Genomic DNA, 144,179 nt, shown 5'->3' with positions numbered 1-144,179 from the left:
CTCTAATGAAAGGACTCCATGCTGTTTTCATGGACAAGCAAGAGTAGGGAAATAACTCGTGATTTACCAAGTACCAGGATGTACAACACAAGAGGCTCCACACGGGTCAGGGCGAAATAAAAAATGTACAATGAAATATATCATAATCATGTACGGGATTTGCCCGTTACACATAAGTATGGCTCTTTGTACATGACATAAAAGTACATATAACCGTTGCAAATCAATGTACCAGGTAGATCATTCATCTATTCTCACGTCTGTCTAAAGTTCTCAACTCAAGCTCAAAAATGAAAATTCCAAATCTGTTTCAAGTTGATTGTGTTCTTTATAGCTTGTTGAAAGTGTTCTTATTATATTTTAAATGACGGCCTTCACCCTTTCGTCTTTAAACCTGGGAAACCGTGATAAAACTGAGAAAATCCTTCGTTATGTACTTTAGTGTCACTCTATACCTGTTTTATTAATATCACAGACAAAAGTTTATATTTATTGATTTGATTGGTGTTAACGCCGCACTCAAGAATATTTCACTTATACGACGTCGGCCAAAATTGTGGTGGTAGAAAACCAGGTACGGCCATCCACAGTTTTCTGGTAGACCTTCCCAAGTGCGGCCGGGAGGAAGCCAACATGAGCTGGACCTGAACTCACAGCGACCGCATTTGTGAGAGGGGCCCCTGGGTCCATTGAGCCGCGCTGGCACGCTTAATATCTCGGCCAAGGTGGCCCCCGTTTCGAAGAAAAATCTTGACTCTGACGATTTTGAAATTTGGACTTTTCGTCACGGCCAAGAACGTTGCCATAGTTAAAAAGCGATACAACTTTTAGCCTAAAACCAAAAAATTCTCCAGGTACAATAGAATTGGCACCGGACTCACGCTGTTGATTCAATCCATGTATAAGTCCATTTCAGCAACAATCTGCTTTTCAAGGTAGAGAGCGACGCATGCTCTGTAAGGATTATGTAGCCTAAGCTGAATTTTCGGCATGGCAGATTCATTCAGACGTGACGAAAGCTGCAAGGTTTCATCCAGGAAACCCGATGTCAACTGTCAGCCAATCAGCGTCGATTTTGTATCCTTTCAAGGGATTGTAATTTGTCATTCGAGGTAGGCCTACATGTACTTGGTCTCTAATTAATTACCTATGATATCGCCTTATGGTAGGATAACTATAAATTCTACATTGTGTTCTGTTAGAGAATATCGGTTTTCTGCAAAAAATGGGTTTGTAGGTTTATTCACCTAGAACTCCCCCTGAGTCTTTCCAACATCACTGAAAACCACTGAATGCTTTTTTGCATAATTCTGTCCTCATTTCGCACTTAATATACCTGCTTTGATCGTTGGTGGTTTGTGTTGAAAGTCGTTTTTGGAACGTCGTTTATTGGCTTGGAACGTCCATTTTTGGTGGGCGACTGGTATGTGAATGTCTGTTTCCACACTTAAATTTTCAGTGAATTGTCCGATTACATTGCGTACATAATCTGTTCGGGAGCGGTAGATCCAGGATGAATCCTGGGTCGAGTCACACCTACGACATTAAAAGAGGAAGTTGTAATTTCCTCATTTGGCATTCAGCATGACGGGGATAGTGCAACAACTGCTTGACCCGTATCAGTATAATGGTTCGAGCCGGCGGTTTACTTGCCTTTGGTAAGGCGTCTCAGTGAAGCAGCACTAGACAAAAGAGTGGTGGAAATCCGTCCTGCAACAAAGGAGGCACATTACATGCACTCTCAGGATTTCGTCGTCGTCATATGACTGAAAAATTGTTAAGTACGACGTTAAACCCGAACCGCTCACACACTCACTCACTACATAATCTGATAAATTTAACAGAAAATCTCTTGTTTGAGTTATGCTGGAATGTATCCTGTTACAGGGGCAGGTTATCACTCTAAATATAGCACACACATTCTATTAACTCTCATCAATTATTATAATTATATGTTGAATATATTAAACAAAGGATAAAAGCAAGAAATACAACTGAAGTTGTATGGCCATGGTAGTATTACTAGTCGGTCGGCCTTTCTTGGTTTAACAGATGCTTGTTTGCCTTGGAAGATGACTGTTTGGTTTGGGAGCTGTTTATTTGGTTTGGGAGATGGGGATTTTATATGGGATGGACATTTTTGGCTGTGTGCTCCATCCATGCATCGATATAACCATGACATTAAGGATAAACCCATGTGTTCAGATTGGAAGTCTGCTTTCGGAAGACGACGGTGGTCCTGAAAAGAACCTGTGGAATAAGGTCGGGTGCGGACGTTTTCTAAGTTCAGCATCTTATTGAGGAAATGAACGTCAAATGGGATGCAGAAACAATCTTCGTTGTTTGAATAACGTAACCTAGAACTGACATCCACATAATACTATATGTTCTCTGGGTTTCTCAGTCTTGAAGGTGGAGAAAGCATAAAAATTAGATAAAGTTCTGATGAAAGAGTGCAAAAAATTAGTTATACATATAGATTTCAATATGTTTTTCGTTTTTTTTTAAGAGAAAAAGACCCTTGAAAATAAATTTTGTACAGTGAGTATTTGGAACCACCTCTTTGTCTATATATAGTCTGTGTAATAATGTTATAAATGAGGACGTACCACATGTTTAATAAATATATTTGCACTATAATTTGTTTTTTTTTTCAGCTAACGAAAGTGTTCAACCTTGATTTTGATCATATTTATATTTTTAATATATTCATAAATATTATTATAGTTCAGATTAAATGCATATGGTTGGATATCAACAATAAATTTACATTCAACTAAATTTATTAGACATGCATCACATCGTTATTTAGAACCTTATTATGTAGAGACGATATGTACCAAAAGGTTGTCCCAAATACCCACCATGCCAAAGAACCTTCAGTTACTCTTTTCTCCCGCAAAAAAAACGAAAAAATGTTATAGACCATATTTGCAGATAAGTTTTGACGCTCTTCCATCTGATTTTGACATCATCTTTATGTTTTGCTCTCCTTTAAAAAGGGAGGGTTGACAGCCGTCATTTGAAATTAAAAAGCTAAGAAACCGAGGTTTTTGACAAAGTATAACAACACAGAAAATGTGAAAAGATTTGAAACTGTATTGGCCAGCTGATTTTACAGTTGTGAAGATTAGAATTGCACAATAAAGTACTTAAGTGAATAAATGTCGACAACTGCATGATTTAAATGATACACTAATAGGCTAGATGTCATACACAAAAAGCCATATTCATATTTTAAGTGCAAGGTGTTTGGCAAAGTTGATTCCAAAATGGTGCTGGCCAAATCCGTTCAGTCGGTTACCATGGGTGCACGTGAACAGCGTAGACCTAACACTGACTTGATAGGAGACGTGTCCACATTGTCAAACCTATTTTAAAAAAAATGACATACATTTAATTTAACGAGACAAATGTAAATCAAAAGACAGATTCACAAAACAACATTGTCTTAGCTAATTAACCTGAAAACCTATAATGAATAGCTTTGTTGTATGTGCGTACATGACTGAGGTAATAAAGATACCTACATTCAGGTGTTTCACTACATCCAGGCTTAAAAGAGATACTCTCCAGAATACATCCGACGTGTGCTATAAGAAAGTAAAATGCATGAACACCCAAAACCGCCGGAGAGTCAGACGAAAGCGACGAAAGCGATGACACTCTGCTACATGTACTATAACATGGTAAAAGAAATGCTATACACTTGTGCTCAATCTGGCAATGGAGGCGAATTATTATAAATTTGTTTTAAAAAGGTCCCGACTCAGCAGGCCACCACATGCGCATTTAGGTTTTTTCTGGCCCCAGATAATCTATGAAGTTTAAATCATATATGCTTAAAGGCCAAGACAACACCTGGCTAAAACATATTTGAATCGAAAAGAGGAAACTGGAGCTCTCTAAAAAGTATCATACTTTATTATTTTATTGAGTTTTCATCGAATAACATGTAGAACCAAATGACAATACAACAGGAACGGCTGGTGTGAATCGAGGCAGACATATATTGAGAACTTTATCCAATCAAACACGTTGCAATCAGATTGCGCGGCCTAAGCTGTGACGTAACCTTTACAAATTCACTCCATGAAGTGACGTGATAACACAGCATTACTGCATGCATTACTGCATAAGACATCATTTTAAGATCGTTTACAACGATTTAGTTATGTGTAGCCGAAGGGCATGACCTACTTCTGGTAGCCATATTGGAGTACTGTCGCTATCAGGACTCCAGTATGGCTTCCTGGCTATTGTTCTGCCAAGGTGATGACGTCACGTGCAACCCCTCTGTATCACAAATTATGTCACACAGCAGCATACCGGCTCAAGTCAAACCGCATTCATCTCCCCAATAGACCTTATGCCTAATTAGTCACTCTGTTCAAATTATACAATTACATTTTTTGTCGTTCATTTCAGCATTTAGTCAGCAGTTTGTAAATTATAGATATAATACAGTTATTGAAACATTCATCGGGGATACCGAAGGTTTATGGAAATGAGAAGACGGCATCTCACCGGACAACGCTTAAAATTAATTAAATCTTATGATATTTTTTACTTTTTTATTAGGACTGAAAAATTAAAATTTTGCTCCATCGTCTTTCTCGCAAAAAAAGGATGTGTTTTTTTCTGCTTTATTTTATAAAATACAGTAAAATAATGAAACGCCGTGCTCAAGCCGAGGTGCTCTCTCTGACGTTCGCGATAACCAGGTCAGCACTGCTTTGCTCTTAGAAGTCACCAATATATAATTGAAGCATAAAATACTGCGACAGTCGAATGCCTAGATCAGCCTCCGTGGTGCTTAGACTTCCTCCATTTGTTTGAGAATTGAGCATGAATCTAGTTGTGCAACAATTCTGTTGTAATTTTGAAAACATTTAACAGGGGTCAAAATCACCAGCACAACCCCTTGAGAGGCTAAGACCTGAACCAGGGATACCCCGGCTGTGCATGTGCTAGTTGCGGAATGTAACTGAAATCGACCAACACGAAGTGTTGGGAGAGTTACGGAATGACTCCTTCTAATGTGTTGGATCGACCGTAAGCCACATTTACCGCATCTTCACACGCGCATTAAATCTTCCCCTGCGTAAATTGATGTCAACCGATTGGTCCCCATAATCGACTATACTGTTCTGAGTCTCGACGAAACAAAAGTGATCCGTCAAAACAGCACAAATTCACAAAATAAATAAATTTTCAGATATTACACAACTGTGGCCGCCATCTCGTTCTGATAGTCGTACATACAAAAATCCCGCCATCGATGTGAGCACAGAAAAAATAAGATTGTTCAAGGGAGATAATATCGTCCATGTATCATTATAGTAACACTAGGCAAGTGTAGTCGTTCATTTGGGTGGTTCCTCCCCTCTCCCACCCTTTCCCGTCGTCAGATGGCGCTAATCGTTTCAGTCTCGATCGTTCTCGCAAGTGATCAAAATGGTGACAGACGGCTTATTTCAACAATGGGTGTAGTGAGTGAAAATGAATTTATTTTGTGAATTTGTGCGGTTGTCAAGGATCGTTTTTGGTCCTGCGAGACTCAGAACAGGTTATTTGATTGTGAGGACCACTCGGTTGACATCGATTTACTCTAGGGAAGATTTTATGCGTGTGTGAAGATGCGGTAAATGTGGCTTACCGTCGATCCGACACATTAGAAGTTATTCTCCATAACTCTCCCAACACTTCGTGTTAATCGATTTCCGCAATTCCTGCTGAAAGAAGGTCGCTGGAGTTTCTTGTAAATGATATACATGTAGTAGGCCCACTGCATCAACAGTTCAAGCAGTGAAAGAAACATTCTTCCAGTATGTCCAGATTCCGAGAAAACTATATTTATCACTTAGGCCTTTATCCCTTTATTTCTTTAAGTCCACACTTTTGTCTGCCATAATCTTCTGTATACACAATTATACGGAAAATACCTTCGACGTTAGAGACCTAGCGGTAACGTGACGTCACCTTGCTGTGATAATGGAGACGTGCTGGAGCTGTGTCAAGACGAAGATTCACTAATCTTTTACTGGGTTGAAAAAAAATCTTAAAAAATATTGAATGCCGGTTTAAGATACTTTGTATGGTTGTCTTGCAGTGAAGATAAACATTAGTTAGCTTTCACTTTAAAGGATTAACAATTAAGGGAGATACATCCACGCTGAAAAGCCGAAGAGCTATATACAAAGAACGGCCAGAAATATAATAACGGTTAATAATAATAATAATAATAATAATAATAACAAGAAGAAGAAGAAGAAAAAGAAGAAGAATGAAAAATCCTAAATTCTCATGGATAGACAGACAAATATATGCCCATCGCTCAAGAGTTACGTAACCAGGATATGCACATTATGGGGTCCGCCATGGCCGAGGTAGTTAGGGTGCCAGCGCTGCGCAAAGACACAGGAGCCTCTTATAAATTTAGTTTAGTCAGTTCAAATCCACCTCATGCTGGCTTCCCCTCCGGTCTCACGTGAAAAGGTCTCCCAGCAACCTGCGGATGGTCGTGGGTTTCTCCGGGTCTCTGTCCAGTTTCCTCCCACCACAATGCCAGCCGCTGTTATGTAAGGGACATATTCTGAGTACGGCGCAACACACCAATCAAATAAATAAATAAATAAATATGTACATGATAATATATATGTCCATAGGTTGTAATTGTCTCTAAATTATAGCCTAGGGGAATGGGGATCATTCGTTTAAAGCCTCAAGGTGATCAGGCACCGAACACGGAGGTAGGTGACTCGAATCTCGATGAGCGGTTGTTAACCCGGTTCCTCTTCCTATAAACCCATTGTTTTGCCCGGGGGGAGGGATACAACGTGACAAACACCAATGACATAAATTAAAAATTCAGTCAAAAGCCAACTTTGCATTTTGCATGCCGATATGACTTACCGGAATCGGCTGAGTCTTTTTACTTGCATACAATGACTTGGAACTGTGCCCTGCATCCGTTCACCCAGATTTTGTCTTCTGACCATCCGTAGGTAGAATCCTCTTTACATCCGTTCTTAGAATACTTATGTTTAACAAGCGCAAATGCCACAGTGCTGTCGGCTTTGCACTCTTTGTACTCGAAGTTCCAACTGTTACATTCCAAATATTGAGAATAACAAGAGCAAGCATCTGCAAAATATAAGGTATTATATTTGATGCTAATGGGAATGACAAACTGTTTTGGTGCTAAATCAGTGGCAGAGTAGTTAGAATGCCATAGGGGCGCAAGGACCCAGAAGCCTTTCACCAATGCGGGTGCTGTGAGTTCAAGTCCAGCTCATGCTGGTTTCCGGATCTTCTCAGAGGAAGGAAGCTGGGCTTGAACTCACAGCCACCGCATTGGAGAATGGCTCTTGGGTCCTTACGCGGCGCTATAACATTCCATCACCGATAGCCCCCCTCATACCCAGTTTAATCAGGAACAATTTTACATTCCTTATAGTAGGCATACTATTTCTTGCTGGACCACACGTAGCTGACGGTATACATCCTACACCATACATTTTAAACGTGTCCACACGGTAAACTATCACTTACCGGCGCCATCCTGGATCACAGCCCCAAATACCAGAACCACGGCGAAGACGATGAATGCTTTCATCTTGTGCGGACAAGTTTTTTCTTGACGCTATAGACTGAAAGAAAAAATCTTTTAAAAAATTAATGTATATAATCTTGAAGGCACTTCGTAAATACAACACGTAAGCCTCATCACACAAAACATATAAATATTCGCAACGAGAAGATCTCTCCTTTTTTTACAGCAAAAAGATTCCAGTAAAGTTGATGCTTGTTTTTCCTCATATTACTCTTTCGAAATTTCATGACTGAATCTGTCGGTACGGAATTTACGTTAAATTTGCTCAAGAATAATATAAAGTGCCAAAACTGAAATAAATGATAAGTGATCAATTTTTTTTTGATTAACATCGTAATTTCTTGAGGCATTTGTCTTGTTACAAACTTTAAGGTTTTACTTAATCATTTAATATATAAGCAATGATCCCACGAAGGTGGCTAGTTTTTAATCTCTTTGTGTCATATCACCACACCAGCGTGAAGAACACCTTTCAGAAAGTATTGACAGTTCCAAATGCCCTATTTATCTTTCATATGCATGCATTAGACGCGCAATGGGGTCGAGGTGGTTATCGCGTCATCGTGGCGCAATGATAAAGCAGGCTCTCACCAATGTAATCGATGCGAGTTCAAGTCCAGCTCACGCTGGCTTCTCCTACGGGAGAAAACCGGGCAGTGGCCAAGGGGAACCCACGATTTTCCGAAAGTTGCTGGAAAACCTTCTCATGTACGACCGGAATGGAAGTCAGTTATGAGCTGGACTTGAACTCACAAGGACCACATTTGTGGCACCAGATGTTATAGTAAATTTAACCAAGAATAGTGGCTTAACATTTTTGACCGTAGTCAAGAGACCTAACATTTTTCTATATAAAAGTTAGCTCCCCTACATCAGGCTGTCAGCAACCGCTTAAGGGCGCCACTAGCTATAGTTCGGTCCAGGCGCCGCGAAAAGCACGGGCACTGGCAGTGCAAACGACCCATCCTGAGATTTTGGTGTTATACACGCCCTGTAATAAGTTATTTGTATGCTAGCTAGATGGGTGTGATAGTGCAAAGCCACTGCTTTTCAGCTCACAATAATTTTCTGTGAATACACCAATACAAACGGAGTTTTAATTAAGGCACCAGTGATGTTCAGTTTAACCTCAGCCCGGTTTCATTTCTGGCGTCAGATGTGGGATCTCAAATTGTGAAAATAGAAAACAGAGGTGGATCGTGGCCATGACTGAGGGAGGGATGTCGATAGAATCGCTGCCCAGGAAGAATAACTCAAACAGCTGATGATGGCTAGGAATCAACCGCCACCAGCCCCTGTAGTACACGTGAAGTTACCCTTGGCGAAGAAAATCTGACGCCTTTCGGGAGGTGATGTGACAATGTGCAGGACTTGATTGAAGATGTCAATGGGGCTGTGAAAGACATGCCACCTAACGAAGCCGGACAATTCATTCTGAGGCATCTACAAGGTGCAGCTAGAGATGAGGTAAAACAACACACAGGAAGTAGGCAGGGACCCAGATGCTATATTGCTGATGCTAAATAAATATTTTGGAGAGAAACAATCTGGTTTTCAGCCACGTAAGTTGTTGCATGGCCGGAAACAGACAAAGAAAGTGTCAAAGACTATTCTAGAGCTTGAATGGAATTGTTTGAGAGGTTATGTTTTAAAGATCAGTCTGAAAAACATTGTCGAAATAAAATGTTAAATGAGATTTTTGTGAAAATGTGAAAGACAGATATGTCCGCTGTGAACTTAGACGTATTGTCCGATGAAGATGACCCCAAGCAGAAGCGAGTCAAACCCAATGTCAACCAAGTGGAAGCGGAAACTTCTGAAGTTACAAACACTGACACTTTACGCATGGAAAATTTATCTAAGAGGCTGAACGATCTAGCTGCAACTCAATCCCGTATACTGGACACGTTGGCAAATTCTGATTCCGTGAAAAACCACCACACCGCAAATAGTAAGTCTCGCCGAGAATTCCGGTCCCTAAAGGGACAGTCCCAAACGCCGGCATGGGAAATCGACCAGTCTGAACCAGGGAAACAGCGGGTCACTGTTGGAATGAGCCGAGCGGTAGAGGAAGTTACCCTGGGGTTATGCTCATTGCCAGAACTAAGAAGCAAGATGGCTACTGCGTTCGTTAAGGGCGTGAAAACTGACTGTCTATAGGACACAGAATCTATAGTCAGTAAGGTCTGTCGACGGTGTGTGTATTACAGAACTCGTCCAGCTGGCTTACGCTACATGCAGCGAATGGCCTGGAACCACCATACCTGGGTTATGAGAAAATAGATGTAGATCTCATGGGGTTACTAGTTCAGAAGTCTACAGGTGAAGTCCTAACCGGGCTTAATTGGTGTGAACCTTTTGCGGCATATACCCGAAGTTGTTAAGTTTTTAAAGGATATCGGCGGTGAGTTAAGCCTACGGTCTGCTCATGCTAGGCCAAGTTCCTCAATACAGAAAGCCAGTACCATGTCCTACCCGCAAACTACAAGTTGAGCATGGTAGAACCGTTGACAACAAGCTGTAAAGTGCTGGTAAAGGACATAATGAGGGAGACGGGGACCTTCTTGTGGAAGTTGCTAATCCTGGAATGACCGACTCATGGTTGGAACCGAAGTCACGCATAGGAACCATAGTGCCCGTTAGAAGAGGATCTAACTGAGGCTGGAAACGCATCGATGGACAGTCCTTCCTGGATAGTTAAGTTGGCAGACACGCTGGTACTCACGGAAGAAGAGAAAGCGAAAATCTCCTCTACTGCACTACAAACATAAAGATGTCTTTGCTGCAGACGAAGAGCTTGGATACACGGACATCGTGAAACACAAGATTTTAACTGAAGATGATGTTTTTGTCACGAATGATTTTCGAAGGATTCATCCGAACCAGCTGACGGAAGTCAAAGAACATATCCAAGAGTTGCTCAGGAAAGGCATAATCCGAGGGTCGAACTACTCAAGACCAATGGTCATCGTCCACAAGAAGAACGGTAAGATGAGGCTAGGCATAGACTACAGATAACTGAACAAGAAAATCAGAATAGATATGTTTCCACTTCCCCGTATCGTCGAGTCGCTGGATGCTTTGACTGGAGCGAGATGCTTTTCAACGACTGACTTACAGTCAGCATATAATCAAATATATGCTGACTGGGTCCCTGCCTACTTCCTGTGTGTTGTTTTACCTCATCTCTAGCTGCACCATGTAGATGCCTCAGAATGAATTTACTGATGTAAGGCAAGCACAAAACAGCTTTCATAAATCTTAAGGGGCTGTATGAGCTCGGCCGTATGCCTTTTGATTTCTATAACAGCCCAGTGACCTCCCAGTGTTTAATGCAGTCAATCTTCCGTGAAGAAATCTACCCACGCCTTTTAGTCTACGTTGATGACATTGTAGCTTTCTCTGCAAGTTTTAATGGCCATCTAGACAGATTGGACCTGATATTGACTAGATTAACGGAAAACGGATTGAAGGCAAAACCCTCCAAATGCAGCCTTTTTCGCAAAGAAGTACGATATTTAGGACATGCTAACACACACACATACACGAAAAACAAAAAAACCCCAAAAAACATGCATATTAGCAACATTGGCGATACCTTGATTTTAAGCACTCACAAAGCATATGCATCTCATGAAAACAAAATCATCTCTATTAGTTGATTAGATTTTTCATTATTTGTATATATCTACGTATACCTATTCATTTAACTGTTTATTTATTTATTTATTTATTTATTTATCGTTTCTTTATTTATTTATCGTTTACTCATGTTTTCAAGATTTTGGCTACCATTCGAGCATTAAAGGCGCAGAATAGACTTCATCGACGATACCTTGATTTTGAGGGTCGATTTCAAATACAAAATGCGCTTCGCGAAAGGTAAAACCCGATGACACAAACAATCAGTCTGTATTATCACTTCTGATTATTCTGTTATTTATTTCTTTTGTTACCTATTTATTTTATTTATCTATTGTTTTACCTATCTGTTCAATTTTATATTTACACAAACATGTGTACTTGAATAAGCGTAAATGAGTGTATAGATGCAGGTGTGTGAGAGCGCGTTTACCGGAAGTGGGCTTTGCGTTTACGGGTGTTTATTTTTCTCAGCATACATAAAATAATAAATTGAAAATCAAAAACATTCCTCATCGCTCAGAATACTACATCTCTTCTTTAACATATATTTACAGAAACTGAATGCAATGTAAAACGGACTGCCTTAGGCACCAAAGGAAATCACGGAGAAAGGCAATGAAAAAATCCGTATTAATAAAGCCAAGGACCCGTGTGACTAATGATCTACCAGACAGCTTAAACAAGAGACTACAATCATAGGACTTCCCTTGCTTCATTCAAATGGACTGAAGCCTGCCATCCTCTCTCCTCAAATATACGTGTGGTACTTGTTACAGGCGCAGGTTTCCAGTACGCTGGTGTTTCCTGGACGGCGTCCGGCATAAGTAACAAAAGCACTCGATCACCACCTCACACGATGAGGACCCAAGGGAACCATTGTCTATGAACATTTCTACTTCTCTTTCTGTACACACTTCACTAAATTGTTCTTCATCTTAGTTGTTATTAACAAATGCCATACAATAATTAAGTTTTAGAATGCATTCCAATAATACAAGTATACATCATTGTAAGAAAAAAAAAACGCAAACATAACAATAAAATATACATGTAAATAGACAACTCCACATTGTAAAACAAACAAAACAAAAACATAAAAGAATTAATAGTATAATTGATTTAATTAAAGCGCTGATTTGACAGGCCACGATATCCGAAAGGGAACTGACCCTAAAGCCAGTATTTCAGCCAATTCTAGTGTCACTCAGACAACAGTCATTCTGTTAGATATAACCGATGTTCTTTTTTTTTTTGGTATTTTAGAATGAAAAACATACATACCTTAATAAAAATGTTTCTGCCAGTCTCTTTACACGATTAGCCGTCTGAAACAGAATCTGAACCATTCATCTGTTCCTATTGTTTATATACACGTAAATTTGTGAACATTTTTTTGAAATTAGCATATAACAACATGAATTAATACAAATGTGCAGTCATGTGGGCGGAAAAAAATCTATAGCTGTTTCCTTTTCCCTTTTTTTTGGTGTTCACTTGTATTTATTGGACAAATTTCACTTTGCAAAATGTTCGGTTTCCTCCAACCATAATGCTGGCTGCCTTCGTAAACTGAAATATTCTTGAGCACGGCATAAAACACCGATGAAATGAATAAATACCTCTAAGGCTCTCTAAATTGTATTATCTTGTTGACTCAGACTCAGGGCTAAACCGATGGGTCGCGCTGCCTTAATGAATCTTTGAACAATGAGGTCGTATTTTCAAGCTTATTTTGAGAGCAACAGGTATTAAATTTATAGATCGAAACGAACATTTGAATACCAGCCATCAACTAATATGGGCGTTCCCAGTCAATTGTCGCAGGGCCATGCATTTCCCAACATGAACTTTAACACAAACCGCCAAAGAACTGAGAAAATATATCAAGTACAAAATTAGGCCTGGATCATGCAAAGTGAAGAGCCAACAGTTTTCAATGATGTTGGAAAGACGAAAGCTAGGTTTTAGGCGAAATTTTTTAAAAGAGATAATTTAAAAAAAAAATGTTCATTTAAAGGCCGGTCGTCGAGTGTCCACATCTAACTGAACACGGCATTACGTTCCGGCGTCGACATGGAAAACGGGAGAATTCACCTTTTGGGGCGAACCGCCGCTTATCCTGTTTTGGATAACGACAGCAGCCGGTGACTGCCAAGAATCTTTCGTTTTATAATAAATTCAGATTACTATAAAATTGTGTTGGGTTTGTGTATGCTTCCGGAACTAAAATATCTCAGTGACTTGTTTTCATTCTCCAATTTCTTACTATTTTTAAAATTTATTACTATTGGGTGGAATTGTGTTTGGTATAATATAACAAAAAATTTAATGCCAACGTGTGTTCATAATTACTTCCAGTCGTAGATAAAACCGTTCAATGAATGTAAGTATGAATCGTATATCATATTGGAATTATTTTCTCCTTTAATGGTAGACAATTTCTTTTTTATAATTGAAATCTAACAAGTATTTCACTTACATTTAGCTTTATAAATGTAAACTCAAAACATTTGCGATTTGTTCGTGATTTCTCAATAATTTAATCTTTTTGGTGTGCAATATTGAAATTTCAGGGATTTTTCTTGATTATGTTTTTTTACTTGACACAATGGTCTACTGCTCAAAATGTGTTCACCCACGACTAAACTGTTTTCTTTTTTTCATTTAGTTACTTATCTTTGAGTGCATGTGTGTCTGAATTGACATTACGCGGAACAAGGCTCCTACTGTTAGGCAGAAACCAGCAAATCATGAATAGAAACACCTTTGTTCTTGGGTGGCCTTCGTGGCCGAAGGGGTTTGCACGCCAGCACGGCGCAAAGACAGAGAAAAATGTGAATCCCGTACACCTTTGTGAAGCATGCCAGGATTTACCGCTCTGATAATCCATGGCAATGTGTAATATGAAACACTTGACTGCATTTTAGTCTGTGGACAATGACTACGCTATGTTTGACTTGTTTTTTACGTCCTGCTAAGAAATATTTTGACTTATACGAGGGCGTCCAGCGATATATAAATTGGGAGAACCCGAGTATGAATAGCCCAGAGGAAGCCCGAGACTATCCGCGGGTTGCTGAAGACCTTCTCACGTTTCATAAATGTATTTCTGTGTACGCCGCAAAGCACCAAGCATATTAATCAAATTTGTCATCTTTCATTTTTAAGAAGGATCCAATTGTATTCTTAATGTGCTTTATATAAGAATAATTTACATATGCTTGTATCAGTTTGTATATTTATTTCCGTGAGGGTGCTATTTTAGCCTAAATTTCTTTAGGCTAAATAAAATACTTGAAGTTATACACAGATTTTTGCCTGTAAAGCACTATGATTATGAATCTAAACAGTAATTTCAATCTGTTAGAAAAAGGCTGTGGTAAAAGCTTCTGAAGTGTCGGGGTCTTTACCGTCACAGATTCAAGGTTAGCAATTCACCTTATAAATACTTATGCTAATCCAGCAGTTAATTACACTTTTGTGTATAGATCTTTGTGATCTACACAGAAAATACGCTATTTTTCGAGTGAACAAATCTTCTAATAGTACCATATTTATCCGCAAAAATATTACAAATTCAACCTATTCGTTCACAACCTACACTCTAAAGGGAGTATTTAGAAAACATTCGCATTATCGCAACGAAATTAACCAATGAATGAGTCTTTTATATTTGTTTAACTAGAATATATGCTGATGGACCATACCCCCCCCCCCCCACCTAGGATTCCATGGCCGATTCCGTAAAGCCGTTTCTGAGTTATGAGAAAATTTAAAAACTCTTTACATTTGTCTTATATCACATTACTGAGGTGGACAAAACTATAATTATATAAACTTATAATTACTATAAGTAACTGGAGAAGAGGTCGGATTTCTCACGTGACCATTTGTCAACTATCGCATTGTTGTCGCTGCTCTGGTTTTACTCTCTGTGCTGTAGTCTTTTTGTGTTGGGCGTATCATCATGGCTGCCTGAATGTTTGCCCGTGTACCCGGCATTCTCCGTTTCCCCATATTTTTGATCGTCTAAAACTGAAAATATCATACACACGACGCCAACCTGTCAAACACACGAAGTCAACTTGTCACACACAGTCAGTCTGTCGTACACACAAAGTCAATTTCTCATACACACAAAATCAACCTGTCAAACACACGAAGTGAATTTGTCATACATACGCAATCAACATGTCATACATACGCAATCAACATGTCATGCACAAAAAGTCAACCTGTCAAACACACGAAGTCAACTTGTCATACACAAAAAGTCAACTTCTTATACACAAAAATCATCCTGTCAATCACAAAAAGTTAACCTGTCATACACAAAAAGTCAATTTCTCATACACAAAAATCAACCTGACAAACACACGAAGCCAACCTGTCATACACACAAAGTCAACTTGTCATACTCACAGTCCACCTGTCATACATACGAGATCAACCTGTCATATACAAAAAGTAAACTTGTCATACACACGAAGTCAACCTGTCATACATACCAAGTGCACCTGTCATACAGACGACGTCAACCTGTCATACACACGAAGTCAACTTGTCATACTCACAGTCAACCTGTCATACATACGCAATCAACTTGTCATACACACGAAGTCAACCTGCCATACACATGAAGTCAACCTGTCATACATACCAAGTCAGCATGTCATACACACGACGTCAACCTGTCATACACATGAAGTCAACCTGTCATACACATGAAGTCAACCTGTCATACATACCAAGTCAGCATGTCATACACACGACGTCAACCTGTCATACACACTCATTTAACCTGTCATACACATGAAGTCAACCTGTCATACATACCAAGTTAGCATGTCATACACACGACGTCAACCTGTCATACACACTCATTTAACCTGTCATACACACAAAGCCAACATGTTGTACACAAAAAGTCAACCTGTTACAGAGATAAATTCTACCCTTCATATACACAAGCACTTTTCGTTCCGTTGTGACAATGTAAGTGTACACATTAACGCTTAATCCTGGCACAACATCGCTATTTATTTATTTAACTGATTGGAGTTTTACGCTGTACTTTTACGACGGCCTACACTAATATGATGGCAGAAAACCGGGCAAAATCCTTGAGCATCCGAAGGCTGCCTGCAGACCTTCTCATATACAGACGAAGAGGAAGACAGCATTAGATGGACGAACTCGCAGCGACCGCATTGGTGAGAGGCCGCTCTCACCATTGGTGGGTCATTGCGCTGCACTGGCATGCTAACAACCCTCGGCCACGGAGACATCTCGCACAATATCGTTATGGGTCACCCTATGGGCTACAACGACATATGAACGATGATAGGGACTGAAAAAAAATTGACTATTGGAACTGAAAGACGCTCACGACCGAGAAATAGTTTTTTGATTTATTTTCACAAAATTCTAATTTAATATATAAAATATAAAAGTGTCTTATTTAGAAATAATAGGCGTCTTTTTACACACATTTGTATACAGATAAGTTGTGGTATTTACAGTTGATTGATTCAGCTCACGTTACGCTCTCGCGAGATCTCTTTATATATACAAATTGAGCGAAGTTTCCTCCACACCATTGAAGTTTCCTCCACACCATTGAACACCATGTTCGCCAGAATGCAGCTCGTAGTTCAGTTCACGTTTCATTCTCGTGAAATCTCGTATATTTAAAATTGGATGTTACAAAACTGGAGTCATGCCGAGGTAGTTACTGTCACTTCATCATGAACGTTCTTAAGTCAAATTCATCCTAAAAGGAAGAAAAAATGCATAATTGGTTTCATTGATTTACTGGAATGAAAATTGGTAAGCATACAATCTTATTAAACCCAGATATTTATGGATAATTAACATCTTAAAAGAAAAAAATACATTTATACAAAATATATCTTAAATGACAGAACTATGCAAACTGTGTGGAACTCTATTTTATAGATTTTTTTGAAGATTTCATAAGTCAGAAAAGTGGGTTTAAACATCTTCATTTTCTACAAAATCCACCAATTCGAGGCACATTGAAAGTCCCGCCATGTTTTATGGCCTGCTCAATGAAAATATTCCTTTTCACCTCTTGAATGTTCATTGAGACGTCAAGGTGCTTAAGGTTTCACTCTTGCTACATGATTAGCGTGGATTTCCTGTCGGCTAAATACGTATGCATATGCTCGACGTATGTAATCTGTTCAAATGGCGGAGTAAAGGTGACTTCTAAGTTTTCGATGTTTAACTATTAAGTACTCAAATAACAAGTGCTGCTGACAGAAAATTTAGATATTTTATTTAGCCTTAAGTATACCTCTTCAATTTAAGATATAGGTTGTATAAAAGTGTTCTTTACTTTTAAGTCTTTCAGCCCAAATCCTGCGTGATCTTGTAGGGGGGATATGAATGCCGATGAGAGAGACGAAATCGTTACACTTAAAAAATCAATGTGTTAATTTTAAAAGAAATTCTGTTGTCTTATTGATGCTAGAATGTATTCTGTTATCATAACACAATATTCTGCCACACTGAACATCACATCCTGTTCGTCTAATAGAATCTTTACATTGCATTAATAGAATATGCGTGTTATATTTAACTGCTACAATAGCAAAATACATTCTAGCATCACTCAAACAACAGACTTTCTGTTAAATTTAATAGATTATTTTTTTAGTGTATTTTCCCCCAAAGGAATGCTTGCAGTCTGTCCAGTATACCACGCACATTTTAACTTCAACTTTCAGCTTTACTTTCACAAACCGGGATTCTTTTGATTCACGAAGCATCGCCTGGTGGGTTGTAAGAAGGTTTGACACACTATTAGGCTGCTCTCATTTATACTTTCATTGTTTTCATATTATTGTATGTCAGATGTAACGACAAGTGAGCATTCTGAGTAAATCCAGACCTATAATAGTGACGCCTAACAGATTACCATTACCAGTTTTGTTTAACCTAAAATCCCACTCACACCCTCGTACTAGGGGGTGTGTAATTTGCTACGGTGCTATTTAAATATTTCGCATGTGCAGTTATAATAAAACCGTGACAGGTAAGAGGTCGGATTTCACCGGTTATGTGCGGTTACGTCTGATTATTGGGCAACTGTCACACTGTAGTCGCTGCTCTGTCTTTAGCCTCCATGTTAAGTCGTTTATTATATTTAAGAACTGGACTGCAGAACGCTGCTCTTTCATGCATTTTCACTGTGGGAATTATCATTGTCACCTTTGGATGAAATCATTACATTTCATGATTTCATGAATGTAGTAATTTGTCTGCACTGGACGAGGAAGATGTGAAAGCCGGCCATATAACGCACTATTTGGAGGGTTGTAAGAAGGTTTGACACACTATTAGGCTGCTCTCATTTATACAAGTTTGGTCACATACTTTAGGCGTTGAAATCCAAATTCAGATATCAAATGTCAACCATAACAGACGTGCCGGGTTGTTCATCGCTAGACCAATATCCAGTAAAATGTTAAACACAAACACCATCCAATCTATACGTCCAAACAGGCATTCGTACACCACAAACCACGAACGAACTAAAAGCTAAGCAAATAAAGTACAAAATTAGAACGCATTCATGCAACGATAAGCAGTCAACAGTTTTAAGTGATTATGGAAAATTATAAGGAGTATTCTTGGCGAAATCAGTATCTAAATCATGTACCAAGTCTCTACAAAGGGACGTGAAATCACGAAATCACGCGATTGAGGACGTTCGCAATCCAGCATTTCAGCGACAACTTGGACTAGACCGAGCTGCACGCACCTTTCTTCCCAATGTATTATAATCAATCAATCAATCAATCAATCAATCAATAACATTGCAACAGTCTTAATCTTAAACTGGAGACATCATGAACACACCATTTTACATGTTCTTCTTCGGATTAAGAAAAGGTTAAGGGGACTATACCATATATTTAAGATAAGGAGACTATACCGTAGATTTAAGTTAAGGAGACTATACCGCACATTAAAGTTAAGGAGACTGTACCGTATATTTAAGATAAGGAGAATATACTGTAGATTTAAGACAAGGAGACTATACTGTAGATTTGAGATAAGGAGACCTTATCGTATATTTAAGTTAAGGAGACTATATTGTATATTTGAGATAAGAAGACTATACCGTAGATTTGAGATAAGGAGACTATGCGGTATATTAAAATGAAGGAGAATATACCGTATATTTAAGATAAGGAGACTATACCGTAGATTTAAGTTAACGACAATATACCGTAGATTTGAGATTTAGAGACTATACCGTAGATTTGAGATAAGGGGACCATACCGTATATTTAAGTTAAGGAGACTATACCGTTAGGTTTAAGTTAAGGAGAATATACCGCAGATTTCAAGATGAGGAGGCTATTCCGTAGATTTAAGATCAGGAGAATATACCGTAGATATAAGACAAGGAGACTATATCGTAGATTTAAGTTAAGGAGGCTATACCGTAGATTTAAGATCAGGAGGCTAAACCGTAGATATAAGACAAGGAGACTATATCGTAGATTTAAGTTAAGGAGTCTATACCGTAGATTTAAGTTCAGGGAGTATACAGTAGATTCAAGTTAAGAAACTATACCCTAGATTTAAGTTAAGAGATTATACGGTAGACCCAAAAATCGATTCTTTTCTCTTGGTTTAGCAAATACATATAATTACACGTATACATGTCATAAGATATCAGCACGTGTTTCCGGTCAAAATCGTTAATAAAGTTCCTAAACATACACAGCTGAACGCATTATAGCTTTTTCAAACTTTCGAATCATTGTAACAATATATGTATGATACAGCCACGAGTCTGATATTTACTCAATGGCAATTATTTGAGCTATTTTTGGTAAATAAAGACAATTTGATGTGATTAGCTAATAAGGATTTTTCTCTCCGGTACAGCTTCTTTTAATATGTTGTTCCAGGCTTAATATGTCGTACGCTGCTTGAACTGAAATTTTAGTTAATTAATTTCATTTAGCAGGCTCAGACGTAAAGACGTCTCCTTTTCCTTCTTCAAAACTATGCTATACCAATGTTTTCATGAGCGTGTGACCCATGGACGAAAGGTGTGTGACCCATGGGCGAAAGGCGTGCGACCCATGGACGAAAGGCGTGTGACCCATGGACGAAAGGCGTGTGACCAATGGACGAGAGGCGTGTGACCCATGGACGAAAGGTGTGTGACCCATGGACGAAAGGTGTGTGACCCATGGGCGAAAGGCGTGCGACCCATGGACGAAAGGCGTGTGACCCATGGACGAAAGGCGTGTGACCCATGGACGAAAGGCGTGTGACCCATGCACAAAAAGGGAATATTCCTCTAAAGTTCACAAAAGTTTTTTTAAATTCCTATCGCATATTGGCCACGAAAAAAAGCACAAGCCTTAAAATACCTCAGCCTGACACCGGAACTCAGCTACAGGTAGACGCAATGATCACAAAATACAATCATTAACAACTGAATCCTGGATTCAAGTGAAAGAGCGTTTAAAAACATGATGCCAGGGTCATGAGATTGACAGCTGAAAACTATACGTAAAAATACTTATATTCATTTTTCTTTCAGATTTTTTAAAGACAGTTAAATGCATTCAAATGTTCGTGGTAGGATATATATATATATATATATATATATATATATATATATATATATATTGCATTCAAAGCTAGCTACTTTCAACACATCCGCACAGATAACATAGTTAGCTTCTGCCTATCGCTAACTTAACAGACTTAAATCTGCGCAACTGACCTCTTTGTAAGTTAGCTTCAACATAACGCTATCACAGCAGCGCTAAACAGTGAATATATTGTCCTCTCAACAAATCTGCACAGAGCGTTTCTGTAATAGTTAGCTTCAACATAACTCTATCACAGCAGCGCTAAATAGTGAATATATTGTCCTCTCAACAAATCTGCACAGAGCGTTCCTGTAATAGTTAAATTCAACATAACGCTATCACAGCAGTGCTAAATAGTGAATATATTGTCCTCTCAACATACCGCACAGAGCGTTTCTGTAATAGTTAGCTTCAACATACCGCTATCACAGCAGCGCTAAATAGTGAATATATTGTCCTCTCAACAAATCTGCACAGAGCGTTTCTGTAATAGTTAACTTCAACATACCGCTATCACAGCAGTACTAAATAGTGAATGTATTGTCCTTTCAGCAAATCTGTACAGAGCGTTTCTGTAATAGTTAGCTTCAACATACCGCTATCACAGCAGCGCTAAATAGTGAATATATTGTCCTTTCAACAAATCTGCACAGAGCGTTTCTGTAATAGTTAACTTCAACATAACGCTATCACAGAGGTACTAAATAGTGAATATATTGTCCTCTCAACATATCTGCACAGAGCGTTTCTGTAATAGTTAAATTCAACATAACGCTATCACAGCAGTGCTAAATAGTGAATATATTGTCCTTTCAGCAAATCTGCACAGAGCATTTCTGTAATAGTTAGCTTCAACATAACGCAATCACAGAGGTACTAAATAGTGAATATATTGTCCTTTCAACAAATCTGCACAGAGCGTTTCTGTAATAGTTAACTTCAACATAACGCTATCACAGAGGTACTAAATAGTGAATATATTGTCCTCTCAACATATCTGCACAGAGCGTTTCTGTAATAGTTAAATTCAACATAGCGCTATCACAGCAGTACTAAATAGTGAATATATTGTCCTTTCAACATATCTGCACAGAGCGTTTCTGTAATAGTTAACCTCAACATAACGCTATCACAGAGGTACTAAATAGTGAATATATTGTCCTCTCAACATATCGCACAAAGCGTTTCTGTAATAGTTAGCTTCAACATAACGCTATCACAGCGGCGCTGAATAATGAATATATTGTCCTCTCAACAAATCTGCACACAGCGTTTCTGTAATAGTTAGCTTCAACACAACGCTATCACAACAGCGCTAAATAGTGAATATATTGTCCTCTCAACAAATCTGCACAGAGCGTTCCTGTAATAGTTAACTTCAACATACCGCTATCACAGCAGTACTAAATAGTGAATGTATTGTCCTTTCAACAAATCTGCACAGAGCGTTTCTGTAATAGTTAGCTTCAACATACCGCTATCACAGCAGCGCTAAATAGTGAATGTATTGTCCTCTCAACAAATCTGCACAGAGCATTTCTGTAATAGTTAACTTCAACATAACGCTATCACAGAGGTACTAAATAGTGAATATATTGTCCTCTCAACATATCTGCACAGAGCGTTTCTGTAATAGTTAAATTCAACATAACGCTATCACAGCAGTGCTAAATAGTGAATATATTGTCCTTTCAGCAAATCTGCACAGAGCATTTCTGTAATAGTTAAATTCAACATAACGCTATCACAGAGGTACTAAATAGTGAATATATTGTCCTTTCAACAAATCTGCACAGAGCGTTTCTGTAATAGTTAAATTCAACATAACGCTATCACAGCAGTACTAAATAGTGAATATATTGTCCTTTCAACATATCTGCACAGAGCGTTTCTGTAATAGTTAACTTCAACATAACGCTATCACAGCAGTGCTAAATAGTGAATATATTGTCCTCTCAACATATCGCACAGAGCGTTTCTGTAATAGTTAGCTTCAACATACCGCTATCACAGCGGCGCTGAATAATGAATATATTGTCCTTTCAACAAATCTGCACACAGCGTTTCTGTAATAGTTAACCTCAACACAACGCTATCACAGCAGCGCTAAATAGTGAATATATTGTCCTCTCAACATATTAGCACAGATCATCTCTTTGACAGTTAGCTTCTGCACAGCACTTTTATAGCAGCGCTAAATAACAAATATATTGCTTTTCCAGAAAATCCGCACAGAAGGTCTTGTTGATGGTTAAATCTCTTATATTGTTCCGTCAACCAATCTGCTCAGCTGGTCTCTTTGATAGTGAGTTTTTACATAGCGCTATTATAGCAACGCTAAATGGTAAATATACTGTCCTTCCAACAAATCAGCACAGATGGCCTCTCTGACAGTTGACTTCTGCATAGAGATTTTCTAGCAGCGCTAAATACCGCATATATTGTTGTCTCAACCATTCTTCAAAGCTGGCCTTTTTGATACAATAGGTAGCTTCTACAAAGAGCAATCACAGCAGCGCTAAATAGCAAATATATAGTCCTTTGAACCAATCCGCACAGATGGTCTCTCTGATAGTTACCTTCAACCTAGCGCAATCATAGCAGCGCTAAATAGCCAAAGACATTGTCTGTGAACAAATCCGCACAGATGGTTTCTTTGATAGTTTGCCTACACCTAGCGCTATCATACCAGGAATAAATCTGTACTAATCGTCACCTACACTTTCCTGTCCTGAAAACCTGCAGTGAGTACCCCTACATTGCATAGACACATACATCAGCAATGCTACTGTAGGGCTAATTACAGCTAAATAGCAGGGAACATTAGAGCAGGAGAGGAAAAATAGCAAAATATCTGTAAATTATTGAATGGAAAGATAATTAGCACCATATTAATCAAATGGAAAGAGAACAGTTTAGCAGAGAAAAAGCAGATAGTGCACCTATCTCAGAAGGACACGGTCGCCCATGTTTCATGGGGACACGAAGGTCGCGGACGTCGCGGTTTAAAATCAAACGAAGCCTCCGCGCCCCGTGAGATCGCGCTCTCCGCGTGGGCTCTAGAATGGCGGTTTTTTTTTTTTACAAGAATGGCGGTTTTACTGAGGTGGCAGTATAAAGCACCAAGTACCATCCCGCAGCTGCTGCACAAAACAACCTCTAAAATAATCAGCATATAAGGATGTTTAACCTTGATTCTGTTGTCCATTTTTGACGCATGATTGTTAATCAGAGTCATAGAATGAGGGTGTAGAGCCCCAGCTGCCGTCACCACATCCGCCGCCGCCCCCGCCGCCGCTGCTGCATCCACCCCCGCAACAACCTCCTAAGGGGAGATAACCAACACCGGTGATTACTGCCTTTTGCGGACACTTTAAAAGTCTAAATATCACAATATAACTTAAGAGGCACAGCATAGACAGTAAAACCAGAGCAGCGACGAAAGTGCGATATACGTACAGCGTATAGAGTAAAACCAGAGCAGCGATGGCAGTGCCATAGACGTACTGCATAGACCAGAACTGCGACGACTGTGTGATAGACGTACAGCATGTAGAGTAAAACCAGAGCAGTGGCGACTGTGAGACAGCTGGCAAATGGTCACACGTAACCGGTGAAATACGGTCTCTTGTGAATTTACCTCAGCCAGGGTTTTATTCTTACTGTTCATGTAAGTGCATAAATAGTAACAATTTACACGCAACCCCCCCCCCCCCCCCCCCCCCCGAACTATGGCTTAACAAGACGGCGCAATTACGTTTGAGATCGATTCCACAAATCCATTTTATTTGATAAAAGTCAGAATATGAAATACGATTTTAGACTTTATATTTTAGCCCTAAGAAACATTTTTCTTGATGAGGGTTGTGCCCGCAAGAGTGTTCCTTGTGACAGTTGACTGCATTTCATGATTATTTCACAGAGGTGCTGGCGATGCTATTGTTAAGTATTTAAAGGATATTTTAAACATATAAGAATATTGTATAAGGACTATACTGTGATGTCATTTTCGAATCATCTTTTTTGATTGTGGTTTATCTTAGCTGGTTTTAAAACAAGGCTACTTGTTATTTGTTTTTGGATATTCTCATTTTCTTGTTAACGGTTTTGCGCACCCGACATCTCTGAAACGCTGCTTGTGTACCGTTAAACACTGATCTCTCATTCGTCCATACAATCACTTTAATTTACAGCGCAGGACCGTAATTAAGTCAAGCAGAATAACGATGATGGTTCATGCGTGAGCAAAACAGTCAATGATTAGATGGGAATTTTAAAGCTGAGGTTGCTTACACGTGGCAGAGTGATGTCATTTCGTTGAAGAACAAACTTTTCTCAAAGAATGTTTGAGAAGGGGCTCACTGACTACAAAACATCAACCTGGTCTTAACAATTGCGGATTAGTTTATTCTTTGGTTTTTATTTAAAGCGACGCTCAAGAAACCCTTATTTTTAACGATGATGGTCAATTATATGCGACGAGGAGACCAGAGCGTCTGGAGTAAAGTATCGATTACTGGCGAGTTACTGGCGAACTTTTCCACGTCTGACATATGTCATATTTGTCCTTGGTATGGCTTTTTAGATTATACGTACTTTATTTACAGGTGGGTCTGTTCATTTAAACCTTACACAAAGCCAGATAAACTTACTACTTACTTGCAACACAGAATGCGATCAGTGCAACCAAGACAACGATTCCTACGAACAGGCCAATAGCCAGACCCCAGCCTCGTTTTGGACTGAAAGCATATACAAATATACACACATATAAGTATAAAAGCAGGAATTTTTTGACCAAAATGAAGGATTGATCAAAAATGGTAAGCCTCAACTTTCAACCCTCTTTGAGACAAAAATGTAGATAAATTTGTCTATGCCATTAGGGCTTTATGTGTATTTATCCCTTCATGGCATGTGCCCCTCTGCGGTTTCAGACTTAACTGACGATGGAAAGAGTTCGTTCCTTTCTAAAGGTTATAGTAAGAAATATGACAAAGAATTGTCCCTTAGTAGTGATCTCGAGAACTTGTACATTCGGCTGGGCTGAAGGTTTGCGTTCTCCATATTATTGTTTTCTGTCGTTGCTACTGAAAATTCTTCAAAAAACCTTTGCGGTGGAAAAAGAAAATGCCTTAATTCCTATATAAGAATGATAAAAAACAATGTCTTGATCCCCTGTTTAGAAAACAAGAAAAATATCGGCTCTAATGGGAAGGCGCCATATTTTTAATCCCGTGAAGTGACACAAGTGTGAAGCAGGACCGTGAGCCATTTTTACGTCAAAAGTGAGTTGGTAGCGCAACGTCCCACAATGTTACAGTCTATCGGTTTCTGTTGTAACGTTGTACTGTACTTTATGTGACGTCATCGCGCCGAGCTGGGAAACGAACATTTAACTCAGTAAAATGACGTCAAGGTCCTGCTGCTGGGCATTTGACAGTTCCCTAGTACGGAACGTACGGATACCGCTTGAACCCCAGATGAAGCCGGATACATAGACCCTACACTTATAGACTTACTCATCAAAGAATGTACAGCAGTGTTGGCTGTGCTCGGGCCCGCAGCAGTAGCTGTACTCCTCCCCCTGATGGTACATCGGGCAGGACAAACCTACCCAGTGCAGTGCCGTTACCATCATCACTGTACTCGTCCACACAGATCGTCAGCTCTGAAATCAAATAATGGGACGAAATGAATGTAATGTATGGGAAACTCGAGGACGAGCTACATAGAGGGTCCAAACGACAGTAGAAAACCATCGTTTTCTTCTGTGACTTTACAGTGCGAATGTACTTCATATATGTTCTTTTTTATTTGCCTGTAACTGAATCCGGCTGCCTGTGGTCCTCTACACAACAATAATATTAATATAATCATAATGTGTACCGCTATACACGATTGTGTGTATTGTATTATTTTGGACATTGTGTCAAATGAAGAATCGCGCCAGGCACAAAATGACACGTGGATAAATGGTTAAGGGTACTCTAAAACTAACATGTGCAACACAATAGCTTTGTTACATACATAATAATATTCTGTTGGAAAACATAGGGTTATACTTTGTCGCAATAACATGATCTAATCTGCCTTCACACAGAAAAGATATTCTGTCCTTTTAACAGATTCGTTTTTAAACTGAAGACAAATACCTACCGTTCTCGTAGTAGTCGTCGTCATGGTAACCATAATGTCGGTATCCGCCAATGTAGATTCCGTTATAACGGGACCCGCCACCGTACCGCACCCGGACACGGGCTCCTGTGCTGACACGGGCTCCTGTACGGATACTATCCGAAAAATAAAAACAAAATATGTCGGTGCTGTATTAAGGAGCAAAATGACATTTAACACATATTTCACTTGCATGTTTAGTTTAAATTTAAGGACGACGTGTTACTAGAGTGATCCCCCCTTACTTTATGTTTAAGTACCGTATCAATTCATAAATGTAAGTAGTTTTATGTTTTCAATCTGATCATATGGATTACGTGACGTCACAAGCAAAACACGATTAATTATTTAAAGAAATGAACAAACAAATAATATTCTTGAGTACGTCGTAAAACACGAATTAAATAAATAAATAAATAAATAATTAAACAAAAAAATGGAACATGTAATTAATTTTTTTAATATAGCTAATTTTTGTTTGCTTTTGAACCTGTTTTTATATCTAATTAATGTAAATATTCTAATTACCAAGAACCTCTCTGACTTACCGATAACTGCTTCGGCTGTAACGGGTGCTCCTGTAACGGACACTGCTGTAGCGACTTCCGCCGTAGCGACTTCCGCCGTAGCGTGCTCCTCGTGCGTCAGTCATTTCTGGGGGGATTCAAATATAATTGGTTGTCAGATTGTTTGTGTGCAACATGGTTACAAATTAAGCAGTTTGTTGGACTGATGTCCAATTCTGTCCAGTTTTCTAACTGTCTACAGGGACAAGCTCCAATGAGATTCATTATATATAAAATATATATCGGATGAATAAATCAATTTAACCAAATCAAATTGCGGACACAAGTGAGTTTTCTTGATCTGTCTCTAGAGGCGACGTTAAATGGCATTGGTATACTAACTGTCAACCAGTATGGACTTTCTGGTACTAAGAGCTATTAATCTATAATTAGGATTAAGGCATTAGGACGAATTCATGTAAAGAGAATTAAGCAGACAACAGTTTTTATTGATACCAAAAACGTATCATGAATTTAATCAGTACACCAGGTATTCAAATCGTTGACCGACGTGAGTACGACGTAAAATAAGAAACAGAAACGCAGATATCTAAAAATACGCACCTAGTACAATGACGAAAACCATGGCAAGCAGCAAGATACGTTGAACATCCCACAATCTTGCCATTATGCCTCTTCAAGTTTGCAGAGTATGTACGGATCTATATGTATCCAGATGTATGGTTACAGGTTACAATGTTATATACAACACTCCGTCTTGGCTGCTGAACATTTGTTCCGCTCCTTTGTTAAAGTTGGATAGTGTTTCTGCAAGACTGCTCTTGCACTTTCTCAAACACCTGAGTTGAAGCACTGTGTGGTTAAATGCAGACGTGACTCCATATATACCTGAGAAATACAATGAACTGACCTTGCATTTACCAAGGTTGTGAGGCTTAACTTTCTACAGTTTTTATTATCCTGTGTCTCATATAGCAGACTAATGCACAGACTTTTCTCGTAACCAGCTTAGCTATAGTTGTCACCTTCGAGTTCGCAGTCCTTTGCAGGTTCGGTTGACGTAACTAATGGTGCCGTTGTGAAGGAGACTTTGTAAAAATCCTATATAGGCCTATAATACGCAAATTGTATTTGTTATAATTTGTAACACACTTATTCGGGGCATTTGCTATGTAATGATCAGTATTTCTTATCATTTTTGATTTTTTAATTCAAATGAGATTGTCCTTTAGTATATCACTTTATAGAAAAATGACCAAATTTTAATTTTTTGGGCACGAGAATTATATCCAAAATATTAGTCCTTATATTAGAAGGTTTAGGACACAATGTCCATTCGCACCTTGCACCTATATGAACGGTCACAATAGATGTTTACCTACACCTGGCTGGATTGCGAGGTTTATAATAAGGTCTAATCGTATCTCCGTTGTGGATGAATGCTCAGCATCAGGGGGTTATTACGGCTTGCTGACCCTTAGTGACCAGTAGATCTATACACCGTAACAAATAACTGTGCCAAGTTACCGGATTGATTCCATAAGCTCTTGAGTAGATTCGTTAATTTCTAAGTGACAGATTTTTTAAGTTCAGTCTACACTCAAAAAAGTAATTTGTTAATTTTAACAGAAAGCCTGTTGTCAGATCGATGCTAGAATGTATTCTCTTATTATGACATAAAACTTTGTCATATTCAACATGATATTCTGTTAGTCTAATAGAATCTCTATGTTGAACTAATAGAAAGTGTGTGTTATATTTAACAAAATAATCCGTTGCAACAGCAGAATACATTTTATCATCCCTCCGACGAAAGACTTTCTGTTAAAGGGCCTGGTATGGTAAGGCGGGGGAATCGGCCCCAGCGCAAGAAACGGTGCACCTAAAGCAGCGAAACTGACTATAGCTGTGAGTGACAGCTATGGACACACTCGGAGTAAGGCCACTTCTTCTGTGCAGTTCTGTGCTACTCTTCTTTTGCTGTTATATGACAAACATTCGACCTACAAAGTTCCAAACATGTACTGGTGAGACACATAGATCATAAAATCGAATAAAAAGGAAGCCTACTCCAGTCACGCTAAAATATCATTTTTCTTTCATTAGACACTGTATAATGGGGAAAAATGATTGCACCACAAATGTAACTTTCTGAAAAATTCTTTATCACGCAGTTATGTACCTATAAATTAAATAAATATATATAACTTTCAGTCTAATACTTACGCTACGCGTAACATGTTAGTGCTAGTGCTAGAAGACCACACGTGCTCTCAACCAGGATTCACGTATGATTTCGCTACAGTTGCCAAGCTGTGTTTCTTTATATCATACCTTAACAATTACTCTTTCTAATTCATGATAACACTTATTTAATTTAAGAGGGCCTATATCTTTACTCACAGAAAGTTTGTTCCCAAAGACAAATATGACTATGAAGATACGAACTCTTCCTCAAGTTGCAAACTGTTCTCCACAGTGACTTCGCTTGTTCTCCACAATGACTTCGCTTGTTCTCCACATTGACTTCGCTTGTTCCCCACAGTGACTTCGCTTGTTCCCCACAGTGACTTCGCTTGTTCTCCACAATGACTTCGCTTGTTCTCCACAATGACTTTGCTTGCTCTCCACAGCGACTTTACTCACGTAGATATACATCAGTGAAATTTTCAGTAAAGATAATTTTCTGGTTAACGCTGATCTTCATACTGTAAATTAAGGACATAGTGCCCCATTTGGACGAAAAATTGTGGTTTTTGATCGAGAGTACATTTTGGGAGGGTTATTACTAAACAATCATTTATTTTATGGTCATATAACTTTAATGAAAGTTTCGACCAACATTTATAGATCTGATTTGGAAATTTACAAAATTGTGCTAGGGTTTGGAAATTTACACTTTCTTATCATACCTCTCTGGGGCCGATTCTCCGCCTTACCGTACCAGGTCTATTAACAGGTTCCTTTTTTAGTGTAACACTGCTTAACGATAGAATATTAAAATCACTGTACAAAGGTCTGTACAAAAACCTGGTGTATTTTACGACAGATATACAGGTAGAGTTGAGACTGCAAACACAAATAAACTTTGTTTATATAAGCAAAACTTACAAATACAAGCACATTCTGTCGGATTACGATATGGACTTACCATCAAATTGTACTTAGAAATATCTGTCAGCAACCTGCGGATGGTCGTGGGTTTCCTGTGGGTCTGATGGGTTTCCTTCCACAAGAACGCTGGCCGCCGTCGTATAAAAGGGAAATTCTTGTGTACGGCGTACATCACCCATCAAATAAATAAATAAATAATTGCCATAACATTATATACACCCATTTTAGTTGTAACTTAGTATCATGTTGGTCTATACATGTATTTGACTGATGTGTGAACGCTTAACGCAGTTAAGATGCGATAAAAATAAAAGGCGATAAACTATCTTTACAGTACCGTACCATGCTTATGCAGCTATGCCATTTTTTGGAATTCTGCATCGCTCTAGGCGCCAAAAGAGACATGCGCACAGCCGCCAAACTAAATTAACGGTCAGTCGTTTCAGATCATTCAAAAATATTTACTGCCGCCTGCCCATTTCCCGCCAAAAGACCGAGAGGGGAAGTGGGCAGACCAAGAGAGACATGGCCGGGGGAACTTGGCATGGTTGAGTGGGGTGGGCACATTGCCGAGAGGTTAGGATGCAAATATGGCAAAGAATCAGAAGGTTAGATAGTAGCTGAATAGTACCGCGCCGAATTAACTCCCTTGAGATCACTCTTCGATTTAAATGGCAAGTTTTAAGCAGTGTGATGTGGTTCGGTGGGACCTCTGAAAATTGGCTAATGGCGTGTTTCGAATTTAAAGCGGCACTAGCTAGCTGAGCACACAATTAAATTTTGTAAACTGATTTGGAAAAACGTAGGCCCCTATGTGGTTTTGAGCCATTTGGAGGAAATCTAAAGGTTCCCTGATGATATAGGCTACATGTACATGTGCCACAGGCTCCCAGTGACTGCATGATGTTATGCTTTTCTACATTCTGTTGCCTACAAAAAACGATTGTCACTGTATCATGGCAAAACCTACATATGAACTGCATAAGCGTACTCCTGTAGTCAAGATCACACTTCTCGCAGTTTCTCGCCTCAAAAACTAATCTCGCTTTATGTCATACATGTAGTTGCGGTCGTGTGACAAGCCAGACGTAATACAGAGGAGGCTCATTAAGTATACTTCCATCGACTCCACCCTTCTTATATACATCGACATTTTCAAGTTCTTAATCTGGTGTATTGACCATTGCCCTTTTCCACGGGGCTCTGCCCGGTTTCCGCCCACCATAATACTGGACGCCGTCGTATAAGTGAAATATTTTTGTGCAGGGCGTAAAACACCAGTCAAATAAATAATCATTGCCCTGGACAGAAGACATTGCGGTTTGCTCGCTCTAGCAATCGTTGAAGACCACTTGTCATTTTGCCAATTATAACGAGACAAGTTAGCAGATAACTTGCCCATAGTTCGTGGTTTAACGCCGGGCACTTGATACGGTTTTCTGCACCCATAAAACTGACCATCATCGCATTAGTGCAAAATTCTCAATTGTGGCAATAGTCAACATTCAAATAAATCAATAAACATAGTTTACTCAGCTTGTTTCCTGGGATCAAACCCGGGTCGGATCACAGCAGAGACTTTAAAGATGGTTCCTAGCTGTTTCCTCGCTCGGGGTTTAACTCTGAGAGGGTTGAGTAAGGAAACAAGACTGGTTGGTCCGGTGTCAGTATAAAGTGAGTTGGTGGGGTGTCATGTCTGGTGTCTTCGGCATGATTCTTCAGTGCCGGTATGACTGGCTGGGGTGTCATATCTGGTGTTTTCGGCATGATACTTCAGTGGCGGCATGGTGTTAAGAAACTACTACTGAGAAAGGGTGTTGCAAAGTGACGGTATTCAGACAGCATGTTCGAACACATTGTTCAGCAGAAAGGTGGTATCGGTAAATGGTTTTCATTCAGAGGCGGTTTTGATGAATGGTGTTTGTTTAGAACACCACTTAACAGTGTTGGCTTCTAAATATTTTCAGGTGTTCATTAACACCGTGTTTCTAAATATATGAGGCCTGTTAGTGCGATTCGAAATGATTCCTAAGTTTTACTTTTCTTTATTATCAGTAAAAATAAAGAACTTACAGTATACAGACGTTACATGGTAAACGACCTAACGCAAAAACCGAAACAAAATGGACAATCACGCGAAACGCGCCAACGAAAACGGATGCGCTGAATGTAGGATGTCAAGTTAAAAGAAGCAGACTGTATAGTTCAGACACCTACAGTCGTCGTAAATCTTGGATTGATCTTACGATAATTCGTGGGGATTCTCTTTGCGAATGCCAAACAATCTGAAGCTGTCACTAGCGATTGTGAAGCTGTCGCCAGAGATTGTGAGGCTCTCGCCAGCGATCGTGAAGCTGTCGCCAGCGATCGTGAGGCAGTCGGAATGCAATCAGGTGCTTCCCTGCTTCCACAAGAGCCAGCTGCGATCAGCTGGTTTGCCTATCGTACATCTATTCTGCAATATATCTTAATAAGTTGAATGAAGAGTCTAACGAGTGAAGCAGCAATTAAGTGATATCAGAAAATACAGCTTCAATGTTGTTTCTATTAATACTTGGTGCACATGCATTCTTTTTGTCTAAAGTATGTTTGACACGATTCTAACGATCACGTGACAGTTTTATTGATCAACGCTGATTACAAGTATGCACAAGTATGTGATGAGGCTAAGCCTAAACGAACGCACGTGTGTTGCACAGGCTCCAAAGGTCAAGCTTCATCGGTGGCAGTGATGTAGAGCAAGCGTATAGACAGCGGCAGGTGCGCTGTGAAAACCTTTAAAGATGCAGTTTTACCGTAGCTGATGCTAAAGGACGCCGTTGATTCCAACAACTACCGTAAAATCACTCCTTTTCGCCGCATTATATAGTTTGCGAGAACTCCGGCCACTTTGTCTCCTCTACACCTGCGTGAACTCGCATGTCAAGTCGGCCTATCAATCGGATCTTGTTGACACGAACATGGCAAATGGTCATATACAAATCGTCTCTACATATTTATCACAAAGCGCCTGTGATATCATGCGTTCATGTGATATTGTATAGGATTCCCGTACGATTCGAAGAATTAGTTTTGGTGTAAATGCAAACAATTTCTTGGGTTTCAATCTGGGCGAATCGGCCGCAATTCACCCAGAAAATCGAGGTAGCAGGTGGTTGTAGCTGGGTTGTAGCTGCATCTTTATTGAACGTCTTAAGACAGTCAAAAATTCAAATACATGTAGCTACAATTAAGATGCGTATACTACAAGTTTAAATTTTGTACACTAATTCTTCACTGCAGAACAAAGTACGAACAACAGTTTTTGCTCTTCTCTGTTCTGAGTTTGGCTTTCTAATCACTTGCAATTTATGACTTCATGGTTTGATAAATTTGAGTCCTAGTGTGACAAGTCTCTACACGCAAAAAATATATTTATTTACTTATTTAATAAATTTACGCCGTGCTCAAGAATATTTCACTTGTAAGACGCCGAAATATTCGACGGGCGGAAACCGGACAGACGGACCGGGAAAATCCCATGACCATCCGCAGGTTGGTAGCAGCATGAACTGGACTTGAACTGACATCCACCGTATTGGTAATAGGCTCCAGAGTCTCACCAAGCCACGGAGGCCCCCAAAGTATTTACCGTGTGCAAATTAGCAATTTTGTAGATGGTGCTTGCATTCATGTATTAAGTAACATGTTCAATTAAGTAACAGGTAAGTAACACAATTTAACTACTATGGGTACAGCAATTGTCAGCTGTTTATTTTAGAATCCACATACGGAAGTTACATCGTTAAGGTATAATGCCACATTGTGAATATTTTTAACACACACAAAAATGTACATATATATATATATATATATATTTAATTTTAGAGGAATAATCTTTTATATCTGCTTTTAAATTTGCATGCCCATATTGTTATCACAGGGAAAATAATAACCAAAAAAAATTGCTTTCTTAATTGTATCATTTATCGACATCAGAATAATCGTATACTTGTTATATCCATATATATCTCGTGTGTGTGTGTGTGTGTGTGTGTGTGTTTTCCAGTATTTGATCTTAATTTCTGTTTTTTGAATAAAACTAGAATGCTTTCCACCAAGTCTCTCCGTGTCCTCCACAGTTACTGAATTTCCGCATCCTTTTCGCCAGATGCCGACATGAGTCAGTTTGCTGTATGACGTCACAACTCTACAACGTTGTCCCGAGCTGTCCCGAAAATCAAATCCTGAAGATTTCCTATTCCTTAATTTTTTGAGAAATTCACTGATCCTGTCTTTACAGAAATTCATTAGTTTTGTCAACTGGTAGAATTGAGAACTCAAAATTAACATTGCAGTATGAAAATAGTTTGTAACATCTTAAGAAAATATTTAATCCACAGATTTACTTTATCCTGGACAGTCTGTTCAAAAAATGGACTGAAAAAGACAATGTGGCCTAAGACTTTGTATAACACTATAAGACATGTATAATAAAAAAAAGGTCAAGCTGAGTTAGGTATACCATGAATATATGAAGACTTTCACATGAAAGACGTACGTTTTCACAGGCAAGATTCATAGTGTAAGAAAACAAAGATTACTTCCTAGAAACACTTCAAAACATCAACATCTGTATTAATGAGCTCAGGATAGTGCAAAAGCTTGGATCAACAAGCCCTTTTAAGGAGATTTCCAGCAAAACATCAAATCCAGTTAAAAGTATAAGCTATTAGCCCAAATAATTAATAATTAATTATCCGCCTCATCTGTGCATGTGTTACCATTCAAAACCAACAATAAAATCCTATAGATTATAAAGCACAACACATTATCACTTTTTCAAACATTAGAATCGTTTTAACACTATGAACAGTACGTGTACGTTATTTACTGGATTGATGTTTTGCACTGGGCTCAAAAATATTTCACTTATACGATGTCGGCCAGCATTATGGTGGGAGGAAACCGGGCAGAGCCCAGGGGTAACCCACGACCATACGCACATTGCTGCAAGACCTTCCCACTTATGGCCGGAGAGGAAGCCAGCATAAGCTGGACTTGAACTCACAGCGACCGCATTGGTGAGAGGCTCCTGGGTCATTGCGCTGCACTGTGTCACGTTACTCTTCTCGGCCAAGGAGGCACCAACAATACTTTCAGCTATTCTTGTTAAATCCAAAAAATTGGATTTGACAGGTGAATATGGATTTTTAATTTACCAAAAAATCTCTAATATATCTTCTTTAAGGTCTTATCCCTATAAACAAACATCAGATACATTATAGTCCATAACTAAGCACCGGTCAGGATGGCTATTAAGAATAAATGATGTAAACGGTAAACAAACATATAGCTTCAGTAGAAATACATGCATGGTAGGCCTATATGTATAATAAAGTCCATAAAATACAATAGTTTATTTTTTTTGTAGGTCTGCACGTATACGCTGCCGGTCCAAGAAAAATTTTTAAATGAGATTTTTTGACTAGAAGTTATAGGGCTGACAAATCTCATGCAATTTGAAAAAACACATTTACACGTACAAAATTACTTCACGGCTACACGAATAACACCTACTACCTGCCTTGTGATGGGGATTCATGACACTAAGATCCACCTGCAATGACACTGGCTCCTCACTTGAACAACACCTACTACCTGCCTTGTCATGGGGATTTATGACGCTAAGATCCACCTACAATGACACTGGCTTCTCACATGAACAACACCTACTACCTGCCTTGTGATGGGGATTCATGACACTAAGATCTGCATACAATGACACTGGCTCCTCACATGAACAACACCGACTGCCTTGTCATGGAGATTCATGACGCTAAGATCCACCTACAATGACACTGGCTCCTCACATGAACAACACCTACTACCTGCCTTGTGATGGGGATTCATGACACTAAGATCCACCTACAATGACACTGGCTCCTCACTTGAACAACACCTACTACCTGCCTTGTCATGGGGATTCATGACACTAAGATCCACCTACAATGACACTGGCTCCTCACATGAACAACACCTACTACCTGCCTTGTGATGGGGATTCACGACACTAAGATCCACCTACAATGACACTGGCTCCTCACATGAACAACACCTACTACCTGCCTTGTGATGGGGATTCATGACACTAAGATCCACCTGCAATGACACTGGCTCCTCACTTGAACAACACCTACTGCCTTGTCATGGGGATTCATGATGCTAAGATCCACCTACAATGACACCGGCTCCTCACATGAACAATACCTACTACCTGCCGTGTCATGGGGATTCATGACGCTAAGATCTGCATACAATGACACTGGCTCCTCACATGAACAACACCGACTGCCTTGTCATGGGGATTCACGACACTAAGATCCGCATACAATGACACTGGCTCCTCACATGAACAACACCTACTACCTGCCTTGTCATGGGGATTCATGATGCTAAGATCCACCTACAATGACACTGGCTCCTCACATAAACAACACCGACTGCCTTGTCATGGGGATTCATGACGCTAAGATCCGCCTGCAATGACACTGGCTCCTCACATGAACAACACCGACTGCCTTGTCATGGGGATTCACGACACTAAGATCCGCATACAATGACACCGGCTCCTCACATGAACAACACCTACTACCTGCCTTGTCATGGGGATTCATGATGCTAAGATCCGCCTGCAATGACACTGGCTCCTCACATGAACAATACCTACTGCCTGCCTTGTCATGGGGATTCATGATGCTAAGATCCACCTACAATGACACCGGCTCCTCACATAAACAACACCGACTGCCTGCCTTGTCATGGGGATTCATGACACTAAGATCTGCATACAATGACACTGGCTCCTCACATGAACAACACCGACTGCCTTGTCATGGGGATTCACGACACTAAGATCTGCATACAATGACACCGGCTCCTCACATGAACCATACCTACTACCTGCCGTGTCATGGGGATTCATGACGCTAAGATCTGCATACAATGACACTGGCTCCTCACATGAACAACACCGACTGCCTTGTCATGGGGATTCACGACACTAAGATCTGCATACAATGACACCGGCTCCTCACATGAACCATACCTACTACCTGCCGTGTCATGGGGATTCATGACGCTAAGATCTGCATACAATGACACTGGCTCCTCACATGAACAACACCGACTGCCTTGTCATGGGGATTCACGACACTAAGATCTGCATACAATGACACTGGCTCCTCACATGAACAACACCTACTACCTGCCTTGTCATGGGGATTCATGACGCTAAGATCCGCCTACAACGACACTGGCTCCTCACATGAAGAACACCTACTACCTGCCTTGTCATGGGGATTCATGATGCTAAGATCCGCCTGCAACGACACTGGCTCCTCACTTGAACAACACCTACTACCTGCCTTGTCATGGGGATTCATGACGCTAAGATCCACCTACAATGACACTGGCTCCTCACTTGAACAACACCTACTGCCTGCCTTGTCATGGGGATTCATGATGCTAAGATCCACCTACAATGAGACTGGCTCCTCACTTGAACAACACCTACTGCCTGCCTTGTCATGGGGATTCATGATGCTAAGATCCGCCTGCAATGACACTGGCTCCTCACATGAACAACACCGACTGCCTTGTCATGGGGATTCACGACACTAAGATCCGCATACATTGACACCGGCTCCTCACATGAACAATACCTACTATCTGCCTTGTAATGGGGATTCATGACACTAAGATCCACCTACAATGACACCGGCTCCTCACTTGAACAATACCTACTGCCTGCCTTGTCATGGGGATTCATGATGCTAAGATCCGCCTACAATGACACCAGCTCCTCACATGAACAACACCTACTACCTGCCTTGTCATGGGGATTCATGATGCTAAGATCCGCCTGCAATGACACTGGCTCCTCACATGAACAACACCGACTGCCTTGTCATGGGGATTCACGACACTAAGATCCGCATACATTGACACCGGCTCCTCACATGAACAATACCTACTATCTGCCTTGTAATGGGGATTCATGACACTAAGATCCACCTACAATGACACCGGCTCCTCACTTGAACAATACCTACTACCTGCCTTGTCATGGGGATTCATGATGCTAAGATCCGCCTGCAATGACACTGGCTCCTCACATGAACAACACCTACTACCTGCCTTGTCATGGGGATTCATGACGCTAAGATATGCCTACAATGACACCGGCTCCTCACATGAACAACACCTACTACCTGCCTTGTCATGGGGATTCATGACCCTAAGATCCGCCCACAATGACACTGGCTCCTCACATGAACAAATACTTACTACCTGCCTCGTTATAGGGATTTGTGCAGCCATTTCATCAAACATAGATTTACTCCAACAGCCATTCCATGAACAAGCCCTTATGTTTTCCTTGACATTTTTTTCAATGAATATTTATAGTAAATAGTAAATCTCTCAGCGTAAGCATTCATTTGCATAAAACCCTCATTCACAAACATCCACATTCATCTGAATGAACATTTCTATGAACATCCGCAGCCAAGAACATTCGTTTGAATGAACAACCATGGCCATGAAGGTCCATTTGGATGAACATCCACAGCCATGAAGATTCATTTGTATGGACATCCACAGCCACGATGATTCATTTGTATGAACATCCACAGCCACGAAGATTCATTTGTATGGACATCCACAGCCATGAAGATTCATTTGTATGAACATCCACAGCCATGAAGATTCATTTGTATGAACAACCACAGCCATGAACATTCATTTGTATGAACATCCACAGCCACGCAGATTCATTTGTATGGACATCCACAGCCATGAAGATTCATTTGTATGAACATCCACAGCCACGCAGATTCATTTGTATGAACATCCACAGCCATGAAGATTCATCGGGATGAACATCCACAGCCATGAAGATTCATATGTATGAACAACCACAGCCATGAAGATTCATCGGGATGAACATCCACAGCCATGAAGATTCATATGTATGAACAACCACGGCCATGAAGATTCATTTGCGTGAACAACCACGGCCATGAAGATTCATCTGTATGGACATCATTACAAGGCCATGAAAATTCATTTGTATGAACATCCACAGCCATGAAGATTCATCGGGATGACCATCCACAGCCATGAAGATTCATATGTATGAACAACCACGGCCATGAAGATTCATTTGTATGGACATCCACAGCCATGAAGATTCATTTGTATGAACAACCACGGCCATGAAGATTCATTTGCGTGAACAACCACAGCCATGAAGATTCATTTGTATGGACATCCACAGCCACGAATATTCGTTTGTATGAACATCGGCAGCCAAGAACATTCATTTGTATGAACAACCACAGCCATGAACATTCATTTGGGTGAACATCAGCAGCCAATAACATTCATTTGTATGGACATCATTACAGGGCCATGAAGATTCATCTGTATGGACATCATTACAGGGCCATGAAGATTCATCTGTATGGACATCATTACAGGGCCATGAAGATTCATTTGTATGGACATCATTACTTGGCCATGAAGATTCATCTGTATGGACATCATTACACGACCGTGAAGATTCATCTGTATGGACATCATTACACGACCATGAAGATTCATCTGTATGGACATCATTACACGACCGTAAAGATTCATCTGTATGGACATCATTACACGACCATGAAGATTCATCTGTATGGACATCATTACACGACCATGAAGATTCATCTGTATGGACATCATTACAGGGCCTGCTGACAATATAATCACTTACATGATCATTATAGGGCCTGCTGACAACACTGAACAGTAAATATATTTTCATTGAAATATGTCATTAACGCAAACACATATGTTGACAAGATTGTAGTAATAAAATAACAGTTAAACATTAACACCTATTTTGTCAACAACAGTAAATATATGTACTATACTATATTCACCACATAATCACCTGCAGAAGTATACAGTAACAAAAGTAGAGTTATAAAGTAATAAAGTAAATCTGTAAAAAATCTAAAAAAAATGTATACACCCGTTAAAAAACGGCAATGTTTTAAAAAACAAAAGGCTAAAAATGCATTCAGACTAGTTATAAAGATATAGCATGCAATGTACTATCTAATTTCATTAACAAAAACATTTTCATTCACCTTTATCTATGTACCAGAAATGGCAAGAAAACTTTTCTTTCAAGTATTTCCTGAACCTGTGTTTTAAGTACAATTGTCTGTGTCCATTAAAGTATTTTAATACTAAGCTAAGTATACTTTAGTGCTATACTCATTCAAGTTGTCTCCCCTGAATGAAAGTTATAGCTGTCACACCTCTGAGCCATGTTACACGATGGCAACTTGTTAATGTACAATTTTGAGGCAAACATATTTTTTGTTGGATGCACAACTGATGTCTGAATGCATAGATACACCCATATGATCATCAGAAAACAGGACCACATACCTGCACTAGAATGTGGCATTAGAATAAATGAATCATCAATGTTCAAAAACTTTTTAAAAATCTGAAATACTGCCATGCCACATGGAGCTGGCAGATAAAATAACATACCTGTATGTATTAAAACTCTTGTGACACTGCAAAGTGTGTTGAGTATGTCAACATGGCATTAACATATCTGTATTTCAAGTAAACCAAACAGCAAGAAAAATTTTGGTCCATGCTATTCTTATCCTCTAATTCTTCAACTTTTTCAACCACCTGCGTGACTAATACTTCGAAACATTCTATGAAAGCTATGGGGTGTGGAGAAATAATTCCACTCTGTCATGCATTCATGAAGCTGGCATCTTTACTGACCCACACAAATCAATTTTAGCATCTTTCTCATACTAATTATATGCAAAAATGCCACTCGAAAAAGTGCTTTAGATGGGGAAAAGATTGAGGATTTACAGTATAATAATGTGTATACCTGAAACTGTACAATTTACAGGTACTCACAAGAGCTTAAACATGCACGTTCTGTGTGCTATGCCAACTCTGACAAATGACGCTAGGTGACATTGGATTCAGAATTTCGGTTTGATTTAAACAATTTTCAAGATTCACCTTGCATCATTTGCTAGAGTTTGTCACAGTACTGTACTTTGTGGAACTTTTTATCGGTGGGAATGAGAATATATTTAACAACTTCTTCACAGCTCTTTATTGATTGCATCGCAGAACATGTAGCTGAGGTAAAGTTCCAAAGGGTCAACGGATCATCTTTTAGTTTGTTAACCCAAACAATCGTTATGATTTCATGCAAACATCGTTTGTGACTATGTTCTATGTTAAACCCTTATTCCATCATTCTTTATTAATATTTATTGAAATCGATGAATTTGCACCCTCTGCCATTAATTTATACAGCTTCTACCATTAAATGTGAACGAAGAAAAAACATACTAGTAAAATAGCACTATTAACACTAAAAATATTAATGTATATACTCAAAGGTTGGCCATTAACATATATCCCTCTGTAGTAGAAGACAGTGAGCTTAGCGCATGACTGCAATGGAGATTTCAAAATGTTATGGGAAAATATCAATGCAAGTGTCAAGTGTTTGGTATGGTAGTTTCTGAAAATGCCATCTTAAAATATTAAGAATACAAAATTTGTAATATATTAGCATTTTTCTCAAGTTTTAATACAAAACAAGAAAAAAGATAATCCAAAAATGATCGACTGACCCAAGGAGACTAAGGACTGCGCAGCCTGCACCAAATAGTATTTTCACAGGGGTCAATCATTTGCTACACAACAAAATTACTACCTAACCTTGTAACTTTAATAATAATGTGAATGGCTGGAAGATTTGCCATTATGTCCTGTACCAAAGAGAATGGCTGGAAGATTTGCCGTTATGTCCTGTACCAATCTTCAAAATTGTACCCTAATTCCTCAACCTTTTCTCACGTGAAAGAGCAACTTTCAGAGCAACCTATGCACCTTTTTCATTTGACTTTGGAGACAAAAACTAGATTGCCTGGGTGAGTCAATTTCAGGATTTCACAAAAAGTCTACACAGAATAATGCCTTCAAAATATGCTTAAATGAACACCCTGAAAACAGGGAATATGTTTAAGAGTTACAGTAACTACAGTAAAAGCTAATGCCATGAGCATCACATCAGCACAGCAGATATATGAATGTAACAGTTTGTGAAAGTCATACTTCAGTAGTAAAGACTTCAGACAAGCGAGCAGCAAACTGCTCTTGAGCAATGTTAAAACAGGTCCCAAAACAAAACAAAACAAAAGTGAGGTATTGTGAAAACCCCCTTGCTTAACCCCTTTTTGTCTTGAAGTTCGAAAGAGACCTAACCCCCAAATGCCCTAAACCCCCTTTTACTTCATGGTATCTTCCCACGCTTCATTGTATCTTCTAGTTACCAATTGCCCCCACCCAGACCCACGCTTCATTGTATCTTCTAGTTACCAATTGCCCCCACCCAGACCCACGCTTCATTGTATCTTCTAGTTACCAATTGCCCCCACCCAGACCCACGCTTCATTGTATCTTCTAGCTACCAATTGCCCCCACCCAGACCCACGCTTGATGGCATCGTCTCAGTGCCCCCAATTCCATGGGGTCTTCTGAGAAGGATGTTAAGTAGGGCGATCTGAAATAAAATAAATTGTACATAATAACGTTATTTTTTATTTATTTGATTGGTGTTTTACGTCGTACTCAAGAATATTTCACTTATATGAAATTCTGGTATTATGGTGGGAGGAAAAAGGGGTACATAAACCAATGATGCTCAACTAATTATTTATCGTACTTATTTGATTGGTGTTTTATACGGCATACTAAAGAATATTTCACATGAATAACAGCAGCCAGCATTATGGCAGGAGAAAAGCAATAAAGCATCTGGAGCTGGACTTACAGGGGCTGCATTGGCGAGAAACCCTGGTAGTTAGACGCCCCTAACTCATTGTGCTGTACTAGAACGCCCCACAAAGTACAAAGAACTAACACACAAAGTTGGTTCTCTATTCAGAGCGGGCAGGTCAAGCTCCTCGTTGAGCTCTGACAAAGTTTTCTTTAGGATCTACTTACTAGAATAACCCTGGCCAGTGGTATTAGGATCAGAGTAGTTGTAGTTGGCTGCATTTGGATCAACAAATCCCACAGGGTTGGGAGAGTAAGGCAGTGCCCCTGGGGAAGAGAATGAAGTGATCAAGGGTGAAGAGCTAAACCAATGAACTAAATTGTTCCCGCACCCTGTACCTTCCTCCAGGTTGTCCTGAGTAGTGGGTGACGAATGTGTGAAGTTTTTATAACAGAATCAGCTTTCAATAGACGCATTTGTTTTATACAAATATATACTATAGGATTAAAATAACATGAAAAATCTACAGAAATTCAAAAACAGTTCTGTTTTATTGGCCTTCCAATCTTATTCATTTATTTGATTGTTCATGATAAATGCAATACTCAAAAATTTATTACATTTGAAGATCTAACAGAAATGGCTGGTATTTGACAGATCCCACAAAAACTGCTGGTATTTGAGAGATCCCAGAGAAACCCCTGGTATTTGAGAGATCCCAGAGAAAAGCTGGTATTTGACAGATCTCAGAGAAATCCCTGGTATTTGACAAATCCCAGAGAAACCGCTGGTATTTGACAGATCCCAGAGAAACCTCTTGACCACAAGCTAACGGTACATGTACAGTCAAACCAGTACGATCTGGATTAAAGCCAGCGAATGCTGGCCAGCGAATGCGACGCCATAGTGTGAATGATGAGTGTTTGGGGCACATTGTAAGTGAGGAGAGAAACTATACAAGTAGTATTTAGGAGTACAAATACAAGAATGAACTAGTTTGTATAACGTACGTGGAATTTAGGCAGCCACCATGTCATATGTTACATGTACTTGGTTACTCAGTGAGAGAATATGGAAGTATATTGTGTCAGTTTTTGTTTTCACAGCAAAACAAAGGGAGATAACCTAGTCAGCATACACATACATGTATGACGTCTGCTGCAGGATACAGGAATATACCCATCCCCCGCCTGATAGTGACAGTGGTGTATGCAGAATAATGGTGTTTAGAAGAAGACCCACCTGTAATTTAGAACACGTGGTCAACAAGTACTTGTACAAGAGGTAATTTACAGCATGTACGTACACATATGCTTTCAGACTTACCTGGAGTTTGTGACGTGGGCATAGGCATTGTGTGTCCTGTCCCATCACCTGGGTACTGGGGAGGAGGCCCAGCCCCTGGGTACTGCCCCTCAGGTCCGCCTCCAGGTGTGGGGTAGTCAGCTGTTGAGGAACAAGGTAATTAATGATGCTGATTAAATTAGAAGCTTTGGAAAGCCATTAGCTGCAATTACACCTGGAAGAACTGGAGTCTCAAGGTCGGCACAGGCAACCAAATGGTGACCTAAACTAAGTCATCTCCATACAGATGTAGGTCTGGTCAGTTTTTTCCAGTATGCCAACTTTGGTGACCTAAATCAGAACGGTTGGTTTAGTCCTCCGTTTTCATCCATGTAAATGCAAAAATAGAACCAAAACAACTGTTGCCTCAGATGCATACTGACACCCGATTTGACAGGTGCAAGTTTGCGCCCCTTATGTGAGTCAAACTACAACCAGATCTACGTGTAAACAGCCATAAACTGGTATCGCAATTTCTTTAATTGGTAAAGAGAGTAATCTTCTCATGTCTCAACTTACTTTATAAACTCACTGAAGTAACACTGCACAAATATATTTACCTGTAGGGTTAGGTGAGTAAGGCATGCCACCTGACTTGTCATATGATGGGGGTTCTGACCCTGGGTAGGGCATTGGGTAGCCAGGTGCCCCTGTCTGGGGGTAGCCATAACCTGTGGGGTAGCCAGGTGGCCCAGGCTGGAGACAGACTTCATCTGTGGGGTAGGTAGGTGGCCCAGACTCAGGATAGCCGCCAGCCTGTGGGTAACCAGCCACACCAGCCTGCGGGTAACCACCTGCCTGTGGATAGCCCTCTGTGCCATTAGGGTAGGTCGCATAGTGGGGGCCAGCAGGTTTCATGTGAAACTCTCTGGAATCTGTACCAAGAACAAAAACATGGACACATTTAAAAGTATATACGTGTATTATTTTTACTTATAATTACTTACTTTACTTATAATTTACTTATTATTCATCTCAATGATTAACGTTTAACATTACATACTGTAAATGATCTAAAATTTGGACAAATATGTTAAATGTTAAATAATTCCAGAGGATATCATCCTACAGCACCTGCCTAACTGTATCTATGGATGAAATTTTGCATTTATTTATTTGTTTGACTGGTGTTTTACACCGAACTCAAGAATATTTCAATTATAAGACAATGACTAGCATTATGGTGGGAGGAATCTATCTGGAAAGGGTTTTCCTAACATGACCACGGTCAGATCTACAGGCAGGTGGGGGAAATCAGGCATGACGCTACTTGAACGCTACATTTCTGCCAGTTGCTATTACATATTTCATGTCACATATGAATGAATGAATGAATGAATGCTTGGAGTTTGAGGTCGTACTTAACAATGTATCAGTCATACATGGATGACGAGGATTCACTGGGTGTGTGTACGTACACTGTGTCTTCTTGTGGAAGGGTATGTCACATGTGAACGGCTACATGTATCCATGAGTGCAATCAAGCTAAAAAACAACATGACTACGAAATTCAGACTTATTATGATGTTAAACGATTATCACTAAATGGTTCCTGGCCTAGAAGTGTGCACAAAGCAATAACTATTATTACTAAATGGTTCCTGGCCTAGAAGTGTGCACAAAGCTATAACTATTATTACTAAATGGTTCCTGGCCTAGAAGTGTGCACAAAGCTATAACTGTTATTACTAAATGGTTCCTGGCCTAGAAGTGTGCACAAAGCTGTAACTGTTATTACTAAATGGTTCCTGGCCTAGAAGTGTGCACAAAGCAATCATAGGCTTTATTTGGTTGCAACTAAATGTGCACCATTTCACAAAGGAATGATATAAAGCTACAAAACTGGTTGTAACTACAACTTGTGCAGATGTCCACAAGGTCCCATTCCAAAAAGCAATCACAGACTATATATACATGTGTAAAGTTTTTTGTAACTACAAGTGTGCAGCATTATATTATACAATGTAATTAGGGGATATACAGTTGGTTGTAACTATCAATGTGCAGGGGTTTGATATACAATGTATATCAGAGGCAACACAGTTGTAACTATAATTGCGTAAGGCTATATTATACTTTATAATCAGAGGCTATAAAGTTGGTTTTTTTAACTACATTTGTACAGAGCTATGTTATACATTGTAATCACAGGCTACATAACTGGTTGTAACTACAAGTGTACAGAGCAATATTACACAATGTAATCACAGGCTACATAGTTGGTTGTAACTACAAATGTACAGAGCTATATTATACAATGTAATCACAGGCTATATTGTTGGCTGTAACTACAAGAGTACAGGGTTATATTATACAATGTAATAAGAGGCAATAAAGCTGGTTGTAATTACACGTGTACAGGCTATGATATACAACATGATGAGAGACTATAAAGCTGGTTGTAACTACACTGTACATGTGTGCCTGGCTACAATTTATGTTATACAATGCATTCAGAGGTTTAAAGGTGGTTGTCATGACGATGACACACATGCTTCTGGGACACAGACAGAAGCAAGTGACAGGTACATGAATGTCATAATTATCATCAGTCTATAGTAAATGAAGGAATCTCCACCAAAATTACTTTGTGGCATATTGCTTTATTTATATATTTATTTCAATGGTGTTTTATGTCGTACTCAAGAATATCTCACATATATGTTGTGACCAGCTTTATTGTGGGAGTTAGGAAACCAAAAGAGCCTGAGGGAAACACACGACCATCCCCAGGTTGCTAACAGACCTTGCCATGTACGACCACTTGAAGTGGTAAAATGCTTAGTTCTCATGCTGCAAGTACAAGAAGAAAGTCAAGCAGCATGGAGTTCACTGGGCACACACGTGACAGCTCTAGGTCAATAATCAGTTTCATTGTACCACATAAGCTTTCCTCTAAGTCTGAGGTGAAGTCCTTCTCACTCTAGTATCACCCCACTGGGTCAATAACGTGTGAATAATCAATAAATGTGCTATATTGTGTTGTGCAATAAACATTCCTCTGTCTTAACGTTTCTGCAGCTGGATGTGATCCAATTAAAGTGAACATCACACTGAGTAAACAGGGTTTCTATCTATACACCACATACAGAGAGAAGTTTAATAATTTACAAGAATTGGGCATTTTTTTCAGTCTTGTCGATCTTTCATAACACTTTCATCTTAATTGTTCATGTTCTCACTGGTTCAGGAAACAGGGGAGGGCCAGCGCACGAGCATCAGACTGACAGGTGCAGGAGGCTGCGGAGAGCCAGTGCACGAGCTTCAGACTGACTAGTGCAGGAGACCAGGGAGGGCCAGTGCACGAGCGTCGGACTGATTGGTGCAGGAAACAGGAGAGGGCCAGTGCACGAGCGTCAGGCTGATTGGTGCAGGAAACAGGAGAGGGCCAGTGCACGACCATCAGACTGATTGGTGCAGGAAACCGGGGAGGGCCAGTGCACGACCATCAGACTGATTAGTGCAGGAAACCGGGGAGGGCCAGTGCACGACCATCAGACTGATTGGTGCAGGAAACCAGGGAGGGCCAGTGCACGACCATCAGACTGATTAGTGCAGGAAACCAAGCAGGGCCAGTGCACGACCATCAGACTGACTGGTGCAGGAAACTGGAGAGAGGCAGTGCAGGAAACCTGCTAGTAGGACTCTGTCAAAATCAGCAGAGCCCTGTGAAAATGAGTAGGGCACTGTGAAAATCAGCACAGCCCTGTGGAAACCAGTAGGGCCCTGAGAAAAAAGTCAGCAGAGCCCTGTGGAAACTGGACGAGTCATGTGTATGAAACCAGCAGGGCTCAGGTCCCTTACAAACCCAATGACATCCATGTATTACCTCCAGCTGAAAAAGTGGATGCTGAACATTATGTGCTGCTGAGGCACATGTGTGCTCCTTTCCAAAAGCATGAAGGATTTCTGCATGCCACCAACTTATGAACTTCCAACTTTTAACTAATACAAAACTGGACAGTTTTCCATTTCCTAAATTTTTACGACAAAATGATCAGCCTCGAGATTCGAGAAAACCAGTACATTCCATTCACATGCATGAATTCTTGTATATTAATTATGCATGCCACACAAACATTTCATGACTCTAAGAATTCACTTCACAGTTTACAGTTCACAATAAAAATCAGGCATCACAATAAAGAAGTATGCATGTACACATCTGGTATGTCACAAACATGCACAATGACATGTTTGAGAATAATATGGTACCCTCTGAATGAATGAATGAATGTTTGGTGTTTAACATTGTACTTAACAATTTTTCAGTCATGTGACCACAAGGAGTCATTAGCTATGTGTACAGATACTGTGTGTCTTCTTCTGGCAGGATGAGTCCATGCTGCCAAAGTGCTGCCACCACTGAAGTATCATGCCAAAGACACCAGGCATGACACCTCACCCAGTCACATTATACTGACACTGAGTCAACCAGTCCTCTTCCCCACTCCCTCTAACCTCTCAGTGCTGAGTGCCAAACGAGGCAGCAATAAGTACCATTTTAAAAGTCTTTTGTAAGACTTGACTGATCTTTATGTGAACAGAAGACCTAGGCGGTTATCATGCCAGCCCAGCGCAATCATGACATTGTGCACGAACTTAAAAATTACTTCTCGTCTTACAAATATATATATTTTCATTAGAGCATTAATGGGTGTATCAACGATTAAGCTGCAGTTTGTGTAAGCCAGCAGTCATTATCATGGCCATGTGGGACCTGTTAAAACATTACGGTATGCCATTAAAATCACATACAGGAACACACACGTAGATTATGTATACATACATCAAGCAGCATAGGTGCAGCCACTTATAAGTACAACAAGTGGAAGGGAGAGTATTTATAACATTTATACATGACCAAGTGCATAGGTATGTTGTAAGAGGTACATGACCAAGTACATAGGCATGTTGTAAGAGGTACATGAACAAGTACATAGGCATGTTCTAAGAGGCACATGACCAAGTACATAGGCATGTTGTAAGAGGTACATGAACAAATACATAGGCATGTTGTAAGAGGCACATGAACAAGTGCATAGGTATGTTGCAAGAGGTACATGAACAAGTACATAGGCATGTTGTAAGAGGCACATGAACAAGTGCATAGGTATGTTGTAAGAGGTACATGAACAAGTGCATAGGCATGTTGTAAGAGGTACATGAACAAGTACATAGGCATGTTGTAAGAGGCACATGAACAAGTGCATAGGTATGTTGTAAGAGGTACATGAACAAGTGCATAGGCATGTTGTAAGAGGTACATGGCCAAGTACATAGGCATGTTGTAAGAGGCACATGACCAAGTACATAGGCATGTTGTAAGAGGTACATGACCAAGTACATAGGCATGTTGTAAGAGGCACATGACCAAGAATATAGGCATGTTGTAAGAGGCACATGACCAAGTACATAGGCATGTTGTAAGAGGTACATGAACAAGTGCATAGGCATGTTGTAAGAGGTACATGAACAAGTGCATAGGCATGTTGTAAGAGGCACATGAACAAGTGCATAGGCATGTTGTAAGAGGTACATGAACAAGTGCATAGGCATGTTGTAAGAGGTACATGACCAAGTACATAGGCATGTTGTAAGAGGTACATGAACAAGTGCATAGGCATGTTGTAAGAGGCACATGACCAAGTACATAGGCATGTTGTAAGAGGTACATGAACAAATACATAGGCATGTTGTAAGAGGCACATGAACAAGTGCATAGGTATGTTGTAAGAGGTACATGAACAAGTACATAGGCATGTTGTAAGAGGCACATGACCAAGTGCATAGGCATGTTGTAAGAGGTACATGACCAAGTGCATAGGCATGTTGTAAGAGGTACATGAACATGTACATAGGCATGTTGTAAGAGGTACATGAACAAGTGCATAGGCATGTTGTAAGAGGTACATGAACAAGTGCATAGGCATGTTGTAAGAGGTACATGACCAAGTGCATAGGCATGTTGTAAGAGGTACATGAACAAGTACATAGGCATGTTGTAAGAGGTACATGAACAAATACATAGGCATGTTGTAAGAGGCACATGAACAAGTGCATAGGTATGTTGTAAGAGGTACATGAACAAGTACATAGGCATGTTGTAAGAGGCACATGACCAAGTGCATAGGCATGTTGTAAGAGGTACATGACCAAGTGCATAGGCATGTTGTAAGAGGTACATGAACATGTACATAGGCATGTTGTAAGAGGTACATGAACAAGTGCATAGGCATGTTGTAAGAGGTACATGAACAAGTGCATAGGCATGTTGTAAGAGGTACATGACCAAGTGCATAGGCATGTTGTAAGAGGTACAGAGAGGTACAGAGAGAAGTAACCCAATTCCTCAACCTTTCCAAATATGAAAGAGCAATTTTCAGTGCATTTTATGCTCATTTTTTATCTGATTTTGAAGACAAAACTACATTGGTATGATTGGCCAGTTTCAGGGCTTTGCAACAAGTATAATTTTATTAATCTACACAGAATAATGCCTTCAGAATATGCTTGAATAAACACAGTATGCCAATTTGCCGATTTAGCGGAATTAGCACAGCCCAGTTCTCCAGACGTGGAAGTTAAAACTGACACAGTTCACACTAAAAATAGGCATTCCAGGCAAACTTCTCTGCAACATTTAGAGTTATGTATGTGATTTTTCCAAGGACCAACATTGGCATTTCAATGCCACAAGTAAATAGGCCAATATTATATACAGGCTGGGGACAATGTTGTTGAATGAATGAGTACTTCACAGATTGCATTAGCCTCTCTTTATACCTGTACTTTTGATTTAATTACCTATATAAAATTATCTAAAAATTTGACTACAGAGCATCTTTGGAGGCAAATAAATGTCATGAGATATTATTTCTGGAGCTAAAATTTACACTTTCCCAGCAGAATATCATCCTACCTTCCAAACACCTCTCAAAGCGCCTTTCTAAAATCAATAAAACCCCAAGAAAATCTGGACAAATGAGCGACTTAGTCACGGACAAAGTTTAGGTCAGTTAGGGTTTTTATGACTTGAAAGGGTGACAAAAAGATTTACCTTTTAATGGGATTTGTGTGTGAGGTGCGGACGCGGCACGATCACTCCAAGTATGCCCTGATCAGAAAAGGAAAACTCAGTCATGGCGTAGTGGTTTTCTGAAATTACTGCATTTCAGCCAAAGCTGGGCATGTTCATGTATAAAAGCGCACTTTCAGAAGTAGATAAAGGTGTTGAAATGATACTTTTAATGCCAACACTTTTTTCGATAGGAACTTCTAAAAATAAAATCTCTAAAGCGTCATTAAAAGGTTACATTAGTCAGCATCGAGCAAAATAGGTCAAAAGATGCTAAATTTTAGATGAAATATGGTATGCACCAATCATGAAAGTTACAATATCTGTAGGTGCATAATGTTATTAAATAAAATGCAAGGTGTGATAACAAAATGAAAAAAATTATATAACAAAAACACATTTCATTAACAAGAAAAAAATAAAGCCGTTTTTATAAAATCATATTACAAAATGATACATGTAGTGTTAAATTGCTACCAAGGAAACAAGAAACCGGGAAAAGTTCCTTCATGCAAGGATTATGCAAGGATTATGTTCTGACATGCATGGGCTGTTGTTCCAGGTATGATATGACAGGAATCCATGTTCTGGCAATACCAGCAGGCAAATATTTAATAGCCTGGCCATTAGCCCAACATCATCATCATATCCAACAATAACGGGCAATAATCATTTTCAGTAATAAACAACCATGCAGACAATCCCATGGCATTTGCCTCCACCTTAAGCCTGCTTCTGTTAAATTTTCCCCTAATAAACACATCTTGAGCCAGCTTCTTGCAATCAACTAACACACCTTGAACTGGCTTCTGGCAAGCCACGAACGTACCCTGAACTGGCTTCTGTCATTCCACTGCCACACCTGGAACAGGCTTCTGTCATTCCACTACCACACCTGGAACAGGCTTCTGGCAGTCCCCTTACACACCCTGGGCTGGCCTCTGGCATTCCACTAACATACCTTGTGCTGGCCTCTGGCATTCCACTAACACACCTGGAACACGCATCCGGCAGTCCCCTTACACACCCTGGGCTGGCCTCTGGCATTCCACTAACACACCTTCTGCTGGCCTCTGGCATTCCACTAACACACCTTGAGCTGGCCTCTGGCATTCCAATAACGTATCTTGAACTGGCTTCTGGCATTCCATAACACACCTTGAACTGGCTTCTGTCATTCCACTACCACACCTGGAACAGGCTTCTGGCAATCCCCTTACACACCTTGAGCTGGCCTCTGGCATTCCACTAACATACCTTGTGCTGGCCTCTGGCATTCCACTAACACACCTTGAGCTGGCCTCTGGCATTCCAATAACGTATCTTGAACTGGCTTCTGGCATTCCATAACACACCTTGAACTGGCTTCTGTCATTCCACTACCACACCTGGAACAGGCTTCTGGCATTCCACTACCACATCTGGAACAGGCTTCTGGCAGTCCCCTTACACACCTTGAGCTGGCCATTGGCATTCCACTAACATACCTTTTGCTGGCCTCTGGCATTCCACTAACATACCTTGTGCTGGCCTCTGGCATTCCACTAACACACCTTGAGCTGGCCTCTGGCATTCCAATAACGTATCTTGAACTGGCTTCTGGCATTCCATAACACACCTTGAACTGGCTTCTGTCATTCCTCTACCACACCTGGAACAGGCATCTGGCAGTCCCCATATACACCTTGAGCTGGCCTCTGGCATTCCACTAACATAACTTGTGCTGGCCTCTGTCATTCCATGACACACCTTGAACTGGCTTCTGTCATTCCACTACCACACCTTGAACAGGCATCTGGCAGTCCCCTTACACACCTTGAGCTGGCCTCTGGCATTCCACTAACATACCTTGTGTTGGCCTCTGGCATTCCAATAACATACCCTGAACTGGCTTCTGTCATTCCACTACCACAACTGGAAGAGGCTTCTGGCAGTCCCCTTACACACCTTGAACTGGCCTCTGGCATTCCACTAACATACCTTGTGCTGGCCTCTGGCATTCCACTAACACACCTTGAGCTGGCCTCTGGCATTCCAATAATGTAATTTGAGCTGGCTTCTGGCATTCCATAACACACCTTGAACTGGCTTCTGTCATTCCACTACCACACCTGGAACAGGCATCTGGCAGTCCCCTTACACACCTTGAGCTGGCCTCTGGCATTCCACTAACATAACTTGTGCTGGCCTCTGTCATTCCATGACACACCTTGAGTTGGCCTCTGGCATTCCACTAACATACCTTGTGCTGGCCTCTGGCATTCCACTAACACACCTTGAGCTGGGCTCTGGCATTCCACTAACACACCTTGAACTGGCTTCTGTCATTCCACTAACACACCTTGAACTGGCTTCTGTCATTCCACTACCACACCTGGAACAGGCATCTGGCAGTCCCCTTACACACCTTAAGCTGGCCTCTGGCATTCCACTAACATACCTTGTGCTGGCCTCTAGCATTCCACTAACACACCTTAAGCTGGCCTCTGGCATTCCACTAACACACCTTGAGCTGGCTTCTGACATTCCATGACACACCTTGAGCTGGCTTCTGTCATTCCATGACACACCTTGAGTTGGCTTCTGATATTCCATGACACACCTTGAGCTGGCTTCTGTCATTCCATGACACACCTTGAGCTGGCTTCTGACATTCCATGACACACCTTGAGCTGGCTTCTGACATTCCATGACACACCTTGAGCTGGCTTCTGTCATTCCATGACACACCCTGAGCTGGCTTCTGACATTCCATGACACACCTTGAGCTGGCTTCTGTCATTCCATGACACACCTTGAGCTGGCTTCTGTCATTCCATAACACACCTTGAGCTGGTTTCTGTCATTCCATGACACACCTTGAGCTGGCTTCAGGCATTGCAATAACACACCTTGAACTGGCTTCTCATATTCCAATGACAGTCCTTAAGCTGGTTTCTAGCATTCCACTACCACACCTTGGGATGGCTCCTAGAATTCCACTATCACACCTTGGGATGGCTCCTAGAATTCCACTATCACACCTTGAGCTGGTTTCTGACATTCCAATAACACACCTTGAACTGGCTTCTGACAATGAAATAAAACACCCTGTCCTGATTTCTACAATTCCACTATCACACCTTTGGCTGCTGACATTCCATAACACACATTAAGCTGACTTCTGACATTCCACTAACACACCTTAAGTTGCCTCTGACATTCCACTAACACACCTTAAGTTGCTTCTGACATTCCACTAACACACATTAAGCTTGCTTCTAGCATTCCACTACACACAGTAAGCTTGCTTCCACCATTCCACTAACACACCTTAAGCTTGCTTCTAGCATTCCAATAACACCCTTGAACTGGGTTCTAGCACTCCACAAACTACAGGTTCATCTGCTGAGTACACAGTTCCAGTGTACCGATACATTGTTGATACCGTGTCCAGTCCGTTGTTAACTGTCTACGACCAGTCCATCACCATTCCAGAGTCACACAACAGGCGAACCCATGGCCGGCAAGGGTCAAGCTACTAGGACATCTCTAGTAAATACAAAGCTTGGCCTGGATGGCATTAGCAAAGAAGTCTGTAGTTTACCCTAGGTATTGCAGAAAACAATGCAGAAATGTACTTACTTTTGATTGAGTCTTCTGACTTCTTACTTAACTTCTTCTGACGTTTACACAAGCAGAATATTATTAGACCCACTACTGCGAAGAAACACAGGATTCCAATAACAAGGCCAAGAACTCTGCCTTTACTGAAATAAACAGAAATATGTGACATATTGACAGAAGCCTAATGATACCTTCTGAAGAGCGTACAAGTTTACCATCTGCCATGTCTACTTGTTCATTATCTCCATGGCATGGACAATAATTCAGACAGTACACGTATACATAAAGTATCAATGAAGAGCACTATAATCTGGCAACACGAGTCACTGAAAGGTTGGTGAACTTTGAACTTTGGCAGATGTATATGACACGTTCCCAGACACATTATACTAACACCTGGCCAACTTGTCCTGTTTTCTAACCGCTCTAACCTCTCACTGCTTAGCTCCAAGCTAGGCAGCATCAACAGGTCTTTAGTATGACCAGACCCAGGTTTGATCCCATGTCTCGCGAGATGAAGTGACTGCAGCACTGTTTACACTTACTCATCAGTAAATCTACAGCATCTTTGATAACCCCTTTCTCCGCAACAATAATCATAGTCATCAGGCTGCTCCGCCATAGGACAGACAAATTTTCCGTAAAAGTCATTCCCAGTCATTTGTCGGTTCTCACAGATTTGCGGGGCTGAAAACCAAAACAAAAAAAAAAAAAAAAAAACATGTAAAAGTTTGAAATAAAAGAAGAGACTGTTAATTTTAAAAATTAGTGTTTATTTAATGGGAGACTCAAGGACAAGATACAGAAAAGGTCCAAATCACAGTAGAACGCATCATTTTCGTCTGTCATGTTGCAGTGTGTGTGTACTTCATAGGCATTTTATGTGCACACATACACCGACAACTGTGAGCTAACAAAGGAAAAAGCAACAGGAAAGAGTTCATAGCTTTGGACCGTCTTGTTACGAGCTGGAAGAGGGTTTTGTGAGTTTCTCATTGCTGTTCGAAGCCATTTTCGAGAATACAAGTATATCGCTTTGTATACTTTATATGTCCAGCCGTCAACTTTTTGGGTGGCGGAAACTGGACAGAACCCTGAGGAAACAAGACAGGAATCTGAGAAAACTGGACAGAACCATGATTTAACCAGTGACAACACTGAAGAAACTAGACAGAACCATGAAAAAACTCTACTGGACCCAGATGAAACCAGTGAGAACACTGGGGAAACCAGACAGAATCCTGATGGAACCAGTCAGAACACTGAAGAAACTTGCCAGCAACCTGCGGATAGTTGCAGGTTTTCCCTGGGCTGTGCCCGGTTCCCACCCGCCATAATGCTTGCTGCCGTCTTGTAAGTGAAATATTCTTGAGAATGGCGTAAAATACCAATCAAATAAATAAATAAATAAGTAAACTGGCCATAACACTGAAGAAACTGAACAGAACTATAGGGAAACTGAACATAGCCCTGATGAAACCAATCAGAACACTGAGGAAATTGGACAGAACCCTGAAGAAACCAGTCAGAACACTGATGAGACCCGACAAAACTCCAGGGAAACTGGACTGAACCCTGATGAAACCAGTGAGTGAATGAGTGCTTGGGGTTTAATGTCGCACTTAATAATTTTTCAGTCATATGACAATGATGAAACCAGGGAGAATCCTGATGAAACAAGTCAAAACACAGCAGAAACTGGAAAAAATGAAGAAACCAAACAGAACCTTGGGAAACCAGACAGAACCGTGATGAAACCAATCAGAGCACTGAAGAAACCAATCAGAGCACTGAAGAAACTAGTCAAAACACTGAAGAAATCAAACAGAACCTTGGGAAACCAGACAGAACCCTGATGAAACCAATCAGGGTGAAATGACACTGATGAAATGACACAACCACGGGGAAACTGGACCAAACCCTGATGAAACCAGAAAGAACACTGCATTTTATGACACCATTGTCCATGTATCAAACACAAAAACCTCTCTCATCCACATTGTGACAAAAGGTCCGGTACATGTGAAAATAGTCAGATTATAGTGCAAAGAAGCTTACTTGTCAATTCTTTTTTTAAAGAATCAACTGTTCTGAGTTGTTTCTCCAATACAGAAATACAGACTGAGATCTATACTCTTCCAGTTACTCATCCACCAACACACGCAGAAATGGTTCTGGATTATTGTCCCCCGACACTGTATATGAAACTCACCCTGGTTGTTGTAGTAACGCCTCCTAGTCATATATCTCCGACTGCCATAGTAAACCGTTCCTGCGATAAGAGCTGTTTTCCACGCAGAGCCAGAGGATCGACTACCTCTATAGCTTCCACTGTACCTTCCTCGGTAGCTTCTGTACCCTCCGCGTCCGCCACGCCCACCTCCACCACGCCCACCTCGAGCTGTTGTCACCTCAAAACCTGAAGAACACTCATATACATGTATATAGGGAGTTACTTTACCAAGTTTACAGAAAAACTACTATACCTAAACCTTTTTTTGTATGTTTTACTATAAAACTTTTTTCGTATTTTCCATGAAAGCTGGCAGAAGTTGGCTGTGATACCATTCAACAAATCTGAAATGTAAATCTGTATGTAATTAACCTCCAAATTAATTGGAAGACAAGATCAGGTATACAGAGGGAAATGCATTAGTACATTGTCTCTAGGAACAATTTTCACATGTATATGTATTAAAGACCACAAGAAATCATTCTTTGAAAAAAAACCAAATACAATGTAGAATAAAATAAAACTATTTTCACCTACATTTACCTATTAAAATTTACAAAGTCAGCTTGTTATCTGAAACAAACAACTTTTTAATTTTGACCTTAAGCAGGATTTATTTATTTACAGGATTGGTGTTTTATGCCGTACTCAAATATATTTAAAGGCCAGCATTATGGTGGGACGATACCAGGCAGAGCGCACGCAAAACTCATGATCATCAGCAGGTTATTGGCAGGCCTTCCCACATAAAGGTGGAGACAGCATTAGCTGGACAAACTCACAGCGATGGCATTAGTGAGAGGCTCCTGGGTTATTGCATCACGTTGGCATGATAACCAGGGAGGCCACGGAGGCCCTCTTCTTATTAAGTAGGAAGCAAAGGCTATATCATGAATTACAGAGAGTCCATACCATGAAAGGTCATATGAAAAGTTACACTCTTTTGGTCCAAAGTTACTTTAAATGACCATTCCAAACATGACTAGCTTGCCCATTTTTCCTGATTCTGAGAGTTCTGTTGAATTTAAAACAGTGTTTGGAGGTTTGCTTGGAATGTGGGATGATATTTCACTGGAAAACTGTAAGTTTGAGCACCCAAAAACTATATTTTGTGACATTTATTTGCCTCTAATAAATGCATTTTTGTTGTGCGAATTTTATGGTCATTTAAGGTAAGTCAGTAGTCCAATAGGTTTCAGGTATGACACCCTACCCAGTTACATTATGCTGCCGCCAGATCAACCAATCATGTTTCCTTGCTCTAGCCTCTCAGTCCTATGGGGTTGGTGTATCATCACCTTGTGGAATATACTAGACCTGTTGCGTGTGCGGGCGAGATGAGAGGTACGAGCAACAAATGACACCTGTTTTGGACTGCTGGGGATTAGAAAGGGACTAATCGGACATGGTGTAAAACGGTGTATGGTTTATCACTGGTTGCCCCTGCGGCTATGATACTCCACCAGCTCAGTATAAAAGAGGATTTGATTTACCCACCTAGGACTAAATTTGACATGGAACTAATATATAGTAAGCCCAATCGGCGTTTCAGAGCTTTCTGAGACAGGTAGAAGTTCTTGCAAACTAATGTGGACAATGGACATTATGTTATGGTAGTTGCTAGACTGAGTACACATCTCTCTGTCGACTTGATGGCGCTGTTGGCACCTAACGTAAAATCAAGTCTTTTTAGCTGCGGTAGTTTGTGAGAGTGTCCACCTGTCTCGCTGATACATGCGTGAACTTGCCAGACCGCTGAAATGCCGATTGGGCTTATTGTTTTAGTACCAGTTTTAACCCAGACAATCTTGATTCCTATATCTCGAGTGTTAGCCAATCAGTTTCTATCATTTCTATTATGTATCCCTGCAAAGCTACCTTTATCATATTACCACATGTGTACGCTAGCCTCAATCAGTTGTCATTGTATAAAAGTCTGTCTGCATTCACGTGCATCTTGGTTACAGGTAAACTGTCATAATTTACACTTGTACAATGTAGGCGATACAATGTATGTAACCTTGTTCTTGATTTTCAACTGTCACGACCAAACATCTCAGTCACACATACTAACCAATAAACAAATAGAATGGCGACAACAACGAAAATATATCTTGAAATCTGCCTGTAATCCGTCATTCTGGTTGTCTTTTACCGCCTCAGATGAACTGCCCTTCCAATCGCCACTACTCGGAATTTGTATATTTGACAATCTCCTGCCCCATTAATAACAACAACGACACTACTTGTTTTTTTTTTCTTCGCAAGATGTGAAATCCGTATGTACGCTAGTGACCTAAATCCAAACTGCGCATGTCCTACTAGGCTGGGCTACAATGTTGGCGTCTGACATCACACGGATTAATGTTTGGTCGTCGTCATTGCACGATAGTGCACGTTATCTGGTTTGTGTTGGGAAATTACCCGGCAGTGTAAGCACATAATGTATGAGCAGATGAATTCAAACTGTAAATGTGAACTTTCAACAATGCAGCAAATACTTAATTGCGCTGATGGAACCTAAGGCCAACTCCACATGTGGTTACCACAGTGCCCGGAGTGTCCAGTGAGAGAGAAACAGATGGTTTTCAACAGAAAACAAATACTGGCTGTTTCGAGATTGCTATGCATACATGCATAGCAATCTCGAAAATGATTATTTAAAATTTACTGATTATTTAAAATAGTAAATATTTCTTTGTGGCTACTTTTTTTTTTTATCAATTCATTGTGTGGTTGGTTGCATGATTTTTTTATTTTTTATCAAAAATATCGTTCCATCGTGACTATGGACTATACTAAAAACGCACACATTCTCATACGTACCGGTATTTAAAAGGTATTCTGAGACAGCTGAGTTTGGTAAATGACCTGAAATTGTTGCATGCGGCAAGCTAGTTTATGACCAATAGCTAGAGCATCCGCTAAACAATATATGTGTGGCATATTTTATTAGTTTTACAGTAGGAATTCATTTTTCTGTTGCCCTCGTAAGCAGGTGCGCGGTCAACAGCATGCCATGATGCTGACGACGTTTCTTGTGTAACTGGCATGACTGTACGGCGACATAATGATATCGTCTAGTTGCATAAGGCTCTGGGACCGGTTTCTTGAAGCTCACTTAGCTAAGTTTGCCGTTAACTACCATGAAGACATATGTTGTAGAGATATAAAGTGTACTTAGCTAAGGGCAACTTAACGCTAAGTAAGCTTCATGAAACCGGTCCCTGGTTGTGTCTCACTGATCCCGTCCAAACGCCGCTGACCTAAGCTCGGTAGTTTCCGGTGGGCGGAAACGCTCGAACTTAGGTCGGTAGCGTACGGACGGGATTTCACGTCTTGCACTTTTTTTCTATCTTCGTGGTTGAACAAAAATACGGACCTAGATATATGAATGTAAAGCGGAGAGGCATTGCATTTACTGAACTCGTATGGCTCACTGGAGGCCTGAGCGATAGTAATTTCAAGTTTTCCGTTGATCTGACATGAATTTAAATGCAATTTAAAATTCTATTCCTGCAGAATAGGAGATGGTTCAAGGGCCGTCTAAGCCCAGGAAGCTCCGCGACCCTGAGTACATTGCCTTACGGACGAGTGTTAAATGCCCTGCCAAGTGGGGTCTTAAACAGTACGGAGTCGAAAACTGGAAAAAAAAATATTAAAAATTTAATGTCAGTGTGAGGTCATTACGAGTCGTGATTGAAAGTGTAAACACTTTAACAACGGAGTTCCGCGTTGGGGCCCTGACTTGACAGCCATCACAGCCATGAACTCGATCTTTGACGACGTTTTGTCACTGTAAAACAAGGCCACGTGAAAGAGCCTTATCTGATCGACATAAAATAAAGAATTACAAAATTCTTAATATAATTTTGAACAATTTCTTACTGCAAGTAATTTGTGAAAAACAAATTATTTGGTGGCATAGGGAATTAGAGGGCAAGCACGGCGCAATGACAAAGGGACCTCCCACCAATGCGGTCGCTGTGAGTTCAAGTCGAGCTCATGCTGGCTTCCTCTCCGGGCGTACGTGAAAAGGTCTGTCAACGACCAGCAGATGGCCGCAAACTTCCCCTGGGCTCTTTCATCCTATAATAATGCTGGCCATTGTCTTAGAAGTGAAATATTCTTGAGTACAGCGTAAAAACACCAATCAAATGAATAAAAAATCAATAAATCAATCAAACACCCCCATTGCAGCCATCCTTTTTCTCTTGACGTGTTCTTCCATGGGGCACATTATCCAATGGTACACATTTTCTTTTAGTTCACACGTTAGGCATTTCTGGGTGGGGTTCATGCCGTGTCTTCGGCATGACACTTCAGCTATAGCACTTGGCGGCTTGTACTCACCCTGCCAGAAGACACACTATAGGCCTATATGCACACACATCTTATGACTCCTCATCGTCGTATGAAACTGTTAAGTACAACGTTTAACCACGAACATACATACATATACATTACACCTTCCATCTTCCAAAAGAGTTAAGCATGTATATCTAGTTCATGTATTAAATAATGGACTTGCTAGCATCTCGTAATTACAGTGGCTTATTCCTTCCATGCTATTTCATTTGCATTCTTTTGGGCTGTTTTCTGTATATACTTGCTAGTTAGGCGGGTTATCAAGCTGTTTATCAATAAAGATAGCTAATCGGTTTACACAGAAAATAACTTTTTTTGCTTTCACATTCACAGTCATATTTTCCACAAAGAAAATCAAGTGTTATAACGAAATTATATGTTTACGAGGAAATTATATTTTTACATAAGAAATCTTTTTTTTTTTCTCGAAAACATTGATAGCACTGGATATCTTTTTTTAATCGAATTAAGTGGCTAACCAGCTCATCCTGATTGCTCGTCATCTATAACTGACGAAATTAAACATGTCACGGGATATCGCACAACTATATATAGGTGTATGTTGCGAATTTCCGCTTGTTTATTTATTTATTTATTTAAACTTTTATCGGTATAGGCCTATATATGGCCAATATAGGCCTATAGACCCTTTTAGATTTAGACCTGCCAACCACCGTATACTCAAGAATATTCACTTGTATATGTATAGTCCTCTGCCCGGTTTCCACCCACCATAATGCTGGCCGCCGTCTTATAAGTGAAATGTTCTTGAGTACCGCGTAAAACACCAATCAAATAAATAAATAAATATAGCCTATATACAGGCTCCAAGACAGAAGCCCCACCAGACAAACGAAAACTGTAATTAAATTACATGGAGATTGGACGACGTATTTTAATATTTATAATATTCCTAATTTAAGAACACATCCATGTGCATCTTGCTATGTGTGTGAAGACCGGTTCGATTTCCTATAAGCACTCGTAAGTAGGGGGTCTATATGTAGGCCTATTCCGTGACCAAGCATCATTGTGTTGTGCTTAGTTGCCAATACATATAGGGTTATCAAATCTTTCCATCTACAAATCACAATAAATATTTCTTCCCTTATAAAGTTTGCCATGATTTAAATCTGAAGCAACAGTTTAGGCGAAAGACATAATTTCACGAAATATATATATATATATATATATATATATATATATATATATATATATATATATATATATATATATATGGTGGGATGGGGGTGGGGGCTTCGCGGCTCAGTTCGTTAGCGCACACCTATTTTTTTCCAGGTGTTTTGTCCGCGGCATTTTTTTTAGAAAAAGGTTTTATCTGGGTGAGCTTTTGTAAGAGGCACTAGGGTTCGAGTTAGGGAAGTAACCGCCGATGCTTTTAAAATATTCTTGAGGCTTTGGGGAACTTTCTAATTTTCCACCGTAGGGATATATATTGGCATGCACACTATGTTTGGCCAAAACAAGAAAGTCATCTGTTTTTAGGCATTTTACAAAAGCCCCCCCCCCCCCCCCAACCTCTCTCTCTCTCTCTCTCTCTCTCTCTCTCTGCTCAACGGTTGATGTATATATAATTTATTACATTGTATGGATTATTTTGTTCAAAGTGTAAAGGTGGGACGGCCTGAAATTTTGAGATTGCGAAATATCCTCGCTTGACGTCACATAGGCCGTCAACACGTACTTGGCTAATCTACCTTCCAATTCGTGAGGCTCTCGAAGGTCGGGCGGTGGGGGGGGGGGGGGGGGGGGGGGGATTTTGCAAGTACGCGAATTTGTCTTTTAGAGACCAAAAACAACTGAGTACTTAAAACATAAACTCTAAATTCACTTAGACACAATAAGCGACATTGGTAATTCGGGGATATGCGCCACTACACCCGCCACAAGAAAGCAGCCGTGATCAAATTAGCACCCATTCCATAACAGTGGCCTTTGAAATTTCTGCTTTTCACGACCATAAAAACGGCAAGCTTTCAAAGTAACAATTTTTCCCATGTAATGCAAGATCCCGCGACATTTCTGTTAAAAAAAGTGCGGCTTTCTGAAATGCGAAAGTGACTTATTCACGCCGCACGAACGGAAAGTTTTTGTATATAAATCAATGTATTCACATACCTAGGTCCGGTCTTTTATTCAACCGGGACGGTGTAAAAATAACTGGCTGTGACGTAGGTCGTTATCAAAGCGTAGTCTTGTTGACAAATACAAATAGTCGCGACGAGCGTAAAGATACATCAGAGGCCGTAAAGACAACCAAAATGAAGGATTACAGGCAGATTTTAAGATACATTTTTGTTGTTGTCGCCGTTCTGCTAGTCATTGGTGAGTATGCATAAAATGTTTGGTCTTGTAATCAAAGCCTCGTTATGACTGCCATAGCTTACCTGGTTTGATTTCAGGTACACTGTATATGTACACCCCAATTAGCAGGTTAAACTCTATACAGTTTAACCTGCATGATCACTACAGACTATGTAAAGTCGACTCATTCTAGCCATATATGAGCCCAGTGCTACATTTATATCTAGTTGACTTTGGTACAGCACATATACGCTTATAAACTTCTAAAGTCAGAAAAGTTAGGGCAAATAAGATACATGTACCGGTATCTGGGACTGAAAAGAAAAAAGAAATCATTTAGATATTTTGGAGTTTTTCAGTATGAGCATGGGAATAAATGGTTTAAAACTTTTAAACCAAAGCAACAGTGAACATGCATAGGCCTGTGATTCAGTTCTTCAAAATCAAGCAGTTTATGTTTTTTTTTTTAAATTTATTATTTAATTTTTGGTTTTTGGATAAGCTGTCATATCAAAGAAAACTCAAAAATTTCATCTCATTGTACAGTGTATCTCATTATTTCAGCTGTATAGTTTTCTCTGCTAACATAATTTTTTTTTTAAAGATTTTAATTAATTCAGTTAATCAGTTAATTAAATCAATAAATTTAGTATAAAACAAATACTAAATTGAATTGAATTGCCCAAGAGGCTTAGCTCATAACCGTTTGTACGTATGATGTACCCATGTCACATACTAGCAATTTTAGCCTGAAATGTGTGTGCACCAGAATGGCTCTTTAGGGCATATGCCATAGAGGCTACAGGCCACACAAAGAGTACATTTGCCCCATTATCAGATTATGTAGATCCCACCCCTCCTCCAAAAAAATTTGCGCATGATTAGTTGTTTTTTCTGGTCATAGTCATGGTAGTATTATGCCAAAGGGATATAGTTTTCATAATATCTGTCTGTTCATTCGTCGTACTGCCAGTCCATCAGTTACCAAAATATCTTGAGAACAGATTTATATACATGTGTTGTTATAAAACTGAGTGACCTTAAATGAACGTCCTGGTACAGGCAGACAGGGAATTTATAGCCTGTTGAAAATGAACATTGTTGGGCAGTGTTCATACTGACATTGGATCTGTGTGTACTTTATTGAGGTCAGAGTTCATATTTGGCTTGACAGCCCACTAGAGCTGGTGTTGACCTTTGTGCTGTTTTCTCAGGTTGTGGGATTCTTGCTACCCCCAGTGCTACCACATAACTTCTTACAAAAATTCCCTCAGGGCAGAAATAATATGCTGTACCTCGTGCCTAATGAAACCAGTAAGATTTACATTTGACATGTTTTTGCATTATATTAAATTTATGTATATCACACAATATATGCAGCTGACATGTATCTATGTGTGTACACATGTATGTGTCATGCATCGTAAAGGGAATTCTCTGCTTTTTGTAATCATATGCGCATGTATTACTTGTAGCCTTAATTACTTTGATAACTTATACACAACAATTTCCCCCGTTTAGTCGAGATGGAAGTAATATACCTGGAGGGTAATTTTTTTATAATGTCATGTCATCGATAATTTTATTGGCTTCTCCATGGCAGCAAAGAGTCAAGTTGTGTGCATAGTGCGTGCATGTTTGTGGTCTTTGCCGTTCGTTAGTAACGTATTGATTTTTATAGAGTGTTGTATAAGGGAGTTCTGTGTACATGTACTTGCCTGGAGCAAGCCATGCATGGGCTGTGCAATTACATGCATAACTGCATGTGGAGAAAAGTTGTACTGTACTCACAGGCAGGACTGTGCTCTAAATCTGGTAAAGGTTGGTGGTTTGTTCTGGGTACTCTGGTATCCACCGGGCACTCTGGTATCCTCTCGACACTGGTGTCCTCCGGGCACTGTGGTATCCTCCAGGCACTCTGATATCCTCCCGACACTCTGGTATCCTCCAGGCATTGTGGTATCCTCCGGGCACTCTGATATCCTCTTGACACTGGTGTCCTCCTGGCCCTGTGGTATCCTCCCAACACTCTGGTATCCTCCGGGCACTGTGGTATCCTCCGGGCACTCTGATATCCTCCCGACACTCTGGTATCCTCCGGGAACTCTGATATCCTCTCGACACTGGTGTCCTCCTGGCCCCTGTGGTATCCTCCCAACACTCTGGTATCCTCCGGGCACTGTGGTATCCTCCGGGCACTCTGATATCCTCCCGACACTCTGATATCCTCCCGACATTCTGGTATCCTCCGGGCACTGTGGTATCCTCCGGGCACTCTGATATCCTCCCGACACTCTGATATCCTCTGGGTACTCTGGTATCCTCCGGGCACTCTGATATCCTCCCGACACTCTGGTATCCTCCGGGCACTGTGGTATCCTCCGGGCACTCTGATATCCTCCGAGCACTCTGATATCTTCCCGACACCCATACAGTAGATCATAACCCCTGACCCACTTATTAGATTTAGCCAGAATTTGAAATCCGGCTATCTCATTTCCAATGTTCTCCTATTTACTCTGTCTATATTGAGTTTATATAGATTGCGTAAGCCTACATATAATATGGAGTACGCCATAAAAAACCTATCAAGTAAATAAGTAAACATAGTACATAATCGTGCATTGCAAGAAGTGGTAAGAGTTACATCTTCGTATTATCTAAAATAAAATATAAGAAGACGGTCACTGTGAAAAATGTCAATCAATACATATCATACATGTATATGTACGTTATGCTAGTTTTAATTGTTATTTCTTAGTTTGGCAAGAACAGTTATATTTTGTGCTTTAAATATGGGTAAGCTGACACTAAGTAAAATCTAAAAGCGGATTAAAAGTAAAAAATAAGAAAAGCCACCTTCTTATTTTCTCCAATCTTGATATTTTTATAATTTACCCGTTTTTCAAAGCTTTTCAATTACATAAATATGTCTTCGAAAAGAAAAAAATTTCTTGCATAGTCCACATTTTCCACAAATAAAATTATATTTTTATTCAGTATGGCATAAAGTAACAATCAAATAAATAAAGTAAATAAATATCAACAATTTAAGTTGGAGTGACCTAAAGCGCCATTGATACCCTATAAAAAGTGTGTGTACGCCTAGTACTGTGTGCAGGCACTGTAAGGTAACGCCACATGGAATCTTGGTTATGTGGTTGTTGACAACAAATTAGATAATATACTGTATCATTTGTATTTGAAATCAATCTTATATTTGATATTCGCCCAAGCCTGGAAATCAATCAGGACAATGTCTTCCAAAAAATAGTCATTTTTACAGGGACCAACTTAGTTGGGTGCAGGACAAAACTGCCATGTATATTTAATACATTGTATCTGACCTAAAATGTGAAATCTTAATAGGTAACCTTCTGTATATGTACATGTACAACAGTGGGATGCAAAGAGTGAGTGGATCCAGTGATTCTGTAGGATTGGCTGAAATTCTAGCCAATCAAATCCTCTTATCACAGATGATGTGGACCATTCCTGTGTCTGATATATGGGAAATGACTTACAATTTATGTATGTTGCCAAGGCAGTTAAAGGAGTTATCTCTTGAGTGCTGTGGAATGATTAGATTTAATACATGCACTGCCCTCACAGATGTGGTAATCGTTAGAAACACGTATACTTTACACAGGATTTAATTTCCCTTATTCATGTAAAGTTTGGGACAGATATCAGTAGTGTTGAAAGTAAAATGTTACATTTCTGTACCAGACATTTGGAAAAGTAGAGATGTGAGTGCGTGTATGTTGTTCATTAGATGGTCTAACCATGTGAGAAAAAAAGAAACTCAATATTCCAGCTACAATTACATATACATCGGCTGAAGTGAGCAGACCAGGTATCCCAAATTTTAGAAGAAATAAAATAGCCGTAATTGATACCCCGGGGGGGTCGCAGTGTGTGATATTTTAAGCTCTTCAGGGTGATGAGCTTGACAGGATTTGAGGTCATCAAATATGATTTAAAGCAGCGAAATGGATTAGATTCAATTTTATATTGTTGTAAACCAACATGAAAATGGATAAAATAAAACTATTAATCATTTATTGGTCCAAAATTTTGAATATATACATGATACAAAGTCATGTTTCTGATGACTTTGGCTCATTTCGAGGTCATGGTTTCTATTTTCAGATGTTAAAAATGAGTGATTGACCAAACGTTTTGACCTTAGTTATGTTTTACATATCAGGATTTTGTCTATTTTGATCTAAAAACTTTCTCATGTAGGTTGCCAAGGTGACAAGAATTAAGCTACATGTACGTGTGTATGGCTTCACATTCATCTGCAGCAGCTTTAAAAATGGCGGTCATACATACACGACATACCTGGACTAGATTGAATTTTTCATTTTTTTTTTTTGATGGGTGTTTTACGCCGTACTCAAGAATATTTCACTTATACGACGGCGGCCAGCAGTATGGTGGGCGGAAACCGGGCAAAGCCCGGGGGAAACCCACGACCATCTGCAGGTTGCTGTCAGACCTTCCCACATACGGCGAGAGAGGAAGCCAGCATGAACTGGACTTGAACTCACAGCCACCGCATGACTCCTGGGTCATTACGCTGCGCTAGCGCGCTAACCAACTGAGCCACGGAGGTCCCTGAAGTTTTGAAATGCAGTAGAGAAAAGTCCAAGCTGCCTGTGATGGTCTGGCTTTGCTACATGAATGCCAGTCCAGGGATATTCATTATACATTTTTGATGATGAAGTTGACAACTTTACAACAAAAATGGTTAGGAAACCCAACAAGGTCATGAGTGTATTTATCATGTTTATTTTTTTTTTTTTGATTATTGTTTTTATAATAACTCTGCGCTCAAGATTTTTCACTTGACGTGATCATGACAGCCATTGATGTGCTATCTCATCATTCTTTACTCTTTTCTCAAGTAAAGTATGATGAGATAGGCCACTGATATTATCAGCATAGGAGGAAACCGGAATACCAGTGCATTCAACTACCTGCTTTTGGCAAGTTTAATGCTGAAGTGATTATTCCAGCATACAGGTGTGAACTGCTTATAGGTACACAGGTGGAAAACTTTTGGCCCTTAGGGAGTGTTCATGGACTGTCAGAATGCAAGTTGTCATGTAACCTATAATATATCTCTGTTCTTCAGGTTTTGAGGTGACAACAGCACGAGGTGGGCGTGGTGGAGGTGGTTTCCGTGGCGGTTTCCGTAGCGGTTACCGTAGCGGTTACCGTGGATCAAGATATTCTGGAGGGAGTAGATCTTCCACATGGAAAACTGCGCTTTATGCGGGCACTTTTTACTATGGCAGTCGAGCATATTTGACAAGGAGACGATTCTCACAAGGCCAAGGTGAGTTTCGTAAGAACACCAAAGCTCTAACCCCAGGATCATGAAACAGACAGATTCCACAAAACCAGTATTTCTCACTCGCATGCAGAATCATTCTAAATTATGACTTTACTATGACTTAATTCTTATGAAGAAAGCGGTTTTGCCCACTTTTATGATGAGGGCAAAATATCAATTGTATATGACACATATTTAGAGCTCTAAAATTGTATTTCGAATTTTGACTTGCATTGTGTCATCAGGATCTTAGTCATAACAGTGTTAAAGGAGACATGTAAATGATTTTGTTTCAGAAATTACATGACATTGTATATTTGAACATAAAACTCCTAATTTTCATTTGCTGTAATTCAAGCCTATTCTGAAGGAATTGTTTCATGTTAACTGATAAAGCTGTACTTTTTTTCTGAAATTGGCCAATCCAACCAATGTAATTTTGTCTCCAACATAAATTTAAAAATGTGTACAAGTTGGACTGAAAGCTTTTTTTTATGCGAAAAGATTGAAAATTAAGGTATGTCTCAAAAGTCTAAGATGTCTAAGACAACTCTTAATATTACATATGTACATAATAATCATAAAATTTTTATTTTACTTAGACATGAAAGTGACAATCTTTGCACTCTAAGCTGTTTTGAAGCTAAGATTAAATCTGACTTAAATCTAAGACCTGTTTGTGCCCTGGGGCCTGGGGAAAAGTTGTTTAAAAGCACTTCTGTCTTCGGTGCCTTGGTAATTCAGTTCCAGGTCTTGTCAGAGGTAACATTTTGAAGTTGACCAACTTGCTGCTTCTGGTCTTTGAACTTATTTTTGACGAGGCTCAAATTTAAAAAGGTTTTTTGTTTTAGGAAATAAGATCCGTTTGCTAATTTTGGGTAGGTGCCTGACTATATGTAGGTAGGCTTATAATTTCAAGGGGCCTTTGAGGCTGAAGGGGTTGGCACTCCAGCCGGTGTAATGACCCAGAAGCCTATCACCAATGTGGTCACTGTGAGGTTAAGTCCAGCACATGATGTCTTTCTCTCTGGCTGTACATGGGAAGGTGCACCAGCAACTTGCAGATGGTCATGGGTTTGCCCCGGTCTGTGATAGGTTTCCTCTCACTGTGATGCTGGTCGCTGTTGTATAAAGTGCTGTACACTTGAGTACGACATAAAACATAAATCAGATAAATAAATAGATATATTTTGAAGATTGATAGGGGTATTACATGAGTTTCTACATACCTATATGTGAATGATGTACAGGTGAAGGGTACACATACTAACTTGTACATGTACTCTAGAGATTTATTAACAGCTCACTGCCAAGTCCAGAAAGTATCCGTATTGCAACTGCAGGAAGATGTAAATGTGAAAAAAAATTTAAAGTCAGAAAGCTGATTTTTTTTGGTACATGTAGAGTGTTGTCAGTCCACACCTCGTTTCCATGTGTCCACTCTTCTCAGGGACCTGTTCTTTGTCATGTGTCCACTCTAAATTCTCAGGGTCCTCTTTGTTTTCATGTGTCCCACTCTTCTCAGGGCCCTGTTCGTTTTCTTTTGTCCACTCTCCTCAGGGCCTTGTTCACGTCCCTCTGTCTGGGTCTGTATACCTTTCTGTGCCATAGTTCTTCATGATGTGTCCACTCTCCTCAGGGCCCTGTTCACGTTCCTCTTTCTTGGTCTGTATGCCTTTCTGTGCCCTAACTCTTCATCATGTGTCCACTCTTGCCAGGGCCCTGTTCACGTTCCTCTTTCTTGGTCTGTATGCCTTTCTGTGCCCTAACTCTTCATCATGTGTCCACTCTTGTCAGGGCCCTGTTCACATTCCTCTTTCTGGGTCTGTATGCCTTTCTGTGCCCTAACTCTTCATCATGTGTCCACTCTTGTCAGGGCCCTGTTCATGATCCTCTTTCTGGGCCTGTGTGCCTTTCTGTGCCCTAGCTCTTCATCATGTGTCCACTCTTGCCAGGGTCCTGTTCACGTTCCTCTTTCTGGGTCTGTATGCCTTTCTGTGCCCTAGCTCTTCATCATGTGTCCACTCTTTTCAGGGCCCTGTTCACGTTCCTCTTTCTGGGTCTGTATGCCTTTCTGTGCCCTAACTCTTCATCATGTGTCCACTCTTGTCAGGGCCCTGTTCATGATCCTCTTTCTGGGCCTGTGTGCCTTTCTGTGCCCTAGCTCTTCATCATGTGTCCACTCTTGCCAGGGCCCTGTTCACGTTCCTCTTTCTGGGTCTGTATGCCTTTCTGTGCCCTAACTCTTCATCATGTGTCCACTCTTGTCAGGGCCCTGTTCACGATCCTCTTTCTGGGTCTGTATGCCTTCCTGTGCCCTAACTCTTCATCATGTGTCCACTCTTGTCAGGGCCCTGTTCACATTCCTCTTTCTGGGTCTGTATGCCTTTCTGTGCCCTAGCTCTTCATCATGTGTCCACTCTTTTCAGGGCCCTGTTCACGTTCCTCTTTCTGGGTCTGTATGCCTTCCTGTGCCCTAACTCTTCATCATGTGTCCACTCTTGTCAGGGCCCTGTTCACATTCCTCTTTCTGGGTCTGTATGCCTTTCTGTGCCCTAGCTCTTCATCATGTGTCCACTCTTTTCAGGGCCCTGTTCACGTTCCTCTTTCTGGGTCTGTATGCCTTTCTGTGCCCTAACTCTTCAACATGTGTCCACTCTTGTCAGGGCCCTGTTCACGTTCCTCTTTCTGGGTCTGTATGCCTTTCTGTGCCCTAACTCTTCATCATGTGTCCACTCTTTTCAGGGCCCTGTTCACATTCCTCTTTCTGGGTCTGTATGCCTTTCTGTGCCCTAACTCTTCATCATGTGTCCACTCTTGTCAGGGCCCTGTTCACGTTCCTCTTTCTGGGTCTGTATGCCTTTCTGTGCCCTAACTCTTCATCATGTGTCCACTCTTGTCAGGGCCCTGTTCACGTTCCTCTTTCTGGGTCTGTATGCTTTTCTGTGCCCTAACTCTTCATCATGTGTCCACTCTTGTCAGGGCCCGTTCACGTTCCTCTTTCTGGATCTGTATGCCTTTCTGTGCCCTAACTCTTCATCATGTGTCCACTCTTGTCAGGGCCCTGTTCACGTTCCTCTTTCTGGGTCTGTATGCCTTTCTGTGCCCTAACTCTTCATCATGTGTCCACTCTTGTCAGGGCCCTGTTCACGTTCCTCTTTCTGGATCTGTATGCCTTTCTGTGCCCTAACTCTTCATCATGTGTCCACTCTTGTCAGGGCCCTGTTCACGTTCCTCTTTCTGGGTCTGTATGCCTTTCTGTGCCCTAACTCTTCATCATGTGTCCACTCTTGTCAGGGCCCTGTTCACGTTCCTCTTTCTGGGTCTGTATGCCTTTCTGTGCCCTAACTCTTCATCATGTGTCCACTCTTGTCAGGGCCCTGTTCACGTTCCTCTTTCTGGATCTGTATGCCTTTCTGTGCCCTAACTCATCATCATGTGTCCACTCTTGTCAGGGCCCTGTTCACGTTCCTCTTTCTGGATCTGTATGCCTTTCTGTGCCCTAACTCTTCATCATGTGTCCACTCTTGTCAGGGCCCTGTTCACGTTCCTCTTTCTGGGTCTGTATGCTTTTCTGTGCCCTAACTCTTCACCATGTGTCCACTCTTGTCAGGGCCCTGTTCACGTTCCTCTTTCTGGGTCTGTATGCCTTTCTGTGCCCTAACTCTTCATCATGTGTCCACTCTTGTCAGGGCCCTGTTCACGTTCCTCTTTCTGAATCTGTATGCCTTTCTGTGCCCTAACTCTTCATCATGTGTCCACTCCTGTCAGGGCCCTGTTCACGTTCCTCTTTCTGGGTCTGTATGCTTTTCTGTGCCCTAACTCTTCATCATGTGTCCACTCTTGTCAGGGCCCTGTTCACGTTCCTCTTTCTGGATCTGTATGCCTTTCTGTGCCCTAACTCTTCATCATGTGTCCACTCTTGTCAGGGCCCTGTTCACGTTCCTCTTTCTGGGTCTGTATGCCTTTCTGTGCCCTAACTCTTCATCATGTGTCCACTCTTGTCAGGGCCCTGTTCATGTTCCTCTTTCTGGATCTGTATGCCTTTCTGTGCCCTAACTCTTCATCATGTGTCCACTCTTGTCAGGGCCCTGTTCACGTTCCTCTTTCTGGGTCTGTATGCCTTTCTGTGCCCTAACTCTTCATCATGTGTCCACTCTTGTCAGGGCCCTGTTCACGTTCCTCTTTCTGGGTCTGTATGCCTTTCTGTGCCCTTGTTCCTCTGATTTCCTACTTCATTTCTCCAGCGCTATAACCGGTGTCCTCCAAATAGCAAACAAACCGTTCTGTCGCATATTCAATGTAACTATATTCTTGATCATGATTGATTTCATTAATCACCAGATGAATGAATTTAAATGTAACCAAAAAAGACTGCAGTGGTTTGTTTGATTGGAAACTTTCCATATATTCCATGTTTTCAGCTCCCCGAATCTGTGAGAACAGGAACTTGAACTTGGTGGAGAATGGGACAGTTTTTGGAAAGTTTGTGTGCCCTATGAGTAACCAGCCTGATAACTATGATTATTGCTGTGGAACATCAGGGAATGAGAGATGCTGTACATTTGGCGATGAGTAAGTACTGTAAACCATCCAACATGCTTGTAGCAGGTTCATCTTCATCTGCTGAGAGTGTGGAGTTACTCCTGTTGTCTGTGGATACCATGCCAAATGCCACTAGCTCACCAGTAGCACACCTAAAACAGGCTTCTAGCAGTCTTCCATCATTCACTTTAGGCTGAGAATGTAGAGATATTGCTGTGGTGACCGGTACACCTGATCATTCTTTTACTTCCACTTGAATTAATCCACAGACGCACCAAAAGCACTGTACTAGCAGGCTGTTGACTGGCTTTTGGGTTACAGTTAAGTCTGGATTTCTTGTTGATTAAATATTTATTAACTGATTTATTTGATTGGTGCTGCGAGCAGTGAGCATATTTCACTTACACGAGGTAGGGCATCATTATAGTGGACGGAAACCCACCATAAAACCTCAGATTGCTGGCAGACCTTGCTAAGTATGACCGGAGAGGAAGTCAGCATGAGGTGAACCTGAACTCATAATGGTCACATTGGTGAGAGACATTATACTGAACTAGCATGCTAACCACCTGATCACGGTGACCCTGTCCGTTTTTATACGTGTATGATCTAATTTTCTTAACAGTCTTTTAAATGCCATTCTCTTGAAGTTTGAACTGGGAATTTGATATCACTTTTTGAAGATTTCTTCTCAGTTTTAGTCTCTTGAAAATGCGTATCTTTACCAAAAGAAAAATAAAAATGGATAAAAAATAGAAGAACATCTTTATTAACCCACCTTAATTTTTTGAAAGTTTATGCCCAGTAAGCAGTTTTTTAAGGTGTAGCCTGGAATCCCTGCATCAATCCTGAGTCGAGTCACACCCAAGACCTTAAAAGAGGAAGTTGTAACTTCCTCACTTGGCGTTCAGCATGAAGGGGATAGTGCAACGACTAGTTGACCTGTATCAGTATAATGGGTCGGGCGGGTTGGCTTACCTGCCTTCGTAAGGCGTCTCAATGAAGCAGCACTAGATAAAAGAGCAGTGGAAATCCGTCCTGCAACAAGGAGGCACATTACATAGACCCTGAGGATTCCTTCGTCATCGTCATATAACTGAAAAATTGTTGAGTACGACGTTAAACCCCAAGCACTCACTCACTCACTCACTCAAATCCCTGCATTGTGTCTTTCACCTATTAAAGTTTGGAAATTTTTCATGTGACATACATGGTCTGGGTGATTTGTCTACCTTTATATGTAGGGCTACTTAACTTAATTATTTACTGGTTATAAAAACTTAAGTGTTTGCATCAAAGGTATCACTTAAGGACTTCGTGCTTCCGATAAAGTGGATTTTTCCACACCTAACTTGAGGAAAAATATGTTATATATGGCATAATTGTCTGTATTTCAGTCCTGGTAGAGTTGCGGGCCTTGTGGTAGGACTCCTTCTCGGCTTCATCATCATTGGTGTAATAATATTCTGCTGCTGCTGCTGGAAGAAAAAGGGAAAGAAGTCTGAAGGCTCCATCAAATGTAAGTAGATCGATCCCGAAATTGATACTCTAATTTTTCCAAAGTTTGGGACAGATATTAATAGTGCTGAAAGCAGAATATTGTATGTTCTTCCCAGCTTGTAGCCTGCTAGAGGTTTGCCTGTGGTGTGCCTGTGGAAAGGATGTGGACTGGTTGTGGATAGTTTACAGTTGGTAGGACTCAGATCATCAGCCTTCATCTATAGGTATAAATGGACATAATTTTTGTCAGGTACGTTGAAAAAGATATAATAAATGGCTCCCCTCTTGTTTGCCAGCTTGATGGGAGTGTAAAGATTTCAGGAAGTACTTCATGTACTGGTATCAGTATTCAGCCATGTAGGACTAAAATAGGCTGAGCTGAGCAGGGGTACTTGTGTGTATTTTATGTACTTGTATGGCTCAGGTGTAGGTCTTTTTGTTAAAACTGGTTGGCTCAGTGCCATAAATCTAGAACAGGTTTAGTTTCTGAAGACGTGTAGGTATGAGTAAAACTCTTATAGCTTTTCTACAAATTTCCAACATGCGCACACTTAAAAGCTCTAAGAAAACATCATTTTGAGTAGAATCTTATGAATCTTTTATTTACGCATGCTCACAGTGTGACCTTTTAAGTTTGGGGTCAGAACCTTCAGTTTTTTTCCTTTAACATACAGGGCCCTGCGTCATTTTAGGGGGGGGAAAATAAGTGTAAAGGTCATAATTTTTTTTTTCTTTTTATGTTTTTTTGAGGAGGATGTCATAACATCTTCCTAAACAAATCTCAAAACGCATTTCAAATTAAGATCTATAGAACCTTCAGAATCAGAAAAAAAAAGAGTCCCGGTAGCTACATTGTACATACATGTCCATGCATAGTCAATAACAAACTTTTAGGTTAATTACATAAATTACCTGGAGTATACCTATAGACGAGAGAAAACCTGTTCAAACATTAATCCTTGTGGGAGTGATTCTGCCTTTTACCTCTCTCAAAGTGTTTCTCTCTGTAGAATAGCCTTATAAGGAGACGTGCTGAATTATAATTAATAATGGACAAAGATCCAAATGCATATATATAATAGTTGCACGTGAAGGTTGTGAAATCATTTATATATGGTATATAACCTGGAAAAAAAAATGAAGAAAGCCCAATACCTGAAAGAATTTGTTTATTTATTTGATGGGAGTTTTATGCCATTGCAAGAATATTTCATTTATATGACGGCCGGCATTATGGTGGAAGGAACCAGGGCAGAGTTTAAGGTGAACTCACAGCCATCCACAGGTTGTTGCCAGACCTTCGAAGAGGAAGCCGGCATGAACTGGACTTGAACTCTGAGTGAATGGATGAAAGGAGTTGAAATTTTCCCTACGATCAGAGAAAAGTACATTGTTGTGGTTTTCCTGCCTTACTCCACAACATATATGTTCAGGGTGTATATTTACAACACCGCTTTCAGTAGTTGATCATATTGAGCAATAGTTTTGTACCTATTTCACCCATGATAATAAATACATATGTTTAGCTCTCCTTTCATGAAGTTAAAAATAGCTTCTACAGTGTAAAGACATCAAAGGCTGAATAAATCCTGCAGAAATTTTCCACTGAACATTCTGTGTCTTATTTAACACAAAAATGATTAAAAAGTATCTGTGGAAAGTTTCCACTGAACATTCTGTGTGTTAAAGCTAACAGATTTATTCAGAAACCGTCTTGTTGCAAAAAATGATTAAAAAGTATCTGTGGAAAGTTTCCACTGAACATTCTGTGTGTTAAAGCTAACAGATTTATTCAGAAACCGTCTTGTTGCAAAAAATGATTAAAAAGTATCTGTGGAAAGTTTCCACTGAACATTCTGTGTGTTAAAGCTAACAGATTTATTCAGAAACCGTCTTGTTGCAAAAAATGATTAAAAAGTACCTGTGGAAAGTTTCCACTGAACATTCTGTGTGTTAAAGCTAACAGATTTATTCAGAAACCGTCTTGTTGCAAAAAATGATTAAAAAGTATCTGTGGAAAGTTTCCACTGAACATTCTGTGTGTTAAAGCTAACAGATTTATTCAGAAACCGTCTTGTTGCAAAAAATGATTAAAAAGTATCTGTGGAAAGTTTCCACTGAACATTCTGTGTGTTAAAGCTAACAGATTTATTCAGAAACCGTCTTGTTGCAAAAAATGATTAAAAAGTATCTGTGGAAAGTTTCCACTGAACATTCTGTGTGTTAAAGCTAACAGATTTATTCAGAAACCGTCTTGTTGCAAAAAAAATGATTAAAAAGTAGCTGTTGAAAGTTTCCATTGAATATTCTGTGTGTTAAAGCTAACAGATTTATTCAGAAACCGTCTTGTTGCAAAAAAAATGATTAAAAAGTATCTGTTGAAAGTTTCCATTGAATATTCTGTGTGTTAAAGCTAACAGATTTATTCAGAAACCGTCTTGTTGCAAAAAATGATTAAAAAGTAGCTGTTGAAAGTTTCCATTGAATATTCTGTGTCTTGCATGTGTTTGAGTTAACAGATTTATTCCCATCCAGATTTTTGCACATATGATTGAATAATTTACTGTAATTCTTCAACCTATTTGCATGTTTGCAACACGTTTATTCAAGCATATGCAGAAGGCTTTATTCTGTGTTGACTGATAAATTATATTTTTAGGGAAGCCCTAAAACTGGAACAATCCAACCAATGTAGTTTTGTCTCCAAAGTCAAATGAAAAATGTGCATAAATTAGACTGAAGGTTGAAAGTTTATATGCAAAAAGGTTGAGGAATCAGGGCACCTGTGAAATTGTTCACTGAATATACTAAAGTTAAATTGACTTAAAGCATTGATTCATAACCAGCATGAAGGGGATAGTGCAACAACTGTTTGACCTGTATCAGCATAATGGCTTGGGCAGGACGGCTTACTAGCCGTCTGTAAGCCATCCTCGTGATGCAGCACGTGATAAAAGAGCAACAAGGAGGCACATTACATGCACTCTAATGACTAAATTGTTAAGTACGACGTTAAACTCCAAACACTGACCAACTCTAAAAGTTAATATGTACACCACATATATATGTTAGCATGTGATTGCAGATAACAACCACAGAATGCAGATAGAAGCTGCGGAATGCTGTTCATTGGGCAATCTGCAGTTAGTATTGCGAAAGACGTTTACCTGTAGCAAATGTTTACATGTACACTGTGTGCCTGTATACTTATCCATATACTGATGATTCATATACTAAAGGACTGAATACGGTACGCTTAAAGCAGCAAGAGTTGTGTCCCTTGTTTTTTGGTTTTTTATGAACCGTTTCAGGCCATAATTAGAATATAAACATTGACCTTGCACCACTAAAAAAAAAAAAAAAAAGAAACAGGGGATTGCAGAATTTCTTACAAGCAGCATGCATAAATATTTCAAATTCTATTTGAAATTACACGTTTTAGCCTATATGCATGCAGGATTTACTCAGCGTGATACTGGATTATAATTGAATTGAAAAGTTAACTGTTCTCAGTTCCACCTGTGCTATGTTCGTTTTATAAAGTAGGAAAGTATCCCAGAAAAGTGACCAATACACTAGATTTCTTGGCATAATTTGCATGAATGTTCATTAATAAAAATTCTTCAGTCATTTACATACATGATATATACATGTATATCATTTTCGCTTAAAAATGTTCATTCATCCATGTTTATGAAATGTGTAGTGCTGCTTTGTTATAAACCATCTCCAAAAAAACTCTTGTTTTAAATTGTGTGTACATGTATATTTTAGTACCTGTCTGAACATTTGGTTCAATCTCAGGAGACCTGGGATCAAACCCAGGTCGGGTCATATAAAAAAAATGGAATCGCCCTGCTACTAGAATACACAGTATATGTCCTGTCAGACATCCGTAGGCCTACTCTTGATATCTGCTGACGCTTGTAGAAGCATTATGATTGTAGTGCAGTGCATTACAGCTCAGCACTGACAAGACTTGATCAATTATTTATTGAAACCAAAGCACATTCTATCCCTACCTGGCCTTGCCAAAAACGTGCACATTTGAAATTAAGTTATATATTATCGGTACTTGAGTATTTATTTAATTTTTTTTAATTAATTTTAATTTTTTAAAGTTTTTGCTTTGCATTGAAAAGACGACACACGCGGTAAAGCAGCACCTGTGAAAACATCCATTTGTTTATTGATCTCTAATCTGGTTGGTTTCATTGTATTAGATGAATTGTATTAGTCATACATCTGATCAGTTTATAATGTTGAAGGTCAAATGTAGTTGTAGTGTACTTTTTCGTGTAGATAGCTATTAATGAAACCAATTGTGACATGAAGAATTTAAGAGCAACTGGTACACATCACTTTGTGAATTATGAATTGAAAATATTTTTGTTGAGACTCAGTGGTTTGTGAAATACCTGATAAAGGGCAGTTTGTAGGTGCTGAAATTTCCTCTACCTGATGGCATAAACTTGACCCCCATGCAATGAATTAAGGAACTTGAAAATTTTTTATTTGTTTATTTATTTGATTGGTGTTTTATGGCATACATTATGGCAGCATTATGGCGGGAAGGAACTGGGCAGATCCCAGGGGAAACCCACGACCATCCACAGGTGTGGCCAGCATTTTGGTGGGAGGGAACCGGGAAGGACCCACGACCATAAACATTTTTGAGAACATGCTTTGTTAAACACCAATCAAATATGTAAATAAAAGAAAATGGTTATATACATGTAATTATATACATTTTTATGCCTACGTTCTTCACCTAAGGTGTTTCTCAGGTCACATTTTGCTTATGGTTTTTTTTGTGAAGTTTGAATTTCTTTTCAGTAAAACTGAAGTGTTGCCAACAAAAGTGTCATTAAAAGTTAAGGCCTTTATTTATATGTGTACTCACCTGCAGATGGTTGTGGGTTTCCCCCAGGCTCTGCCCAGTTTCCTCCCACCATAATGCTGGCTGTCATCATATCAGTGAAATATTATAGAATACGGAGGAAAACACCAATGAAAATAAAAAAATATGTTTAGTTTAGTTTAGTTATGAATTCTCACGCATACAACAAGGTCCATTTTCAGAGATGATAACAAAATGAATGTTAACAGATATGAATGACAAGAGAAAAAAATCTGACAGTATGCAGACGCGAGAACAGATAATGAAACTGTATGGGTTAATAACCAAACATGTGGGCGCCAAAAGACAACAAAAAGCTGATTAAAAACATGTTAATAGAGCAAGTCCGTGCATTTCATATGAAAATATTGCAAATTGGTAAAATGTTTACTCATACATATATTTCTTTCTTTGTTCTTCACACCACAATGCTGGCCGGCGTGGCCCATGTAATTAAGGTGCGGTTTTCTTGAGTTCAGTGTAAAATACCAAATAAATAAATGCTTTTTTATGTGTTCACAGCATCCAGTAACTTCCAAATGAAACCTACCGTTACACCTTACGCAGCCTACCATAATGGTACGGATTTTTCTGGTTACCCCCAGTCCGGAGCACCTCAGGGTTACCCCCAGTCTGAACCACCAGCCTATGAGAAGTCAGGAGGAATTCCTTACTCACCTAACCCTACAGGTAAATACAGTTGTACAGTATTCCCCCCGGGCTCTGCTCAGTTTCCTCCCACCATAATGGTGGCCGCCGTCGTTTGAGAGAAATATTCTTGAGTACGGCATGAAACACCAATCAAATAAATAAATAAATAAGATTTGTTCAGTATTATTGTAAGGGACCTTAAATTTTGCTTGTGTAAAAGTTTCTTTTATATTTTTCTTGATTCTGATATTTCAGTTTATTCATGCCTGTTTATAGCATGGTGTGCTGAAGTTGGTTTAGAAGCTATGATCATATCCCGCGAGGTCAACTCGCTTCATCACAAGAAGTCATATTATATTTTATGATATTTTTTGCCTCCCTTAGGGGCAGACTTTTAGGTTGTTTAAAGTATTAGCCTCATTCATTTTGAAATCATGGGGATTCCCCTAGCATTCCTATTCCCATAACCTGGACACAGTCTGATTACCTGTAGCCTTCACACATGTCCTGTTACTGAAACTGTCCTCTGTTGTACTAAGATCTGGTTTAATTAACCTAATTAAAGTGTTTGCGGGTCTGAAATGTAGGACATAGCGCCCGTATTTAGCAAGCAGCTTAAGACTCAAGGCCTTTAAAAGCTTAACACAGAAACAGGAGAGAACTCAAACTGTTGTATGTGTAGGGAGTTTGTTCTACAGTGAAGAATAGTGTTTTAATTGTTGTTCTGATTGAATTTTTTTACTTAAGTATTATGATGTTTGATTAATATCATGAATATGGGTCCAGGTCCCAGCATCACAAAGCTGTCTTAGACTTAACTGAAGCCAGACTTTAGTCCTGACTTAACTGAAGCCAGACTTTAGTCCTGACTTAACTGAAGCCAGACTTTAGTCCTGACTTAACTGAAGCCAGACTTTAGTCCTGACTTAACTGAAGCCAGACTTTAGTCCTGACTTAACTGAAGCCAGACTTTAGTCCTGACTTAACTGAAGCCAGACTTTAGGCTTAACTTGTGGTATTGCTCCTTATTTTAGATTTGAAATTTAATGTTGATCTTCGTTTTTGTCTAAAACAACTTAAAGTGTTAAAATGAAAGTCCTTAATTAAGGTAAGTGACTCTTTGAGAGCAAGGTGTACAACCAGAAAGGCATCTCTAATGCCATTTTGACAAGTGAGTGAAAATACATGTTATTTAGGAGGGATCTCAGAAGCTCTGAAACCTGCCACTTTTCATGCTCTAAGCTCTCATTAGTCATGGGGCTTGTGTATTCAACAGCAATCAATCAGTGAAGTTCGCGTGGCTGTCGGAGCAGTCTAATACTAATTGATGTCTACTTGTCCTTCAGGGTCGGGTCGTACCAAAGACTTCAGAAATTGTACTTGTTGGCCTCTCACTTGGTAGTCAGGAGTGAGAGGTTAGAGCAAGAAAACTGGACTGATCGCCCCAGTGTCATTACAATGTGACTGGGTGGGGTGTCATGTCAGGTGTCTTTGGTATGATATTGCAGTAACAGCAGCACGTTGGCAGCATGAACTCGCCCTGATACAAAAAGGAACAACACATGTACACACACTTAATGATTCCTCATCGTCATATGACTGAAAAATGAAGTATTTGTATGACGAAAAACCCCAGGCATCAACATGCAAATATTTCTTGCTGAATGTAAAAGATCTCAAAACCCCTGTTATGTAAGTTAATCAAAGTCATCACCATATTTCTCTACAGACAACTACCCCACACTTTGCGTACCTCAGGGGGAGTACCCTCCCCAGTACTCTCTGCAGTACCCAGGGGCTGGGTTCCCTCCTCAGTACCCAGGGCATGAGTCAGGCCTTACAATGCCTCTACCCATGCCCACATCACAAGCTCCAGGTAGGTCAGAGAAAATGCATGTCTATCTGCATGTAAGTTCTAAATTACAGGTTTATCTGCATGAGCTGTAGTGAACCTCTGTGTACATGTACTTGTGTACTGAAGCTGTAAATTACGGATGTGTCTACATGAGCTGTAGTGAACATCTGTGTACATGTACCTGTGTACCATAAGCTGTAAATTACAGATGTGTCTGCATGAGCTGCTCTGAACCTCTGTGTACCTGTGTACTGTAAGCTCTAAATTACAGGTGTGTCTGCATGAGCTGTACTGAACATCTATGTACATGTACCTGTGTACTGTAAGCTGTAAATTACAGGTGTGTCTGCATGAGCTGTACTGAACATCTGTGTACCTGTGTACTGTAAGCTGTAAATTACAGCTGTGTCTACATAGAGCTGTGTACTGTAAGCTCTAAATTACAGGTGTGTCTGCATGAGCTGTACTGAACATCTATGTACATGTACCTGTGTACTGTAAGCTGTAAATTACAGGTGTGTCTGCATGAGCTGTACTGAACATCTGTGTACCTGTGTACTGTAAGCTGTAAATTACAGCTGTGTCTACATAGAGCTGTGTATTGTAAGCTCTAAATTACAGGTGTGTCTGCATGAGCTGTACTGAACATCTGTGTACATGTACCTGTGTACTGTAAGCTGTAAATTACAGATGTGTCTACATGTACCTGTGTACTGTAAGCACTAAATTACAGGTGAGTCTACATGAGCTGTAGTGAACATCTGTGTACATGTACCTGTGTACAGTAAGCTGTAAATTACAGCTGTGTCTACATAGAGCTGTGTATTGTAAGCTCTAAATTACAGATGTGTCTGCATGAGTTGTATTGAACCTCTGTGTACATGTACCTGTGTACTATAAGCTCTAAATTACAGATGTGTCTACATGTACCTGTGTACTGTAAGCTCTAAATTACAGATGTGTCTACATCTACCTGTGTACTGTAAGCTCTAAGTTACAGATGTGTTTACATGTACCTGTGTACTGTAAGCTATAAATAACAGGTGTGTTGGCATGAGCTGTATTGAACCTCTGTGTACATGTACCTGTGTACTGTAAATTCTAGATTACAGGTTTGTCTACATGGAGCTGTGTACTGTATTACAGGTGTCTCTACATGAACTGTAGTGAGCATCAATGTATGTGTACCTGTGTAATGCATGGTCTTAATTACAGGTGTACCAATGTGTCTTACTGTAACATTACCCGAAACTGTGTTTCATTTATTGAACCTATATGCCGAAATATGACAGACTATATCATCATATATAGTTTATCTCCTGTCTAATTTAAGTATGGCTAATTTACATAAAGCATCAACTACATGTACGGTAGTGTCCAACCATGATGATACAGAGGTGGGTGAGAACATCCATGTGGGAAGGCAGTAATGTTGAGATGAGATTTTCAGATCAGGCTGATCATACAGCCAAATAATTTCATGATTTGCCTATAATAAGACAATCAACTGCATGTTAGGTTTCCGCCCTATACTAGGATCCAAGCGTAGAACATAAGGCATGATTATTTACGGATTGCGATTAATGATTTACACATGCATGTAAGATGCAAATCATGCTTCAGCACTGCCTACCAGTTTGACCTGTTCAGTAAGTGCAAAACCATAACCCGCATTATAGATGATTTTGGATCTGGACATTATTGTCGGGAAGTCAGATTAAGTGTTAAACATTATTTTTCATTTATAACAAATGTGCTTTTATTACTTAAAGGAAACAGAATCGACGCTGATTGGCTGACAGTGGAGACAGAATTTCCTGGGTTAAAGTCTGCTACCTTGATCATGCTTGAATAAACTTGCCATACCTAAAGTTCAGGGTAGGCTAGGCAGAGCCTGAACATGTCTATATGTCAGACCAGCCAATCAATCCATTCTGTATACCTTTTAAACAGTGTGACGAGCAATTTCATAATACTGATAGAGCTTTTGTCAAGATCTTCAGTTGTTGGGGAAATGTGCTTGCGATGTTACATTCCCATTAGCAACCTGACATTGTTATAACCTGTCACTAATAATCACTTCACCATTCTTTTTACCCACAGGCAGTCAACCCGCAGCACCACCTTACTCGCCCAACCCCGTGGGGTTTGTTGAACCAAACCCACCAAACTACTATTCGGATCCTAATGCTGCTGGCCAGGGCTACTCTAGTAAGCAGATTCCCATTAAAGCTTAGTTAAATGTTTATGGGTGCTAACCTTTCAGTTGAAGAATTTCGATTTCGAACCCTTTTATCGATAAAGGTAGAAAAAGTCCAGTATGACCTGTCTGAATGTTAGGCAATTATTTTGATCACATTTTACTATAATAACGTGGGTGTCAAAAAAAGGTTTCATAAAAAAGTAATTTAGACTAGACGAATGATCGAGGAAATTGAGAAGCTGAACGTTTTGTGAACTTTGTGAACTTTCTAAAGGAAAGAGGTGTCATTTGTGCTTCAGGAACTGGGTGATACAAGTGGTTGATAAATATATGTCAACAGAGGTTGCCTAATAACTTTTACAAGTCACATGACACAGTAGGACTGTTTTTACCTTTGACAACAAAGATTTCCTACTCGAAACTCCCCTATAGCTGAGACACACCAGGCTTGGGCTCAAGTGCAGCCTGTGACAGGGTATTTGTATACTCCCCAGCTCTCAGAGTTTGTCTGGCCTGGATGACAATGCAAGGTAGTCAGTAACACTCATGTAACCATTTGTTGCAGACCACTAAATTTGTAATTTGTGCATCACTCGTGGGAAAGCTTGTCAATAACAGGCCAAAGGCTGGTGGTTTTCCCTGGGCACTCCCTCACATAAAACGGTATAATAAAGTGAACAAGCGTTTGAATATGGCTTTACACAGCATTCCACTAAGGCTTGATAATAAGCAACCAGCTTGGGGCATTATGAATTAATAAGGAACCGATGGGATGCAGACGTTATCATTTGTAAATTTTTGTTTTCAGGTGCACCCACTCGCTACTGATGCCTTGGAGTTGGGCGGCTTTTTGGAAATGATAAGTTGGTTTTACATCAGGAACAGAAAAGTTGGACAGAGTTGATCACAAAATTTTTAATTTTTTTTTTTTGGCGATGTCTTCTTTTATCTTTCTTTGTGTATAATGTCATAAATGCTGTCAACGCTCAGAATCAGCTAAACGTTTCCAGCGTTACTTGAATGTAACTACAGTGGTGGTAAAATAAGCACGGTACTGGCTGCCTTGGTACATTCAGTCACGTGTTACTGTCCATTAAGTTACGATTCATGTTCTCGTAAAGATTACAATGTTACGTAAGATCGTAAGGTCACCAATTCGTACATGTCCAGGTCTTTAATGGTTGGATGGAATACATCCTAATTTTTCTGGAGATTTTTTAGGCTTGGATTGCCTTATTTTGCCCCAGTTGTGTTATAAAAAATGTCTGTAAATCTTTGACAGTTGATAAGAAATGTTGTTTTCTTCATATATTATCATGTATAGTGAAAGTTCCAGAAATTACTAAGTTTATAAAACTTACAAACATATGCCTCTTGTTTTGAAAATTTCCTGTGGCATAATAAAATCTCTCTTGTGTTGACGTGTCTCCTTGTCTCCTGAGAAGAAATTCTTTGTTTGGCAAACTTGTAATGTGTGTATGTTGATATTTTATTGTTAACAGTGATAAGTTTTACATGTATCATTGATGACTTTTATCACATGGGTTTTGATAATAACAAGATTTACTGTATTTCGTGTAATGAAACAGGGATTAATTGTTCAACATATTTCATATACAAAATAATCACTGATGATGCTTGTAAATCACAAACAATTTTTCTGGTTTAAAAAACCAAAAGTTTGTAAATTACAACATGTTTAAAGATTTTCCTGTTTTAATGAACCAAACAGTTCTGACAGCTAATGTTCCTTTCAAGAGAGAAAGGTATATTTATCTTTTTTTTTTTTAGAAGATGAACCATAATTTCAGAATGTCTTTAGTACAGTGTTTAATTGAAGTCTAATTGCTCATTAAGTTCAGGTACCTCTTTGTTGTGGCCAGGGAATATGCCGTGTGAAAACATTCCTTGAAGTTTTACATTAATTGAAAAACTTAATTATTACCTCAGATTGTAAAATGTACTTTGTAATATATGTTTAATTTCTTTAAACACTGTGTTTAAAGAAGTATATGGATTTCAGTCTGAAATTAAAGAATAATCATTATTTTAAACACGGGTGCGGGGTTTAAAATAGGTAAAAGAAAAACAGTTACCTTTAAATTGTTATTGTTACCTAGATATGAGCTAATGAAAGTGTTTCGTTACATCATATTAGAATTGTCATTTTATATCGTTTGTTAATTAGCTCAGATATTATGAATGTAGTGCTGTAGCCTTTTGTTTTTTAAAATTATTGGCTTCTATAATTTTGGTTTTGGCAGATATGGGTATATCGAATGTATTATTGGGTTTTCAAAGGCTCACATATTTTAGGGTTTCTTTTTTTATACACTTACATGTAGTCCCATAGAGACACGTTTACATTCCTGAATCGAAGTTGATTATAATTTTGTGCACGTAGATAGAGTATATCGTTAATGTTGAATGACATATCAATGGGACATATCATTTATTATGAATGTTGTTGATAAAATGAGTACTGGTACTCATTAAAGTGGAATAATATGTGAGTTTTGAGTACAAATTCTTTTATCGCTGAATGTTAAAGAACTACTTTTGATTGCTGTAAAAGAAATTGTAAAAGGAGCGGAGGGTTTGCGAACTTCAAAAGTTATAAAAGAAAAGAGGTGTAATTTGTACCTGCGAAACAAGGCGAGACAGGTGATTGCCTTTGGTAAATTAATGTCGACAAAAGCTTGCTTAGCACATGATAGAGTGGGATTATATTAACCTTTAGCGACAAAAGAGTTCAGTCTCAAAACCCCCATAGTACTTTTTCCGTTCATGTATAAACAAATATGTTTGAGTGTTAAAGATTGTTTATGTCAGTAGATGTTTTGGTAAAAACATGTTCATTATCCAGCGTTCATGTGAACACGTGTGTGAACACATGTATGATGGCCGGTGTTCATTCAAATGGTTGATCACGTTGGTGCGTGTTCTGTAGATGGGACTCCATGTAAGCCTAACTGAATGTTCATGCAAATGAATTTAAATAATGTTTAAAATAGATGTTAGATTAAAATGGCTGCTGCATGGTTTAAGTTTATGGTACATGTAAATCACCATGGTAACAGGGATTTATGATTGTGAGGTTAAATTTGTGTAACGAGTTTGGGAGTGTCATTGTAAGCTTATTTTTTAAGACTTGTCCATGACATTTCATGCAAATAGCTATAAAATAATGCTGAACATTTGTAGTGTTATGCAACCAGATTTTTTAGGCTGTGATGCAATTTTACAAGTACATTTTCCAGTTACCATGATTGAATATGAGCTCTTTTTAAGTCGTATTTAAGATTATCTTTGTCAGCCGTTGCATAGGTTATCAGAAAACATTCTATGCATATTTTGTTAGCGATTTTTATAAAACATACGTATAAAAGTCTTCTGAATTTATACATATCTTTGTCTGTTATACTGTTAAGTTTTAACAATAATTCCCGGTGGTATGGTTTTCCGGATGTTCCTGTGGTACAACTGTTTATGTTTTATTCAGTATGAAGTATGAAAAACATACATTCACTACAACATCACAGTTGAAAAACCTTTTTAACATTCTGTACACATAAAATGTATTTACATGTGATTTGGGGGTGGGGGGTGGGGGGAGGGTTGTTTTTTTTTTAACGTGTTTATCTTTATTGAAAATCATTATTATCATTTTTGTTTAAACCTTAAAAATTTTGTCAAATTAACTTTTGATACATTAATAAAGGAATATTGGAAAATGTCTAGACTTGTGGGCAAAATAATTGTAGCCAATCAGAAGATGCTTAGCATCTGTGTTTTAGTTTGCACCAGAACTAAGATAGATCAGAGTGTGGCTTTATAAATACACTGGTCCCTTTATCAGGATTATAAAACAGCCCAGTTCATTTTCTAAATTTTACAGAGCTGGAAGCCTTTCCCTGCCCCCTCCTTTTTTTTAAGATTAAAAAGTACCAAATTTTTTTTTCATATATGTTGAGAATATATTCTGAAGTGACTTATAAAATATTCATTTTTTTTTTTATACTTATATGTGGAAACTTTCCTGTTTAATATGAAAATAGACTTTTTCCTATAATCTGTGAACTTTTATATATTGTAGAACTTTGCCTAAATAATCATTGTCCGATTTTACCAGTCTGATAAAAAAAAGACTTTTTCCTATGATCAGAATTTCTATGTCTGACAGAATGTAGCAGTGCCTAAACTTATGAGTGCCTATTTGCTACTAAAACCTGCTGCCTTTTATATATATTATACCCGGGAAGTGTAATTCCAAATAATAATAGCTGTTATCTTAGAACATAGCTTGAACAAGGGTGTTGAGTTCACCTGTTTGAGATGAGAAAGGATCTTTTCCTCCAACCTGCTATCTTTCATATAGTGTAGAACATAGCTGAAACAAGCCGTGTCCAAAGCTACATATGCCTGTTTGAGATGAAAGAAAAAATATAGTTCGTCCCATAATCTGTTATGCCATTTATACATCTTATACGCCGAGACTGAATTCTCAATTAATGCCAACAGGTGTATTATGATCTCTATAGACGACATCTAAAGCAAGCCATGTCTAATTCCATGTTTCCCTCAGAGTGAACTGTATCTATTGGAGCACTGCATGGCCTAATCGAAACAGCCCAGAATAAATTATAGGCCTTAACCTATTGATTTGTATTTATATTTTCCTATAATTTTACAACCAAACAGTGGTACTATTTTCAAAGGGCATTGCCTATTTTGGATTAAAAATTTTAAAACTTGCAATATTACATATACACGTGTACCACATCAAGTACATGCACATGTAAGCGCCTTTGCTGCTTAGTGTATAGTTAGTGTCGCCATATCGAACTGTCAAGATTTTAAATGTCTGTGAGTGTTTTAGAAAACATTTTTATTTCTTAATTTACTTCTTGGGTTTTTTGGGGGTTTTTTTTCTTTTAGCATTGACATATATGTGATATAACAGTATCTATATACGTTTTTATTTTGCGTAAATCAGAAGTAGTTTTATATGTATATTCATGGAAAAATTGAATAAACGGAAGAATGTTTTTGTGGAAAGAATATACTTTTTATAATGTGACATTCCTTTTGTGGACTTTAAAATAAACGACTGACAAATGTGCTTATACACGATGTCTATAGTTGTGTTGTCAGTTTCATAATGGGTTGGCTAAGAAACGTCCATGACAGGGATAGACTTAACGGTCTGTCATGCCAGTGCAACTTGGCAGTGTATATGGCTAAAATCAGAAACCTGTGCAGTCCTAAAATTAATCTGTTAATTTTAACAGTACAATCTGTTGTCTGAGTGCTTCTAGAGAGTGTATTCTGCCACTGCAACAGGTCATTCTGTGTAATTTGTATACTCTCATTTAGTAAAGACTAGAGTATAAGATGCATGTTGACGATAGTCTATAGTGGTTAAAGGCGCTTGTCTTGCAATCGCCATGACATAAGAGGCGCAGGTTCAAATCCGGGGAGAAATTTGTAGATTCCTGCTTGGCCTTGATGACAAAATACCGTCGTTGACGCTCGTATGGCGATTTATGCGTTCTGTAAGGTGAGCTGGAAGTGAAGTCATAGCATTTTGTTACTTTGGTTTTCAGTTGTATCCAAAACAGACAAAATTCTGATATATTTTAACTAGGTGTAAAGTAGCAGTGTAGACATTTATAGTGTTTCAACAACATAAACTGTCTGTATGGCAGTATTACCCAATCAGTGAGTGCTCCTTAACTCTTCAGTTCGGAGACAAATCTTGGACCCAATTGCCTGAATTGCGCTTGTGTAACCTATAGACCACGTGCCTGCACTATGGTCTGCATATCTCTACGTCACGTTGGACAGCTCGTCAGTAACTTGCCAAAGGTCGGTGGTTTCCTCCACCCATAATGCTGACCGCCATCATATAAGTGATAAATTCTTCATAATGCGGGAAACAACAATTAAATGAATAAATAAATATGAGTGTTCTTGATACAGTATTGGAACATCGCGAAACAACGGGGGCCAGCTTTACAAACTGTTCTAAGTTCAGTTAAAAGAAAACAGAGGTTTTTTTTTACTTGATTGATTGGTGCTTTACGCTGTATTCAAGAATATTTTGCATCACGGAATATTTTACATCACAGTCTCATTTGGAACATTATTACACAAACATGTTATATACCAAAACGTGGCCCTAAATGCTCGTCTTGCAAAAGTTATTTCAAACGCCCTTTTCTCCATAAAGAAAATTTAAAAAATACGTCGAGGACAGTTTTCACATAGAACCTTTCATTCTTTCAACTGATGTTTACGTCATTTTTATGTGTTCTTCACATTTAAAAAACGTTAAATTTTCTGATGTTACATCGGCAGGATAAAAATTCAAAGTAAGCAAAACTTAACGTCCACATCGTGAAAATTGATAACGCCACTGTGTTGATAGCTTAGCCGTACGAATTGTCAATTTTAAGCCATCAGGCGCGAGTTGTTTTATTGGCCGAGCACATTCCTGTTTAGCTGTGACGTCACTCTATCCCTTCTTCAGAGATTTGCCATATCGCATGTTTATGGTTGGAGTGACGCAGCATTACGTTTCTGGTTTGTCTAACACGGCGTATCCCTCGTAGAATTCCAGGTTAAAGGCTGTTTAACAAAACGTCAGAAAAATAGCTGTGTAATATCACGTGATTCCAAGTGACGGTTTGATTGGTTCAAGCCATAAGCGCACTGTCGAATGAAGCAGGCACACACACACAACACATCTAGGCGTATCCAAAACTATTTCCAAACAGGCCTATATCTGAATTACCAGTTTTGTCATTCATATATCACAGAAAAGTTTCAGTTATGTTAAAACGATTTCCAGATCGTATGAAATGATATCAGTATATCTAAAATAAACGTTAATTTGCCGAATTCCTTTTGTGAAACGTGCCGTTCATTCACCAGGTTCATTCTTATGTTACAGTAATGGATGATTCTAAAATATATGCGCATTACATCAGTGATATAAACAACATTGATGTCACAAATGGACGTTCGTCTCAGCATCTCGTGTCCACTATAGGCTACTTAGGCGGTTTTCCTCTGAAAGACTAACTACACTTTCAGCATTTACATTTACATTTACCTGTACATGCACATGTATGTAATCTGACGGTGTGAAGTGATAGCTACCTGTAAAGCTGTCGCAAGACTTCGTCCGTCGCGTTTACATGTACGCCCACCATGTATGACCACGTATCTTTTTGTGGTACGTTATGATGCGATCCCTGTGTGGCGCTACACTAAAAAAATTAATCTGTTAATTCCAACAGAAAGTCCATTGTCTGTCTGATGCTAGATTGTCTTCTGTTATTGCAGCAGATTATTCTGTTAAATATAACACACATATTCTATTCAATATAAAGATTTCGACTGTCAGGATATTATGTTGAATTCGACAGAATATTGGATTATAATAACAGAATACATTCTAACATCAGGCAGAAAAGACTTTCTGTGAAACCTAACAGATTAATTTTTCGAGTATGGTGATGTATCTTGTTGTTGTACGTAATGGGAGTTAAGACAGGCGCAGTTTGGGAGGCTTATAATTTCTCGGCAGTCAGCGGCAAGAAGCTAATTGACCGCCCCCTCCCTCCCCCTCCACCCCCACCGAACTTGGTTCACTTATACGAAAGCCCATATTATTTATTGGACTTCAAAGGAAACAACAACAACAACCGGTAAATAATAATAAGCTTTTTTATGTCGGACAAGGGGTGGGAACAGACCTGAACAGCCACAGCCATTTTTTCTCACGCTTTTGGTAACTCTATAAATCCGTTTTTAACACGGAATGTTTCCGGGGTCATGGGAAAAGCTGCATTACAGAAACCTGAAACTTGATGTCGCATAACACGGGATACTTTATCAATGCATAGGCCTACGTACATTTGGTCTGATGTTGTCGTTTCTTTAAGCTTAAGCGTTTTTCTTGAGTGAAAAAAGCTACAGGCTTAAGCGTTCGGGCGTTTTGTAAATCCTGCTGCCCGACCTGTCCTCTGGGGCCAGTCTTGCAAAGCTGTCACAACGCTGAGTCTAGCACACACACAGGCGCTGAAGTCCGTTAATTTTAACAGACAGTCTGTTGTTTGGGTGATTAAAACGTATTCTGTCATTATAACATAATAGTGTGTCATATTCAACATTCTGCACTGTACTACAACCATACCAGTGGATGGTTGTAGATTTCCCCCGCCCTGTTTCCTCCCATAATACTGCTGACCACTGTCGAATAAGTGAAATATTCTTGGTTAAGGCGTAAAACACCAATCAAATAAGTGGATAAATATTCTATTGCCGTACTTTAGAAGGTCCTCTAGCAACCTGCGGATAGTAGTGGGTTTGCCCTGGGCTCTGACCGGTTTCCTCCCACCATAATGCCTCCCCCATCGTATAAGTGAAATATTCTTGAGCACTACATAAAATGGCAATCAAACAAACAAACAAACAAACAAACAAACAATAAATAAATAAATAAATAAATAAATAAATAAATAAATAATATTTTGTCAGCCTCACCAATCATCATGTTGATCCATTAGAATGTGTGTTCTATTTAACGGAATAATCCCCTGCAGGAACACAATATATACTACCAGGCAAAAGAAAGGTTTTACCCACTTCTTGAGCCCATAAAAGAAAAACAAAGGCAGATATAAGAATTAAGAGGATTGGTTTATAAACAGGAATCATTGTGAAATATTCTCTGAAAAATGCTTTAAAATATTGGCATTCAATTGGCCACAAAACACAATGAAAGAGACAAGGGGTAAGAAGAAAAAATTACACAAATGTAAAGTTAACTGGCAAGTGCATGTAAAGTCACAGTATCCACAGAAATGAAGGACTACAGTCATCAGTAGCGAGTGTGGCCACCCTGGGCATCAATGCAAGCAAGCACACGCCTCAGCATTGACGTCGTCAGTCGCCGGATGACGTCAACAGGGATAAGGCTCCATAGGTTTAACAGAGCTTGCTCAAGTTCCTGTTGGTTAGTTGGAGGAGGCACCAGCTGTCTCAAACGGCGGTCAAGGTGATCCCAGAGATGCTCAATGGGGTTCATGTCTGGTGAGTTGGCTGGCCAGGGCAACACGATGACGTTTGCGGTCTCGAGGTAGTCTGTAACAATGCGGGCAGTGTGAGGTCTTGCGTTGTCGTGTTGCAAGATCGATCCTCTTGGCTGTCGTTGGAGGAAAGGAACGACGACAGGTCTCAGTACCTCATCAACGTATCGCTGGCCAGTCAGATTACCTCACACAATAACCAGCTGCGTCTTCATTTGGTCATAAATCCCTCCCCAAACCATGACGCCTCCGCCACCAAACGGATAAACCTCTCTTACGCAGTTTGGCGCGAGACGCTCGCCTCTTCGTCGGAAAACTCGAACTCTGCCATCGTTCCTGAATAGACAGAACCTGCTCTCGTCTGTAAACAGCACTCTTGCCCAGTCACGTCGCTGCCACTGACGTACAATACGTGCCCATCGCAATCTGTGTTGACGGTGTAAAAGGGTCAAGGCCATCCCACGGAAGGGGCGGTAAGGTCGTAAACCAGCTGAACGAAGACGACGCAGTGTTGTTCTGGGGCTGATGACATGGCCTAGTGCCGTCGACGCTGTTGACGTCGCCGTGACGAATCGGTTTCGAAGGTGGATCTGCCTGATGTAGCGATCATCAGCCGCAGTTGTTACCCTCGGTCTTCCCGATCTTGGTCTGTCTTGGGTCTGGCCTGTCTGCTGATAGCGTATCAACAACCTCCTGATGGTGGTTTGGCTGCAGTTGAACGTTCTTGCAATGTGACGTTGCGAGACTCCCATGGTGGACATACCGATGGCCTGGCCTCGTTGCGTTTGCGTAAGTCTTGGCATACTGTTGGTGTTTTTTCGGTCACTGAATGTCTGCTCTTTCGAGCAAGAGTATTTATGCAACATTACCGGACGTGCATCACGAGCCATGCCTCAAAAGGACGTTTTGCATGTGGTGGCAATTTCACAATTCCAATTGCTGCGTTCGTGACGATGCGTTCTGGTAGAGGAAACAATGCAGTCATACACTAAGTCCTACTTAGAATCAAACCCGGAACCGCGCTTTTACTTTTTTTATGACAAAAAATACGGTGAAACCTTTCTTTTGCCTGGTAGTTTATTATGGCATTACTCAGACAGCGGGTTGTCCCTTAAGTTCAGCCGATTATATTTTGAGACCACAAATTATACCGTGATCTATAATACAACATCCTTTAGTACGACGTAAAACACCAATAAAATCAAGTATATAATTACGCCAGATTACGCCAGATTACTTCATATGGCCGCATGTTGACACTAAAACGTCTCAGGTGTACAGGTTTACCCACATGTATGTACACAAACATATTGCACAGCCATGAAAAATAGTTATAGTTTTATACCTTGTCTTGACCATTTCTTATGAATGCAACCGATTATGAAATAAACAAGACAGCTAAATATAGAATGTGTTCATAAAATATGAGATTCTGTTTATTTTTCCATGATATACATGTACAATTATTTCTGAAAAAAGGTAAAACAAATATAGATGTGATTTCTGTCATATCACATAGCAGCACATGGTACAGAAAAAAAAACACTCGAAAAAGTAAATATCTGATGAAGCTACATGTATATGAATTTGAAAGACTTGGTAGTTTGATATGGAGGCATATTATACATAATTATGAACTACTACTAATTATGAATTAGATGTGCACACACTGCTTTATCATGTATATCGTGATATGTTCACTTCTTTTGTACTATCCAAAAAATTATCTATTGATTTTAACAGAAAGTCTGGTGTCTGAGTGATGCTAGAATGTATTCTGTTATTGCAGCAGATTATTCTGTTAAATATAACACACATATTCCATTTATTCAACATAACAGTCCCATTGGATTAACTGGATATTACATGTATGTTGAATATGACACAGTATTTTGTTATAATAACAGAATACATTCTAGCATCATTCAGACAACAGACTTTCTGTTAAAATTAACAGATTAATTTTTCGAGTGTGGTGATGTATCTTGCTGTTGTACGTAATGGGAGTTAAGACAGGCGCAGTTTGGGAGGCTTATAATTTCTCGGCAGTCAGCGGCAAGAAGCTAATTGACCGCCCCCCCCCCCCCGAACTTGGTTCACTTATACAAAAGCCCATATTATTTATTGGGCTTCAAAGGAAACAACAACAACAACCGGTAAATAATAATAAGCTTTTTTATGTCGGACAAGGGGTGGGAACAGACCTGAACAGCCACAGCCATTTTTTCTCACGCTTTTGGTAACTCTTTAAATCCGTTTTTAACACGGAATGTTTCCGGGGTCAAGGGAAAAGCTGCATTACAGAAACCTGAAACTTGATGTCGCATAACACGGGATACTTTATCAATGCATAGGCCTACGTACATTTGGTCTGATGTTGTCGTTTCTTTAAGCTTAAGCGTTTTTCTTGAGTGAAAAAAGCTACAGGCTTAAGCGTTCGGGCGTTTTGTAAATCCTGCTGCCCGACCTGTCCTCTGGGGCCAGTCTTGCAAAGCTGTCACAACGCTGAGTCTAGCACACACACAGGCGCTGAAGTCCGTTAATTTTAACAGACAGTCTGTTGTTTGGGTGATTAAAACGTATTCTGTCATTATAACATAATAGTGTGTCATATTCAACATTCTGCACTGTACTACAACCATACCAGTGGATGGTTGTAGATTTCCCCCGCCCTGTTTCCTCCCATAATAATGCTGACCGCCGTCGTAGCCTATAAGTGAAATATTCTTAGCTAAGGCGTAAAACACCAACCAAATAAGTGGATAAATATTCTATTGCCGTACTTTAGAAGGTCCTCTAGCAACCTGCGGATAGTAGTGTGTTTGCCCTGGGCTCTGAACGGTTTCCTCCCACCATAATGCCTCCCCCATCGTATAAGTGAAATATTCTTGAGCACTACATAAAATGGCAATCAAACAAACAAACAAACAAACAAACAAACAAACAAACAAACAATAAATAAATAAATAAATAAATAAATAAATAAATAAATAAATAAATAAATAAATAAATAAATAAATAATATTTTGTCAGCCTCACCAATCATCATGTTGATCCATTAGAATGTGTGTTCTATTTAACGGAATAATCCCCTGCAGGAACACAATATATTATGGCATTACTCAGACAGCGGGTTGTCTCTTAAGTTCAGGCGATTATATTTTGAGACCACAAATTATACCGTTATCTTTAATACAACATCCTTTAGTACGACGTAAAACACCAATAAAATCAAGTATATAATTACGCCAGATTACGCCAGATTACTTCATGTGGTCGCATGTTGACACTAAAACGTCTCAGGTGTACAGGTTTACCCACATGTATGTACACAAACATATTGCACAGCCATGAAAAATAGTTATAGTTTTATACCTTGTCTTGACCATTTCTTATGAATGCAACCGATTATGAAATAAACAAGACAGCTAAATATAGAATGTATTCATAAAATATGAGATTCTATTTATTTCACATTTTCCATGATATACATGTACAATTATTTCTGAAAAAGGTAAAACAAATATAGATGTGATTTCTGTCATATCACATAGCAGCACAGGGTACAGAAAAAAAAAAACACTCGAAAAAGTAAATATCTGATGAAGCTACATGTATATGAATTTGAAAGACTTGGTAGTTTGATATGGAGACATATTATACATAATTATGAACTACTACTAATTATGAACTAGCGGCATGTGCACACACTGCTTTATCATGTATATCGTGATATGTTCACTTCTTTTGTACTATCCAAAAAATTATCTGTCAGTTTTAACAGAAAGTCTGGTGTCTGAGTGATGCTGGAATGTATTCTGTTATTGCAGCAGATTATTCTGTTAAATATAACACACATATTCCATTAAATCAACATAACAGTCCCATTGGATTAACTGGATATTACATGTATGTTGAATATGACACAGTATTGTGTTATAATAACAGAATACATTCTAGCATCATTCAGACAACAGACTTTCTGTTAAAATTAACAGATTAATTTTTGAAGTGTACACGATTTGCATTCTGGTTTAATTCATTGGCATAGCTCATGCCTTGCGTCTTTCCGTGACCATTGGAAACTGTCGACGGCTTCCGTCATATAATTCCTTTACCTATAAATCTATATAAGAAATCGGTAATCCAAAATTAGTATTGCCCTTTGAAAATAGTAATATTTCCTGCATGTATAATTATAGGAAAATATCATATTTATATTTATCATAACATATTGATGATTGACTCTGGGAAGGCTGAATTAGGCTATATTGTTCAGGAGATATAACGGTTTACTTTTAGTACGACACGATTTGCTGTATTTGTTTCCTATAAAAATAACAGTATATTTATATTTATATATGTATAAGATATATAAGAGTAAGGAGATTCATTTTTTACCTTGGACGCGTTTTGTTTAATCTATATAATACGATCATCAAAATATGTACAAAAGGTGGCAGACCATAAGCCAAATTCTTTTTTTTTCCATTTTAAACAGGAGCAAGATCCACAAAGCCATTTCTGCCTTGTCATAATTTGAAATACGATTTTGAAGCTTCCTTTAGAGCTCTATGCATTACGATTTTGGCCACTAGATAAAAACAATCGGAGGACAAATGTATCAAAATATCACTTTGCAGTCTCGAACACGAAGCATTGTGAGAAGGGTTTAAGTTTTGACTCAAGTCAAAAGGTAAGTTTTCTTAGATAATGTTCAATGGATGCATTGAATATTTTATATTAAATTCACTTTAGAATAGCATTTACATATAAAAAAAAATATTGTACAAGAATCTAAGGTTGTTTAGATATTGTAAAATCTTAAGAATCCTGGAAAACAAATCAGCGACACAAAAAGCTGTAAATATACCCTGGTGTATAATACATGAATAGTCCACGTGTTGATACACGTATATTCAAAATCTTTCAAATATATGCATGTCTGTTAATAACTGAAATTTTTGAAAACAGAAAGAAGTGCTGAATGTATACTTATTTTCAACGCTGAACGCGAAAATAAATCATCGGTGAATGTTTTTTGCGTGTGTAACTTGTTTCATCCACTAGAAAATCCATTTTGACTAATATTTCGTTACAATGATGAATCCGTCTAGATACACTTTTACAGACGCTCAGATATTATTTATGTCAAAAACCCTCGCGATGAAAGTTAACAATGATGGAAATGTAAATCCATGTAAAAGTTATCAACGTATACTTCCAAAACAACAATGTCAGCGTATGTTAAAAGTAAACATGTCAGCGTATGTTAAAGGTAAAACACATATCACTGTTAAAAGTACATGTAAAAATGTCAGCGTACAAATATCACTGTTAAAAGTAAAAATGTCAGGGTACAAATATCACCGTTAAAAGTAAAAATGTCAGTGTGCACATATCACTGTTAAAAGTAAAAATGTCCGCGTACACATATAACCGTCAAAAGTAAAAATGTCAGCGTACAAATATCAGTGTTAAAAGTAAAAATGTCAGCGTTCACACATCACTGTTAAAAGTAAAAATGTCAGCGTACACATATCACTGTCAAAAATAAAAATTTCAGTGTAAGTTTACCTTTAACATTAGGTATGTTAAAACATGAAAGAAAGAACTTTTCAAACCCACTGTCAAAATTCACTCTCAAAACTAGATTACTTTTAATAATCTATGAGTCGAAACAGACATTCGTATACCAGCCGTCAACCAATACGTCGTTCCAGATGAATTATCGCAAGGCCAATTGCCTGACGTATAGCACAACCACCAAAGAACTAAGGAAAGTATACTGAGTAATATATTTGTAGTAAACAAGAGAAACCAGACAGTTATCTCAACTTTTCGCCAGATTACTGATGTATCTGACTGTTCCAGCTGTGCATTTCACAACTGTTCAAACATGTAACCTAACACACGTGTCTTGTAATTACCGAGCCAGCCAATAATATGTGCAATACAGCACCTTGGTATTTATAGATGTATGTAACGTTATAAACAGCCTGTGATAGGCGGACCTGGAGGAAGAATTTTCTTATCGACAACTGATATTCTAGCATGGTACACGATTTGAATACTGATTTCACTGAGTCGCCTTACGTTTTCCCAACATCACTGAAAACTGTTGACTGCTTCTTTTAGCATGATTCGGATCTATTTTCGTGCTTTACATATATTCTTTTAGTTCTTTGGTGGTTGGTGTTATATTTACCAGGAACGTCCCCATTGATTGACAGCTGGTATACGAATATCTGTTTCGAAGCATTGATTTTCTCAAGTTGGAAGGAATCTATATAGTTCTATGCTCATGATTCTATAGGCTGTCAAACTTTAGCCGAAAACGAGTAATCAAAACTTGTCACAAGTGGATAGAAGCAAAAGTACAGAGTAGTTACATGCATGTTACACCACAAGAAAGAAACGAGAAACAAATCAAACCTTCATAGGTACAAAACCAGTTTGGGAAAAGTGAGTCTAGAGTAACGAAGACTTCGTTAGTACAACAAGAAACAAAAGTAAGCTACACAGATACAAAACCCGTTTGCGAAAAGTGATTCTAGAGTAACGAAGACTTCGTTAGTACAACGAAAAACAAACGTAACCTTCATAAGTACAAAACCAGTTTGGGAAAAATGAGTCTAGAGTAACGAAGACTTCGTTAGTACAACGAGAAACAAATGTAAGCTACAGAAGTACAAAACCAGTTTGGGAAAAGTGAGTCTAGAGTAACGAAGACTTCGTTAGTACAACGAGAAACAAACGTAACCTTCATAAGTACAAAACCAGTTTGGGAAAAGTGAGTCTAGAGTAACGAAGACTTCGTTAGTACAACGAGAAACAAACGTAACCTTCATAAGTACAAAACCAGTTTGGGAAAAGTGAGTCTAGAGTAACGAAGACTTCGTTAGTACAACGAGAAACAAACGTAAGCTACATAAGTACAAAACTAGTTTGGGAAAAGAGAGTCTAGAGTAACGAAGCTTCGTTAATACAACGAGAAACAAAAGTAAGGTATATAGGCACGAAAAATGGTCAGGGACAAATGTAATAGGAATAAAACTAGAGAGAGACAAATGTAACAGGAAGCAAAACTAGAGAGAGACAAATGTCATAGGGAAAAAACCAGATAGAGACAAATGTAATAAGGAACATAACTGGAGAGGGGTAAATGTAATAGGGAACAAAACTAGAGAGAAACAAATGCAATAGGGAACATAACTGGAAAGGGGTAAATGTAATAGGAACAAAACTGGAAAGAGACAAATGTACAAAACAAACCTAAAGACAGACAAATGTAATAGGGAACAAAACTAAACACAGACAAATGTAATAAGGAACATAACTCGGGAGGGTAAATGTAATAAGGGACAAAACAGGAGAGACAAATGTAATAGGGAACATAAATAAAGGGGGGTAAATATAATAGGAGACCAAACTAGAAAGGCTTAAAACAAGAGACCGAAAAGGAAACGCTATTATGAAAGGGGGATGGGGTGTCAAAAAAGCGTTTTGAAAACAATGTCGCCCATCTTTTGTTCTCGGGATGTAGGGCCAACGCATTTCCAGTTCCTAAGTGACCCCTTCTCCGTGGTCATGTCAGTAACGAGTGTGAGTACCTTAAGAAAGTAAAAACAAAAATAAATAAAACACAAACTGCACAATTATTAATATATAACAGAGACTTCATTGATCAGACAGAGCTGATATAAGGCTATAGCCAATTCACCATGACTGAGGGAGGACTTCAGGAAGAGCCCATGGGAAACCACGGCACTTCCAAACAGGTACACGACAGACCTGCTGTATGGCTGCAACCAATTCACCATGACTGAGGGAGGACTTCAAGAAGAGCCCAGGGGAACCATGGCACTTCCACCCTGGTACAAGACAGACCTCCTGAAGTAGGGCTACAATCAATCCACCGTGACTGGCGAAGGACATCAGGCAGAGGCCAGGGGAAACCACGGCACTTCCTAACAGGTACAAGACAGACCTCCTGAAGTAGGACTACAACCAATCCACCATGATCGCGGGAGGACATCAGGCAGAGGCCAGGGGAAACCACGGCACTTCCAAACAGGTACAAAACAGACCTCTTGATGTAAGACTACAACCAATCCACCATGATTGCGGGAGGACATCAGGCAGAGGCCAGGGGAAACCACGGCACTTCAAAACAGGTACAAAACAGACCTCCTGATGTAAGACTACAACCAATCCAACATGATCGCGGGAGGACATCAGGCAGAGCCCAAGGGAAAGCACGACTTCCAAGCAGGCACAAGAGAGTCCTCCTGACCTAAGGCCATAGGCAGTCCACATTGACAGTGGGAAGACATCATGCAAATGTCAGAGAAAACCACAGCACTTCCACCTATTCCACCTATACCTCCTGATGTAAGGCTGCAGAGAATTCACCATGACTGAAGGAGGACATTAGGTAGTGCCCACATGAAACCACGGCACTTCCACCTAAGTACAAGTCAAACCTCCTGATGCAAGGCTGCAGCGAATTCACCATGACTGAAGGAGGACATTAGGTAGTGCCCACATGAAACCACGGCACTTCCACCTAGGTACAAGTCAAACCTCCTGATGTAAGGCTGCAGAGAATTCACCATGACTGAAGGAGGACATTAGGTAGTGCCCACATGAAACCACGGCACTTCCACCTAGGTACAAGTCAAACCTCCTGATGCAAGGCTGCAGAGAATTCACCATGACTGAAGGAAGACATTAGGTAGTGCCCACATGAAACCACGGCACTTCCACCTAGGTACAAGTCAAACCTCCTGATGTAAGGCTGCAGAGAATTCACCATGACTGAAGGAGGACATTAGGTAGTGCCCACATGAATCCACGGCACTTCCACCTAGGTACAAGTCAAACCTCCTGATGTAAGGCTGCAGAGAATTCACCATGACTGAAGGAGGACATTAGGTAGTGCCCACATGAATCCACGGCACTTCCACCTAAGTACAAGTCAAACCTCCTGATGTAAGGCTGCAGAGAATTCACCATGACTGAAGAAGGACATTAGGTAGTGCCCACATGAAACCACGGCACTTCCACCTAGGTACAAGTCAAACCTCCTGATGCAAGTCTGCAGCGAATTCACCATGACTAAAGGAGGACATTAGGTAGTGCCCACATGAAACCACAGCACTTCCACCTAGGTACAAGCCAAACCTCCTGATGCAAGGCTGCAGCGAATTCGCCATGACTGAAGAAGGATATCAGGCAGTGCCCTCAAGAAACCACAGCACTTCCACCCAGGCACAAGCCAAACCTCCTGATGTAAAGCTGCAACGAATCCAAAATGACTGCATGAAGAAGAAACAGGCGGAGGAATCCAGAGGAAACCCCGACACTTCCATCCAGATATTTATGTGGGTTTCAGGTGCGGGTGAATAATCACAGGACATGTGTCCAAAACAACGTTCAATACAAATCACTAAAGAACCAGAACTAATAAAGCATTTTAACGTAAGAAATTAGGACGGATTATAGCAGAGAGAAATGGTTAAAAGATTTTAGTGATAAAAGAATGTTCCAGACTCAAGGAATGTTCTGGACAAATAAATTAGGGGACTAAACCTCCAGGGGTGAAATTTGACCGTTTTTATTTCACAGTTTTTGATTCTCAATTCTCTTGCCTTTTCTCTCACTGAAAGATGAAAACAAATGCGCATTGTAAAAACCTTTAAATTTTAACAAAAACGGAATAACTTACCGTGAAAGAAAGCAGGTATGTAATCCTGATACTCATTAGGGAGATTAACTCACTAAAGGGTATTTCCTGTAGATTACATGCCTCTGCTAAATCCGCACTGCCTTCGTTGTGGGCCTCACACACGTTAGACAAAAACAGCCGATTTAATGGCACTAAAGGTGCAACTTAGACATGAGCGACATTTTAGGTGATTTCTATGGAAGCCAGAAGCGGCCATGTTCTCTTTGGTTCAAATAAAATGCACTGTGCGTGATTCTGAAGAGACTTGCTAGTGATCTAGTTAAGAAATGCACAAAGAAGAGAGATTGGAACTAGGGCGTGTGATGTAGTCAAAATTCAGATGTTTACATAGATGCCCAACTTGAAGTTTCGTTGGAATCTCGTTACAATATGAAGTTGTCGTCCTTATCTTCACCCAATCTCGACTAAATCTCGCAGTGTCACTTTGATATCGTTGTTATGGTTTGGGGTAAGTATGTAAAAGAAGAGCATGGCCACACTCGGTTTCCATACATTACAGTAATAATGTCTTATTTACCTGTCGGGTTGGGCGAGTAAGGCATGCCGTCTAGCCCGTCATAAGACGGGGATAGAAACTCAGGATCATGTGAAAAATAGGCATCAGAGTCTGGACCATCAGGGCCAGAGCCACCAGAGTCTGGGCCATTAGGGCCAGAGCCACCAGAGTCTGTACCATCAGGGCCAGAGCCAGCAGAGTCTGCATCATTAGAGTAGGTCGAGTTACGAGGATAGTCAGATTGCATTTGGAGCTCATTGGATGCTGTAAACAGAACAAAAACCAAAATATATGTGTGAGTACATGTATGTACCTAAATATTATTATTGAAAATTAAAAAAGTATCTGAGGGTCGAGATTCAGATTTTTACATAGATGCTCAACTCGATTTTTTTGAAGTCTCGTTGGAATCTCGTTACAATATGACATTGTCGTCCTTGTCTCCACACATTACAGTAATAATGTCTTATTTACCTGTCGGGTTGGGCGAGTAAGGCATGCCGTCTATCTCGTTATAAGATGGGGGTTGAGACTCAGGATCAAGTGTAAAATGGCCATCAGAGTCTGGACCATCAGGGCCAGAGCCAGCAGAGACTGGACCATCAGGGCCAGAGCCAGCAGAGTGTGTACCATTAGAGTAGGTCGAGTTACGAGGATAGTCAGATTGCATTTGGAGCTCATTAGATGCTGTAAACAGAACGAAAACCAAAATATATGTGTGAGTACATGTATGTACCTAAATATTATTATTGATAATTATAGATGTATCTGGGAGAGGGCCTCGTTGGCAGAGGTGGTTAGCACGCCAGAGCGGCTAAAAGACTCAGGATCCTCTCACCAATGCGGTCGCTGTGAATTCAAGTCCAACTCATGCTAGCTTCCTCCCCGGCCGTACGTGCTAAGGTATAGAAGCATCCTGCGGATGGTCGTGGGCTTCCCTTGGGCTCTGCCCGGATTTCCTCCCACCATAATGCTGGCCGCCGTCGTATAAGTGAAATATTCTTGAGTACGGCGTAAAACACTTATCAAATAAATCAAGTAAAAATAAAGTAGCGTAACCTCCTGTCTTCTTGCGTTACACCAGCGTAGTCAGGATTGAGCATATAAAGGCAAGGGTGACCAGAGTGCCCAAATTAAACTAATATCCTTTTGTGAGCATGCAGGTATTTGTAGGTATATTATTAATAAACCCCCTGATTGTAAAATATTAATGCAGCGCCAAGTCTTCAGCAATGATACAGACCAGTTTCTGTTAAATATTTCATGTCGCATAGTACAATACTGTCACTTGTTTAACCTATTTTCGTGTTTGCAAGATATTTATTTCAGTATATCCTGGCGTATTATTCTGTGCAGAATGATAGAACTATATACTTCTTTGGGAAATTCCTGTAACTGACAAAGCCAATCAATGTAGTTGTGTTCCTGAACTTAAATTAAAAATGTCCTTATAAATCGCATTGAATGTTGCTCTTTCACATGTGAAAATGACGAGGAAGAACAACAGTTTAATAAATAAACAAACAAACAAACAAAGAAACAAACAAAAAAACAAACAAACAAACAAACAAACAAACAAATAAATAAATAAATAAATATAGTTTATGTTGTAACCACGCCAACCATCCGTCCACGGAAACTATTCTTTCATATTCGATAGATAAATTATGTATGGGCGACTAAATACAACTGTGTACACGGCAACATTTGTTATACGGTACACGAAAGTCCTTTCGCAATACTAGCAACAACATTCCTCGTATTCTATGCGCGATCAGTCGTAACTCTTTTTGTATCCTATTTCTTCTAATGTTTGGGACTCCTGGTGAGTTTCTTTCTTCTCATATGTTTAGACCATGCAATGAACAACATACTGACATCTTCACTTTTCGAAAAGGAAGAAATGTAATATTCTACTTTCAACATTGTTAATACCTGTCCCCAGAAATGGGCAGAATTAGGGTATGTGTGTGTATACTTGATAGTTAACGTTGTGCAGTTTTCAGTCACAGCAAGACGAGGTGTCATTAGGTGAGGGTACATATATCACTCAAGAGTCCCCTTGCAAACAAATACGTGTATGCTAATATACACTCTTACAAACCGGAATAAGGCAGTAAGCTGCACGTCATGGGCTACATATAACAGGTATTTCGGGTATTTCCTGTAGATTACATGCCTCTGCTAAATCTGTACTGCCTTCGTTGTGGGCCTCACACACGTTAGACAAAAACAGCCGATTTAATGGCACTAAAGGTGCAACTTAGACATGAGCGACATTTTAGGTGATTACTATGGAAGCCGGAAGCGGCCATGTTCTCCTTGGTTCAAATAAAATGCACTGGGATTGTTTTGGTCAAGGTTCTGAAGAGACTTGCTATAGATCTAGTTAAGAAATGCACAAAGACGAGAGATTGGATCTAGGGCATGAGATGTAGTCGAGATTCAGATTTTTACATAGATGCCCAACTGGATTTTTTTGAAGTCTCGTTGGAATCTCGTTACAATATGACGTTGTCGTCCTTGTCTCCACACATTACAGTAATAATGTCTTATTTACCTGTCGGGTTGGGCGAGTAAGGCATGCCGTCTATCTCGTTATAAGATGGGGGTTGAGACTCAGGATCAAGTGTAAATTGGCCATCAGAGTCTGGACCATCAGGGCCAGAGCCAACAGAGTCTGTACCATCAGGGCCAGAGCCACCAGAGTCTGTACCATTAGAGTAGGTCGAGTTACGAGGATAGTCAGATTGCATTTGGAGCTCATTGGATGCTGTAAACAGAACGAAATCAAAAATATCTATGTGAGTACATGTATGTGCCTAAATATTATTAATAATAATTATAGAAGTATGTGGGAGGGGGCCTCGTTGGCCGAGGTGGTTAGCACGCCAGTACGTGCTAAGGTATAGAAGCAACCTGCGGATGGTCGTGGGCTTCCCTTGGGCTCTGCCCGGATTTCCTCCCACCATAATGCTGGCCGCCGTCGTATAAGTGAAATATTCTTGAGTACGGCGTAAAACACTTATCAAATAAATCAAATAAAAATAAAGTAGCGTAACCTCCTGTCTTCTTCCGTTACACCAGCGCAGTCAGGATTGAGCATATAAAGGCAAGGGTGACCAGAGTGCCCAAATTAAACTACTATCCTTTTGTGAGCATGCATGCATGCAGGTCTTTGCAGGCATATAATCAATAAACCTCCTGATTGTAAAATATAAATGCAGCGCCAAGTCTTAAGCAATGATACAGACCAGTTTCTGCTAAATATTTCATGTCGCATAGTACAATACTGTCAATTGTTAAACCCATTCTCGTGTTTGAAACATGTTTATTTCAATATATCCTGGTGTATTATTCTGTGCAGAATGATAGAACTATACTTCTCTGGGAAATTCCTGTAACTGGCAAAGCCAATCAATGTAGTTGTGTTCCTGAACTTAAATTAAAAATGTCCTTATAAATCGCATTGAATGTTGCTCTTTCACATGGGAAAATGACGAGGAAGAACAACAGTTTAATAAATAAATAAATAAATAAATAAATAAATAAATAAATAAATAAATAAATAAATAAATAAATAAATATAGTTTATGTTGTAACCACGCCAACGATCCGTACACGGAAACTATTCTTTCATATTCGAGAGATAAATTATGTATGGGCGACTAAATACAACTGTGTACACGGCAACATTTGTTATACGGTACACGAAAGTCCTTTCGCAATACTAGCAACAACATTCCTCGTATTCTATGCGCGATCAGTCGTAACTCTTTTTGTATCCTATTTCTTCTAATGTTTGGGACTCCTGGTGAGTTTCTTTTTTCTCATATGTTTAGACCATGCAATGAACAACATACTGATATCTTTACTTTTCGAAAAGGAAGAAATGTAATATTCTACTTTCAACATTGTTAATACCTGTCCCCAGAAATGGGCAGAATTAGGGTATGTGTGTGTATACTTGATAGTTAACGTTGTGCAGTTTTCAGTCACAGCAAGACGAGGTGTCATTCGGTGAGGGTACATATATCACTCAAGAGTCCCCTTGCAAACAAATACGTGTATACTAATATACACTCTTACAAACCGGATTAAGGCAGTAAGCTGCACGTCATGGGCTACATATAACAGGTATTTCGGGTATTTCCTGTAGATTACATGCCTCTGCTAAATCCGCACTGCCTTCGTTGTGGGCCTCACACACGTTAGACAAAAACAGCCGATTTAATGGCACTAAATGTGCAACTTGGACGTGAGCGACATTTTAGGTGATTTCTATGGAAGCCGGAAGCGGCCATGTTCTCCTTGGTTCAAATAAAATGCACTGTGCGTCATTTGGTCAAGGTTCTGAAGAGACTTGCTATAGATCTAGTTAAGAAATGCACAAAGACGAGAGATTGGATCTAGGGCGCGAGATGTAGTCGAGATTCAGATTTTTACATAGATGCCCAACTGGATTTTTTTGAAGTCTCGTTGGAATCTCGTTACAATATGACGTTGTCGTCCTTGTCTCCACACATTACAGTAATAATGTCTTATTTACCTGTCGGGTTGGGCGAGTAAGGCATGCCGTCTATCTCGTTATAAGATGGGGGTTGCAACTCAGGATCAAGTGTAAAATGGCCATCAGAGTCGGCACCATCAGGGCCAGAGCCAACAGAGTCTGTACCATCAGGGCCAGAGCCACCAGAGTCTGTACCATTAGAGTAGGTCGAGTTACGAGGATTGGATGCTGTAAACAGAACGAAAACCGAAATATGTGTGTGAGTACATGTATGTACCTAAATATTATTATTGATAATTATAGAAGTATGTGGGAGGGGGCCTCGTTGGCAGAGGTGGTTAGCACGCCAGAGCGGCTCAATGCCCCAGGATCATCTCACCAATGCGGTCGCTGTGAATTCAAGTCCAACTCATGCTAGCTTCCTCTCCGGCAGTACGTGCTAAGGTATAGAAGCATCCTGCGGATGGTCGTGGGCTTCCCTTGGGCTCTGCCCGGATTTCCTCCCACCATAATGCTGGCCGTCGTATAAGTGAAATATTCTTGAGTACGGCGTAAAACACTTATCAAATAAATCAAATAAAAATAAAGTAGCGTAACCTCCTGTCTTCTTCCGTTACACCAGTGCAGTCAGGATTGAGCATATAAAGGCAAGGGTGACCAGAGTGCCCAAATTAAACTAATATCCTTTTGTGAGCATGCAGGTATTTGTAGGTATATTATTAATAAACCTCCTGATTGTAAAATATTAATGCAGCACCAAGTCTTAAGCAATGATACAGACCGGTTTCTGTTAAATATTTCATGTCGCATAGTACAATACTGTCAATTGTTTAACCTATTCTAGTGTTTGCAAGATGTTTATTTCAATATATCCTTGTGTATTATTCTGTGCAGAATGATAGAATTATACTTCTTTGGGAAATTCCTGTAACTGGCAAAGCCAATCAATGTAGTTGTGTTCCTAAACTTAAATTAAAAATGTCCTTATAAATCGCATTGAATGTTGCTCTTTCACATGTGAAAATGACGAGGAAGGACAACAGTTTAATAAATAAACAAACAAACAAACAAACAAACAAATAAATAAATAAATAAATAAATAAATAAATAAATAAATAAATAAATAAATAAATAAATAAATATAGTTTATGTTGTAACCACGCCAACCATCCGTCCACGGAAACTATTCTTTCATATTCGAGAGACAAATTATGTATGGGTGACTAAATACAACTGTGTACACGGCAACATTTGTTATACGGTACACGAAAGTCCTTTCGCAATACTAGCAACAACATTCCTCGTATTCTATGCGCGATCAATTGTAACTCTTTTTGTATCCTATTTCTTCTTATGTTTGGGACTCCTGGTGAGTTTCTTTTTCTCATATGTTTAGACCATGCAATGAACAACATACTGATATCTTTACTTTTCGAAAAGGAAGAAATGTAATACTCTACTTTCAACACTGTTAACACCTGTCCCCAGAAATGGGCAGAATTAGGGTATATGTGTGTATACTTGATAGTTAACGTTGTGCAGTTTTCAGTCACAGCAAGACGAGGTGTCATTAGGTGAGGGTACATATATCACTCAAGAGTCCCCATGCAAACAAATACGTGTATACTAATATACACTCTTACAAACCGGATTAAGGCAGTAAGCTGCACGTCATGGGCTACATATAACAGGTTTTCTGTATACCTACAAATCTCACTGTGAAAGGGTGGTATTTTTCCTACATGTTTTTTTAAAAATTACATTATAGGATATATGATTCTTCAAAACTTATAGGACTTCTGAAAGCAGTTATTCAACCCGCATACATGTTGCTCTTATGGTTTTGTGTCAATGTAAAGGGTGAGTTTTCCAATGCACTACCCAACTCATGAATATTTAAATTATACGCTGTGCGTGTATATTGTACTTGTAACGGTTTCAGTTGGCTTTGAATGAAAAGTTCTAATTTAAGTCCTAAAATATTCAGTGGAAAAATTCAGTGCTAATATTTTTAGTCACATATGTTAATCAATTTTCTTTTTAATCATTAGTTTAAATATGTGGTAAAATACTTCGTGTAAAGTTTCACTAATAATTTTTTTAATCATACTTGTATTGAAGCAATTTGGTTATGGTCGAAACATTTATTTAGTTTAAATACATGAACATGTGTGTGATAAAATATTCCGGTGAAACATTCAACTGCTACATTTTACAGAATTCGTGCAACAATTTGGTTGATGAATAAATCCTTTAAATTCAAAGAAGGCACGGAATGTTCAACAAAAACTTTCCGCAGGATTCATTCAACCAGCCATCGGTATCTTTACCAGGAAGTCCTTACACAATAGCAGCCATTTTACCTCCTTGTCAGGAGAGGTCAACATACAGTATGCATGTGTGAAGTCAAGGTGAAATAAAGTCTAGTTACACAACAGGTACATAACAACAAACAAAACACCTGTCCACACCTGTATATACTTCTTTTCTTCATAATAGAACTTTTCACCTACTCTCAGGTATTGGCTTGATGATTTTCCTGGAGATTATGTTCTTAGTGTAAAGGATCTCATACCTTTCATGGACTAGTGTGTACCTGGATCTCATCTCTTTAGTCAGTCAGTATACAAAAGCACGCTTCTTTATACAGCTCTTATACAGCTGAGAGAAAGGCGGCGTGGGCAAAAGCCCGAATATAAAATTACTTGTGTATGAAGACGTCGTCTCGTTTCTAGGTTACCCTATATTTGATCTGATTTAAGCTACTTATTTCGTCTGATTCTTAAGGTTCTGTGGATGTTTATAATGGGGTCACACCGAAATACCTTCCTTTAGGTAACTTCCCAGTTTAAAAGGTGCATTTTTAGGAGTAAACTTTGTTTGGAGAGACCTGAGTATTATGTCTAGTAACAAGCCTTGGAGTTAAAAGAGGCATAAACTCGTTGAAGACCTAGCTTTAATGCAGATTTTGGTTTTGTAAACCTAGTTGGAAAGCCCAGGGAAACGTTAGGTTTTGTTTTTAATCAATTCGTAGGGATGGGTAATTTTAAAATCTTGGCCTTAATTAAATACAACAGCATTGTCTAACTCTTTCAGCTGAAAAACATGGACTTCACTCAAGAGATCTCCATATCTGTGACTCCAAAAGCTGACATCATGTTTTTCATCTTACATTTTGTTGTCTCTGTCGCGACATAACCTTCATACTGCTTGATTGAATAGACGACATCCCACTTGTCGTTATTTCACGGATCAAAAACTATCCTCTCGTTACGTCATTGTTACTATAACAAGGGAGATAATTCTGAGCAGACCTAATAGAATGGCACTTTGATCTATTTTATTTTATTTCAATGGCGTTTTACACCGTACTCAATTGTGTCTAATTTGTCCCCATGTAGGGTTATGTTCTCAGTGAAGTCTGATTTGTCCCCATGAAGGTTTATGTTCGCAGTGAAGTCTAATTTGTCACCATGCAGGGGTATGTTCTCAGTGATGTCTAGTTTGTCACCATGAAGGTTTATGTTCTCAGTGAAGTCTAATTTGTCACCATGCAGGGGTATGTTCTCAGTGGTGTCTAATTTGTCCCCACACATGTTTATGTTTTCAGTGGTGTCTAATTAGTCTCCATACATGTTTATGTTCTCAGTGGTGTCTAATTTGTCCCCATACATGTTTATGTTCTCAGTGGTGTCTAATTTGTCCCCATGTAGGGGTATATTCGCAGTGGTGTCTAATTTGTCCCCATACATGTTTATGTTCTCAGTGGTGTCTAATTTGCGCCCATACATGTTTGTGTTCTCAGTGATGTCTAATTTGTCCCCATACATGTTTATGTTCTCAGTGATGTCTAATTTGTACCCATACATGTTTATGTTCTCAGTGGTGTTTAATTTATCCCCATGCAGGGGTATGTTCTCAGTGGTGTCTAAATTGTCCAGGCACATGGCAACCATTTGGTGGGCTACAGCTAGCCAAGCGACATTTTTAGCAAGTACGGCATATGACGTGATCAAAGAATAATAGTTTACTTTCAGTATTATGGTAAACAAGGGAGGATCGATGTACTTACATTTGATGGAGTCTTTGGACTTCATTTCTAACTCCTTTGCATGATATTTGCAGCAGCAGAATATTATTACATTGATAATTATGAATGAGAGACATGTTCCGATTGCAATCCCCGCAATTCTACCGGAACTGAAACTAAGAAGAATATGCCAGATATAATGTGTGCTCAATTAATAACATGTAATCAATTCATTAGACGTTTTTCGGGTACTGCGAGAGAAATCTGGATGAAGGGATACCCATAAAATATTTTTTGTTGGGGATAACTTCTTTGTTGGGGATAACTCAATTCTATCAGAAAAAAATAGGGTGAGTCCACAGGGAATGATTTTGTTTTATTCTGACTAATGAAAAAGACATTTTCAAGAAAATAACACTTAACACATACCCAGTTATGGTAAACGTTTTGGTCGCCTAAGAATATGGTGTACAAAGCAGGTTGCATCGGGATATCATTCGCTTACGGTTACAAACCCACGCCAACCCGCAGGTTGCTAACAGACCTTCTCACGTAAGACCGGAGAGTGAGTCATCATAAGCGCATTGCCAAGAGGCTCCTGGGTCATTGCGCCGCGCAACGATGGAAGCTTGCTACAAGTGTGCTTGTGGTGAGCATCAGCCACGGTATCCACTGACCACAGCTGTAACGCTACGTGCTGGTAGTGGAATGTTAGAAGCTTGCTACAAGTGTGCATGTGGTGAGCATTAGACACTGTATCCACTGACCACAGCTGTAACGCTATGCCCTGGTAGTGGAATGCTAGAAGCTTGCTACAGGTGTGCTTGTGGTGAGCTTTAGACATGGTATGCAGTGACTGCTGTAACGCTACATGCTTGAAGTGGAATACTAGAAGCTTGCTACAAGTGTGCTTTTGGTGAGCATTAGACGGTATCCACTGATCATAGCTGTAACGCTACGTGCTGATAGTGGAATGCTAGAAGCTTGTTACAAGTGTGCTTGTGGTGAGCGTTAGACACTCCATCCACTAACCACAGTGGAAGTTGTAACTTCCTCGCTTGGCGTTCAGCATGAAGGGGATAGTGCCACGACAGGTTGACCCGTATCAGTATAATGGCTCGGGCGGGCGGCTTACTTGCCTTCGTTAAGTCGTCTCAGTGATGCAGCACTAAATAAAAGAGCGGTGGAAATCCGTCCTGCAACAAGGAGGCACATCACACGTGCATGCACCCTAATGATTCCTTCGTCGTCATATGACTGAAAAATTGTTGAGTACGACGTTAAACCCCAAGCACTCACTAACCACAGTTGTAATGCTACATGCTGGAAGTGGAATGCTAGAAGCCTGCTAAAAGTGTGCTTGTGGTGAGCGTTAGACACCGCATCCACTAACCACAGTTATAACGCTACATGCTGGAAGTGGCTTGTGGTGACCTTTATGTATTAGTCACCACATCCACCGACCACAGCAATATCTACACAATGGTATAGGAATGTCGGATTTGACGCTTATATTTACAAGAATCCTGCTATAGTTGTGCGAGAGGTCAGCTTATGGCGGGCCGCTGCTGAACAATTCAGACTTACTCATGGTCAAAGGCACAGCATCTTTGATTCCCTGATTCTCCACAGCAATAAACATAGTTGTCAGGCTGGTGACTCATCGGACAGATGAACTTTCCGACAAATGCCTCATCTTCAGTTAAGTACAAGTTATTATTCTCACAAATTTGGGCATCTGAAAACGCAGATAATGAAAGTTTGCAATAAAGCAGACCATTTAAATTTATCCTTTACGGTTAATTTATGAACCCTGAGACAAATGGACACAGGAGACTGATCAGAATCCCGGAGAAACTTATTGGGCAAAGAGACCAGTAAGAAGCATGAGGAAACGTATTTGGCGGAGGAAACCAATCATGAGTCCTGATGAAACTTACTGGGCAGAAGGCAATCGGTAGATCACTGAGGAAGCTCACTTGGTAGAAAAACCCATTCACTACCCCGAGGAAACTCACTTGGTAGAAAAACCCATTCACTACCCCGAGGAAGCTCACTTGGTAGAAAAACCCATTCACTACCCCGAGGAAACTCACTTGGTAGAAAAACCCATTCACTAACCCGAGGAAACTCACTTGGTAGAAAAACCCATTCACTACCCCGAGGAAACTCACTTGGTAGAAAAACCCATTCACTACCCGAGGAAGCTCACTTGGTAGAAAAACCCATTCACTACCCGAGGAAACTCACAGGGCAGTGAAAACCCATTCTCTACCCCGAGGAAACTCACTGGGCAGTGAAAACCAGTCAGAAAGCTGTCAAAACTTATTGGGCAGAGGTAACCAGTCAGAATCATAATAAAACATATCCAGAAGAGAAAACCAGTCAAAACTTTCCCGGAAACTCACTGGTCGGAGAAAACCAGTCAGATTCCTTAAGAATCTCAATGGGAAGAAGAAACCTGTCAGGGCACTGTGAAAACCATTTTCATTTTTAATTTAAGCCGTCCAGCCTACCAAAAATTCACACACTCACCAAGTACACAAAAATGAAAAACTTTTTAATTTAGACCTCATCTCAAAATGGACGCAAAGACCTTAAAGTAGCAAGTTGTTTTCGACTTTCATGACAAAAATGGAAGAAAATAGTACTGAGTCCAGGCATAATACCGTAAGTTAAAGGATGCGCGAAAGGAAAGCCCAAACGATGACTAGGCTTATGTGGGCAATGAGGAAAGTTATTTACAAAAGTTTCTGTTCTGAGACATACCTTATGTCTGAAAATGATCCCTCTATTTCGTGCATATTTTCCGAGAGGGGTCAGAAGTTTTCCGTTGTAAAGTTGCTCTGACAGTTCTTGTCATTGACGATTACAAGCTACTTACTTTCCGGACAGGCCGCTATAGGCGCTTAGAAAAACTGTATTTTCAGGTTATTTTATTACGACACTCACCCTTGTTGTTTAAGTAGCGCCTCCTTGTGAAATGTCTGCGATTTCCAAAGTTGCCTGTGGTAAGCGCTGTTGTACTGCCGCCAGGTGCCCCACTAACGCCTCGCCCACCAAAACGCGTACCACTACTTCTACGCGCACTACTGCTGCCACCACTGCTGCTAAGCACACCACTACTGCCACCACCGCTGAAACGTGTACCACTGCTGCTACCCGTACCACTACTGCTACGTGTACCACTGCTGCTACGCGCACTACTGCTGCTACGCGCTTCACTGTCGCCACGGATGTACTGCGGCCTCTACTACCTCCACGACCACCACCACGCCCACGAGCTAGCGTCACCTCCAAACCTGAAAAACAATCATGTTATATAAGGCTCTCCTTAAAAATCATCATTTACAGATAACGACCATGTCAGGCAAAAACAGGGCGAATCGGTAGGGGCAGTTTTTTCGGCTGAAATAATTAGGATTTTAAAGGAATGAACATGGAGAGAAAAATATAAAAGAAATTCTTTCACAATACTTCAGAATAGGGTGCGACTACACTGTGTTCATGAAGTCAAATTGTCATCTTTTGTAATAAATATGTTTATCTCTGAACTGTTTTGCGGTGCCACGTCATGCATGTCACACTGTATTCATGTAGGCAAATTGTCAGCTTTAGTAATAAATATGTTTATCTCCAAATTGTTTTGCGGCGCCACGTCATGCATGTCACACTGTATTCATGTAGGCAAATTGTCAGCTTTAGTAATAAATATGTTTATCTCCAAATTGTTTTGCGGCGCCACGTCATGCATGTCACACTGTATTCATGTAGGCAAATTGTAAGCTTTAGTAATAAATATGTTTATCTCCAAATTGTTTTGCGGCGCCACGTCATGCATGTCACACTGTATTCATGTAGGCAAATTGTCAGCTTTAGTAATAAATATGTTTATCTCCAAATTGTTTTGCGGCGCCACGTCATGCATGTCACACTGTATTCATGTAGGCAAATTGTAAGCTTTAGTGCTAAATATGTTTACCTCCAAACTGTTTTGCGGTGCCATGTCATGCATGTCACACTGTATTCATGTAGTCAAATTGTCCGCTTTAGTACTAAATTTGTTTATCTCCAAACTGTTTTGCGGTGCCACGTTTAGGCATGTCACACTGTATATTCACGGTTTCTCAGCGACGTCAAACATTGATCAAGTTCACCATGTGTTATAGCGGTAAATGAATCCGTTTTTATGATATTTCGGTTATAAATGGACGAACAGAATAACAGGATGGGAGAATTAACACCGTGATGTCAATAGCTCTGAGTGATATTATTCCGATGGCATAAAAATACTTGGGAACGCAAATCGTAAGTATGTATGTGTAAATTGCTAACACATACAAATCTATAATATTGTATTTATTGATAAAATTTCAAAACATGTGTCTTTTTGTAATTTTTGTTTTATTTTGTTTTATTTTGTGTACAAACATACATACAAATGCCGCTCATGAATAACGACGATTTCAAAGGCATACTATTTTGTGCTATATTAATTTTGAACTTTGTGCTCCGGCCTTAATCAGGTGTCTTGTGGGGGTGGGTGAGGTTGGGGAGGGGCTCCCTGGCCAAGTAGTTAGACTATCAGCTCGGTAGTATGTCAACAATACGGTTTTCCAGCAACCTGCAGATGGTCATGTGTTTTCCCCAGACTCTGCCCGGTTTTCTCCCACCATTATGCTTGGCACCGTCGTACAAAACACCAATCAACAAAATAAATAAATACTAGTCAAAGTTATACTGGAGTTTATTGCTACAGTATAAACCAACCAGGTCAATTTGACAGCTAAGCTTAAAAAAACTACCCTTCGGTGTACACGTACTTAAAATCAAACCAGGTAGGCTACTACAGACGTAGGAGAATTCACAGTCTTCACCATCCGGGTTCTTGCAAGGAGCAGCAGTGATAAATAACAAGGAGGTGAATGGGCGAAATACTGATTTTTTCCGATTACTAAATTTTCAGTTATTCTTATTACACATTCTGATTACTTTTCCAGAGAGAATTTTTAATTTGAAAGCTATGTTTTCCCTCTGTTTTTTTTATGGTAAAATCTAGCACAACACCTGCGTCACGCTGGTTAAATTAGAGGTCAATGGCTATCTGCATACTCACCAATAACTAGTAGAATGGCGGCCACAACGAAAATATATCGGAAAATCTGTCTGTAATCCTTCATTTTGGTTGTCTTTACCGGCGCTGATATATGGACTGCTAGATCGTCAGTAGTATTGGTGTATTTATCAATGATAGCAACCTACGTCACAAGGAGCTACAACTTCCTGGTTGAGAGTATATTCAAGGTATTTCGACATATTTATCTGTCTGTATTTACTTTCTAGTTTCTATAGGGGAAAAAACCAGTTAACATCAACTGAGAAACCCTCTGATTTGGCTACTATATTGTAAAAGTCCCAACATTTTTGTTTGGTTCATAAAAAAGATTAATTATTTAAATTAAATGAATTTTATTGATTTTGTAAAATTTAATTAACGATACCAAATGTCACAGGTGTAACATGTCTTGACTTATTACATATATAAAATAAATTCCTATACAAACTGATTTAATTTAATCTAATTTAATCTAATATTTTTAATTTAATTTAATTTACAATTAAATTTGATTTGTAATTTAATTAAATGTACCAAATGTCACAACATGATTTGGCCTTTAACACATATAAAGTGAACTCCTATATATAATGAATTTTATAGTGCCAAAAATGTTTCAGTCATTAACTAGTATCGTGCAAACAAAAATGCATTATTTTCCTCATTAAATTTATTTTTTCTCACATTGTATTAAACACACCCTAGATAATGCAGGTGATCTTACAATCTATGTCATTGTGTAAGGATAAAAGTAATAAGTAAATAAGCACAAACATTATTGCACTCAAAAAATTAATCTGCTAATTTTAACTTAAAGTCTGTTGTCTTATGGTGGTGCTAGAATGCGTTCTGTTATTGCAACAGGTTGTTCTGTTAAATATCACACACATATTCCATTAATTGAGCACAAAAATTCTGTTAGATTAACAAGATATTGTTGTGTGTTATTAATGACAGAATATTAAGCTATAGTTACAAAATTACATTCTAGCATTTCTCAGACAACAGACTTTCTATTAAAATTAACAGATTGATTTTTTGAGTGTACAGTTTGAGGCCGTCATTGAACATATGAGGACGAAATGGTTTTCTCCATGTGAGATAGGATTATTTTTCTAAATTGCTAAATTATTGCTGCTTTGTGCAGCACTTATGAAAAAAAAACAATATTTATCAAAAGTCTGACATTTGTTGTGATTAATTTTACGTCCATTTGTTCTTTGTTTTCGTTGTATACACTTCAAATACTAGAACAGCTTAAACATGCGTAATCATAAACGCTTGAGAGACACAAAATCCATATTCTTTAAAATTAATGTGTTTTACAAATCACACACATATGTCTTCTTTATGAATACACCGGTATTTAAAAATACACCTGAAACGTTTGTCACTACACAATAAACAGAGATGTTTTAATTTACTTATTTACTTATTTATTTGATTGGTGTTTTACGCCGTACTCAAGAATATTTCACTTATACGACGGCGGCCAGCATTATGGTGGGTGGAAACCGGGCAGAGCCCAGGCAGACCTTCCCACTTACGGCCGGAGAGGAAGCCAGCATGAGCTGGACTTGAACTCACAGTGACCGTATTTGTGAGAGGCTACTGGGTCTTTACGCTGCCCTAGCGCGCTAACCGACTCAGAGATGTTTTAAGGATACACTTGAAAAGTTTGTCATGATTCCTGAGACCTAGAATTAAACCCTATTAGGGTCATACCAAAGACATTAAAACACTGAACTTCTTGTTGCGACGCTGGGTACATATATATATTTATACATATATATAAACGTGGACTGCTCACAAGCATTATTAGTTACAGAATAGAGGAAAATCGAAGTGCAGATTCCGTTGATGTGAAGAGAATATAAAAGTCGATTTGTTGTCCTAAGCTGATGTATCAGTGCTGTAGATTTAGTGTTGTTATACCATAATAATTGTGTCATCCCCGCATTGTTGGGTTTTAGAGCACATTTTGCCCCACTAATTTATGAAACTATGAGTGTGTTTATACATGTAAACTTGGATTATGCGAGATTGCTGATTTCATTGTCTTATAAAAGTTGTGCTGCAACTTGGATTAGTGACATTGAGTAAGACTGGGTACTACAACTCAGCACGGGGATTGTGGATTAGCGATATTAAGGAAGACTGGGTACTATCACTCGACATGAGGATTGCGGATTAGAGACACTGAGTAAGACTGGGTACTACCACTCGATAGGATGATTGTGGATTAGCGGCACTGAGTAAGACTGGATACTACCATACGACACGAGGATAAGGGATTAGCGACATTGAGTAAGACTGCGTACTACCACTTGACACGAGGATTATGGAAGACTCGCTTCATCAACCCAGCATGTTGGCCATTGGGTAGATAAAATCAGACGATTTAGTACATTTAGGAGCTGTTACACATATTAAGCTGTTTTGCATATCCTTTGTCGTGAATTTTACTTATTTATTTATTTATTTATTTCATTGGTGTTTTACGCCGTACTCAAAAATATTTCACTTATACGACGGCGGTCTGCATTATGGTGGGTGGAAACCGGGCACAGCCTGGGGGAAACCCACGACCATCCGCAGGTTGCTGCAAGACCTTCCCACTTACGGCCGGAGAGGAAGCCAGCATGAGCTGGACTTGAACTCACAGCGACCGCATTTGTGAGAAGACTCCTGGGTTATTACCCTGCGGTAGCGCGCTAACCAACAATTTTAAGCAGTTATGCAAATATGTCATGCAGGATATACATATTGACAGAGTGTAATAAATGTTACACACGGGTGATATTATAGCCGGTAAGTGCAGTTTCTTTGACCAGGAGCGATGATATGGGATGTATATGGCAGTTATAGACGAGGGTATAATGGATACACCGTTAAGATTAGGCTTCTGTGCGATACGGACTGACAATGGAAACACATCTAAAATGATGATGTGAAAGTGGGAGTGAAATTATGAATGTGGCGTTTTCCAAGCCCTGAAAAGGGATGATGCACGCCAAGAATGATGAACACTTGTCCTGTTATACATAACGGACATGTACGTTCTCCACCTCATAGGTTCTTCAAATTTGCATATTACCCTGTAGACAGGGACGTAGAATCGACGTATTTAAGCTTCTCCCAATGTCAGCTAAAAATCTGTATTATAACATATCTTCATGTATAATAAAATATATCTAAAAATATTTTGAAAATATCATATTTTATACCACTGAGTTAACAACAGGTGCTTGACACAAACAATAATTACTGATTTGACACTGCCATCGAAAGAAAGTTCCAAAATGTTGGTTTTGGGGAAATAAGGATTGTTTTGTGTCTGTTTTGTCAGGTGGGTGATTTAATAGTGAGTGAGTGCTTTGGATATAACGTCGTACTTAACAATTTTTCAGTCATATGAGGAAGAAGTAATCTTTAGAGTGTATGTAATGTGCCTACTTGTTGCAGGACGGATTTCCGACACTCTTTTATCAAGTGCTGCTTCACTGAGACGACTTACCGAAGGCAAGTAATGGCCCCACCCGAGCCATTATACTGATACGGGTCAACCAGTCGTTGTACTATCCCCTTAAATCTGAACGCCAAGCGAAGAAGCTGCACCTCACTCTTTACCGCCCCCGAGGGAGGTAGGGGAGGGGGCGCTCTACCAGCTGAGCTATCGGGGCAACATGAGTCAAGTTCATAGTTTCATTTGCCGTCGGGTCTGATCTATACTTATAGCTTCGGATTTTTCGTGGACATAAAATGTGCAAAAAAGGTTTTAAATTTGGTGTCGCTTTATGCGCATTTTTGTGGTACATGTCTGACAAAGCCAAACCGCCTTCCTCTTATTAGAACTTCTATATATGGCGTTATTCATGTTAATGATTGTCGTAAGAGGGGTTCCTCGAAACTGGACAATACACAACATAAAGCGCTTGCGGGCGAAGAATAGCGTTATTATGTAAGAAGACTAACACTATTCGCTTATGGTGTTTGATCTCGGTTACACACCTGGTACTGTTAAGGGATGCAATTACAGACCTCGGCACTGAAGCCCTCGGTCTATTATGTAACCGTTTACCAGGTGTATAACATCCCAGGCTCAGGTGATTACCCTTACGTATCAAATTAGAGCAAAAATATAGGTGTTCATATACTGGTTATACCTGTATATATTATGGGGAATTATGCGATGGGGGAATTGTCCATAAGGGGGAACGTCAACAGGGGAAAATGTACATAAAGGGGAATATTCACCTTAAATGTATTACAAATGCATTTAGGGGACAAAATAGCTAGTGTAAGCAAAGAGTTTGACATTCATTGAAAATTTCTATTAAATTTAACATATTAATTTTTCAATACAATGTGCGTTGTGGTTTAGGGGATTAAAATGTATCTACTTTTTATCTAAAATTTATAAAATTATCATTGTTTCTTTTCTCCTTTGTTTAAAAAACAGAGATCATAATGAGTTAGTTCAGGCCTATTGATGTTTAGTCAGCATTGGACGGAGATATGGGTGCTCGTTGATTCAAGTGCGGTGACTGGTTCGCTGAAGTTTCCACAACATTAACTGATTGTAATTTTGATAAAAAGGAAGCATGTTGTTGATAGCTACGTGACTCTTCCTACGTCGTAGGTGTTGATTCAGCTAGAATGACATTAACCCACTTGTAGGCCCTGTACTGAAACACTTTATACTAGGAAGTTTTGTAGATTGGTTGGTGACGCTTCTTACGTCATTGGTGTTATGAATTGAGGGAGACTTTCCCTGATTCCTTTCTCATGCGTGGTGTCAAACTGGTTTTTGCCGGAAAAACGTCGTCAACTGTAGAAGATGAGAAAATGGTGGCTCTGTGTTCCTCATGATTGGTATTCACTTTTTATGTTTATACCGGTCTCACCTCAACTATTGACACAGTCGTGATATTTTTTTACGCAAATTCCCTGAAAATACCGTAATAATTCTAATTTTTGGAACAGATATTTCTAGTGCTGAAATGAGGAAATTACATTTTTGTTTAGCTTTTTGGAAACGTAAAGGTATAGACATGTTGTTCATCAATATGGTATAACGTTCTGCGAAAAAAAGACATTAAATTGTCAAGCTACTGTTGCTGTTGCTTGAGTACGGCATGAAACACTGATCAACTAAAAAAATAAATAGAATAGTGCTGCCTAAAGTCTATACTTCTACTCATTAGAAAAAGCTATTGCATGACGGACGTGCCTGATTTGAATGGAGTGTAGTGCACAGCTAGTATGTGGGGCACCCACTAATTCGTTAAATTGGTCACCCATTGACAAATGTCTGTCAGCAACTGTACATACAAAAGGTAAATACGAATGTTCATGTCTGTGTAATAACAATAGACATATACTATCTTTTCGTCCAGTGGTAGTGGAGCAGTTTTAACGTAAACAGTTAGGATAGAGCCCTACCTGAGGTAAATTGACAGGAGGCCGTATTTCACCGGTTACGTGTGATCATTTGTCAGCTATCTCTCTGTCGTCGCTGCTTTGGGTTTTCTCTCTATGCTAAACGTCTTAACAACCAGTAGACGTAGATATATAAGTTTCACTTTGGCATGAATGTTTACAGTTATTTTGGGGTATAAGGAATTTCAACATAATCCGTCGACAGGATAACCTCATACCACAAATATTTATTTATTCATGTTTTAGTTATTTTCTTCATTTGTTTATTAATTTGATTGGTGTTTTACTCTATACTCAAAGCTATTTCACTTGCTGTCTTCGTGCATCTGACATTTCCGTCTTCGTGCATCTGAGATTCATTTTGTCACAATCTTATATTTGGTATGTACATCCCTCTTGTCACAATCCTGTACTTTTACATGTACATCCCTTTCTGTTGCAATTCTGTATTTTTACATGTACATCCCTCTTGTCACAATCCTGTATTTTCACATGTACATCCCTCTTGTCACAATCCTGTATTTTTACATGAACATCCCTCTTGTCACAATCCTGTATTTTTACATGTACATCCCTCTTGTCACAATCCTGTATTTTTACATGTACATCCCTCTTGTCACAATCCTGTATTTTCACATGTACATCCCTCTTGTCACAATCCTGTATTTTTACATGTACATCCCTCTTGTCACAATCATGTATTTTTACATGAACATCCCTGTTCTCACAATCCTGTATTTTTATATGTACATCCCTCTTGTCACAATCCTGTATTTTTACATGTACATCCCTCTTGTCACAATCATGTATTTTTACATGAACATCCCTCTTGTCACAATCCTGTATTTTTACATGAACATCCCTGTTCTCACAATCCTGTATTTTCACATGTACATCCCTCTTGTCACAATCATGTATTTTTACATGAACATCCCTCTTGTCACAATCATGTATTTTTACATGTACATCCCTCTTGTCACAATCCTGTATTTTTACATGTACATCCCTCTTGTCACAATCCTGTATTTTTACATGTACATCCCTCTTGTCACAATCCTGTATTTTTACATGTACATCCCTCTTGTCACAATCCTGTATTTTTACATGAACATCCCTGTTCTCACAATCCTGTATTTTTACATGTACATCCCTCTTGTCACAATCCTGTATTTTCATATGTACATCCCTCTTGTCACAATCCTGTATTTTTACATGTACATCCCTCTTGTCACAATCATGTATTTTTACATGAACATCCCTGTTCTCACAATCCTGTATTTTCACATGTACATCCCTCTTGTCACAATCATGTATTTTTACATGTACATCCCTCTTGTCACAATCATGTATTTTTACATGAACATCCCTGTTCTCACAATCCTGTATTTTCACATGTACATCCCTCTTGTCACAATCATGTATTTTTACATGAACATCCCTCTTGTCACAATCCTGTATTTTTACATGTACATCCCTCTTGTCACAATCCTGTATTTTTACATGAACATCCCTCTTGTCACAATCATGTATTTTTACATGTACATCCCTCTTGTCACAATCATGTATTTTTACATGTACATCCCTCTTGTCACAATCATGTATTTTTACATGTACATCCCTCTTGTCACAATCCTGTATTTTTACATGTACATCCCTCTTGTCACAATCCTGTATTTTTACATGAACATCCCTGTTCTCACAATCCTGTATTTTCACATGTACATCCCTCTTGTCACAATCCTGTATTTTTACATGTACATCCCTCTTGTCACAATCCTGTATTTTTACATGAACATCCCTCTTGTCTTAATCCTATATTTTTACATGTACATCCCTCTTGTCACAATCCTGTATTTTTACATGAACATCCCTGTTGTCACAATCCTGTATTTTTAGATGTACATCCCTCTTGTCTTAATCCTATATTTTTACATGTACATCCCTCTTGTCTCAATCCTATATTTTCCTGTCTTTCTTGTTACAGTCCTATTTTTCACGTGTACATTCTTTTTGCCACAATCTTATAATTTAGTTTATCTTGTCACAGTCCTTATTTTCACATGTACATCCCTCTTGTCACAATGTATATATTTTCACACATTGGATTGGTGTTTTTCGCCGTACTCAACAATTCTTCACTTATACGACGACGCACCTTTTTTTTGTCACAAACCTTTATTCTTTCGTCCATCTTGTCACAATCCTATATCTTTTCATGTACATTCCTTTTGCCATTCGTCTTGTCACAATCCTATATCTTTTCATGTACATTCCTTTTGCCATTCGTCTTGTCACAATCCTATATTTTTACATGTACATTTCCTTTTGTCATTCGTCATGTCACAATCCTATATCTTTACATGTACACTTCCTTTTGCAATTCGTCTTATCACAATCTCATATCTTTACATGTACATTTCCTTTTGCCATTCATCTTGTCTCAACCTTGTATCTTAACATGTACATTTCACTTTTGCCATCCGTCTTGTCTCAACCCTGTATCTTAACATGTACATTTCCTTTTGCCATTCGCCTTGTCTCAACCCTGTATCTTAACATGTACATTTCCTTTTGCCATCCGTCTTGTTACAATCCTGTCTTCATCCATCCTTCATACCACCATCTCATATTTCCATCCCTGTTACATTGCTCCGTCCGTCATGCCAATATCTTATTTTTTAATTTCTCTCATATCACTGCCTACCAGTTTTAGTTTTGCTTTCCAGAAAACCACCACAAAGTTGTTTTCATCAACGTGCTGTTATTATTCTGTTCTATCTAGATTGAAATGTGTCCACTCCTACGACGTGTACAAAAACCCCTGGATCATTTCGCAGAGCATCTGATGCAAGGCGGACGCAGGTGTGCACGCGCGGCTACTCGTGGAGAATGTTCGCCAAATTACTGCTTTCCTTATCCATGAATCTTGACTCATCTAACTCATGAGCATCTTAAGTCGTGGGCCCAGTAATTTGAAAGTGTATTAGCTAATACAGGTATTAAGTCATATTTTATATGTAAAAGTTTAGCCAAACTCAGCAGTCAGTGCAGTTGTTCAAAGTCAAAGTATAACTGTAGCAGCTTTAGTTAATATTTTCTGTAATGTTACACAATTTCTTTAGGCTGAGTACAAATTTGAGGAGTTGGCTTAAAGTTAAATCTGGTTTTAAGTCTTAAACCAGTTTTGAACAACAAGGCCCTGTTGTAGCAGATTTAGAATGCCCCAAAACTATACAGTAAAATGCTGAAAAAAAAATTCATGTAAGGTTGTCATGTTTTATTCAAAACGAAATCGTTTGGATCGGTTCGGGATCAGTTTGTTTTACAATAACAAGAATTAAAATAACATTACGTACATGTTAAAACGCTTTTCCAAGAAACAGTTGTTTCCCTGCTTTATACTGATTTATGTAGATGCCTAGAGTTTATATGGCTAACTGGGAACGAATGACTTGAAACAGAACGCATTCAGTAAGCAGAAAAAACGCCCATGCAGTTCGTGCATACACTCTAAATGTGGTGTGGAGGATTAACACACATCGGAAATACCTGAAAAGGTTTGTCATGTAACACAATATATCAAGGTGCTGAACGCGTTTAGCAAAAATACCGAAGTATCTGTGTCATGATGTTTAATTGCTAAAGACGAAACGTAATCGTCGTTTATTGGCCATAGGGCATTTGTATGACCATATTCGAGGTAAACACAAAGATGGCACAAAGCTGAGCACTTGTCTGTCTAAACATGTGAATTGCTTTACGGAAAAGTAAACACGTTTTAAGAACACAGCTAAACATGTCTATATGACGATCTTTATGACGGTATTATTTAGTTCAGTTGCTAACTGAACGTGTTTAGTTTAAACATGTGTACGCCCCTACAGGCTCTATTTGGCCATGTTCGCCATAGTACACGTGATGTTATTGAAAACGAGGTTGGTCGTCTGTTCATTTTTTGAAGAGAAGTACCTCAGTATTTGGCAGTTGGGGTACTGGTATGTACTGATTGTTTCTATCTTTTCTCATAAAATTGTTTGTGTTCGTGTCTACTGCACAATGCGTGTTGTGTTGCGCATCATTATATACGTGCGCAGTTGTTGTGGCGAGTAGTGATGTGCAAGTGGTGGGTGTGTTGTTGTTGTAGATTACATATGATACTAATATCAGTCCCATGTTACATGGGAATTTTTTTCATGTGATTTTCCATTGTATTCTTCACGTGATAAATCTGTCATCTTTCACTGAGACAATATGTATGTATCACTTTTCTCTACAACATATCGAAAATTCAAGCTTACAAGTACTGTCACAGAACAGATGCTCTTAGGAATCGAAACGAAATCCAAGCAAGAACGTAAAAACATAGTATTGAATGTCCATTGCAGTGTGTACTGGAGCACTAGCTTACCCGAGGCCTACAATGCGCCAGTATATTTATGTGCACCGGGTAGCAAAATATTGATATCCATCGTCAATAGCAACATACCGAAAATCAGGCTGTATGAAATTCATTCAGGCTGTTTGTTTTTAATATAAACATACATTGATTTAGTGCCATTTCCAAGTTAAATGTAACATACTGCACATGGTAGGGCCTACATGTATTATCCCATGGAAGGGAGGTAAACCTGGTATGTGGTATTACTGTGTATCGTGGATGCATCCGCAGGTGGAATATATATATTTTTATTTATATGCAATATAGACATATATTATTATATTCTTATTCATGAGTTTATTTGCGTTCTCCACCATATTTTGCCCTTGTACTATCATTATATATCATTATGACTGCATTTCTTCCTTGAAAAGAGTATTCCATCGTTTAAAGAGAGTAAGGTGCCAGTATCAGCATACATAGTATACACAAAAATAATGCGAAATCCTTGCTATTTAAAACACAATGCATGCCAGTAAATGAATAAGCAAAATCCTGTGTGTACTCACACTGTACAGTAATAATACAAGCTAATGAATTCCGCGCCAGATAACACTTTAAGTTAGTAAAATAGTTGCCAACAATAAACAGTTTCACTGGATGTTATCGGTAAGATACATCTGATAGTTCCTTTTAGCAACAGTGACCAGAAACATCTTAACTACCATAAATGCTAGTAACTGCTGTGGTACATTTTTATAGCATAATTTCATTGATTTCAAAATTCATTGCTTTCATCTTGTTTGTATTGACTGTTCCTTAGCACATACATTGTGTCGGAAGCTTTTAAGGTCACATTCCTTCATCTCTTCAGGGTTGGCACTGGCTTCTTTTACTGGAAATTTGAGTTCAGCTCTAGTATACATAGCACGTTTCGACCTATGAATTGCTAGAGCCAAGAAGGTGATGTGTCCAATTTCGCTATCCATCTTACGTGTGCACCTCTGACGACAGTCACACTGGGATTTCTGTAGGAACAACATGACATGTGACTGAAGATATTAGTATGTGCTGAGCGTGAGACGAGATTTCCGTGACTCACCTAGTCAAGACTGACTTCTAACTAAGTCTAACTATACGTACCTGCAGTGTTCAATTCATTTGCTACATACAGAAAGTCTGTTCATTATCATAATATCAGGACAAGACTTAGAGTTTCAGAAGTTAATTACCTGCAAATAATCTTGTTCTGGACAATGTCTATGAGTTATATGTGTCTGAAATTTCCCTGGAACCATTATAATTGCACAATGGCACACACTGAGGTTATGGATTGTGCACAGATTACAGGTACATTATAATACTATGTTTACTACATGTAGTTGTGGGAATTTAAGCGTTCAGGTGCACAGAGTAGGCGTATCCCTCGTTATTATCGCGGTTTCCATAGCAACATGATTCCACGGAAACGTTTATTTATTACTTTCCCATTATTGGAAGTTCCATTCATGATATCTTTTGGTCAGTTTTTATTTTCTTGTTTCAATAATTATTACGCTATTAAACAGAACCTCACAGCCAAAACAACCATATGATTGAACTTTGATTGGAATACAATAGATAAAAGCTATTAATCACTTGGACCTTCATCGCCGAAGCTCACAACTTTTATCTGCCATAGGCTACTGCTTTGACTAAGATACGGAAAATACTTTCTACGTTAGAGAGCTGGAGTAAACGTGACGTCACCTTGCTGTCGATAATGGAGACGCATTGAAGCTGTCTCAAGACAAAGTTCCACTAAACTTTTTTTGGGTTGGAAAAAAATCTTATAAAGTGTTTAATGCCGGTTTACGATTCCTTGAATGGTAGTTTTTCAGTGGATATAAACATCAGTGAGGTGGTGTCTTTCACTTGACAGGGGCCGGTTTCATGAAGCGCACTCAGTAAAGTGAGATCTTAATTACCACGACAAAGTATGTTGTAGGGATATAAATTGCATTTAACTAAGGAATATTTAACACTAGGTACACTTCATGAAACTGGTTCCTGTGAGAATAATGTACGAAGATGTTTCTGAATAAGTCATTTAGTTATTCATTTGTGGAACGCCTTACTCAAGCAAGTCCGACATCCCTATATCACTCGTAAACCGTAAAGGGGTGTTCTAAGTCGATAATCGCAAGACCCATCTAACAAATTAAACCGTCGCCGGAAGAGAGTACCCACTAATCCGCCAGGTTTAAGGGCGCAACCCCTAACCTGTCAGAACTTAATTCGAGCAACTCGAATTTCGCCCATTGTTTCACTTGTTAGGAAGGCTATCAAACGAAATTGAAAAACATGTTATCTAAAAAATTGAAATTTCAGTCGCATATGATCCCTGATACATTCATATACACACAGTTAACCACCTCTCTGTAAGTCTGCAATGATAAAATGACATGGCTGGTGTTCTGGCAGCACTAAAACATCGACAATGTCTTTTTAAAGTTTAAAATTTAACCCTGATGTTGTCACACAATCATGCCATTAGTTTCAAGCACATAGAATGTGGTTTACGTGCAATAAGACTTTACCAGGTGTACACGTATAGTTCTGAGGGTGGAGTGGGGTTGGGTGGGGATATACGTATGAGTCAGCTCAGCAGAACCCGTTCAATCAACAGCCCGTAATGCCTCTATGTTTTCCGATAACGGTCTGTGATGATTCACAAGAAGTAAAGTGTTACCCTATTCAATTTCACCGGTTACGTTTGACCATTTGCCAATTATCGCGTCGCAGATTTCACTGGCTAGATGTGAACATATGCCAGTTATCACTCTGTCGTCGCTGCTCTATTTTACTCACGATGTTGTGTGTCTTTTATTACATTCCACCCTTATCCCAGTAGTCAGCTGTTGGATCGGGACACAAGTCTACACGAATCTCGATTGGAAGCATTCGGAACACAATTCAGATGTACATGGCAAGTCGAATACAAAAACCGCAGGCGCGTGTTCTGATATCACCCTATATATATGGAAGACGGATGAGGACATCTCGCCCCGCGGCCCACGCCACGGACATGGTGCAAATCGCGCTCGAATGGTACAAAAGTATTACTAATGTTGTTCTCTAGCATTAATTCACGGATAAGTCTCAAACTTGGTATGTTGCTAACTTCAACACGAACAGAGAAACAAAAGTTTGCAAAGGTTATTGGATTCCAGCGAAAACTGTAGAAGCTCGTCTTTGGCCGATGACGTCTTTTCACTACTTAGTTTTTGAATTTTAATGTTATAACTATTTTTATCCAGTTTTGCTAAGAGGAATAGTTTTGACATAAAAAGCGTCCAAAAACTTATTAAATATTCCGTGTCACGTTGCATGAACTTTAACATAATAGCTGGCTATTTATTTGTATGACTGGTGCTTTACGTCGTACTCAAGAATTTTTCATGCAGTCTATACCAGAGCGGCCAGCATTGTGGTGGGAGCAAATGGGGTACTCACGACCATCCGCAGACAGCCTACCTGTAACTAGGTTGTCTACCCCTCCTACACTTCAATGTACTACAGGTCTGCAGCGTTTCTTTCTTTCTTTGACCATCCCCGCCCGGCCGGAGAGGAAGCCAACATGAGCTGGACTTGAACTAACAGCGACCACATTGGTAAGAGGCTCCTGGGCCATTCCACTGCCCTGACGTGCTAATCCGGTCGGCCACGGAAGCCCCCTGCAGCATTTCTAAGTGTTAAATGTACCAGTTGTGCGTGCTATAGTAACAGAATTGTCAGTAGTTTGTGCCACATTTCGAAAGCGAAGTCACTTCGCGAAGTTTTCAAGTGTTAAATGCAGTACTTTTATAGTTTAAAGTGTGTTTATCAATATATAATGGTTCAGCAGTTAAGATATCTGCTGAAAGCATCAAACACTTTAATAACAATTAACATCATATTATATCTTTGATTAACTTCTCTTTCTCCAAGTCATTTAATTATTCATTTCATTGTTTTTAAGGATATGCTCAGGAACTAGATATGCTAATGGGCGAACATACAGCGTTATAAATAGAGAAAATCGAATTACCTGGGGGTTTGGGGTGGGGCTAAACCATCGACCTGTAGCAAATTACTGACAGACTTTCCCATGTGTAAGTCATGCACGCCATGTAGGTGGTCTTCAACGAAGGCAAAAGAACACAAATGGCCGATCAAGCATCATCAGCTTCTTGTGACCAAGGTCATACATAGACTACTAACAATGAGATCTGAGGAATCTCATCTGCATGATGTGCAGATGTACCCAGTGCCGTATCGATCCGCATTTCAGTGAAGCTGCACCTTTAACCCTGGTGCTGGCAAAATTCTACGCGGCTAAACAGAAAAACAGAAAGGCTGACATTTCTAAAACACGTCGTATCGGGGCTATGATAACCTGAGTGGATGCATCTTGTGATCTCCAATGCAGTGTTAAATAAAATCACGAATTTGCCGTCCAAATCAAATTATAAGATTGATTTGTCGTCATTTTTTATACTTGTGAACCCGTTCTATTTGAAGTTGAAATCCCCAGAAGCGAAAACTTCACACTAAACATCATCTCATGAAGAACCACAATAAGAACGCCATGCCTATTTAAACTAGATTTTTTTGATAAAGTAAGATGTATGAAGCGTTTTATTTAATGTGTTATGTAGATCGATGAAAACTGGAAGTTACCAGCCGCTTTTGGCCGCTGGGCGGATTTGAAAGAAAGTAACGTGCAACATAGGGACTCCTGTACATTCGCTGGGAATCACCGAGTGCAGGAATGGCCGAAAACGATACTTCAGTTCAAGTCTCAATACAGTTTGCAGTGGCTAAACGGTCTCCAGCATCTTTGTTGCTATCTAAAATGCCAATACATTAAACAACTCAGTATGTTAATTTTAACAGAAAGTCTGTTGTCTGATTGACGCTAGAATGTATTCTGTTATTATAAGATTCTGTCATTTTCGACATCATATCCTGTTAGTTTAATAGAATCTTTTTTTTGAATTAATAGAATATATGTTTGACAGAATAATCTGTTGCAATAGCAAAACATATTCTGGCATCACCCTTACAACAGACTTTCCGTTAATCTTAACAGATTAATTTTTGGAGTGTAGCAAGAAAAATACATTTGTTTCCATTAAACATACAGTTGGTCGAAAGTGCGATGAAAGATTTTTCTTCATGGTATACATTTCTTTTCTGAGGAAATTTCCTCTTTAAGTGTCAAATTCACGAATATATTTTTAATTCGATCAGATTAATTAAACAGATAATCAAACTGAAAATAAAATGAATTTACCATCAAAATCTTTACACATACATCATTAACGCGTATATACATGCGCACACATGAGACTCTAGTAAACAGCGCCATGTACCTTGCGAAAAGGCCACCTTTTTACCTTTTTTACGCACTTTTTTGTCTTTTGTAAATTTGTCTCATGGCAGTACTGTAGAACGCTCAATTTTGACATCAGGCTTTTGGACAATCTTAAATATGAATTTCTAGGTGGACTGAAACGAACTTTCTAGGTTTATCAAAAAATTGCCGTCCTAAAAAAGCTGTTAGTGCTGGAGGTACTGCCGTGGACACAAAGCCCTCCTCTACTGATATGATGTGTTACTTTAAACAGTATTTTACAAAGGTATGGCAAAGGTACTGGGAATGCTCAACAAAGGGAAGACCTTTTTTTTAATGTAACCTGTTGGTTCTGACATAAAAATGCCTACTCGAAGAACAGGTTGAATCGTCATGATAATGGATTATGTGATATGTGCCTTTGTTATGTGATTTTGCACACTTTGTGACATGTACACAATCTCGCATTTTTTATTACACTGTAATAAGTATACTAAGATTATTAAGATAAGTATAAGATTAACTGTTTACTCTGATTTGCTTTTTACCGTGATATTGTCTTCAAAGCCGTTGCTAAGTTTTTAAATGCGTGTCGCCGGTTTTAATCCTGCGTGATTGGTTGATTGCATGAACCGGAACCTTGTGTTCCCCCTTGCTGCTTTGTGCGTCTATTTACAGCATGTACATGTTTGTATTCCTTATGTCAGTTATGTTTTTTGCTACATGTATGTAGTACCTTATTTATTTATTTATTTATTTATTTTTTTATGTATGTAGCATGTATGGCTGCTTCTTCTTTGTGGCGCACATCATTCAGCTAAATGGAGACGCCAATAACTTCCGCCATCCAACCAACACAATGCCGTCAGGCTTATACGTTTGCCAGCTTAATCAGGTTTGGCACTTGGCTAATACCAACCCACCCATCCCCCACCCACCTCCACCCACCACCCCAACACACACTCTCTCTTTGCTAATCACCTGACAAACCTTCAAATTCAAAGGAGAAACCCAAGCAGAGAAATTTGTGTTCGAACTCGCCACTTCATTGGCCAAGGCCGGATAGTGGCAGAGAGCAGTGTTTTACCCGTCTGAGCCTGAGTTATATAAAACTGTTTTTCTCTGCGGCGATGCGCGTGGGTGAGGCTGTGATCAGGTTTACGGCGGTAATCCGGACCTGGTATTCTGGTTACATTAGAGACTTGTTGCTGCGATACACGATGACCTATCCAGTACAGAGATTGACAGGCTGGTAATCGTTGGTAAGCCTGTAATCACCGTCCATGAAGCCTTAAAGTGCCAGAGGATAAGAGGACTGGGCGATGATCACAGGTATAGAAGAGACACCCTAGACTGTCATACCACACGCCTCAAAAAGGTGGTAAAATGAAACCGGCCTTTGTCTGGTTTCCCGGTGATGATGGATCCAAAGTCAAAATTGCTGATGGAGGCCATAATCAGGATTTTTGCGTCGTGTGAAGTGACAAAATTGACGAAAAGGTTACGATGATGTTGTTATTGCGACATTTTAAGCTCAAAGACGCACGTAGACGAACTGGATGATTTTTAGTCTAAAAGGGCAAGACACTTGGCTGCAGTGTATGAGTTTACATAATACTAATAGTCACACCCACGCCCCTCCCCATCCTAATTTTCTGAATTTTGGATGCCATTTGAAACAGCGTGATTTCTCGGGAATAATTTTAGGCTGTCACTGCGCATGACGGAAAGTTTGTATGCTGATTGATGGTTTTGATGTTTTTACGAGGGACACATCTGCGGGGAATCCGGGTTGAGTCATACCAAGGACTTTAAAAATGGTATTTGTTGCTGCCTCGCTTGGCGTTAAGCACTCAGAAGTTTGAGCAAGGAAACATGACTGGTTGGCCCGGTGGAAGTATAATGTGACTGGATGGGGTGTTATGTCTAGTGTCTTCGGCATGATACTTCAGTGGCAGCAGCACTTTGGCTGCATGGACTCACCCTGCCACAAATCAAATTATCACCACATTAAGAAAAACAGAAACCCACTTAATCACGGTGGTATAAAGCCAGTTGGCTAAAGATTTGCTGATATACCAACGTTAGAACCTCCATTGCACATGCATATTTAACCGTCCAGCCCCCGACCCCACATCCCCACCTCCACACCCCCTCCCACAGCAACACCCTCAACCATTTCACCCTGTTTACGATCATATCGCCGCGTTGGGTATGTGAACAGTTGCGATCAACGCGCAACTGAGATACATATTTTGTTCTCGAACTGATATTCTCGCATTTTGTACGAATACGGAATAGTGATTATCCTCAGTCACCTAGAACATACGTGGGGTCTTTCCAGCATCATGGGAAACTGTTGACTGCTTCTCTTTGTATGATTCCGCGCTATTTTTGAACTTTATACACTTTCTTAGTTCTTAGTTCGGGTCGTTTTGGGGATTGGTCTTGCGATTACTAGCCTAAAACCACCACTACAATAGTCGCAGAATGTAATTCTGAAATCGACCAACAAGAAGTGTTGGGAGAGTTACGGAGACTAACTACTTCTAATGTGTCGGATCGACGGTTAGACACATTTACCGCATCTTCACGCGCGCATTAAATCTTCCCTAGCGTAAATCGATGTCAACCTAGTGGTCCCCGTAATCAACTAACCTGTTCTGAGTCTCACAGAACCAAAAACTATCCACGAAAACCGCACTAATTCACAAAATAAATGCATTCTCAAAGGCTACACTCACTGTGGCCGCCACCTCCTACTGATAGTCGTACATACAAGTTACGTGATCGATGTGAGCGCTCAAAAATACGGTCGTTAACGGGAGAGAATACATATACCAATCATTATAGTAAGACTGGGCAAGTCTAGTCGTTCATTTGGTTGGTTCACTCCCCCTGTTGTCAGATAGCGCTAATCGCTTCAGCCTCACTGGTTCTCGCAAGTGATCGAAATGGTGACAGACGGCTTACGGCCACAGTGGGTGTAACGTCTGAAAATGTATTTATTTTGTGAATTTGTGCGGTTGTCATGGATCGTTCTTGGTTCGGCGAGCTTGAACATTGATTTACGCCAGGGAAAATTTAATGCGTGTGTGAAGATGTGGCAAATGTGGCTTACCGTCGATTAGACACATTAGAAGGAGTTATTCTCCGTAATTATTCTCCGTAACTCCTTCAGCACTTCGTGTTGGTCGATTTTAGAGTTACATTCTGCAAATATTGTAGTGGTTGCTTCTAAGATGAAAACAATGCTGACCTAGTTATCGCGGACGTTTGAACACATTTTTCAGTTCTAATAAAGAGAAAAAAATACCTTAAGATTTAATTAATTTTAAGCGTTGTCTGGTGAGATGTCGTCTTCTCATTTCCAAAAACCCTTGGCATCCCTAATGTATTTTGCACTGACTAATATTTGTTATTTACAAACTGCTGAATAAACGCTAAAATGAACGATAAAAATGCATTTGTGTAATCTGAACAGAGTGACTAAGTTGGGCTAAGATCTGTTGAGCAGATGAATGCGGTTTGGACCGAAGCGATATGCTACTGTATGATATAATTTGTGATACCGTGTTTAAATGTTACGCGGCTTGTAAATCAAATGAATTTACATCTGTGGTTGTTCGCCACATACATGTCCACAACACTGTGTAAAATGGTCCTTCGACCACATGTAACTAAATCGTTTTAAACGATCTTAAAATGATGAATTATGCAGTACTGCGTTATCGTATGTCACTTCATGGAGTGAATGGGTAAAGGTTACGTCACAGCAATCTGACGCGCAATCTGATAGCATCGTGTTTGATTGGATAAAATATTCAAGATTTCTGCCTCGATTCACACCAGCCGTTTCTGCAATATTGTCATTTGGTTTTACATGTTATTCGTTGAAATCTCAGTAATACAATAAAGTATGATACGTGTTAGAAAGCTTGAGTTTCCTGTTTTCGATAGAAATATGTTTTAGCCAGATGCTGTCTTGGCCTTTAAGAGTGCTTCACCGGGCCTAGGATCCAGTTTGTTTCACGGTATTTTGTAAGTCACCATTACCATACCATTGTCGTATATGTGCGATTATCGTACATGTACGACATCTTTGTGAAATTGGGCCCTGGTGTATGAGAGTGGCTATCTTAACGAAGACAAAGTATCTCTATTTTTAGAATGCTGCTCCTCCGTTACTAGATATCAATCTAAGCGTCAAAACAGACATTCGCTTACCAGCCTTCAACCAAAATTGACGTTCTACGTCAATAATCGCAAAAGCCAATTCTCAAAACGACATTTGACACAAACCACCAAAGACGTAAGAAAGTATATAAAATCGGGACGGAATGATGCAAAGAGATGCAGTTAACAGGTTCCAGTGATGTTGGAAAGATGCAATGTATGTTCTAGGCGGATGAGTTGAATCAATATTCAAATCTTGTACCATGTTAGTACGGGTGGAAAATTATAGAGGGCTACACCCGTCATTACCGCATGGATGAGGCGTTATTGCTGGAAACGTCGAGGTTTCTTTGAAGTCTGATTTTTACAAAAACCATTATATAAGTTAGTCTGCACAGATAGAGGTTATCTGATGGTCATCTGGTGGTCATCTGTAGCCGGGATTATTGTGGTCAACTGTAAAATCCCTACAGGCATGCGTCTAATCATACCCCAGATTTGAACTCACCACGATCAACGACTTACGACGTACTGTATTATTAGTCTCATGGCGAATCGCAGCAATAATTTAAAATATCCCCCACGAAAATATAGTTCCCTTGATAGAAGCATGAGAAGCCGTAAAACGGCCTTCCAGCCTTAATTACTAGTAAAATCATATAGTGAGTAAAGTCAGAGCATCGTTGACAGTCTGATGGTTGGCAAGTCTATTAAATTTAAGACAAAGTCCGTTATCTGAGTGATGCTAGAATGTATTCTATTACGGCAGCAGATTATTCTGTTAAATGTGACAAAACTATTCTATTAATTCAACATAAGGATTCTATTAGACTATCATGATATTATGTTGAATAAGAGAGTACATTCTAAACATCGCTTAGGCAATAGATTTTCTGTTAAAATTAACACATTATTTTTTAAGTGTACTAGTGCAGTTACACATGTATTCGATTGTGTAGTTCTACTTTTTTCGGTGTAAACCGTGTCACGTTTTTTATAAACATGTTGTAGAAATTAGTTTCATTTTCATGTATAAGGTGTTGTATTTTTCTGTATTAGACTTATAACTTGATTTTGTGTCAACACTGGTTGTTTTGTATGTGTAGCTCGATTGATACATGGGCCACTTGTAGAAGGTAAATAAATAGGGTAGAAAGCCTGCAGTCAGCAGACTTAAATCCTCTCTCCCACTGGATGGTCTTCGCTTTGTCTTTTCTGAAATCCTGAGTTTTTAAAGCGGACATGCAATAGCGCAACATCCTTCTCTAGCAGCAAGTGCCGAAGTCAGAAGTTACAAAGAGATTGTCAAAGTTTGCAATGTATGCTGATAAACCTTGGTACACAAGAGCAGCAGCGGAACAACAGAAAACGATGTGTTTTTACGGCGATTTGAACCGCCTTGTATAACCTGTCAGAGTGTGCCTTATGTGATAGCTTACCCATCAGTTCTGATCAAGTCAATCAAGAATTTAATATTTTTTCTTATTAAATTTCACCAAGAGGAACACTCAAAGTATTTCACTTTCAAACGCGTTGGTTAAGGCTACCTATCCAGCAAATGGTTGCTGTTTTTATCTTTTCATAGCACATCAGTTTACCTTAAATTATCTCGAGCTGGTTAAATATTTCAAGATAAGAAATCACAGGTACATGTGTGCATTTGTCACACTGAAATATGTAACTCTGTTGAGAAAAGCGCCCATAAAAGTGGTAAAGGGGCTAGTGTACAACAGAACCACTGTTAAGGTATTTATTGGAATTCCCTATTGGCAATTTATAAGAGGTTCACATCGCAATTAAACAGGCTTTAAAGCAGACGACAGCTTTCGATGTCACGTGACCATGGCTGGAAAATGGCTGCTCTGGCTATCGGGACACAGACCCCCATCACAACTTCTGTTTTTCGGTAGGGACGATTATAGTTCTGTGTATTTTAGGGTGTAAAGTCTTTTTTAGCTGCCAGCCTGTCGTTTTTGGTGTACAGGTGCATGCTTGGTATCAAAATGATGGAGATTTTTTCTAAGCTTTGGGCAGGTATGAGTTTCAATAATGAAAGTTTGAAATTCTAGGTGAGAGGACACAAGGAGACAGGTGGTGATGAAACTGCGAGTGGCGTCCCCTTGGCGTTGCTAGGCACCCCTCCCAGCTGCCGGCATGGAAGGGTCCAGATTTTCACAATCAACCTATGCCAATATTTTTATAGCTTCTTTCTCACTGGCTGGGCCAGGTATGCACCAAAGTTTATTGACCACTGGATGTTTGGGACTGAGCTACAGCGCTAAACGTTAACATTGTCATTTATGGAAAAATAGGGGGGGTCTGTCGCCATCGCGCTTCCGGAAACGAGTACAGCTTGTCTTTTGTCTGTCTCTAATGCCCCTTCAAGCAAAGGCAAAGCCCGACCAAACAGATCGTCTTTCATTACTGTCGTACTGATTACATCTTGAGCCAATTTCTGTGTAGTTTTGATCTAACAATATGACCGAGTATAGTCTGTCACGAAAGGATTCACAGCGCGCTTCTTTGATCATGGGTAGGGTTTGATGCAGTCTTCGTTAACTCCGCGTGGGCCATTTTATTAGAACAAAAATAATCTGGATCAAATGAAATTGGACAAACAGAATCTGGATCAAATGGAACTGGATAAACAGAATCTGGACAAAATGAAATAGGACAAACAGAATCTTGATCAAATGAAACTGGATAAACAGAATCTGGACCAAATGAAATTGGACAAACAGAATTTGGATCAAATGGAATAGGACGAACAGAATATGGATGAAATGAAATAGGACGAACAGAATCTGGATCAAATGAAATTGGACAAACAGAATCTGGATCAAACGAAATTGGACAAACAGAATCTGGATCAAATGAAACTGGATAAACAGAATCTGGGCCATATGAAATAGGACGAACAGAATCTGGATCAAATGGAATAGGACAAACAGAATCTGGATGAAATGAAATTGGACGAACAGAATCTAGATCAAATGAAATTGGACAAGCAGAATCTGGATGAAATGAAATTGGACAAACAGAATCTGGATCAAATGAAACTGGACGAACAGAATCTGGATCAAATGAAATCGGGCAAACAGAATCTGGATGAAATGAAACTGGACGAACAGAATCTGGACCAAATGAAATTGGACAAACAGAATCTGGATCAAATGAAACTGGACGAACAGAATCTGGATCAAATGAAATTGGACAAACAGAACCTGGATCAAATGAAATTGGACAAACAGAATCTGGATCAAATGAAACTGGACGAACAGAATCTGGACCAAATGAAATTGGACAAACAGAATCTGGATCAAATGAAATGGGACAAAGAGAATGTTTGCAACGCTTTCCTTACCTATCATAATTTAGATGACGAAAGTTATATTGAAAGTGGCGGAATAATGTTGTAAATTAGTTTGCATCTAATTATACATAACATACCTAACGTACCTTCCAACATACCTCCATACATTTTAACACTAAAGGCAATGGTGAGAGAAGTGTGCTCAAGTCGATAATTACAGCTGAGGTCCTCATCGTGGATTCTGCGTCGGTTCCATTTCGCTAATAAAATAGGGGGTTGGGTTGTGCTGTCAGAACGTCTGTTTTCTTCAAAATTTGACAGCTCAAATTTTCCGAGGAAAAAGGAAAAATAAAAGGTCAGGCAGTTAAGCTTAAAGGTGAAATATTTACCTTTACGGACATCATGTGGACAATAGCCACCTATTCAGTGTATGAGATATAAAGAATTGGCTTCAAACAAGAAGCATGTAGGTACGATACCTGGATAATTGCAACGTGGGTAACAACGATGATTTTTTCAGCGTCCTCTTACTGGTACCCCCACCCCCAAAAGCGGCGGATTGCTGATATTACAAGCAAGCGATCGCAGTGAACAGCTCGTGCTTCAGAATGACAGTCACCTCCCGTGATGCAGGGCTCAGTCGACGGTACACAAATCACTGTCTCTGTGCCACTGCAGCCTATGTTATGAGCCACACTGGTGTTGAAATGCATGGGGTGATGTACATAACTGGCCACCAGAACAAGTCCAGCCTGAGGAATTACATACAGCTAGTGGCTCTTTGAGCAGTGATTTACACTCAACCATTGTTTCCACCCAGTAGGTCGAATGCCTCTGTGGCATGTGACCCGAGCTGAAGAAGTTGCATGTAGACCTGAGTGTGCCGAAATCGACTCGACATATTCACCAAAGTCTCGGCACCGTTACCATATCGGGAAGCACCTTCCATTTAAACTTCAACTGAATCTACGTGATACTCTACGAAATAAGTCGTTCACTTCTGACAGTTTTTATTATGAGTTTGTTTTCAATTCCTTTTATCATCATTCCTCTGTCGTCGCATAACTGTTATGTTCGAATTTAGAACTCGAACTGACATGGAGAGGAGCTGATAAGAAATCTGCATTTATTGGCTAATAACTGCCACGTGCCTCGCTCTGATTGGGTGATTTATTTCCCACCCATTCCATTGGCATGGAGTTTCCCAAACTCATAATTCAGACTCGTAAAACAACCCAGGCTATTGCATATTAACAAACAGGAGAGAGCGGTTGTTTTCGATGTTATTTTTTCACTCTAATGGCTCTATTATTTCGTAATGGTATGTTAGGATAGAAATAAAGCTTAGTTTGTCATGTTTAAATCACCCAGATAATGTACTGCAAACGAGAGTTGTCCACTGTTTGAGAACGAGGGGCCGCTGGTAAACTACGTTTCATTTCTTAATTATGTGAGTCTTTTTAGTGTTTGTGAATGAGGAGTCGAAGTTGACAACTGTTATCAATGAGATGCCAAGATTTATGACACGAAAGTTTTTTGAGATGTGCTAGCCAATGACGACCGTGCATTTGACATGCATTCAGCCAAAGACGACACATCATTTTTAGTAATTTTAGGCCTGTTGCGACTAATGAACTGCAAATAACATCATTGTATTTTTTTTACCTAATTCTGCTTAAATCATGGTGCCAGGATGTGTGTAATTTAAGCATTTATATTAAAAAAAAACAGTTAAAATAAAACTCTGACTAAGGATAATTGGCAAGAGGCCGTATTCCACCGTTTAGGTGTGACTATTATCAACTAGTACGTTGTAGTCGCTGCTTTGGTTTTACTCTCTATGCTGTAAGCATTTCATATGGTTTTGTTTGCTGGGTACGTGCTAGATCGGAAACCAGCTGGCCACCATTCTTTTGCTAGTTCTTTGGTTTTCGTGAAATATAATCAGAAGCAGCCCTTGATTCTATTTGTCACCTGTTCATCGATCAACTGTGATTAGTCAAGCTCTTGTACAGATACACCCAATGACTTCGTGATTTTCCGGTCCTTGGTTGTATATTGTTTTCTTCACTAGTTACACACTCCACACCTGAATACTGTTTTCAATTTTTACCTCATGGAAATGGCTTCCAAAGTTTTCTGAAATACCACTATACTTTTATCACGAACATCAACATTACATCGTTTCACACGTATTCGATAATTGATACGAGGGTACCTATCGTGTGATACAACGATTTTGTAATTCCAGTGTCAAAAGTTGCTCCTGTCGCTTTCAGCCAATGTCCTCAATCGATTGTTTAACACAACAGGCGTTGTCGAGATCAGCACTCATGTGACAACACCCACAGATAATCAAACAATCATTTATTTGATTTGTGTTTTACGTCTTATACTCAAGAATGTTGGCGTTCATGGATAGCAAGACAAATACAGGCAGAACTAGTAGGCCTACCTCTTTAATTCATTCATCTATGTGTTTTACGCCGTACTGGAGAATATTTTACTTATACAACGGCGGTTAGCATTGTGGTGGCTCAGTTGGTTAGCCCGCTAGCGCAGTGCAATGACCCAGGAGTCTCACCAATGCGGTCGCTGTGAGTTCAAGTTCAGCAGTACGTGGGAAGGTCTGTCAGCAACCTGCGGATGGTCGTTGGCTTCCCCCGGGTACGGCGTAAATATATACACTGATTCCAACCGCTTCTGTGGTATAAGTGTCAGATCGAAGTCAGGATCCCCGCAATCCCACAGGACTGATGATACTTGTTATTGTCTCGCTTGGCTCTCATAATTGAGAGGTTAGAACAAGGAAACACGACTGGGAGGGGTTTCATGTCTGGTGTCGTGTACACAATACTTAATTGGCGACAGGCCTTTGGACCCGCATATAGACGCAATATATGTACACACACTTAATAACTCCTCAACGTCATACTACTGAAAA

The 144,179-nt window shown here is 39.5% G+C and overlaps 3 protein-coding genes across 3 annotated transcripts; 1 reads left to right on the top strand and 2 right to left on the bottom strand.

The window, feature by feature from the left end:
- Window positions 1-26,723: 26,723 nt before the first annotated feature.
- LOC135464523 (uncharacterized) lies at window positions 26,724-66,993 on the bottom strand. The gene is made up of 11 exons (XM_064741948.1): window positions 66,342-66,993; window positions 57,837-58,043; window positions 56,170-56,311; window positions 55,643-55,767; window positions 52,001-52,057; window positions 45,501-45,815; window positions 44,923-45,042; window positions 43,824-43,922; window positions 27,636-27,741; window positions 27,070-27,203; window positions 26,724-26,761 (listed from the first exon to the last, which is right to left on the bottom strand). The coding sequence occupies exons 1-11, from the start codon at window positions 66,991-66,993 to the stop codon at window positions 26,724-26,726; spliced, it is 1,995 nt and encodes a 664-aa protein (XP_064598018.1).
- On the top strand, window positions 64,435-87,101 carry LOC135464547 (uncharacterized). Its single transcript, XM_064741971.1, has 7 exons — window positions 64,435-64,571; window positions 69,694-69,897; window positions 74,319-74,469; window positions 75,837-75,958; window positions 81,362-81,529; window positions 85,449-85,556; window positions 86,357-87,101. The coding sequence occupies exons 1-7, from the start codon at window positions 64,508-64,510 to the stop codon at window positions 86,374-86,376; spliced, it is 837 nt and encodes a 278-aa protein (XP_064598041.1). The 5' UTR covers window positions 64,435-64,507; the 3' UTR covers window positions 86,377-87,101.
- A 14,512-nt stretch (window positions 87,102-101,613) lies between these two features.
- On the bottom strand, window positions 101,614-118,641 carry LOC135464522 (cuticle collagen 2-like). Its single transcript, XM_064741947.1, has 9 exons — window positions 118,550-118,641; window positions 116,386-116,735; window positions 115,021-115,171; window positions 113,476-113,609; window positions 109,443-109,631; window positions 107,454-107,666; window positions 105,368-105,580; window positions 104,915-105,157; window positions 101,614-102,259 (listed from the first exon to the last, which is right to left on the bottom strand). The coding sequence occupies exons 3-9, from the start codon at window positions 115,095-115,097 to the stop codon at window positions 102,240-102,242; spliced, it is 1,089 nt and encodes a 362-aa protein (XP_064598017.1). The 5' UTR covers window positions 115,098-115,171; window positions 116,386-116,735; window positions 118,550-118,641; the 3' UTR covers window positions 101,614-102,239.
- Window positions 118,642-144,179: the final 25,538 nt, after the last annotated feature.

Source organism: Liolophura sinensis, chromosome 4 (assembly GCF_032854445.1).
Source record: "Liolophura sinensis isolate JHLJ2023 chromosome 4, CUHK_Ljap_v2, whole genome shotgun sequence".
Lineage (NCBI taxonomy): Eukaryota > Metazoa > Mollusca > Polyplacophora > Chitonida > Chitonidae > Liolophura > Liolophura sinensis.
This window is presented reverse-complemented; position numbering and strand designations above follow the sequence as displayed.

What these genes read in the sequence shown, in the direction of transcription:
- LOC135464547 (XM_064741971.1), top strand. Translation starts at nt 64,508, where the DNA reads ATGAAGGATTACAGGCAGATTTTAAGATACATTTTTGTTGTTGTCGCC. An exon ending in ACGATTCTCACAAGGCCAAG is followed by an intron (nt 69,898 to 74,318) that starts GTGAGTTTCGTA and finishes CCATGTTTTCAG; the next exon opens with CTCCCCGAATCTGTGAGAAC. An exon ending in GTCTGAAGGCTCCATCAAAT is followed by an intron (nt 75,959 to 81,361) that starts GTAAGTAGATCG and finishes ATGTGTTCACAG; the next exon opens with CATCCAGTAACTTCCAAATG.
- LOC135464523 (XM_064741948.1), bottom strand. Translation starts at nt 66,993, where the DNA reads ATGATCTACTGTATGGGTGTCGGGAAGATATCAGAGTGCTCGGAGGAT. An exon ending in GCGTTACTACAACAACCAGG is followed by an intron (nt 56,312 to 57,836) that starts GTGAGTTTCATA and finishes TTTGGTTTTCAG; the next exon opens with CCCCGCAAATCTGTGAGAAC. An exon ending in CACACAAATCCCATTAAAAG is followed by an intron (nt 45,816 to 52,000) that starts GTAAATCTTTTT and finishes TTCTTGGTACAG; the next exon opens with ATTCCAGAGAGTTTCACATG.
- LOC135464522 (XM_064741947.1), bottom strand. Translation starts at nt 115,097, where the DNA reads ATGAGTCACCAGCCTGACAACTATGTTTATTGCTGTGGAGAATCAGGG. An exon ending in TGCTGTGCCTTTGACCATGA is followed by an intron (nt 113,610 to 115,020) that starts GTAAGTCTGAAT and finishes TATTCTTCTTAG; the next exon opens with TTTCAGTTCCGGTAGAATTG. An exon ending in GTCCAAAGACTCCATCAAAT is followed by an intron (nt 109,632 to 113,475) that starts GTAAGTACATCG and finishes TTCTGTTTACAG; the next exon opens with CATCCAATCCTCGTAACTCG.